We start from the raw sequence: 144,179 nt of genomic DNA, 5'->3' as shown, positions 1-144,179 counted from the left end.
ATATTTGAATATATTCCTTTTTCCACTATTACCCTCTTAGCGCTCCGAATGTCCACTTGCATTTTCTACAGAAAGAGTGTTCAGAACTGCGCAATCAAAAGTATGGTTTAACTCTGTTAGCTTAATGAACATATCAGAAATAAGTTTCACACAATGCTTCTGTGTAGTTTTTATTTGAAGATATTATTTTTCCCAATATAGGCCTCCTAGCGCTCAGAATGTCCAATTGCAGTTTCTACAGAAAGAGTGTTTCAGAAAGGCTCAATCAAAAGTAAGGTTCAACTCTGTTAGTTGAATGCACAGAACACAAAGAAGTTTCATACAATGCTTCTGTGTAGTTTATATTTGAACATATTCATTTTTCCACTATTACCCACTTAGCGCTACGAATGTCCAGTTGCATTTTCTACAGACAGAGTGTTTCAAAACTGCTCAATCAAAATATGGTTTAACTCTGTTAGGTGAATGCTCAGATCAGAAAAAAGTTTCACAGAATGCTTCTGTGTAGTTTATATTTGAATATATTCCTTTTTCCACTACTACTCTCTTAGCGCTCCAAATGTCCAGTTGCATTTTCTACAGAAAGAGTGTTCAGATCTGCTCAATCAAAAGTATGGTTTAACTCTGTTAGCTGAATGCACAGATCAGAAAGAAGTTTCACAGAATGATTCTGTGTAGTTTATATTTGGAGACATTCCTTTTTCCACTATTACCCTCTTAGCGCTCCGAATCTCCACTTGCATTTTCTACAGAAAGAGTGTTTCAGAACGGCTCAGTCAAAACTAAGGTTCAACTCTTTTAGTTGAACAAACAGAACAGAAAGAAGTTTCACAAAATTCTTCTGTGTAGTTTTTATTTGTAGACATTCTTTTTCCCAATATAGGCCTCTTAGCGCTCAGAATGTCCAATTGCAGTTTCTACAGAAAGAGTGTTTCAGAACGGCTCAATCAAAAGTAAGGTTCAACTCTGTTAGTTGAATGCACAGAACAGAAAGAAGTTTCATACAATGCTTCTGTGTAGTTTATATTTGAACATATTCTTTTTTCCACTATTACCCACTTAGCACTACGAATGTCCAGTTGCATTTTCTACAGACAGAGTGTTTCAAAACTGCTCAATCAAAAGTATGGTTTAACTCTGTTAGCTGAATGCTCAGATCAGAAAGAAGTTTCACAGAATGCTTCTGTGTAGTTTATATTTGAATATATTCCTTTTTAAACTACTACTCTCTTAGCGCTCCGAATCTCCACTTGCATTTTCTACAAAAAGAGTGTTTCATAACTGCTCAATCAAAAATATGTTTTATCTCTGTTAACTGAATTTACAGATCAGAAATAAGTTTCACAGAATGCATCTGTGTAGTTTTTATTTGAAGATATTCTTTTTCCCAATGTAGGCCTCTTAGCGCTTAGCATGTCCAATTGCAGTTTCTACAGAAAGAGTGTTTCAGAACGGCTCAATCAAAAGTAAGGTTCAACTCTGTGAGTTGAATGCACAGAACAGAAAGTATTTTCACAGAATGCTACTGTGTAGTTTATATTTGAATATATTCCTTTTTCCACTATTACCCTCTTAGCGCTCCGAATGTCCACTTGCATTTTCTACAGAAAGAGTGTTCAGAACTGGGCAATCAAAAATATGTTTTATCTCTGCTAACTGAATTTACAGATCAGAAATAAGTTTCACAGAATGCATCTGTGTAGTTTTTATTTGAAGATATTCTTTTTCCCAATGTAGGCCTCTTAGCGCTTAGCATGTCCAATTGCAGTTTCTACAGAAAGAGTGTTTCAGAACGGCTCAATCAAAAGTAAGGATCAACTCTGTTAGTTGAATGCACAGAACAGAAAGAATTTTCACAGAATGCTACTGTGTAGTTTATATTTGAATATATTCCTTTTTCCACTATTACCCTCTTAGCGCTCCGAATGTCCACTTGCATTTTCTACAGAAAGAGTGTTCAGAACTGCGCAATCAAAAGTATGGTTTAACTCTGTTAGCTTAATGAACATATCAGAAATAAGTTTCACACAATGCTTCTGTGTAGTTTTTATTTGAAGATATTATTTTTCCCAATAGAGGCCTCTTAGCGCTTAGAATGTCCAATTGCAGTTTCTACAGAAAGAGTGTTTCAGAAAGGCTCAATCAAAGTAAGGTTCAACTCTGTTAGTTGAATGCACAGAACAGAAAGTATTTTCATACAATGCTTCTGTGTAGTTTATATTTGAACATATTCTTTTTTCCACTATTACCCACTTAGCGCTACGAATGTCCAGTGGCATTTTCTACAGACAGAGTGTTTCAAAACTGCTCAATCAAAAGTATGGTTTAACTCTGTTAGCTGAATGCTCAGATCAGAAAGAAGTTTCACAGAATGCTTCTGTGTAGTTTATATTTGAATATATTCCTTTTTCCACTAGTACGCTCTTACCGCTCAACATGTCCAGTTGCATTTTCTACAGAAAGAGTGTTCAGATCTGCTCAATCAAAAGTATGGTTTAACTCTGTTAGCTGAATGCACAGATCAGAAAGAAGTTTCACCGAATGATTCTGTGTAGTTTATATTTGAAGACATTCCTTTTTCCACTATTACCCTCTTAGCGCTCCGAATCTCCACTTGCATTTTCTACAAAAAGAGTGTTTCATAACTGCTCAATCAAAAATATGTTTTATCTCTGCTAACTGAATTTACAGATCAGAAATAAGTTTCACAGAATGCATCTGTGTAGTTTTTATTTGAAGATATTCTTTTTCCCAATGTAGGCCTCTTAGCGCTTAGCATGTCCAATTGCAGTTTCTACAGAAAGAGTGTTTCAGAACGGCTCAATCAAAAGTAAGGTTCAACTCTGTTAGTTGAATGCACAGAACAGAAAGAAGTTTCACCGAATGATTCTGTGTAGTTTATATTTGAAGACATTCCTTTTTCCACTATTACCCTCTTAGCGCTCCGAATGTCCACTTCCATTTTCTACAGAAAGAGTGTTCAGAACTGCGCAATCAAAAGTATGGTTTAACTCTGTTAGCTTAATGAACATATCAGAAATAAGTTTCACACAATGCTTCTGTGTAGTTTTTATTTGAAGATATTATTTTTCCCAATAGAGGCCTCTTAGCGCTCAGAATGTCCAATTGCAGTTTCTACAGAAAGAGTGTTTCAGAAAGGCTCAATCAAAAGTAAGGTTCAACTCTGTTAGTTGAATGCACAGAACAGAAAGAAGTTTCATACAATGCTTCTGTGTAGTTTATCTTTGAACATATTCTTTTTTCCACTATTACCCACTTAGCGCTACGAATGTCCAGTTGCATTTTCTACAGACAGAGTGTTTCAAATCTGCTCAATCAAAAGTATGGTTTAAATCTGTTAGCTGAATGCTCAGATCAGAAAGAAGTTTCACAGAATGCTTCTGTGTATTTTATATTTGAATATATTCCTTTTTCCACTACTACTCTCTTAGCGCTCCAAATGTCCAGTTGCATTTTCTACAGGAAGAGTGTTCAGATCTGCTCAATCAAAAGTATGGTTTAACTCTGTTAGCTGAATGCACAGATCAGAAAGAAGTTTCACCGAATGATTCTGTGTAGTTTATATTTGGAGACATTCCTTTTTCCACTATTACCCTCTTAGCGCTCCGAATCTCCCCTTGCATTTTCTACAAAAAGAGTGTTTCATAACTACTCAATCAAAAATATGTTTTATCTCTGTTAACTGAATTTACAGATCAGAAATAAGTTTCACAGAATGCATCTGTGTAGTTTTTATTTGAAGATATTCTTTTTCCCAATGTAGGCCTCTTAGCGCTTAGCATGTCCAATTGCAGTTTCTACAGAAAGAGTGTTTCAGAACGGCTCAATCAAAAGTAAGGTTCAACTCTGTTAGTTGAATGCACAGAACAGAAAGAATTTTCACAGAATGCTACTGTGTAGTTTATATTTGAATATATTCTTTTTCCACTATTACCCTCTTAGCGCTCCGAATGTCCACTTGCATGTTCTACAGAAAGAGTGTTCAGAACTGCGCAATCAAAAGTATCTTTTAACTCTGTTAGCTTAATGTACATATCAGAAATAAGTTTCACACAATGCTTCTGTGTAGTTTTTATTTGAAGATATTATTTTTCCCAATAGAGGCCTCTTAACGCTCAGAATGTCCAATTGCAGTTTCTACAGAAAGAGTGTTTCAGAAAGGCTCAATCAAAAGTAAGGTTCAACTCTGTTAGTTGAATGCACAGAACAGAAAGAAGTTTCATACAATGCTTCTGTGTAGCTTATATTTGAACATCTTCTTTTTTCCATATTACCCACTTAGCGCTAAGAATGTCCAGTTGCATTTTCTACAGACAGAGTGTTTCAAAACTGCTCAATCAAAATTATGGTTTACCTCTGTTAGCTGAATGCTCAGATCAGAAAGATGTTTCACAGAATGCTTCTGTGTAGTTTATATTTGAATATATTCCTTTTTCCACTACTACTCTCTTAGCGCTCCAAATGTGCAGTTGCATTTTCTACAGAAAGAGTGTTCAGATCTGCTCAATCAAAAGTATGGTTTAACTCTGTTAGCTGAATGCACATATCAGAAAGAAGTTTCACAGAATGAATCTGTGTAGTTTATATTTGGAGACATTCCTTTTTCCACTATTACCCCCTTAGCGCTCCGAATCTCCACTTGCATTTTCTACAGAAAGAGTGTTTCAGAACGGCTCAATCAAAACTAAGGTTCAAATGTTTTAGTTGAACAAACAGAACAGAAAGAAGTTTCACACAATTCTTCTGTGTAGTTTTTATTTGTAGACATTCTTTTTCCCAATATAGGCCTCTTAGCACTCAGAATGTCCAATTGCAGTTACTACAGAAAGAGTGTTTCAGAACGGCTCAATCAAAAGTAAGGTTCAACTCTGTTAGTTGAATGCACAGAACAGAAAGAAGTTTCATACAATGCTTCTGTGTAGTTTCCATTTGAACATATTCTTTTTTCCACTATTACCCACTTAGCGCTACGAATGTCCAGTTGCATTTTCTACAGACAGAGTGTTTCAAAACTGCTCAATCAAAAGTATGGTTTAACTCTGTTAGCTGAATGCACAGATCAGAATGAAGTTTCATACAATGCTTCTGTGTAGTTTCTATTTGAACATATTCTTTTTTCCACTATTACCCACTTAGCGCTACGAATGTCCAGTTGCATTTTCTACAGAAAGAGTGTTCAGATCTGCTCAATCAAAACTATGGTTTAACTCTGTTAGCTGAATGCACAGATCAGAAAGAAGTTTCACCGAATGATTCTGTGTAGTTTATATTTGAAGACATTCCTTTTTCCACTATTACCCTCTTAGCGCTCCGAATCTCCACTTGCATTTTCTACAAAAAGAGTGTTTCATAACTGCTCAATCAAAAATATGTTTTACCTCTGTTAACTGAATTTACAGATCAGAAATAAGTTTCACAGAATGCATCTGTGTAGTTTTTATTTGAAGATATTCTTTTTCCCAATGTAGGCCTCTTAGCGCTTAGCATGTCCAATTGCAGTTTATACAGAAAGAGTGTTTCAGAACGGCTCAATTAAAAGTAAGGTTCAACTCTGTTAGTTGAATGCACAGAACAGAAAGAATTTTCACAGAATGCTACTGTGTAGTTTATATTTGAATATATTACTTTTTCCACTATTACCCTCTTAGCGCTCCGAATGTCCACTTGCATTATCTACAGAAAGAGTGTTCAGAACTGCGCAATCAAAAGTATGGTTTAACTCTGTTAGCTTAATGAACATATCAGAAATAAGTTTCACACAATGCTTCTGTGTAGTTTTTATTTGAAGATATTATTTTTCCCAATATAGGCCTCTTAGTGCTCAGAATGTCCAACTGCAGTTTCTACAGAAAGAGTGTTTCAGAAAGGCTCAATCAAAAGTAAGGTTCAACTCTGTTAGTTGAATGCACAGAACAGAAAGAAGTTTCATACAATGCTTCTGTGTAGTTTATATTTGAACATATTCTTTTTTCCACTATTACCCACTTAGCGCTACGAATGTCCAGTTGAATTTTCTACAGACAGAGTGTTTCAAAACTGCTCAATCAAAAGTATGGTTTAACTCTGTTAGCTGAATGCTCAGATCAGAAAGAAGTTTCACAGAATGCTTCTGTGTAGTTTATATTTGAATATATTCCTTTTTCCACTACTACGCTCTTAGCGCTCCAAATGTCCAGTTGCATTTTCTACAGAAAGAGTGTTCAGATCTGCTCAATCAAAAGTATGGTTTAACTCTGTTAGCTGAATGCACAGATCAGAAAGAAGTTTCACCGAATGATTCTGTGTAGTTTATATTTGAAGACATTCCTTTTTCCACTATTACCCTCTTAGCGCTCCGAATCTCCACTTGCATTTTCTACAGAAAGATTGTTTCAGAAAGGCTCAATCAAAACTAAGGTTCAACTCTTTTAGTTGAACAAACAGAACAGAAAGAAGTTTCACACAATTCTTCTGTGTAGTTTTTATTTGTAGACATTCTTTTTCCCAATATAGGCCTCTTAGCGCTCAGAATGTCCAATTGCAGTTTCTACAGAAAGAGTGTTTCAGAACGGCTCAATCAAAAGTAAGGTTCAACTCTGTTAGTTGAATGCACAGAACAGAAAGAAGTTTCATACAATGCTTCTGTGTAGTTTATATTTGAACATATTCTTTTTTCCACTATTACCCACATAGCGCTACGAATGTCCAGTTGCATTTTCTACAGACAGAGTGTTTGAAAACTGCTCAATCAAAAGTATGGTTTAACTCTGTTAGCTGAATGCTCAGATCAGAAAGAAGTTTCACAGAATGCTTCTGTGTAGTTTATATTTGAATATATTGCTTTTTCCACTACTACGCTCTTAGCGCTCCAAATGTCCAGTTGCATTTTCTACAGAAAGAGTGTTCAGATCTGCTCAATCAAAAGTATGGTTTAACTCTGTTAGCTGAATGCACAGATCAGAAAGAAGTTTCACCGAATGATTCTGTGTAGTTTATATTTGAAGACATTCCTTTTTCCACTATTACCCTCTTAGCGCTCCGAATCTCCACTTGCATTTTCTACAAAAAGAGTGTTTCATAACTGCTCAATCAAAAATATGTTTTACCTCTGTTAACTGAATTTACAGATCAGAAATAAGTTTCACAGAATGCATCTGTGTAGTTTTTATTTGAAGATATTCTTTTTCCCAATGTAGGCCTCTTAGCGCTTAGCATGTCCAATTGCAGTTTCTACAGAAAGAGTGTTTCAGAACGGCTCAATCAAAAGTAAGGTTCAAATCTGTTAGTTGAATGCACAGAACAGAAAGAATTTTCACAGAATGCTACTGTGTAGTTTATATTTGAATATATTCCTTTTTCCACTATTACCCTCTTAGCGCTCCGAATGTCCACTTGCATTTTCTACAGAAAGAGTGTTCAGAACTGCGCAATCAAAAGTATGGTTTAACTCTGTTAGCTTAATGAACATATCAGAAATAAGTTTCACACAATGCTTCTGTGTAGTTTTTATTTGAAGATATTATTTTTCCCAATATAGGCCTCCTAGCGCTCAGAATGTCCAATTGCAGTTTCTACAGAAAGAGTGTTTCAGAAAGGCTCAATCAAAAGTAAGGTTCAACTCTGTTAGTTGAATGCACAGAACACAAAGAAGTTTCATACAATGCTTCTGTGTAGTTTATATTTGAACATATTCACTTTTCCACTATTACCCACTTAGCGCTACGAATGTCCAGTTGCATTTTCTACAGACAGAGTGTTTCAAAACTGCTCAATCAAAATATGGTTTAACTCTGTTAGGTGAATGCTCAGATCAGAAAAAAGTTTCACAGAATGCTTCTGTGTAGTTTATATTTGAATATATTCCTTTTTCCACTACTACTCTCCTAGCGCTCCAAATGTCCAGTTGCATTTTCTACAGAAAGAGTGTTCAGATCTGCTCAATCAAAAGTATGGTTTAACTCTGTTAGCTGAATGCACAGATCAGAAAGAAGTTTCACAGAATGATTCTGTGTAGTTTATATTTGGAGACATTCCTTTTTCCACTATTACCCTCTTAGCGCTCCGAATCTCCACTTGCATTTTCTACAGAAAGAGTGTTTCAGAACGGCTCAATCAAAACTAAGGTTCAACTCTTTTAGTTGAACAAACAGAACAGAAAGAAGTTTCACAAAATTCTTCTGTGTAGTTTTTATTTGTAGACATTCTTTTTCCCAATATAGGCCTCTTAGCGCTCAGAATGTCAAATTGCAGTTTCTACAGAAAGAGTGTTTCAGAACGGCTCAATCAAAAGTAAGGTTCAACTCTGTTAGTTGAATGCACAGAACAGAAAGAAGTTTCATACAATGCTTCTGTGTAGTTTATATTTGAACATATTCTTTTTTCCACTATTACCCACTTAGCACTACGAATGTCCAGTTGCATTTTCTACAGACAGAGTGTTTCAAAACTGCTCAATCAAAAGTATGGTTTAACTCTGTTAGCTGAATGCTCAGATCAGAAAGAAGTTTCACAGAATGCTTCTGTGTAGTTTATATTTGAATATATTCCTTTTTAAACTACTACTCTCTTAGCGCTCCGAATCTCCACTTGCATTTTCTACAAAAAGAGTGTTTCATAACTGCTCAATCAAAAATATGTTTTATCTCTGTTAACTGAATTTACAGATCAGAAATAAGTTTCACAGAATGCATCTGTGTAGTTTTTATTTGAAGATATTCTTTTTCCCAATGTAGGCCTCTTAGCGCTTAGCATGTCCAATTGCAGTTTCTACAGAAAGAGTGTTTCAGAACGGCTCAATCAAAAGTAAGGTTCAACTCTGTGAGTTGAATGCACAGAACAGAAAGTATTTTCACAGAATGCTACTGTGTAGTTTATATTTGAATATATTCCTTTTTCCACTATTACCCTCTTAGCGCTCCGAATGTCCACTTGCATTTTCTACAGAAAGAGTGTTCAGAACTGGGCAATCAAAAATATGTTTTATCTCTGCTAACTGAATTTACAGATCAGAAATAAGTTTCACAGAATGCATCTGTGTAGTTTTTATTTGAAGATATTCTTTTTCCCAATGTAGGCCTCTTAGCGCTTAGCATGTCCAATTGCAGTTTCTACAGAAAGAGTGTTTCAGAACGGCTCAATCAAAAGTAAGGATCAACTCTGTTAGTTGAATGCACAGAACAGAAAGAATTTTCACGGAATGCTACTGTGTAGTTTATATTTGAATATATTCCTTTTTCCACTATTACCCTCTTAGCGCTCCGAATGTCCACTTGCATTTTCTACAGAAAGAGTGTTCAGAACTGCGCAATCAAAAGTATGGTTTAACTCTGTTAGCTTAATGAACATATCAGAAATAAGTTTCACACAATGCTTCTGTGTAGTTTTTATTTGAAGATATTATTTTTCCCAATAGAGGCCTCTTAGCGCTCAGAATGTCCAATTGCAGTTTCTACAGAAAGAGTGTTTCAGAAAGGCTCAATCAAAGTAAGGTTCAACTCTGTTAGTTGAATGCACAGAACAGAAAGTATTTTCATACAATGCTTCTGTGTATTTTATATTTGAACATATTCTTTTTTCCACTATTACCCACTTAGCGCTACGAATGTCCAGTGGCATTTTCTACAGACAGAGTGTTTCAAAACTGCTCAATCAAAAGTATGGTTTAACTCTGTTAGCTGAATGCTCAGATCAGAAAGAAGTTTCACAGAATGCTTCTGTGTAGTTTATATTTGAATATATTCCTTTTTCCACTAGTACGCTCTTACCGCTCAAAATGTCCAGTTGCATTTTCTACAGAAAGAGTGTTCAGATCTGCTCAATCAAAAGTATGGTTTAACTCTGTTAGCTGAATGCACAGATCAGAAAGAAGTTTCACCGAATGATTCTGTGTAGTTTATATTTGAAGACATTCCTTTTTCCACTATTACCCTCTTAGCGCTCCGAATCTCCACTTGCATTTTCTACAAAAAGAGTGTTTCATAACTGCTCAATCAAAAATATGTTTTATCTCTGCTAACTGAATTTACAGATCAGAAATAAGTTTCACAGAATGCATCTGTGTAGTTTTTATTTGAAGATATTCTTTTTCCCAATGTAGGCCTCTTAGCGCTTAGCATGTCCAATTGCAGTTTCTACAGAAAGAGTGTTTCAGAACGGCTCAATCAAAAGTAAGGTTCAACTCTGTTAGTTGAATGCACAGAACAGAAAGAAGTTTCACCGAATGATTCTGTGTAGTTTATATTTGAAGACATTCCTTTTTCCACTATTACCCTCTTAGCGCTCCGAATGTCCACTTCCATTTTCTACAGAAAGAGTGTTCAGAACTGCGCAATCAAAAGTATCGTTTAACTCTGTTAGCTTAATGAACATATCAGAAATAAGTTTCACACAATGCTTCTGTGTAGTTTTTATTTGAAGATATTATTTTTCCCAATAGAGGACTCTTAGCGCTCAGAATGTCCAATTGCAGTTTCTACAGAAAGAGTGTTTCAGAAAGGCTCAATCAAAAGTAAGGTTCAACTCTGTTAGTTGAATGCACAGAACAGAAAGAAGTTTCATACAATGCTTCTGTGTAGTTTATCTTTGAACATATTCTTTTTTCCACTATTACCCACTTAGCGCTACGAATGTCCAGTTGCATTTTCTACAGACAGAGTGTTTCAAATCTGCTCAATCAAAAGTATGGTTTAAATCTGTTAGCTGAATGCTCAGATCAGAAAGAAGTTTCACAGAATGCTTCTGTGTATTTTATATTTGAATATATTCCTTTTTCCACTACTACTCTCTTAGCGCTCCAAATGTCCAGTTGCATTTTCTACAGAAAGAGTGTTCAGATCTGCTCAATCAAAAGTATGGTTTAACTCTGTTAGCTGAATGCACAGATCAGAAAGAAGTTTCACCGAATGATTCTGTGTAGTTTATATTTGGAGACATTCCTTTTTCCACTATTACCCTCTTAGCGCTCCGAATCTCCCCTTGCATTTTCTACAAAAAGAGTGTTTCATAACTGCTCAATCAAAAATATGTTTTATCTCTGTTAACTGAATTTACAGATAAGAAATAAGTTTCACAGAATGCATCTGTGTAGTTTTTATTTGAAGATATTCTTTTTCCCAATGTAGGCCTCTTAGCGCTTAGCATGTCCAATTGCAGTTTCTACAGAAAGAGTGTTTCAGAACGGCTCAATCAAAAGTAAGGTTCAACTCTGTTAGTTGAATGCACAGAACAGAAAGAATTTTCACAGAATGCTACTGTGTAGTTTATATTTGAATATATTCTTTTTCCACTATTACCCTCTTAGCGCTCCGAATGTCCACTTGCATGTTCTACAGAAAGAGTGTTCAGAACTGCGCAATCAAAAGTATCTTTTAACTCTGTTAGCTTAATGTACATATCAGAAATAAGTTTCACACAATGCTTCTGTGTAGTTTTTATTTGAAGATATTATTTTTCCCAATAGAGGCCTCTTAGCGCTCAGAATGTCCAATTGCAGTTTCTACAGAAAGAGTGTTTCAGAAAGGCTCAATCAAAAGTAAGGTTCAACTCTGTTAGTTGAATGCACAGAACAGAAAGTAGTTTCATACAATGCTTCTGTGTAGCTTATATTTGAACATCTTCTTATTTCCATATTACCCACTTAGCGCTAAGAATGTCCAGTTGCATTTTCTACAGACAGAGTGTTTCAAAACTGCTCAATCAAAATTATGGTTTACCTCTGTTAGCTGAATGCTCAGATCAGAAAGATGTTTCACAGAATGCTTCTGTGTAGTTTATATTTGAATATATTCCTTTTTCCACTACTACTCTCTTAGCGCTCCAAATGTGCAGTTGCATTTTCTACAGAAAGAGTGTTCAGATCTGCTCAATCAAAAGTATGGTTTAACTCTGTTAGCTGAATGCACATATCAGAAAGAAGTTTCACAGAATGAATCTGTGTAGTTTATATTTGGAGACATTCCTTTTTCCACTATTACCCTCTTAGCGCTCCGAATCTCCACTTGCATTTTCTACAGAAAGAGTGTTTCAGAACGGCTCAATCAAAACTAAGGTTCAAATGTTTTAGTTGAACAAACAGAACAGAAAGAAGTTTCACACAATTCTTCTGTGTAGTTTTTATTTGTAGACATTCTTTTTCCCAATATAGGCCTCTTAGCACTCAGAATGTCCAATTGCAGTTACTACAGAAAGAGTGTTTCAGAACGGCTCAATCAAAAGTAAGGTTCAACTCTGTTAGTTGAATGCACAGAACAGAAAGAAGTTTCATACAATGCTTCTGTGTAGTTTCCATTTGAACATATTCTTTTTTCCACTATTACCCACTTAGCGCTACGAATGTCCAGTTGCATTTTCTACAGACAGAGTGTTTCAAAACTGCTCAATCAAAAGTATGGTTTAACTCTGTTAGCTGAATGCACAGATCAGAATGAAGTTTCACAGAATGCTTCTGTGTAGTTTCTATTTGAACATATTCTTTTTTCCACTATTACCCACTTAGCGCTAGGAATGTCCAGTTGCATTTTCTACAGAAAGAGTGTTCAGATCTGCTCAATCAAAAGTATGGTTTAACTCTGTTAGCTGAATGCACAGATCAGAAAGAAGTTTCACCGAATGATTCTGTGTAGTTTATATTTGAAGACATTCCTTTTTCCACTATTACCCTCTTAGCGCTCCGAATCTCCACTTGCATTTTCTACAAAAAGAGTGTTTCATAACTGCTCAATCAAAAATATGTTTTATCTCTGTTAACTGAATTTACAGATCAGAAATAAGTTTCACAGAATGCATCTGTGTAGTTTTTATTTGAAGATATTCTTTTTCCCAATGTAGGCCTCTTAGCGCTTAGCATGTCCAATTGCAGTTTCTACAGAAAGAGTGTTTCAGAACGGCTCAATCAAAAGTAAGGTTCAACTCTGTTAGTTGAATGCACAGAACAGAAAGAATTTTCACAGAATGCTACTGTGTAGTTAATATTTGAATATATTCCTTTTTCCACTATTACCCTCTTAGCGCTCGGAATGTCCACTTGCATTTTCTACAGAAAGACTGTTCAGAACTGCGCAATCAAAAATATGGTTTAACTCTGTTAGCTTAATGAACATATCAGAAATAAGTTTCACACAATGCTTCTGTGTAGTTTTTATTTGAAGATATTATTTTTCCCAATAGAGGCCTCTTAGCGCTCAGAATGTCCAATTGCAGTTTCTACAGAAAGAGTGTTTCAGAAAGGCTCAATCAAAAGTAAGGTTCAACTCTGTTAGTTGAATGCACAGAATAGAAAGAAGTTTCATACAATGCTTCTGTGTAGTTTATATTTGAACATATTCTTTTTTCAACTATTACCCACTTAGCGCTACGAATGTCCATTTGCATTTTCTACAGACAGAGTGTTTCAAAACTGCTCAATCAAAAGTATGTTTAACTCTGTTAGCTGAATGCTCAGATCAGAAAGAAGTTTCACAGAATGCTTCTGTGTAGTTTATATTTGAATATATTCCTTTTTCCACTACTACTCTCTTAGCGCTCCAAATGTCCAGTTGCATTTTCTACAGAAAGAGTGTTCAGATCTGCTCAATCAAAAGTATGGTTTAACTCTGTTAGCTGAATGCACAGATCAGAAAGAAGTTTCACAGAATGATTCTGTGTAGTTTATATTTGGAGACATTCCTTTTTCCACTATTACCCTCTTAGCGCTCCGAATCTCCACTTGCATTTTCTACAGAAAGAGTGTTTCAGAACGGCTCAATCAAAACTAAGGTTCAACTCTTTTAGTTGAACAAACAGAACAGAAAGAAGTTTCACAAAATTCTTCTGTGTAGTTTTTATTTGTAGACATTCTTTTTCCCAATATAGGCCTCCTAGCGCTCAGAATGTCCAATTGCAGTTTCTACAGAAAGAGTGTTTCAGAACGGCTCAATCAAAAGTAAGGTTCAACTCTGTTAGTTGAATGCACAGAACAGAAAGAAGTTTCATACAATGCTTCTGTGTAGTTTATATTTGATCATATTCTTTTGTCCACTATTACCCACTTAGCGCTACGAATGTCCAGTTGCATTTTCTACAGACAGAGTGTTTCAAAACTGCTCAATCAAAAGTATGGTTTAACTCTGTTAGCTGAATGCTCAGATCAGAAAGAAGTTTCACAGAATGCTTCTGTATAGTTTATATTTGAATATATTCCTTTTTCCACTACAACGCTGCTATCGCTCCAAATGTCCAGTTGCATTTTCTACAGAAAGAGTGTTCAGATCTGCTCAATCAAAAGTATGGTTTAACTCTGTTAGCTGAATGCACAGATCAGAAAGAAGTTTCACCGAATGATTCTGTGTAGTTTATATTTGAAGACATTCCTTTTTCCACTATTACCCTCTTAGCGCTCCGAATCTCCACTTGCATTTTCTACAAAAAGAGTGTTTCATAACTGATCAATCAAAAATATGTTTTATCTCTGTTAACTGAATTTACAGATCAGAAATAAGTTTCACAGAATGCATCTGTGTAGTTTTTATTTGAAGATATTCTTTTTCCCAATGTAGGCCTCTTAGCGCTTAGCATGTCCAATTGCAGTTTCTACAGAAAAAGTGTTTCAGAACGGCTCAATCAAAAGTAAGGTTCAACTCTGTTAGTTGAATGCACAGAACAGAAAGAATTTTCACAGAATGCTACTGTGTAGTTTATATTTGAATATATTCCTTTTTCCACTATTACCCTATTAGCGCTCCGAATGTCCAATTGCATTTTCTACAGAAAGAGTGTTCAGTACTGCGCAATCAAAAGTATGGTTTAACTCTGTTAGCTGAATGCACAGATCAGAAAGAAGTTTCACAGAATGATTCTGTGTAGTTTATATTTGGAGACATTCCTTTTTCCACTATTACCCTCTTAGCGCTCCGATCTCCACTTGCATTTTCTACAGAAAGAGTGTTTCAGAACGGGTCAAACAAAACTAAGGTTCAACTCTTTTAGTTGAACAAACAGAACAGGAAGAAGTTTCACACAATTCTTCTGTGTAGTTTTTATTTGTAGACATTCTTTTTCCCAATATAGGCCTTTAGCGCTCAGAATGTCCAATTGCAGTTTCTACAGAAAGAGTGTTTCAGAACGGCTCAATCAAAAGTAAGGTTCAACTCTGTTAGTTGAATGCACAGAACAGAAAGAAGTTTCATACAATGCTTCTGTGTAGTTTATATTTGAACATATTCTTTTTTCCACTATTACCCACATAGCGCTACGAATGTCCAGTTGCATTTTCTACAGACAGAGTGTTTCAAAACTGCTTAATCAAAAGTATGGTTTAACTCTGTTAGCTGAATGCTCAGATCAGAAAGATGTCTCACAGAATGCTTCTGTGTAGTTTATATTTGAATATATTCCTTTTTCCACTACTACGCTCTTAGCGCTCCAAATGTCCAGTTGCATTTTCTACAGAAAGAGTGTTCAGATCTGCTCAATCAAAAGTATGGTTTAACTCTGTTAGCTGAATGCACAGATCAGAAAGAAGTTTCACCGAATGATTCTGTGTAGTTTATATTTGAAGACATTCCTTTTTCCACTATTACCCCCTTAGCGCTCCGAATCTCCACTTGCATTTTCTACAAAAAGAGTGTTTCATAACTGCTCAATCAAAAATATGTTTTATCTCTGTTAACTGAATTTACAGATCAGAAATAAGTTTCACAGAATGCATCTGTGTAGTTCTTATTTGAAGCTATACTTTTTCCCAATGTAGGCCTCTTAGCGCTTAGCATGTCCAATTGCAGTTTCTACAGAAAGAGTGTTTCAGAACGGCTCAATCAAATGTAAGGGTCAACTCTGTTAGTTGAATGCACAGAACAGAAAGAATTTTCACAGAATGCTACTGTGTAGTTTATATTTGAATATATTCCTTTTTCCACTATTACCCTCTTAGCGCTCCGAATGTCCACTTGCATTTTCTACAGAAAGAGTGTTCAGAACTGCGCAATCAAAAGTATGGTTTAACTCTGTTAGCTTAATGAACATATCAGGAATAAGTTTCACACAATGCTTCTGTGTAGTTTTTATTTGAAGATATTATTTTTCCCAATATAGGCCTCTTAGCGCTCAGAATGTCCAATTGCAGTTTCTACAGAAAGAGTGTTTCAGAAAGGCTCAATCAAAAGTAAGGTTCAACTCTGTTAGTTGAATGCACAGAACAGAAAGTAGTTTCATACAATGCTTCTGTGTAGTTTATATTTGAACATATTTTTTTTCCACTATTACCCACATAGCGCTACGAATGTCCAGTTGTATTTTCTACAGACAGAGTGTTTCAAAACTGCTCAATCAAAAGTATGGTTTAACTCTGTTAGCTGAATGCTCAGATCAGAAAGAAGTTTCACAGAATGCTTCTGTGTATTTTATATTTGAATATATTCCTTTTTCCACTACTACGCTCTTAGCGCTCCAAATGACCAGTTGCATTTTCTACAGAAAGAGTGTTCAGATCTGCTGAATCAAAAGTATGGTTTAACTCTGTTAGCTGAATGCACAGATCAGAAAGAAGTTTCACCGAACGATTCTGTGTAGTTTATATTTGAAGACATTCCTTTTTCCACTATTACCCCGTTAGCGCTCCGAATCTCCACTTGCATTTTCTACAAAAAGAGTGTTTCATAACTGCTCAATCAAAAATATGTTTTATCTCTGTTAACTGAATTTACAGATCAGAAATAAGTTTCACAGAATGCATCTGTGTAGTTTTTATTTGAAGATATACTTTTTCCCAATGTAGGCCTCTTAGCGCTTAGCATGTCCAATTGCAGTTTCTACAGAAAGAGTGTTTCAGAACGGCTCAATCAAAAGTAAGGTTCAACTCTGTTAGTTGAATGCACAGAACAGAAAGAATTTTCACAGAATGCTACTGTGTAGTTTATATTTGAATATATTCCTTTTTCCACTATTACCCTCTTAGCGCTCCGAATGTCCACTTGCATTTTCTACAGAAAGAGTGTTCAGAACTGCGCAATCAAAAGTATGGTTTAACTCTGTTAGCTTAATGAACATATCAGGAATAAGTTTCACACAATGCTTCTGTGTAGTTTTTATTTGAAGATATTATTTTTCCCAATATAGGCCTCTTAGCGCTCAGAATGTCCAATTGCAGTTTCTACAGAAAGAGTGTTTCAGAAAGGCTCAATCAAAAGTAAGGTTCAACTCTGTTAGTTGAATGCACAGAACAGAAAGTAGTTTCATACAATGCTTCTGTGTAGTTTATATTTGAACATATTTTTTTTCCACTATTACCCACATAGCGCTACGAATGTCCAGTTGCATTTTCTACAGACAGAGTGTTTCAAAACTGCTCAATCAAAAGTATGGTTTAACTCTGTTAGCTGAATGCTCAGATCAGAAAGAAGTTTCACAGAATGCTTCTGTGTAGTTTATATTTGAATATATTCCTTTTTCCACTACTACGCTCTTAGCGCTCCAAATGACCAGTTGCATTTTCTACAGAAAGAGTGTTCAGATCTGCTCAATCAAAAGTATGGTTTAACACTGTTAGCTGAATGCACAGATCAGAAAGAAGTTTCACCGAATGATTCTGTGTAGTTTATATTTGAAGACATTCGTTTTCCACTATTACCCTCTTAGCGCTCCGAATCTCCACTTGCATTTTCTACAAAAAGAGTGTTTCATAACTGCTCCATCAAAAATATGATTTATCTCTGTTATCTGAATTTACAGATCAGAAATAAGTTTCACAGAATGCATCTGTGTAGTTTTTATTTGAAGATATTCTTTTTCCCAATGTAGGCCTCTTAGCGCTTAGCATGTCCAATTGCAGTTTCTACAGAAGGAGTGTTTCAGAACGGCTCAATCAAAAGTAAGGTTCAACTCTGTTAGTTGAATGCACAGAACAGAAAGAATTTTCACAGAATGCTACTGTGTAGTTTATATTTGAATATAGTCCTTTTTCCACTATTACCTTCTTAGCGCTCCGAATGTCCACTTGCATTTTCTACAGAAAGAGTGTTCAGAACTGCGCAATCAAAAGTATGGTTTAATTCTGTTAGCTTAATGAACATATCAGAAATAAGTTTCACACAATGCTTCTGTGTAGTTTTTATTTGAAGATATTATTTTTCCCAATAGAGGCCTCTTAGCGCTCAGAATGTCCAATTGCAGTTTCTACAGAAAGAGTGTTTCAGAAAGGCTCAATCAAAAGTAAGGTTCAACTCTGTTAGTTGAATGCACAGAACAGAAAGAAGTTTCATACAATGCTTCTGTGTAGTTTATATTTGAACATATTCTTTTTTCCACTATTACCCACTTAGCGCTACGAATGTCCAGTTGCATTTTCTACAGACAGAGTGTTTCAAAACTGCTCAATCAAAAGTATGGTTTAACTCTGTTAGCTAAATGCTCAGATCAGAAAGAAGTTTCACAGAATGCTTCTGTGTAGTTTATATTTGAATATATTCCTTTTTCCACTACTACTCTCTTAGCGCTCCAAATGTCCAGTTGCATTTTCTACAGAAAGAGTGTTCAGATCTGCTCAATCAAAAGTATGGTTTAACTCTGTTAGCTGAATGCACAGATCAGAAAGAAGTTTCACCGAACGATTCTGTGTAGTTTATATTTGAAGACATTCCTTTTTCCACTATTACCCCGTTAGCGCTCCGAATCTCCACTTGCATTTTCTACAAAAAGAGTGTTTCATAACTGCTCAATCAAAAATATGTTTTATCTCTGTTAACTGAATTTACAGATCAGAAATAAGTTTCACAGAATGCATCTGTGTAGTTTTTATTTGAAGATATACTTTTTCCCAATGTAGGCCTCTTAGCGCTTAGCATGTCCAATTGCAGTTTCTACAGAAAGAGTGTTTCAGAACGGCTCAATCAAAAGTAAGGTTCAACTCTGTTAGTTGAATGCACAGAACAGAAAGAATTTTCACAGAATGCTACTGTGTAGTTTATATTTGAATATATTCCTTTTTCCACTATTACCCTCTTAGCGCTCCGAATGTCCACTTGCATTTTCTACAGAAAGAGTGTTCAGAACTGCGCAATCAAAAGTATGGTTTAACTCTGTTAGCTTAATGAACATATCAGGAATAAGTTTCACACAATGCTTCTGTGTAGTTTTTATTTGAAGATATTATTTTTCCCAATATAGGCCTCTTAGCGCTCAGAATGTCCAATTGCAGTTTCTACAGAAAGAGTGTTTCAGAAAGGCTCAATCAAAAGTAAGGTTCAACTCTGTTAGTTGAATGCACAGAACAGAAAGAATTTTCACAGAATGCTACTGTGTAGTTTATATTTGAATATATTCCTTTTTCCACTATTACCGTCTTAGCGCTCCGAATGTCCACTTGCATTTTCTACAGAAAGCGTGTTCAGAACTGCGCAATCAAAAGTATGGTTTAACTCTGTTAGCTTAATGAACATATCAGGAATAAGTTTCACACAATGCTTCTGTGTAGTTTTTATTTGAAGATATTTTTTTTCCCAATAGAGGCCTCTTAGCGCTCAGAATGTCCAATTGCAGTTTCTACAGAAAGAGTGTTTCAGAAAGGCTCAATCAAAAGTAAGGTTCAACTCTGTTAGTTGAATGCACAGAATATAAAGTAGTTTCATACAATGCTTCTGTGTAGTTTATATTTGAACATATTTTTTTTCCACTATTACCCACATAGCGCTACGAATGTCCAGTTGCATTTTCTACAGACAGAGTGTTTCAAAACTGCTCAATCAAAAGTATGGTTTAACTCTGTTAGCTGAATGCTCAGATCAGAAAGAAGTTTCACAGAATGCTTCTGTGTAGTTTATATTTGAATATATTCCTTTTTCCACTACTACGCTCTTAGCGCTCCAAATGACCAGTTGCATTTTCTACAGAAAGAGTGTTCAGATCTGCTCAATCAAAAGTATGGTTTAACACTGTTAGCTGAATGCACAGATCAGAAAGAAGTTTCACCGAATGATTCTGTGTAGTTTATATTTGAAGACATTCGTTTTCCACTATTACCCTCTTAGCGCTCCGAATCTCCACTTGCATTTTCTACAAAAAGAGTGTTTCATAACTGCTCCATCAAAAATATGATTTATCTCTGTTATCTGAATTTACAGATCAGAAATAAGTTTCACAGAATGCATCTGTGTAGTTTTTATTTGAAGATATTCTTTTTCCCAATGTAGGCCTCTTAGCGCTTAGCATGTCCAATTGCAGTTTCTACAGAAGGAGTGTTTCAGAACGGCTCAATCAAAAGTAAGGTTCAACTCTGTTAGTTGAATGCACAGAACAGAAAGAATTTTCACAGAATGCTACTGTGTAGTTTATATTTGAATATAGTCCTTTTTCCACTATTACCTTCTTAGCGCTCCGAATGTCCACTTGCATTTTCTACAGAAAGAGTGTTCAGAACTGCGCAATCAAAAGTATGGTTTAATTCTGTTAGCTTAATGAACATATCAGAAATAAGTTTCACACAATGCTTCTGTGTAGTTTTTATTTGAAGATATTATTTTTCCCAATAGAGGCCTCTTAGCGCTCAGAATGTCCAATTGCAGTTTCTACAGAAAGAGTGTTTCAGAAAGGCTCAATCAAAAGTAAGGTTCAACTCTGTTAGTTGAATGCACAGAACAGAAAGAAGTTTCATACAATGCTTCTGTGTAGTTTATATTTGAACATATTCTTTTTTCCACTATTACCCACTTAGCGCTACGAATGTCCAGTTGCATTTTCTACAGACAGAGTGTTTCAAAACTGCTCAATCAAAAGTATGGTTTAACTCTGTTAGCTAAATGCTCAGATCAGAAAGAAGTTTCACAGAATGCTTCTGTGTAGTTTATATTTGAATATATTCCTTTTTCCACTACTACTCTCTTAGCGCTCCAAATGTCCAGTTGCATTTTCTACAGAAAGAGTGTTCAGATCTGCTCAATCAAAAGTATGGTTTAACTCTGTTAGCTGAATGCACAGATCAGAAAGAAGTTTCACCGAACGATTCTGTGTAGTTTATATTTGAAGACATTCCTTTTTCCACTATTACCCCGTTAGCGCTCCGAATCTCCACTTGCATTTTCTACAAAAAGAGTGTTTCATAACTGCTCAATCAAAAATATGTTTTATCTCTGTTAACTGAATTTACAGATCAGAAATAAGTTTCACAGAATGCATCTGTGTAGTTTTTATTTGAAGATATACTTTTTCCCAATGTAGGCCTCTTAGCGCTTAGCATGTCCAATTGCAGTTTCTACAGAAAGAGTGTTTCAGAACGGCTCAATCAAAAGTAAGGTTCAACTCTGTTAGTTGAATGCACAGAACAGAAAGAATTTTCACAGAATGCTACTGTGTAGTTTATATTTGAATATATTCCTTTTTCCACTATTACCCTCTTAGCGCTCCGAATGTCCACTTGCATTTTCTACAGAAAGAGTGTTCAGAACTGCGCAATCAAAAGTATGGTTTAACTCTGTTAGCTTAATGAACATATCAGGAATAAGTTTCACACAATGCTTCTGTGTAGTTTTTATTTGAAGATATTATTTTTCCCAATATAGGCCTCTTAGCGCTCAGAATGTCCAATTGCAGTTTCTACAGAAAGAGTGTTTCAGAAAGGCTCAATCAAAAGTAAGGTTCAACTCTGTTAGTTGAATGCACAGAACAGAAAGTAGTTTCATACAATGCTTCTGTGTAGTTTATATTTGAACATATTTTTTTTCCACTATTACCCACATAGCGCTACGAATGTCCAGTTGCATTTTCTACAGACAGAGTGTTTCAAAACTGCTCAATCAAAAGTATGGTTTAACTCTGTTAGCTGAATGCTCAGATCAGAAAGAAGTTTCACAGAATGCTTCTGTGTAGTTTATATTTGAATATATTCCTTTTTCCACTACTACGCTCTTAGCGCTCCAAATGACCAGTTGCATTTTCTACAGAAAGAGTGTTCAGATCTGCTCAATCAAAAGTATGGTTTAACACTGTTAGCTGAATGCACAGATCAGAAAGAAGTTTCACCGAATGATTCTGTGTAGTTTATATTTGAAGACATTCGTTTTCCACTATTACCCTCTTAGCGCTCCGAATCTCCACTTGCATTTTCTACAAAAAGAGTGTTTCATAACTGCTCCATCAAAAATATGATTTATCTCTGTTATCTGAATTTACAGATCAGAAATAAGTTTCACAGAATGCATCTGTGTAGTTTTTATTTGAAGATATTCTTTTTCCCAATGTAGGCCTCTTAGCGCTTAGCATGTCCAATTGCAGTTTCTACAGAAAGAGAGTTTCAGAACGGCTCAATCAAAAGTAAGGTTCAACTCTGTTAGTTGAATGCACAGAACAGAAAGAATTTTCACAGAATGCTACTGTGTAGTTTATATTTGAATATAGTCCTTTTTCCACTATTACCTTCTTAGCGCTCCGAATGTCCACTTGCATTTTCTACAGAAAGAGTGTTCAGAACTGCGCAATCAAAAGTATGGTTTAACTCTGTTAGCTTAATGAACATATCAGAAATAAGTTTCACACAATGCTTCTGTGTAGTTTTTATTTGAAGATATTATTTTTCCCAATAGAGGCCTCTTAGCGCTCAGAATGTCCAATTGCAGTTTCTACAGAAAGAGTGTTTCAGAAAGGCTCAATCAAAAGTAAGGTTCAACTCTGTTAGTTGAATGCACAGAACAGAAAGAAGTTTCATACAATGCTTCTGTGTAGTTTATATTTGAACATATTCTTTTTTCCACTATTACCCACTTAGCGCTACGAATGTCCAGTTGCATTTTCTACAGACAGAGTGTTTCAAAACTGCTCAATCAAAAGTATGGTTTAACTCTGTTAGCTAAATGCTCAGATCAGAAAGAAGTTTCACAGAATGCTTCTGTGTAGTTTATATTTGAATATATTCCTTTTTCCACTACTACTCTCTTAGCGCTCAAAATGTCCAGTTGCATTTTCTACAGAAAGAGTGTTCAGATCTGCTCAATCAAAAGTATGGTTTAACTCTGTTAGCTGAATGCACAGATCAGAAAGAAGTTTCACAGAATGATTCTGTGTAGTTTATATTTGGAGACATTCCTTTTTCCACTATTACCCTCTTAGCGCTCCGAATCTCCACTTGCATTTTCTACAGAAAGAGTGTTTCAGAACGGCTCAATCAAAACTAAGGTTCAACTCTTTTAGTTGAACAAACAGAACAGAAAGAAGTTTCACACAATTCTTCTGTGTAGTTTTTATTTGTAGACATTCTTTTTCCCAATATAGGCCTCCTAGCGCTCAGAATGTCCAATTGCAGTTTCTACAGAAAGAGTGTTTCAGAACGGCTCAATCAAAAGTAAGGTTCAACTCTGTTAGTTGAATGCACAGAACAGAAAGAAGTTTCATACAATGCTTCTGTGTAGTTTATATTTGAACATATTCTTTTGTCCACTATTACCCACTTAGCGCTACGAATGTCCAGTTGCATTTTCTACAGACAGAGTGTTTCAAAACTGCTCAATCAAAAGTATGGTTTAACTCTGTTAGCTGAATGCTCAGATCAGAAAGAAGTTTCACAGAATGCTTCTGTGTAGTTTATATTTGAATATATTCCTTTTTCCACTACTACGCTGCTATCGCTCCAAATGTCCAGTTGCATTTTCTACAGAAAGAGTGTTCAGATCTGCTCAATCAAAAGTATGGTTTAACTCTGTTAGCTGAATGCACAGATCAGAAAGAAGTTTCACCGAATGATTCTGTGTAGTTTATATTTGAAGACATTCCTTTTTCCACTATTACCCTCTTAGCGCTCCGAATCTCCACTTGCATTTTCTACAAAAAGAGTGTTTCATAACTGCTCAATCAAAAATATGTTTTATCTCTGTTAACTGAATTTACAGATCAGAAATAAGTTTCACAGAATGCATCTGTGTAGTTTTTATTTGAAGATATTCTTTTTCCCAATGTAGGCCTCTTAGCGCTTAGCATGTCCAATTGCAGTTTCTACAGAAAAAGTGTTTCAGAACGGCTCAATCAAAAGTAAGGTTCAACTCTGTTAGTTGAATGCACAGAACAGAAAGAATTTTCACAGAATGCTACTGTGTAGTTTATATTTGAATATATTCCTTTTTCCACTACTACTCTCTTAGCGCTCAAAATGTCCACTTGCATTTTCTACAGAAAGAGTGTTCAGTACTGCGCAATCAAAAGTATGGTTTAACTCTGTTAGCTGAATGCACAGATCAGAAAGAAGTTTCACAGAATGATTCTGTGTAGTTTATATTTGGAGACATTCCTTTTTCCACTATTACCCTCTTAGCGCTCCGATCTCCACTTGCATTTTCTACAGAAAGAGTGTTTCAGAACGGGTCAATCAAAACTAACGTTCAACTCTTTTAGTTGAACAAACAGAACAGGAAGAAGTTTCACACAATTCTTCTGTGTAGTTTTTATTTGTAGACATTCTTTTTCCCAATATAGGCCTTTAGCGCTCAGAATGTCCAATTGCAGTTTCTACAGAAAGAGTGTTTCAGAACGGCTCAATCAAAAGTAAGGTTCAACTCTGTTAGTTGAATGCACAGAACAGAAAGAAGTTTCATACAATGCTTCTGTGTAGTTTATATTTGAACATATTCTTTTGTCCACTATTACCCACTTAGCGCTACGAATGTCCAGTTGCATTTTCTACAGACAGAGTGTTTCAAAACTGCTTAATCAAAAGTATGGTTTAACTCTGTTAGCTGAATGCTCAGATCAGAAAGATGTCTCACAGAATGCTTCTGTGTAGTTTATATATGAATATATTCCTTTTTCCACTACTACGCTCTTAGCGCTCCAAATGTCCAGTTGCATTTTCTACAGAAAGAGTGTTCAGATCTGCTCAATCAAAAGTATGGTTTAACTCTGTTAGCTGAATGCACAGATCAGAAAGAAGTTTCACCAAATGATTCTGTGTAGTTTATATTTGAAGACATTCCTTTTTCCACTATTACCCCCTTAGCGCTCCGAATCTCCACTTGCATTTTCTACAAAAAGAGTGTTTCATAACTGCTCAATCAAAAATATGTTTTATCTCTGTTAACTGAATTTACAGATCAGAAATAAGTTTCACAGAATGCATCTGTGTAGTTCTTATTTGAAGATATACTTTTTCCCAATGTAGGCCTCTTAGCGCTTAGCATGTCCAATTGCAGTTTCTACAGAAAGAGTGTTTCAGAACGGCTCAATCAAAAGTAAGGTTCAACTCTGTTAGTTGAATGCACAGAACAGAAAGAATTTTCACAGAATGCTACTGTGTAGTTTATATTTGAATATATTCCTTTTTCCACTATTACCGTCTTAGCGCTCCGAATGTCCACTTGCATTTTCTACAGAAAGAGTGTTCAGAACTGCGCAATCAAAAGTATGGTTTAACTCTGTTAGCTTAATGAACATATCAGGAATAAGTTTCACACAATGCTTCTGTGTAGTTTTTATTTGAAGATATTTTTTTTCCCAATAGAGGCCTCTTAGCGCTCAGAATGTCCAATTGCAGTTTCTACAGAAAGAGTGTTTCAGAAAGGCTCAATCAAAAGTAAGGTTCAACTCTGTTAGTTGAATGCACAGAATAGAAAGTAGTTTCATACAATGCTTCTGTGTAGTTTATATTTGAACATATTTTTTTTCCACTATTACCCACATAGCGCTACGAATGTCCAGTTGCATTTTCTACAGACAGAGTGTTTCAAAACTGCTCAATCAAAAGTATCGTTTAACTCTGTTAGCTGAATGCTCAGATCAGAAAGAAGTTTCACAGAATGCTTCTGTGTAGTTTATATTTGAATATATTCCTTTTTCCACTACTACGCTCTTAGCGCTCCAAATGACCAGTTGCATTTTCTACAGAAAGAGTGTTCAGATCTGCTCAATCAAAAGTATGGTTTAACACTGTTAGCTGAATGCACAGATCAGAAAGAAGTTTCACCGAATGATTCTGTGTAGTTTATATTTGAAGACATTCGTTTTCCACTATTACCCTCTTAGCGCTCCGAATCTCCACTTGCATTTTCTACAAAAAGAGTGTTTCATAACTGCTCCATCAAAAATATGATTTATCTCTGTTATCTGAATTTACAGATCAGAAATAAGTTTCACAGAATGCATCTGTGTAGTTTTTATTTGAAGATATTCTTTTTCCCAATGTAGGCCTCTTAGCGCTTAGCATGTCCAATTGCAGTTTCTACAGAAAGAGTGTTTCTGAACGGCTCAATCAAAAGTAAGGTTCAACTCTGTTAGTTGAATGCACAGAACAGAAAGAATTTTCACAGAATGCTACTGTGTAGTTTATATTTGAATATAGTCCTTTTTCCACTATTACCTTCTTAGCGCTCCGAATGTCCACTTGCATTTTCTACAGAAAGAGTGTTCAGAACTGCGCAATCAAAAGTATGGTTTAACTCTGTTAGCTTAATGAACATATCAGAAATAAGTTTCACACAATGCTTCTGTGTAGTTTTTATTTGAAGATATTATTTTTCCCAATAGAGGCCTCTTAGCGCTCAGAATGTCCAATTGCAGTTTCTACAGAAAGAGTGTTTCAGAAAGGCTCAATCAAAAGTAAGGTTCAACTCTGTTAGTTGAATGCACAGAACAGAAAGAAGTTTCATACAATGCTTCTGTGTAGTTTATATTTGAACATATTCTTTTTTCCACTATTACCCACTTAGCGCTACGAATGTCCAGTTGCATTTTCTACAGACAGAGTGTTTCAAAACTGCTCAATCAAAAGTATGGTTTAACTCTGTTAGCTAAATGCTCAGATCAGAAAGAAGTTTCACAGAATGCTTCTGTGTAGTTTATATTTGAATATATTCCTTTTTCCACTACTACTCTCTTAGCGCTCAAAATGTCCAGTTGCATTTTCTACAGAAAGAGTGTTCAGATCTGCTCAATCAAAAGTATGGTTTAACTCTGTTAGCTGAATGCACAGATCAGAAAGAAGTTTCACCGAACGATTCTGTGTAGTTTATATTTGAAGACATTCCTTTTTCCACTATTACCCCGTTAGCGCTCCGAATCTCCACTTGCATTTTCTACAAAAAGAGTGTTTCATAACTGCTCAATCAAAAATATGTTTTACCTCTGTTAACTGAATTTACAGATCAGAAATAAGTTTCACAGAATGCATCTGTGTAGTTTTTATTTGAAGATATACTTTTTCCCAATGTAGGCCTCTTAGCGCTTAGCATGTCCAATTGCAGTTTCTACAGAAAGAGTGTTTCAGAACGGCTCAATCAAAAGTAAGGTTCAACTCTGTTAGTTGAATGCACAGAACAGAAAGAATTTTCACAGAATGCTACTGTGTAGTTTATATTTGAATATATTCCTTTTTCCACTATTACCCTCTTAGCGCTCCGAATGTCCACTTGCATTTTCTACAGAAAGAGTGTTCAGAACTGCGCAATCAAAAGTATGGTTTAACTCTGTTAGCTTAATGAACATATCAGGAATAAGTTTCACACAATGCTTCTGTGTAGTTTTTATTTGAAGATATTATTTTTCCCAATATAGGCCTCTTAGCGCTCAGAATGTCCAATTGCAGTTTCTACAGAAAGAGTGTTTCAGAAAGGCTCAATCAAAAGTAAGGTTCAACTCTGTTAGTTGAATGCACAGAACAGAAAGTAGTTTCATACAATGCTTCTGTGTAGTTTATATTTGAACATATTTTTTTTCCACTATTACCCACATAGCGCTACGAATGTCCAGTTGCATTTTCTACAGACAGAGTGTTTCAAAACTGCTCAATCAAAAGTATGGTTTAACTCTGTTAGCTGAATGCTCAGATCAGAAAGAAGTTTCACAGAATGCTTCTGTGTAGTTTATATTTGAATATATTCCTTTTTCCACTACTACGCTCTTAGCGCTCCAAATGACCAGTTGCATTTTCTACAGAAAGAGTGTTCAGATCTGCTCAATCAAAAGTATGGTTTAACACTGTTAGCTGAATGCACAGATCAGAAAGAAGTTTCACCGAATGATTCTGTGTAGTTTATATTTGAAGACATTCGTTTTCCACTATTACCCTCTTAGCGCTCCGAATCTCCACTTGCATTTTCTACAAAAAGAGTGTTTCATAACTGCTCCATCAAAAATATGATTTATCTCTGTTATCTGAATTTACAGATCAGAAATAAGTTTCACAGAATGCATCTGTGTAGTTTTTATTTGAAGATATTCTTTTTCCCAATGTAGGCCTCTTAGCGCTTAGCATGTCCAATTGCAGTTTCTACAGAAAGAGTGTTTCAGAACGGCTCAATCAAAAGTAAGGTTCAACTCTGTTAGTTGAATGCACAGAACAGAAAGAATTTTCACAGAATGCTACTGTGTAGTTTATATTTGAATATAGTCCTTTTTCAACTATTACCTTCTTAGCACTCCGAATGTCCACTTGCATTTTCTACAGAAAGAGTGTTCAGAACTGCGCAATCAAAAGTATGGTTTAACTCTGTTAGCTTAATGAACATATCAGAAATAAGTTTCACACAATGCTTCTGTGTAGTTTTTATTTGAAGATATTATTTTTCCCAATAGAGGCCTCTTAGCGCTCAGAATGTCCAATTGCAGTTTCTACAGAAAGAGTGTTTCAGAAAGGCTCAATCAAAAGTAAGGTTCAACTCTGTTAGTTGAATGCACAGAACAGAAAGAAGTTTCATACAATGCTTCTGTGTAGTTTATATTTGAACATATTTTTTTTCCACTACTACCCACTTAGCGCTACGAATGTCCATTTGCATTTTCTACAGACAGAGTGTTTCAAAACTGCTCAATCAAAAGTATGGTTTAACTCTGTTAGCTAAATGCTCAGATCAGAAAGAAGTTTCACAGAATGCTTCTGTGTAGTTTATATTTGAATATATTCCTTTTTCCACTACTACTCTCTTAGCGCTCCAAATGTCCAGTTGCATTTTCTACAGAAAGAGTGTTCAGATCTGCTCAATCAAAAGTATGGTTTAACTCTGTTAGCTGAATGCACAGATCAGAAAGAAGTTTCACAGAATGATTCTGTGTAGTTTATATTTGGAGACATTCCTTTTTCCACTATTACCCTCTTAGCGCTCCGAATCTCCACTTGCATTTTCTACAGAAAGAGTGTTTCAGAACGGCTCAATCAAAACTAAGGTTCAACTCTTTTAGTTGAACAAACAGAACAGAAAGAAGTTTCACAAAATTCTTCTGTGTAGTTTTTATTTGTAGACATTCTTTTTCCCAATATAGGCCTCCTAGCGCTCAGAATGTCCAATTGCAGTTTCTACAGAAAGAGTGTTTCAGAACGGCTCAATCAAAAGTAAGGTTCAACTCTGTTAGTTGAATGCACAGAACAGAAAGAAGTTTCATACAATGCTTCTGTGTAGTTTATATTTGAACATATTCTTTTTTCCACTATTACCCACTTAGCGCTATGAATGTCCAGTTGCATTTTCTACAGACAGAGTGTTTCAAAACTGCTCAATCAAAAGTATGGTTTAACTCTGTTAGCTGAATGCTCAGATCAGAAAGAAGTTTCACAGAATGCTTCTGTGTAGTTTATATTTGAATATATTCCTTTTTCCACTACTACGCTCTTAGCGCTCCAAATGTCCAGTTGCATTTTCTACAGAAAGAGTGTTCAGATCTGCTCAATCAAAAGTATGGTTTAACTCTGTTAGCTGAATGCACAGATCAGAAAGAAGTTTCACCGAATGATTCTGTGTAGTTTATATTTGAAGACATTCGTTTTCCACTATTACCCTCTTAGCGCTCCGAATCTCCACTTGCATTTTCTACAAAAAGAGTGTTTCATAACTGCTCAATCAAAAATATGATTTATCTCTGTTATCTGAATTTACAGATCAGAAATAAGTTTCACAGAATGCATCTGTGTAGTTTTTATTTGAAGATATTCTTTTTCCCAATGTAGGCCTCTTAGCGCTTAGCATGTCCAATTGCAGTTTCTACAGAAAGAGTGTTTCAGAACGGCTCAATCAAAAGTAAGGTTCAACTCTGTTAGTTGAATGCACAGAACAGAAAGAATTTTCACAGAATGCTACTGTGTAGTTTATATTTGAATATAGTCCTTTTTCCACTATTACCTTCTTAGCGCTCCGAATGTCCACTTGCATTTTCTACAGAAAGAGTGTTCAGAACTGCGCAATCAAAAGTATGGTTTAACTCTGTTAGCTTAATGAACATATCAGAAATAAGTTTCACACAATGCTTCTGTGTAGTTTTTATTTGAAGATATTATTTTTCCCAATAGAGGCCTCTTAGCGCTCAGAATGTCCAATTGCAGTTTCTACAGAAAGAGTGTTTCAGAAAGGCTCAATCAAAAGTAAGGTTCAACTCTGTTAGTTGAATGCACAGAACAGAAAGAAGTTTCATACAATGCTTCTGTGTAGTTTATATTTGAACATATTCTTTTTTCCACTATTACCCACTTAGCGCTACGAATGTCCAGTTGCATTTTCTACAGACAGAGTGTTTCAAAACTGCTCAATCAAAAGTATGGTTTAACTCTGTTAGCTAAATGCTCAGATCAGAAAGAAGTTTCACAGAATGCTTCTGTGTAGTTTATATTTGAATATATTCCTTTTTCCACTACTACTCTCTTAGCGCTCCAAATGTCCAGTTGCATTTTCTACAGAAAGAGTGTTCAGATCTGCTCAATCAAAAGTATGGTTTAACTCTGTTAGCTGAATGCACAGATCAGAAGAAGTTTCACAGAATGATTCTGTGTAGTTTATATTTGGAGACATTCCTTTTTCCACTATTACCCTCTTAGCGCTCCGAATCTCCACTTGCATTTTCTACAGAAAGAGTGTTTCAGAACGGCTCAATCAAAACTAAGGTTCAACTCTTTTAGTTGAACAAACAGAACAGAAAGAAGTTTCACAAAATTCTTCTGTGTAGTTTTTATTTGTAGACATTCTTTTTCCCAATATAGGCCTCCTAGCGCTCAGAATGTTCAATTGCAGTTTCTACAGAAAGAGTGTTTCAGAACGGCTCAATCAAAAGTAAGGTTCAACTCTGTTAGTTGAATGCACAGAACAGAAAGAAGTTTCATACAATGCTTCTGTGTAGTTTATATTTGAACATATTCTTTTTTCCACTATTACCCACTTAGCGCTATGAATGTCCAGTTGCATTTTCTACAGACAGAGTGTTTCAAAACTGCTCAATCAAAAGTATGGTTTAACTCTGTTAGCTGAATGCTCAGATCAGAAAGAAGTTTCACAGAATGCTTCTGTGTAGTTTATATTTGAATATATTCCTTTTTCCACTACTACGCTCTTAGCGCTCCAAATGTCCAGTTGCATTTTCTACAGAAAGAGTGTTCAGATCTGCTCAATCAAAAGTATGGTTTAACTCTGTTAGCTGAATCCACAGATCAGAAAGAAGTTTCACACAATGCTTCTGTGTAGTTTTTATTTGAAGATATTATTTTTTCCAATAGAGGCCTCTTAGCGCTCAGAATGTCCAATTGCAGTTTCTACAGAAAGAGTGTTTCAGAAAGGCTCAATCAAAAGTAAGGTTCAACTCTGTTAGTTGAATGCACAGAACAGAAAGAAGTTTCATACAATGCTTCTGTGTAGTTTATATTTGAACATATTCTTTTTTCCACTATTACCCACTTAGCGCTACGAATTTCCAGTTGCATTTTCTACAGAAAGAGTGTTTCAAAACTGCTCAATCAAAAGTATGGTTTAACTCTGTTAGCTGAATGCTCAGATCAGAAAGAAGTTTCACAGAATGCTTCTGTGTAGTTTATATTTGAATATATTCCTTTTTCCACTACTACGCTCTTAGCGCTCCAAATGTCCAGTTGCATTTTCTACAGAAAAAGTGTTCAGATCTGCTCAATCAAAAGTATGGTTTAACTCTGTTAGCTGAATGCACAGATCAGAAAGAAGTTTCACCGAATGATTCTGTGTAGTTTATATTTGAAGACATTCCTTTTTCCACTATTACCCCCTTAGCGCTCCGAATCTCCACTTGCATTTTCTACAAAAAGAGTGTTTCATAACTGCTCAATCAAAAATATGTTTTATCTCTGTTAACTGAATTTACAGATCAGAAATATGTTTCACAGAATGCATCTGTGTAGTTTTTATTTGAAGATATACTTTTTCCCAATGTAGGCCTCTTAGCGCTTAGCATGTCCAATTGCAGTTTCTACAGAAAGAGTGTTTCAGAACGGCTCAATCAAAAGTAAGGTTCAACTCTGTTAGTTGAATGCACAGAACAGAAAGAATTTTCACAGAATGCTACTGTGTAGTTTATATTTGAATATAGTCCTTTTTCCACTATTACCTTCTTAGCGCTCCGAATGTCCACTTGCATTTTCTACAGAAAGAGTGTTCAGAACTGCGCAATCAAAAGTATGGTTTAACTCTGTTAGCTTAATGAACATATCAGAAATAAGTTTCACACAATGCTTCTGTGTAGTTTTTATTTGAAGATATTATTTTTCCCAATAGAGGCCTCTTAGCGCTCAGAATGTCCAATTGCAGTTTCTACAGAAAGAGTGTTTCAGAAAGGCTCAATCAAAAGTAAGTTTCAACTCTGTTAGTTGAATGCACAGAACAGAAAGAAGTTTCATACAATGCTTCTGTGTAGTTTATATTTGAACATATTCTTTTTTCCACTATTACCCACTTAGCGCTACGAATGTCCAGTTGCATTTTCTACAGACAGAGTGTTTCAAACCTGCTCAATCAAAAGTATGGTTTAACTCTGTTAGCTAAATGCTCAGATCAGAAAGAAGTTTCACACAATGCTTCTGTGTAGTTTATATTTGAATATATTCCTTTTTCCACTACTACTCTCTTAGCGCTCAAAATGTCCAGTTGCATTTTCTACAGAAAGAGTGTTCAGATCTGCTCAATCAAAAGTATGGTTTAACTCTGTTAGCTGAATGCACAGATCAGAAAGAAGTTTCACAGAATGATTCTGTGTAGTTTATATTTGGAGACATTCCTTTTTCCACTATTACCCTCTTAGCGCTCCGAATCTCCACTTGCATTTTCTACAGAAAGAGTGTTTCAGAACGGCTCAATCAAATCTAAGTTTCAAATCTTTTAGTTGAACAAACAGAACAGAAAGAAGTTTCACACAATTCTTCTGTGTAGTTTTTATTTGTAGACATTCTTTTTCCCAATATAGGCCTCCTAGCGCTCAGAATGTCCAATTGCAGTTTCTACAGAAAGAGTGTTTCAGAACGGCTCAATCAAAAGTAAGGTTCAACTCTGTTAGTTGAATGCACAGAACAGAAAGAAGTTTCATACAATGCTTCTGTGTAGTTTATATTTGAACATATTCTTTTTTCCACTATTACCCACTTAGCGCTATGAATGTCCAGTTGCATTTTCTACAGACAGAGTGTTTCAAAACTGCTCAATCAAAAGTATGGTTTAACTCTGTTAGCTGAATGCTCAGATCAGAAAGAAGTTTCACAGAATGCTTCTGTGTAGTTTATATTTGAATATATTCCTTTTTCCACTACTACGCTCTTAGCGCTCCAAATGTCCTGTTGCATTTTCTACAGAAAGAGTGTTCAGATCTGCTCAATCAAAAGTATGGTTTAACTCTGTTAGCTGAATGCACAGATCAGAAAGAAGTTTCACACAATGCTTCTGTGTAGTTTTTATTTGAAGATATTATTTTTTCCAATAGAGGCCTCTTAGCGCTCAGAATGTCCAATTGCAGTTTTTACAGAAAGAGTGTTTCAGAAAGGCTCAATCAAAAGTAAGGTTCAACTCTGTTAGTTGAATGCACAGAACAGAAAGAAGTTTCATACAATGCTTCTGTGTAGTTTATATTTGAACATATTCTTTTTTCCACTATTACCCACTTAGCGCTACGAATTTCCAGTTGCATTTTCTACAGAAAGAGTGTTTCAAAACTGCTCAATCAAAAGTATGGTTTAACTCTGTTAGCTGAATTCTCAGATCAGAAAGAAGTTTCACAGAATGCTTCTGTGTAGTTTATATTTGAATATATTCCTTTTTCCACTACTACGCTCTTAGCGCTCCAAATGTCCAGTTGCATTTTCTACAGAAAGAGTGTTCAGATCTGCTCAATCAAAAGTATGGTTTTACTCTGTTAGCTGAATGCACAGATCAGAAAGAAGTTTCACCGAATGATTCTGTGTAGTTTATATTTGAAGACATTCCTTTTTCCACTATTACCCCCTTAGCGCTCCGAATCTCCACTTGCATTTTCTACAAAAAGAGTGTTTCATAACTGCTCAATCAAAAATATGTTTTATCTCTGTTAACTGAATTTACAGATCAGAAATATGTTTCACAGAATGCATCTGTGTAGTTTTTATTTGAAGATATACTTTTTCCCAATGTAGGCCTCTTAGCGCTTAGCATGTCCAATTGCAGTTTCTACAGAAAGAGTGTTTCAGAACGGCTCAATCAAAAGTAAGGTTCAACTCTGTTAGTTGAATGCACAGAACAGAAAGAATTTTCACAGAATGCTACTGTGTAGTTTATATTTGAATATATTCCTTTTTCCACTATTACCCTCTTAGCGCTCCGAATGTCCACTTGCATTTTCTACAGAAAGAGTGTTCAGAACTGCGCAATCAAAAGTATGGTTTAACTCTGTTAGCTTAATGAACATATCAGGAATAAGTTTCACACAATGCTTCTGTGTAGTTTTTATTTGAAGATATTATTTTTCCCAATAGAGGCCTCTTAGCGCTCAGAATGTCCAATTTCAGTTTCTACAGAAAGAGTGTTTCAGAAAGGCTCAATCAAATGTAAGGTTCAACTCTGTTAGTTGAATGCACAGAACAGAAAGAAGTTTCATACAATGCTTCTGTGTAGTTTATATTTGAACATATTTTTTTTCCACTATTACCCACTTAGCGCTACGAATGTCCAGTTGCATTTTCTACAGACAGAGTGTTTCAAAACTGCTCAATCAAAAGTATGGTTTAACTCTGTTAGCTGAATGCTCAGATCAGAAAGAAGTTTCACAGAATGCTTCTGTGTAGTTTATATTTGAATATATTCCTTTTTCCACTACTACTCTCTTAGCGCTCCAATTGTCCAGTTGCATTTTCTACAGAAAGAGTGTTCAGATCTGCTCAATCAAAAGTATGGTTTAACACTTTTAGCTGAATGCACAGATCAGAAAGAAGTTTCACCGAATGATTCTGTGTAGTTTATAGTTGAAGACATTCCTTTTCCACTATTACCCTCTTAGCGCTCCGAATCTCCACTTGGATTTTCTACAAAAAGAGTGTTTCATAACTGCTCCATCAAAAATATGTTTTATCTCTGTTAACTGAATTTACAGATCAGAAATAAGTTTCACAGAATGCATCTGTGTAGTTTTTATTTGAAGATATTCTTTTTCCCAATGTAGGCCTCTTAGCGCTTAGCATGTCCAATTGCAGTTTCTACAGAAAGTGTGTTTCAGAACGGCTCAATCAAAAGGAAGGTTCAACTCTGTTGGTTGAATGCACAGAACAGAAAGAATTTTCACAGAATGCTACTGTGTAGTTTATATTTGAATATATTCCTTTTTCCACTATTATCTTCTTAGCGCTCCGAATGTCCACTTGCATTTTCTACAGAAAGAGTGTTCAGAACTGCGCAATCAAAAGTATGGTTTAACTCTGTTAGCTTAATGAACATATCAGAAATAAGTTTCACACAATGCTTCTGTGTAGTTTTTATTTGAAGATGTTATTTTTCCCAATGGAGGCCTCTTAGCGCTCAGAATGTCCAATTGCAGTTTCTACAGAAAGAGTGTTTCAGAAAGGCTCAATCAAAAGTAAGGTTCAACTCTGTTAGTTGAATGCACAGAACAGAAAGAAGTTTCATACAATGCTTCTGTGTAGTTTATATTTGAACATATTCTTTTTTCCACTATTACCCACTTAGCGCTACGAATGTCCAGTTGCATTTTCTACAGACAGAGTGTTTCAAAACTGCTCAATCAAAAGTATGGTTTAACTCTGTTAGCTGAATGCTCAGATCAGAAAGAAGTTTCACAGAATGCTTCTGTGTAGTTTATATTTGAATATATTCCTTTTTCCACTACTACTCTCTTAGCGCTCCAAATGTCCAGTTGCATTTTCTACAGAAAGAGTGTTCAGATCTGCTCAATCAAAAGTATGGTTTAACTCTGTTAGCTGAATGCACAGATCAGAAAGAAGTTTCACAGAATGATTCTGTGTAGTTTATATTTGGAGACATTCCTTTTTCCACTATTACCCTCTTAGCGCTCCGAATCTCCACTTGCATTTTCTACAGAAAGAGTGTTTCAGAACGGCTCAATCAAAACTAAGGTTCATCTCTTTTAGTTGAACAAACAGAACAGCAAGAAGTTTCACAAAATTCTACTGTGTAGTTTTTATTTGTAGACATTCTTTTTCCCAATATAGGCCTCTTAGCGCTCAGAATGTCCAATTGCAGTTTCTACGGAAAGAGTGTTTCAGAAAGGCTCAATCAAAAGTAAGGTTCAACTCTGGTAGTTGAATGCACAGAGCAGAAAGAAGTTTCATACAATGCTTCTGTGTAGTTTATATTTGAACATATTCTTTTGTCCACTATTACCCACTTAGCGCTACGAATGTCCAGTTGCATTTTCTACAGACAGAGTGTTTCAAAACTGCTCAATCAAAAGTATGGTTTAACTCTGTTAGCTGAATGCTCAGATCAGAAAGAAGTTTCACAGAATGCTTCTGTGTAGTTTATATTTGAATATATTCCTTTTTCCACTACTACGCTCTTAGCGCTCCAAATGTCCAGTTGCATTTTCTACAGAAAGAGTGTTCAGATCTGCTCAATCAAAAGTATAGTTTAACTCTGTTAGCTGAATGCACAGATCAGAAAGAAGTTTCACCGAATGATTCTGTGTAGTTTATATTTGTAGACATTCCTTTTTCCACTATTACCCTCTTAGCGCTCCGAATCTCCACCTGCATTTTCTACAAAAAGAGTGTTTCATAACTGCTCAATCAAAAATGTGTTTTATCTCTGTTAACTGAATTTACAGATCAGAAATAAGTATCACAGAATGCATCTGTGTAGTTTTTATTTGAAGATATTCTTTTTCCCAATGTAGGCCTCTTAGCGCTTAGCATGTCCAATTGCAGTTTCTACAGAAAGAGTGTTTCAGAACGGCTCAATCAAAAGTAAGGTTCAACTCTGTTAGTTGAATGCACAGAACAGAAAGAATTTTCACAGAATGCTACTGTGTAGTTTATATTTGAATATATTCCTTTTTCCACTATTACCCTCTTAGCGCTCCGAATGTCCACTTGCATTTTCTACAGAAAGAGTGTTCAGAACTGCGCAATCAAAAGTATGGTTTAACTCTGTTAGCTTAATGAACATATCAGAAATAAGTTTCACACAATGCTTCTGTGTAGTTTTTATTTGAAGATATTATTTTTCCCAATAGAGGCCTCTTAGCGCTCAGAATGTCCAATTGCAGTTTCTACAGAAAGAGTGTTTCAGAACGGCTCAATCAAAAGTAAGGTTCAACTCTGTTAGTTGAATGCACAGAACAGAAAGAATTTTCACAGAATGCTACTGTGTAGTTTATATTTGAATATATTCCTTTTTCCACTATTACCCTCTTAGCGCTCCGAATGTCCACTTGCATTTTCTACAGAAAGAGTGTTCAGAACTGCGCAATCAAAAGTATGGTTTAACTCTGTTAGCTTAATGAACATATCAGGAATAAGTTTCACACAATGCTTCTGTGTAGTTTTTATTTGAAGATATTATTTTTCCCAATAGAGGCCTCTTAGCGCTCAGAATGTCCAATTTCAGTTTCTACAGAAAGAGTGTTTCAGAAAGGCTCAATCAAATGTAAGGTTCAACTCTGTTAGTTGAATGCACAGAACAGAAAGAAGTTTCATACAATGCTTCTGTGTAGTTTATATTTGAACATATTTTTTTTCCACTATTACCCACTTAGCGCTACGAATGTCCAGTTGCATTTTCTACAGACAGAGTGTTTCAAAACTGCTCAATCAAAAGTATGGTTTAACTCTGTTAGCTGAATGCTCAGATCAGAAAGAAGTTTCACAGAATGCTTCTGTGTAGTTTATATTTGAATATATTCCTTTTTCCACTACTACTCTCTTAGCGCTCCAATTGTCCAGTTGCATTTTCTACAGAAAGAGTGTTCAGATCTGCTCAATCAAAAGTATGGTTTAACACTTTTAGCTGAATGCACAGATCAGAAAGAAGTTTCACCGAATGATTCTGTGTAGTTTATAGTTGAAGACATTCCTTTTCCACTATTACCCTCTTAGCGCTCCGAATCTCCACTTGGATTTTCTACAAAAAGAGTGTTTCATAACTGCTCCATCAAAAATATGTTTTATCTCTGTTAACTGAATTTACAGATCAGAAATAAGTTTCACAGAATGCATCTGTGTAGTTTTTATTTGAAGATATTCTTTTTCCCAATGTAGGCCTCTTAGCGCTTAGCATGTCCAATTGCAGTTTCTACAGAAAGTGTGTTTCAGAACGGCTCAATCAAAAGGAAGGTTCAACTCTGTTGGTTGAATGCACAGAACAGAAAGAATTTTCACAGAATGCTACTGTGTAGTTTATATTTGAATATATTCCTTTTTCCACTATTATCTTCTTAGCGCTCCGAATGTCCACTTGCATTTTCTACAGAAAGAGTGTTCAGAACTGCGCAATCAAAAGTATGGTTTAACTCTGTTAGCTTAATGAACATATCAGAAATAAGTTTCACACAATGCTTCTGTGTAGTTTTTATTTGAAGATGTTATTTTTCCCAATGGAGGCCTCTTAGCGCTCAGAATGTCCAATTGCAGTTTCTACAGAAAGAGTGTTTCAGAAAGGCTCAATCAAAAGTAAGGTTCAACTCTGTTAGTTGAATGCACAGAACAGAAAGAAGTTTCATACAATGCTTCTGTGTAGTTTATATTTGAACATATTCTTTTTTCCACTATTACCCACTTAGCGCTACGAATGTCCAGTTGCATTTTCTACAGACAGAGTGTTTCAAAACTGCTCAATCAAAAGTATGGTTTAACTCTGTTAGCTGAATGCTCAGATCAGAAAGAAGTTTCACAGAATGCTTCTGTGTAGTTTATATTTGAATATATTCCTTTTTCCACTACTACTCTCTTAGCGCTCCAAATGTCCAGTTGCATTTTCTACAGAAAGAGTGTTCAGATCTGCTCAATCAAAAGTATGGTTTAACTCTGTTAGCTGAATGCACAGATCAGAAAGAAGTTTCACAGAATGATTCTGTGTAGTTTATATTTGGAGACATTCCTTTTTCCACTATTACCCTCTTAGCGCTCCGAATCTCCACTTGCATTTCCTACAGAAAGAGTGTTTCAGAACGGCTCAATGAAAACTAAGGTTCAACTCTTTTAGTTGAACAAACACAACACAAAGATGTTTCAAACAATTCTTCTGTGTAGTTTTTATTTGTAGACATTCTTTTTCCCAATATAGGCCTCTTAGCGCTCAGAATGTCCAATTGCAGTTTCTACATAAAGAGTTTTTCAGAACGGCTCAATCAAAACTAAGGTTCAACTCTGTTAGTTGAGTGCAGAGAACAGAAAGAAGTTTCATACAATGCTTCTGTGTAGTTTATATTTGAACATATTCTTTTTTCCACTATTACCCACTTAGCGCTACGAATGTCCAGTTGCATTTTCTACAGACAGAGTGTTTCAAAACTGCTCAATCAAAAGTATGGTTTAACTCTGTTAGCTGAATGCTCAGATCAGAAAGAAGTTTCACAGAATGCTTCTGTGTAGTTTATATTTGAATATATTCCTTTTTCCACTACTTCGCTCTTAGCGCTCCAAATGTCCAGTTGCATTTTCTACAGAAAGAGTGTTCAGATCTGCTCAATCAAATGTATGGTTTAACTCTGTTAGCTGAATGCACAGATCAGAAAGAAGTTTCACCGAATGATTCTGTGTAGTTTATATTTGAAGACATTCCATTTTCCACTATTACCCTCTTAGCGCTCCGAATCTCCACTTGCATTTTCTACAAAAAGAGTGTTTCATAACTGCTCAATCAAAAATATGTTTTATCTCTGTTAACTGAATTTACAGATCAGAAATAAGTTTCACAGAATGCATCTGTGTAGTTTTAATTTGAAGATATTCTTTTTCCCAATGTAGGCCTCTTAGCGCTTAGCATGTCCAATTGCAGTTTCTACAGAAAGAGTGTCTCAGAACGGCTCAATCAAAAGTAAGGTTCAACTCTGTTAGTTGAATGCACAGAACAGAAAGAATTTTCACAGAATGCTACTGTGTAGTTTATATGTGAATATATTCCTTTTTCCACTATTACCCTCTTAGCGCTCCGAATGTCCACTTGCATTCTCTACAGAAAGTGTGTTCAGAACTGCGCAATCAAAAGTATGGTTTAACTCTGTTAACTTAATGAACATATCAGAAATAAGTTTCACACAATGCTTCTGTGTAGTTTTTATTTTAAGATATTATTTTTCCCAATAGAGGCCTCTTAGCGCTCAGAATGTCCAATTGCTGTTTCTACAGAAAGAGTGTTTCAGAAAGGCTCAATCAAAAGTAAGGTTCAACTCTGTTAGTTGAATGCACAGAACAGAAAGTAGTTTCATACAATGCTTCTGTGTAGTTTATATTTGAACAAATACTTTTTTCAACTATTACCCACTTAGCGCTACGAATGTCCAGTTGCATTTTCTACAGACAGAGTGTTTCAAAACTGCTCAATCAAAAGTATGGTTTAACTCTGTTAGCTGAATGCTCAGATCAGAAAGAAGTTTCACATAATGCTTCTGTGTAGTTTATATTTGAATATATTCCTTTTTCCACTACTACTCTCTTAGCGCTCCAAATGTCCAGTTGCATTTTCTACAGAAAGAGTGTTCAGATCTGCTCAATCAAAAGTATGGTTTAACTCTGTTAGCTGAATGCACAGATCAGAAAGAAGTTTCACAGAATGATTCTGTGTAGTTTATATATGGAGACATTCCTTTTTCCACTATTACCCTCTTAGCGCTCTGAATCTCCACTTGCATTTTCTACAGAAAGAGTGTTTCAGAACGGCTCAATCAAAACTAAGGTTCAACTCTTTTAGTTGAACAAACAGAACAGAAAGAAGTTTCACAGAATTCTTCTGTGTAGTTTTTATTTGTAGACATTCTTTTTCCCAATATAGGCCTCTTAGCGCTCAGAATGTCCAATTGCAGTTTCTACAGAAAGAGTGTTTCAGAACGGCTCAATCAAAAGTAAGGTTCAACTCTGTTAGTTGAATGCACAGAACAGAAAGAAGTTTCATACAATGCTTCTGTGTTGTTTATATTTGAACATATTCCTTTTTCCACTACTACTCTCTTAGCGCTCCAAATGTCCAGTTGCATTTTCTACAGAAAGGGTGTTCAGATCTGCTCAATCAAAAGTATGGTTTAACACTGTTAGCTGAATGCACAGATCAGAAAGAAGTTTCACCGAATGATTCTGTGTAGTTTATATTTGAAGACATTCGTTTTCCACTATTACCCTCTTAGCGCTCCGAATCTCCACTTGCATTTTCTACAAAAAGAGTGTTTCATAACTGCTCCATCAAAAATATGATTTATCTCTGTTATCTGAATTTACAGATCAGAAATAAGTTTCACAGAATGCATCTGTGTAGTTTTTATTTGAAGATATTCTTTTTCCCAATGTAGGCCTCTTAGCGCTTAGCATGTCCAATTGCAGTTTCTACAGAAAGAGTGTTTCAGAACGGCTCAATCAAAAGTAAGGTTCAACTCTGTTAGTTGAATGCACAGAACAGAAAGAATTTTCACAGAATGCTACTGTGTAGTTTATATTTGAATATAGTCCTTTTTCCACTATTACCTTCTTAGCGCTCCGAATGTCCACTTGCATTTTCTACAGAAAGAGTGTTCAGAACTGCGCAATCAAAAGTATGGTTTAACTCTGTTAGCTTAATGAACATATCAGAAATAAGTTTCACACAATGCTTCTGTGTAGTTTTTATTTGAAGATATTATTTTTCCCAATAGAGGCCTCTTAGCGCTCAGAATGTCCAATTGCAGTTTCTACAGAAAGAGTGTTTCAGAAAGGCTCATTCAAAAGTAAGGTTCAACTCTGTTAGTTGAATGCACAGAACAGAAAGAAGTTTCATACAATGCTTCTGTGTAGTTTATATTTGAACATATTCTTTTTTCCACTATTACCCACTTAGCGCTACGAATGTCCAGTTGCATTTTCTACAGACAGAGTGTTTCAAAACTGCTCAATCAAAAGTATGGTTTAACTCTGTTAGCTAAATGCTCAGATCAGAAAGAAGTTTCACAGAATGCTTCTGTGTAGTTTATATTTGAATATATTCCTTTTTCCACTACTACTCTCTTAGCGCTCAAAATGTCCAGTTGCATTTTCTACAGAAAGAGTGTTCAGATCTGCTCAATCAAAAGTATGGTTTAACTCTGTTAGCTGAATGCACAGATAAGAAAGAAGTTTCACAGAATGATTCTGTGTAGTTTATATTTGGAGACATTCCTTTTTCCACTATTACCCTCTTAGCGCTCCGAATCTCCACTTGCATTTTCTACAGAAAGAGTGTTTCAGAACGGCTCAATCAAAACTAAGGTTCAAATCTTTTAGTTGAACAAACAGAACAGAAAGAAGTTTCACACAATTCTTCTGTGTAGTTTTTATTTGTAGACATTCTTTTTCCCAATATAGGCCTCCTAGCGCTCAGAATGTCCAATTGCAGTTTCTACAGAAAGAGTGTTTCAGAACGGCTCAATCAAAAGTAAGGTTCAACTCTGTTAGTTGAATGCACAGAACAGAAAGAAGTTTCATACAATGCTTCTGTGTAGTTTATATTTGAACATATTCTTTTTTCCACTATTACCCACTTAGCGCTATGAATGTCCAGTTGCATTTTCTACAGACAGAGTGTTTCAAAACTGCTCAATCAAAAGTATGGTTTAACTCTGTTAGCTGAATGCTCAGATCAGAAAGAAGTTTCACAGAATGCTTCTGTGTAGTTTATATTTGAATATATTCCTTTTTCCACTACTACGCTCTTAGCGCTCCAAATGTCCTGTTGCATTTTCTACAGAAAGAGTGTTCAGATCTGCTCAATCAAAAGTATGGTTTAACTCTGTTAGCTGAATGCACAGATCAGAAAGAAGTTTCACACAATGCTTCTGTGTAGTTTTTATTTGAAGATATTATTTTTTCCAATAGAGGCCTCTTAGCGCTCAGAATGTCCAATTGCAGTTTCTACAGAAAGAGTGTTTCAGAAAGGCTCAATCAAAAGTAAGGTTCAACTCTGTTAGTTGAATGCACAGAACAGAAAGAAGTTTCATACAATGCTTCTGTGTAGTTTATATTTGAACATATTCTTTTTTCCACTATTACCCACTTAGCGCTACGAATTTCCAGTTGCATTTTCTACAGAAAGAGTGTTTCAAAACTGCTCAATCAAAAGTATGGTTTAACTCTGTTAGCTGAATTCTCAGATCAGAAAGAAGTTTCACAGAATGCTTCTGTGTAGTTTATATTTGAATATATTCCTTTTTCCACTACTACGCTCTTAGCGCTCCAAATGTCCCGTTGCATTTTCTACAGAAAGAGTGTTCAGATCTGCTCAATCAAAAGTATGGTTTAACTCTGTTAGCTGAATGCACAGATCAGAAAGAAGTTTCACCGAATGATTCTGTGTAGTTTATATTTGAAGACATTCCTTTTTCCACTATTACCCCCTTAGCGCTCCGAATCTCCACTTGCATTTTCTACAAAAAGAGTGTTTCATAACTGCTCAATCAAAAATATGTTTTATCTCTGTTAACTGAATTTACAGATCAGAAATATGTTTCACAGAATGCATCTGTGTAGTTTTTATTTGAAGATATACTTTTTCCCAATGTAGGCCTCTTAGCGCTTAGCATGTCCAATTGCAGTTTCTACAGAAAGAGTGTTTCAGAACGGCTCAATCAAAAGTAAGGTTCAACTCTGTTAGTTGAATGCACAGAACAGAAAGAATTTTCACAGAATGCTACTGTGTAGTTTATATTTGAATATATTCCTTTTTCCACTATTACCCTCTTAGCGCTCCGAATGTCCACTTGCATTTTCTACAGAAAGAGTGTTCAGAACTGCGCAATCAAAAGTATGGTTTAACTCTGTTAGCTTAATGAACATATCAGGAATAAGTTTCACACAATGCTTCTGTGTAGTTTTTATTTGAAGATATTATTTTTCCCAATAGAGGCCTCTTAGCGCTCAGAATGTCCAATTTCAGTTTATACAGAAAGAGTGTTTCAGAAAGGCTCAATCAAATGTAAGGTTCAACTCTGTTAGTTGAATGCACAGAACAGAAAGATGTTTCATACAATGCTTCTGTGTAGTTTATATTTGAACATATTTTTTTTCCACTATTACCCACTTAGCGCTACGAATGTCCAGATGCATTTTCTACAGACAGAGTGTTTCAAAACTGCTCAATCAAAAGTATGGTTTAACTCTGTTAGCTGAATGCTCAGATCAGAAAGAAGTTTCACAGAATGCTTCTGTGTAGTTTATATTTGAATATATTCCTTTTTCCACTACTACTCTCTTAGCGCTCCAATTGTCCAGTTGCATTTTCTACAGAAAGAGTGTTCAGATCTGCTCAATCAAAAGTATGGTTTAACTCTGTTAGCTGAATGCACAGATCAGAAAGAAGTTTCACCGAATGATTCTGTGTAGTTTATAGTTGAAGACATTCCTTTTCCACTATTACCCTCTTAGCGCTCCGAATCTCCACTTGGATTTTCTACAAAAAGAGTGTTTCATAACTGCTCCATCAAAAATATGTTTTATCTCTGTTAACTGAATTTACAGATCAGAAATAAGTTTCACAGAATGCATCTGTGTAGTTTTTATTTGAAGATATTCTTTTTCCCAATGTAGGCCTCTTAGCGCTTAGCATGTCCAATTGCAGTTTCTACAGAAAGAGTGTTTCAGAACGGCTCAATCAAAAGGAAGGTTCAACTCTGTTAGTTGAATGCACAGAACAGAAAGAATTTTCACAGAATGCTACTGTGTAGTTTATATTTGAATATATTCCTTTTTCCACTATTATCTTCTTAGCGCTCCGAATGTCCACTTGCATTTTCTACAGAAAGAGTGTTCAGAACTGCGCAATGAAAAGTATGGTTTAACTCTGTTAGCTTAATGAACATATCAGAAATAAGTTTCACACAATGCTTCTGTGTAGTTTTTATTTGAAGATGTTATTTTTCCCAATGGAGGCCTCTTAGCGCTCAGAATGTCCAATTGCAGTTTCTACAGAAAGAGTGTTTCAGAAAGGCTCAATCAAAAGTAAGGTTCAACTCTGTTAGTTGAATGCACAGAACAGAAAGAAGTTTCATACAATGCTTCTGTGTAGTTTATATTTGAACATATTCTTTTTTCCACTATTACCCACTTAGCGCTACGAATGTCCAGTTGCATTTTCTACAGACAGAGTGTTTCAAAACTGCTCAATCAAAAGTATGGTTTAACTCTGTTAGCTGAATGCTCAGATCAGAAAGAAGTTTCACAGAATGCTTCTGTGTAGTTTATATTTGAATATATTCCTTTTTCCACTACTACTCTCTTAGCGCTCCAAATGTCCAGTTGCATTTTCTACAGAAAGAGTGTTCAGATCTGCTCAATCAAAAGTATGGTTTAACTCTGTTAGCTGAATGCACAGATCAGAAAGAAGTTTCACAGAATGATTCTGTGTAGTTTATATTTGGAGACATTCCTTTTTCCACTATTACCCTCTTAGTGCTCCGAATCTCCACTTGCATTTTCTACAGAAAGAGTGTTTCAGAACGGCTCAATCAAAACTAAGGTTCAACTCTTTTAGTTGAACAAACAGAACAGAAAGAAGTTTCACAAAATTCTTCTGTGTAGTTTTTATTTTTAGACATTCTTTTTCCCAATATAGGCCTCTTAGCGCTCAGAATGTCCAATTGCAGTTTCTACGGAAAGAGTGTTTCAGAAAGGCTCAATCAAAAGTAAGGTTCAACTCTGGTAGTTGAATGCACAGAACAGAAATAAGTTTCATACAATGCTTCTGTGTAGTTTATATTTGAACATATTCTTTTGTCCACTATTACCCACTTAGCGCTACGAATGTCCAGTTGCATTTTCTACAGACAGAGTGTTTCAAAACTGCTCAATCAAAAGTATGGTTTAACTCTGTTAGCTGAATGCTCAGATCAGAAAGAAGTTTCACAGAATGCTTCTGTGTAGTTTATATTTGAATATATTCCTTTTTTCACTACTACGCTCTTAGCGCTCCAAATGTCCAGTTGCATTTTCTACAGAAAGAGTGTTCAGATCTGCTCAATCAAATGTATAGTTTAACTCTGTTAGCTGAATGCACAGATCAGAAAGAAGTTTCACCGAATGATTCTGTGTAGTTTATATTTGAAGACATTCCTTTTTCCACTATTACCCTCTTAGCGCTCCGAATCTCCACCTGCATTTTCTACAAAAAGAGTGTTTCATAACTGCTCAATCAAAAATGTGTTTTATCTCTGTTAACTGAATTTACAGATCAGAAATAAGTATCACAGAATGCATCTGTGTAGTTTTTATTTGAAGATATTCTTTTTCCCAATGTAGGCCTCTTAGCGCTTAGCATGTCCAATTGCAGTTTCTACAGAAAGAGTGTTTCAGAACGGCTCAATCAAAAGTAAGGTTCAACTCTGTTAGTTGAATGCACAGAACAGAAAGAATTTTCACAGAATGCTACTGTGTAGTTTATATTTGAATATATTCCTTTTTCCACTATTACCCTCTTAGCGCTCCGAATGTCCACTTGCATTTTCTACAGAAAGAGTGTTCAGAACTGCGCAATCAAAAGTATGGTTTAACTCTGTTAGCTTAATGAACATATCAGAAATAAGTTTCACACAATGCTTCTGTGTAGTTTTTATTTGAAGTTATTATTTTTCCCAATAGAGGCCTCTTAGCGCTCAGAATGTCCAATTGCAGTTTCTACAGAAAGAGTGTTTCAGAAAGGCTCAATCAAAAGTAAGGTTCAACTCTGTTAGTTGAATGCACAGAACAGAAAGAAGTTTCATACAATGCTTCTGTGTAGTTTATATTTGAACATATTCTTTTTTCCACTATTACCCACTTAGCGCTACGAATGTCCAGTTGCATTTTCTACAGACAGAGAGTTTCAAAACTGCTCAATCAAAAGTATGGTTTAACTCTGTTAGCTGAATGCTCAGATCAGAAAGAAGTTTCACAGAATGCTTCTGTGTAGTTTATATTTGAATATATTCCTTTTTCCACTACTACTCTCTTAGCGCTCCAAATGTCCAGTTGCATTTTCTACAGAAAGAGTGTTCAGATCTGCTCAATCAAAAGTATGGTTTAACTCTGTTAGCTGAATGCACAGATCAGAAAGAAGTTTCACAGAATGATTCTGTGTAGTTTATATTTGGAGACATTCCTTTTTCCACTATTACCCTCTTAGCGCTCCGAATCTCCACTTGCATTTCCTACAGAAAGAGTGTTTCAGAACGGCTCAATGAAAACTAAGGTTCAACTCTTTTAGTTGAACAAACAGAACACAAAGATGTTTCACACAATTCTTCTGTGTAGTTTTTATTTGTAGACATTCTTTTTCCCAATATAGGCCTCTTAGCGCTCAGAATGTCCAATTGCAGTTTCTACATAAAGAGTTTTTCAGAACGGCTCAATCAAAAGTAAGGTTCAACTCTGTTAGTTGAGTGCAGAGAACAGAAAGAAGTTTCATACAATGCTTCTGTGTAGTTTATATTTGAACATATTCTTTTTTCCACTATTACCCACTTAGCGCTACGAATGTCCAGTTGCATTTTCTACAGACAGAGTGTTTCAAAACTGCTCAATCAAAAGTATGGTTTAACTCTGTTAGCTGAATGCTCAGATCAGAAAGAAGTTTCACAGAATGCTTCTGTGTAGTTTATATTTGAATATATTCCTTTATCCACAACTTCGCTCTTAGCGCTCCAAATGTCCAGTTGCATTTTCTACAGAAACAGTGTTCAGATCTGCTCAATCAAATGTATGGTTTAACTCTGTTAGCTGAATGCACAGATCAGAAAGAAGTTTCACCGAATGATTCTGTGTAGTTTATATTTGAAGACATTCCATTTTCCACTATTACCCTCTTAGCGCTCCGAATCTCCACTTGCATTTTCTACAAAAAGAGTGTTTCATAACTGCTCAATCAAAAATATGTTTTAACTCTGTTAACTGAATTTACAGATCAGAAATAAGTTTCACAGAATGCATCTGTGTAGTTTTAATTTGAAGATATTCTTTTTCCCAATGTAGGCCTCTTAGCGCTTAGCATGTCCAATTGCAGTTTCTACAGAAAGAGTGTCTCAGAACGGCTCAATCAAAAGTAAGGTTCAACTCTGTTAGTTGAATGCACAGAACAGAAAGAATTTTCACAGAATGCTACTGTGTAGTTTATATGTGAATATATTCCTTTTTCCACTATTACCCTCTTAGCGCTCCGAATGTCCACTTGCATTCTCTACAGAATGTGTGTTCAGAACTGCGCAATCAAAAGTATGGTTTAACTCTGTTAACTTAATGAACATATCAGAAATAAGTTTCACACAATGCTTCTGTGTAGTTTTTATTTGAAGATATTATTTTTCCCAATAGAGGCCTCTTAGCGCTCAGAATGTCCAATTGCTGTTTCTACAGAAAGAGTGTTTCAGAAAGGCTCAATCAAAAGTAAGGTTCAACTCTGTTAGTTGAATGCACAGAACAGAAAGTAGTTTCATACAATGCTTCTGTGTAGTTTATATTTGAACAAATACTTTTTTCAACTATTACCCACTTAGCGCTACGAATGTCCAGTTGCATTTTCTACAGACAGAGTGTTTCAAAACTGCTCAATCAAAAGTATGGTTTAACTCTGTTAGCTGAATGCTCAGATCAGAAAGAAGTTTCACAGAATGCTTCTGTGTAGTTTATATTTGAATATATTCCTTTTTCCACTACTACTCTCTTAGCGCTCCAAATGTCCAGTTGCATTTTCTACAGAAAGAGTGTTCAGATCTGCTCAATCAAAAGTATGGTTTAACTCTGTTAGCTGAATGCACAGATCAGAAAGAAGTTTCACAGAATGATTCTGTGTAGTTTATATTTGGAGACATTCCTTTTTCCACTATTACCCTCTTAGCGCTCCGAATCTCCACTTGCATTTCCTACAGAAAGAGTGTTTCAGAACGGCTCAATGAAAACTAAGGTTCAACTCTTTTAGTTGAACAAACAGAACACAAAGATGTTTCACACAATTCTTCTGTGTAGTTTTTATTTGTAGACATTATTTTTCCCAATATAGGCCTCTTAGCGCTCAGAATGTCCAATTGCAGTTTCTACATAAAGAGTTTTTCAGAACGGCTCAATCAAAAGTAAGGTTCAACTCTGTTAGTTGAGTGTAGAGAACAGAAAGAAGTTTCATACAATGCTTCTGTGTAGTTTATATTTGAACATATTCTTTTTTCCACTATTACCCACTTAGCGCTACGAATGTCCAGTTGCATTTTCTACAGACAGAGTGTTTCAAAACTGCTCAATCAAAAGTATGGTTTAACTCTGTTAGCTGAATGCTCAGATCAGAAAGAAGTTTCACAGAATGCTTCTGTGTAGTTTATATTTGAATATATTCCTTTTTCCACAACTTCGCTCTTAGCGCTCCAAATGTCCAGTTGCATTTTCTACAGAAAGAGTGTTCAGATCTGCTCAATCAAATGTATGGTTTAACTCTGTTAGCTGAATGCACAGATCAGAAAGAAGTTTCACCGAATGATTCTGTGTAGTTTATATTTGAAGACATTCCATTTTCCACTATTACCCTCTTAGCGCTCCGAATCTCCACTTGCATTTTCTACAAAAAGAGTGTTTCATAACTGCTCAATCAAAAATATGTTTTAACTCTGTTAACTGAATTTACAGATCAGAAATAAGTTTCACAGAATGCATCTGTGTAGTTTTAATTTGAAGATATTCTTTTCCCAATGTAGGCCTCTTAGCGCTTAGCATGTCCAATTGCAGTTTCTACAGAAAGAGTGTCTCAGAACGGCTCAATCAAAAGTAAGGTTCAACTCTGTTAGTTGAATGCACAGAACAGAAAGAATTTTCACAGAATGCTACTGTGTAGTTTATATGTGAATATATTCCTTTTTCCACTATTACCCTCTTAGCGCTCCGAATGTCCACTTGCATTCTCTACAGAAAGTGTGTTCAGAACTGCCCAATCAAAAGTATGGTTTAACTCTGTTAACTTAATGAACATATCAGAAATAAGTTTCACACAATGCTTCTGTGTAGTTTTTATTTGAAGATATTATTTTTCCCAATAGAGGCCTCTTAGCGCTCAGAATGTCCAATTGCTGTTTCTACAGAAAGAGTGTTTCAGAAAGGCTCAATCAAAAGTAAGGTTCAACTCTGTTAGTTGAATGCACAGAACAGAAAGTAGTTTCATACAATGCTTCTGTGTAGTTTATATTTGAACAAATACTTTTTTCAACTATTACCCACTTAGCGCTACTAATGTCCAGTTGCATTTTCTACAGACAGAGTGTTTCAAAACTGCTCAATCAAAAGTATGGTTTAACTCTGTTAGCTGAATGCTCAGATCAGAAAGAAGTTTCACAGAATGCTTCTGTGTAGTTTATATTTGAATATATTCCTTTTTCCACTACTACTCTCTTAGCGCTCCAAATGTCCAGTTGCATTTTCTACAGAAAGAGTGTTCAGATCTGCTCAATCAAAAGTATGGTTTAACTCTGTTAGCTGAATGCACAGATCAGAAAGAAGTTTCACAGAATGATTCTGTGTAGTTTATATATGGAGACATTCCTTTTTCCACTATTACCCTCTTAGCGCTCTGAATCTCCACTTGCATTTTCTACAGAAAGAGTGTTTCAGAACGGTTCAATCAAAACTAAGGTTCAACTCTTTTAGTTGAACAAACAGAACAGAAAGAAGTTTCACAGAATTCTTCTGTGTAGTTTTTATTTGTAGACATTCTTTTTCCCAATATAGGCCTCTTAGCGCTCAGAATGTCCAATTGCAGTTTCTACAGAAAGAGTGTTTCAGAACGGCTCAATCAAAAGTAAGGTTCAACTCTGTTAGTTGAATGCACAGAACAGAAAGAAGTTTCATACAATGCTTCTGTGTTGTTTATATTTGAACATATTCCTTTTTCCACTACTACGCTCTTAGCGCTCCAAATGTCCAGTTGCATTTTCTACAGAAAGAGTGTTCAGATCTGCTCAATCAAAAGTATAGTTTAACTCTGTTAGCTGAATGCACAGATCAGAAAGAAGTTTCACCGAATGATTCTGTGTAGTGTGTATTTGAAGACATTCCTTTTTCCACTATTACCCTCTTAGCGCTCCGAATCTCCACCTGCATTTTCTACATAAAGAGTGTTTCATAACTGCTCAATCAAAAATATGTTTTATCTCTGTTAACTGAATTTACAGATCAGAAATATGTTTCACAGAATGCATCTGTGTAGTTTTTATTTGAAGATATACTTTTTCCCAATGTAGGCCTCTTAGCGCTTAGCATGTCCAATTGCAGTTTCTACAGAAAGAGTGTTTCAGAACGGCTCAATCAAACGTAAGGTTCAACTCTGTTAGTTGAATGCACAGAACAGAAAGAATTTTCACAGAATGCTACTGTGTGGTTTATATTTGAATATATTCCTTTTTCCACTATTACCCTCTTAGCGCTCCGAATGTCCACTTGCATTTTCTACAGAAAGAGTGTTCAGAACTGCGCAATCAAAAGTATGGTTTAACTCTGTTAGCTTAATGAACATATCAGGAATAAGTTTCACACAATGCTTCTGTGTAGTTTTTATTTGAAGATATTATTTTTCCCAATAGAGGCCTCTTAGCGCTCAGAATGTCCAATTGCAGTTTCTACAGAAAGAGTGTTTCAGAAAGGCTCAATCAAAAGTAAGGTTCAACTCTGTTAGTTGAATGCACAGAACAGAAAGAAGTTTCATACAATGCTTCTGTGTAGTTTATATTTGAACATATTTTTTTTCCACTATTTCCCACTTAGCGCTACGAATGTCCAGTTGCATTTTCTACAGACAGAGTGTTTCAAAACTGCTCAATCAAAAGTATGGTTTAACTCTGTTAGCTGAATGCTCAGATCAGAAAGAAGTTTCACAGAATGCTTCTGTGTAGTTTATATTTGAATATATTCCTTTTTCCACTACTACTCTCTTAGCGCTCCAATTGTCCAGTTGCATTTTCTACAGAAAGAGTGTTCAGATCTGCTCAATCAAAAGTATGGTTTAACACTGTTAGCTGAATGCACAGATCAGAAATAAGTTTCACCGAATGATTCTGTGTAGTTTATAGTTGAAGACATTCCTTTTCCACTATTACCCTCTTAGCGCTCCGAATCTCCACTTGCATTTTCTACAAAAAGAGTGTTTCATAACTGCTCCACAAAAATATGTTTTATCTCTGTTAACTGAATTTACAGATCAGAAATAAGTTTCACAGAATGCATCTGTGTAGTTTTTATTTGAAGATATTCCTTTTCCCAATGTAGGCCTCTTAGCGCTTAGCATGTCCAATTGCAGTTTCTACAGAAAGAGTGTTTCAGAACGGCTCAATCAAAAGTAAGGTTCAACTCTGTTAGTTGAATGCACAGAACAGAAAGTATTTTCACAGAATGCTACTGTGTAGTTTATATTTGAATATATTCCTTTTTCCACTATTACCTTCTTAGCGCTCCGAATGTCCACTTGCATTTTCTACAGAAAGAGTGTTCAGAACTGCGCAATCAAAAGTATGGTTTAACTCTGTTAGCTTAATGAACATATCAGAAATACGTTTCACACAATGCTTCTGTGTAGTTTTTATTTGAAGATGTTATTTTTCCCAATAGAGGCCTCTTAGCGCTCAGAATGTCCAATTGCAGTTTCTACAGAAAGAGTGTTTCAGAAAGGCTCAATCAAAAGTAAGGTTCGACTCTGTTAGTTGAATGCACAGAACAGAAAGAAGTTTCATACAATGCTTCTGTGTAGTTTGTATTTGAACATATTCTTTTTTCCACTATTACCCACTTAGCGCTACGAATTTCCAGTTGCATTTTCTACAGAAAGAGTGTTTCAAAACTGCTCAATCAAAAGTATGGTTTAACTCTGTTAGCTGAATGCTCAGATCAGAAAGAAGTTTCACAGAATGCTTCTGTGTAGTTTATATTTGAATATATTCCTTTTTCCACTACTACGCTCTTAGCGCTCCAAATGTCCGGTTGCATTTTCTACAGAAAGAGTGTTCAGATCTGCTCAATCAAAAGTATGGTTTAACTCTGTTAGCTGAATGCACAGATCAGAAAGAAGTTTCACCGAATGATTCTGTGTAGTTTATATTTGAAGACATTCCTTTTTCCACTATTACCCCCTTAGCGCTCCGAATCTCCACTTGCATTTTCTACAAAAAGAGTGTTTCATAACTGCTCAATCAAAAATATGTTTTATCTCTGTTAACTGAATTTACAGATCAGAAATATGTTTCACAGAATGCATCTGTGTAGTTTTTATTTGAAGATATACTTTTTCCCAATGTAGGCCTCTTAGCGCTTAGCATGTCCAATTGCAGTTTCTACAGAAAGAGTGTTTCAGAACGGCTCAATCAAAAGTAAGGTTCAACTCTGTTAGTTGAATGCACAGAACAGAAAGAATTTTCACAGAATGCTACTGTGTAGTTTATATTTGAATATATTCCTTTTTCCACTATTACCCTCTTAGCGCTCCGAATGTCCACTTGCATTTTCTACAGAAAGAGTGTTCAGAACTGCGCAATCAAAAGTATGGTTTAACTCTGTTAGCTTAATGAACATATCAGGAATAAGTTTCACACAATGCTTCTGTGTAGTTTTTATTTGAAGATATTATTTTTCCCAATAGAGGCCTCTTAGCGCTCAGAATGTCCAATTGCAGTTTCTACAGAAAGAGTGTTTCAGAAAGGCTCAATCAAAAGTAAGGTTCAACTCTGTTAGTTGAATGCACAGAACAGAAAGAAGTTTCATACAATGCTTCTGTGTAGTTTATATTTGAACATATTTTTTTTCCACTATTACCCACTTAGCGCTACGAATGTCCAGTTGCATTTTCTACAGACAGAGTGTTTCAAAACTGCTCAATCAAAAGTATGGTTTAACTCTGTTAGCTGAATGCTCAGATCAGAAAGAAGTTTCACAGAATGCTTCTGTGTAGTTTATATTTGAATATATTCCTTTTTCCACTACTACTCTCTTAGCGCTCCAATTGTCCAGTTGCATTTTCTACAGAAAGAGTGTTCAGATCTGCTCAATCAAAAGTATGGTTTAACACTGTTAGCTGAATGCACAGATCAGAAAGAAGTTTCACCGAATGATTCTGTGTAGTTTATAGTTGAAGACATTCCTTTTCCACTATTACCCTCTTAGCGCTCCGAATCTCCACTTGCATTTTCTACAAAAAGAGTGTTTCATAACTGCTCCATCAAAAATATGTTTTATCTCTGTTAACTGAATTTACAGATCAGAAATAAGTTTCACAGAATGCATCTGTGTAGTTTTTATTTGAAGATATTCTTTTTCCCAATGTAGGCCTCTTAGCGCTTAGCATGTCCAATTGCAGTTTCTACAGAAAGAGTGTTTCAGAACGGCTCAATCAAAAGTAAGGTTCAACTCTGTTAGTTGAATGCACAGAACAGAAAGAATTTTCACAGAATGCTACTGTGTAGTTTATATTTGAATATATTCCTTTTTCCACTATTACCTTCTTAGCGCTCCGAATGTCCACTTGCATTTTCTACAGAAAGAGTGTTCAGAACTGCGCAATCAAAAGTATGGTTTAACTCTGTTAGCTTAATGAACATATCAGAAATAAGTTTCACACAATGCTTCTGTGTAGTTTTTATTTGAAGATGTTATTTTTCCCAATAGAGGCCTCTTAGCGCTCAGAATGTCCAATTGCAGTTTCTACAGAAAGAGTGTTTCAGAAAGGCTCAATCAAAAGGAAGGTTCAACTCTGTTAGTTGAATGCACAGAACAGAAAGAAGTTTCATACAATGCTTCTGTGTAGTTTATATTTGAACATATTCTTTTTTCCACTATTACCCACTTAGCGCTACGAATGTCCAGTTGCATTTTCTACAGACAGAGTGTTTCAAAACTGCTCAATCAAAAGTATGGTTTAACTCTGTTAGCTGAATGCTCAGATCAGAAAGAAGTTTCACAGAATGCTTCTGTGTAGTTTATATTTGAATATATTCCTTTTTCCACTACTACTCTCTTAGCACTCCAAATGTCCAGTTGCATTTTCTACAGAAAGAGTGTTCAGATCTGCTCAATCAAAAGTATGGTTTAACTCTGTTAGCTGAATGCACAGATCAGAAATAAGTTTCACAGAATGATTCTGTGTAGTTTATATTTGGAGACATTCCTTTTTCCACTATTACCCTCTTAGCGCTCCGAATCTCCACTTGCATTTTCTACAGAAAGAGTGTTTCAGAACGGCTCAATCAAAACTAAGGTTCAACTCTTTTAGTTGAACAAACGGAACAGAAAGATGTTTCACACAATTCTTCTGTGTAGTTTTTATTTGTAGACATTCTTTTTCCCAATATAGGCCTCCTAGCGCTCAGAATGTCCAATTGCAGTTTCTACAGAAAGAGTGTTTCAGAACGGCTCAATCAAAAGTAAGGTTCAACTCTGTTAGTTGAGTGCAGAGAACAGAAAGAAGTTTCATACAATGCTTCTGTGTAGTTTATATATGAACATATTCTTTTTTCCACTATTACCCACTTAGCGCTACGAATGTCCAGTTGCATTTTCTACAGACAGAGTGTTTCAAAACTGCTCAATCAAAAGTATGGTTTAACTCTGTTAGCTGAATGCTCAGATCAGAAAGAAGTTTCACAGAATGCTTCTGTGTAGTTTATATTTGAATATATTCCTTTTTCCACTACTACGCTCTTAGCGCTCCAAATGTCCAGTTGCATTTTCTACAGAAAGAGTGTTCAGATCTGCTCAATCAAAAGTATGGTTTAACTCTGTTAGCTGAATGCACAGATCAGAAAGAAGTTTCACCGAATGATTCTGTGTAGTTTATATTTGAAGACATTCCTTTTTCCACTATTATCCCCTTAGCGCTCCGAATCTCCACTTGCATTTTCTACAAAAAGAGTGTTTCATAACTGCTCAATCAAAAATATGTTTTATCTCTGTTAACTGAATTTACAGATCAGAAATAAGTTTCACAGAATGCATCTGTGTAGTTTTAATTTGAAGATATTCTTTTTCCCAATGTAGGCCTCTTAGCGCTTAGCATGTCCAATTGCAGTTTCTACAGAAAGAGTGTTTCAGAACGGCTCAATCAAAAGTAAGGTTCAACTCTGTTAGTTGAATGCACAGAACAGAAAGAATTTTCACAGAATGCTACTGTGTAGTTTATATTTGAATATATTCCTTTTTCCACTATTACCCTCTTAGCGCTCCGAATGTCCACTTGCATTTTCTACAGAAAGAGTGTTCAGAACTGCGCAATCAAAAGTATGGTTTAACTCTGTTAGCTTAATGAACATATCAGGAATAAGTTTCAAACAATGCTTCTGTGTAGTTTTTATTTGAAGATGTTATTTTTCCCAATAGAGACCTCTTAGCGCTCAGAATGTCCAATTGCAGTTTCTACAGAAAGAGTGTTTCAGAAAGGCTCAATCAAAAGTAAGGTTCAACTCTGTTAGTTGAATGCACAGAACAGAAAGATGTTTCATACAATGCTTCTGTGTAGTTTATATTTGAACATATTCTTTTTTCCACTCTTACCCACTTAGCGCTACGAATGTCCAGTTGCATTTTCTACAGACAGAGTGTTTCAAAACTGCTCAATCAAAAGTATGGTTTAACTCTGTTAGCTGAATGCTCAGATCAGAAAGAAGTTTCACAGAATGCTTCTGTGTAGTTTATATTTGAATATATTCCTTTTTCCACTACTACTCTCTTAGCGCTCCAAATGTCCAGTTGCATTTTCTACAGAAAGAGTGTTCAGATCTGCTCAATCAAAAGTATGGTTTAACTCTGTTAGCTGAATGCACAGATCAGAAAGAAGTTTCACAGAATGATTCTGTGTAGTTTATATTTGGAGACATTCCTTTTTCCACTATTACCCTCTTAGCGCTCCGAATCTCCACTTGCATTTTCTACAGAAAGAGTGTTTCAGAACGGCTCAATCAAAACTAAGGTTCAACTCTTTTAGTTGAACAAACGGAACAGAAAGATGTTTCACACAATTCTTCTGTGTAGTTTTTATTTGTAGACATTCTTTTTCCGAATATAGGCCTCCTAGCGCTCAGAATGTCCAATTGCAGTTTCTACAGAAAGAGTGTTTCAGAACGGCTCAATCAAAAGTAAGGTTCAACTCTGTTAGTTGAATGCACAGAACAGAAAGAAGTTTCATACAATGCTTCTGTGTAGTTTATATTTGAACATATTCTTTTTTCCACTATTACCCACTTAGCGCTACGAATGTCCAGTTGCATTTTCTACAGACAGAGTGTTTCAAAACTGCTCAATCAAATTATGGTTTAAATCTGTTAGCTGAATGCTCAGATCAGAAAGAAATTTCACAGAATGCTTCTGTGTAGTTTATACTTGAATATATTCCTTTTTCCACTACTACGCTCTTAGCGCTCCAAATGTCCAGTTGCATTTTCTACAGAAAGAGTGTTCAGATCTGCTCAATCAAAAGTATGGTTTAACTCTGTTAGCTGAATGCACAGATCAGAAAGAAGTTTCACCGAATGATTCTGTGTGGTTTATATTTGAAGACATTCCTTCTACCACTATTACCCTCTTAGCGCTCCGAATCTCCACTTGCATTTTCTACAAAAAGAGTGTTTCATAACTGCTCAATCAAAAATATGTTTTATCTCTGTTAACTGAATTTACAGATCAGAAATAAGTTTCACAGAATGCATCTGTGTAGTTTTAATTTGAAGATATTCTTTTTCCCAATGTAGGCCTCTTAGCGCTTAGCATGTCCAATTGCAGTTTCTACAGAAAGAGTGTTTCAGAACGGCTCAATCAAAAGGAAGGTTCAACTCTGTTAGTTGAATGCACAGAACAGAAAGAAGTTTCATACAATGCTTCTGTGTAGTTTATATTTGAACATATTCTTTTTTCCACTATTACCCACTAAGCACTACGAATGTCCAGTTGCATTTTCTACAGACAGAGTGTTTCAAAACTTCTCAATCAAAAGTATGGTTTAACTCTGTTAGCTGAATGCTCAGATCAGAAAGAAGTTTCACAGAATGCTTCTGTGTAGTTTATATTTGGAGACATTCCTTTTTCCACTATTACCCTCTTAGCGCTCCGAATCTCCACTTGCATTTTCTACAGAAAGAGTGTTTCAGAACGGCTCAATCAAAACTAAGGTTCAACTCTTTTAGTTGAACAAACAGAACCGAAAGAAGTTTCACAAATTGTTCTGTGTAGTTTTTATTTGTAGACATTCTTTTTCCCAATATAGGCCTCTTAGCTCTCAGAATGTCCAATTGCAGTTTCTACGGAAAGAGTGTTTCAGAAATTCTCAATCAAAAGTAAGGTTCAACTCTGTTAGTTGAATGCACAGAACAGAAAGAAGTTTCATACAATGCTTCTGTGTAGTTTATATTTGAACATATTATTTTGTCCACTATTACCCACTTAGCGTTACGAATGTCCAGTTGCATTTTCTACAGACAGAGTGTTTCAAAACTGCTCAATCAAATGTATGGTTTAACTCTGTTAGCTGAATGCTCAGATCAGAAAGAAGTTTCACAGAATGCTTCTGTGTAGTTTATATTTGAATATATTCCTTTTTCCACTACTACGCTCTTAGCGCTCCAAATGTCCAGTTGCATTTTCTACAGAAAGAGTGTTCAGATCTGCTCAATCAAAAGTATAGTTTAACTCTGTTAGCTGAATGCACAGATCAGAAAGAAGTTTCACCGAATGATTCTGTGTAGTTTATATTTGAAGACATTCCTTTTTCCACTATTACCCTCTTAGCGCTCCGAATCTCCACCTGCATTTTCTACAAAAAGAGTGTTTCATAACTGCTCAATCAAAAATGTGTTTTATCTCTGTTAACTGAATTTACAGATCAGAAATAAGTTTCACAGAATGCATCTGTGTAGTTTTTATTTGAAGATATTCTTTTTCCCAATGTAGGCCTCTTAGCTCTTAGCATGTCCAATTGCAGTTTCTACAGAAAGAGTGTTTCAGAACGGCTCAATCAAAAGTAAGGTTCAACTCTGTTAGTTGAATGCACAGAACAGAAAGAATTTTCACAGAATGCTACTGTGTAGTTTATATTTGAATATATTCCTTTTTCCACTATTACCCTCTTAGCGCTCCGAATGTCCACTTGCATTTTCTACAGAAAGAGTGTTCAGAACTGCGCAATCAAAAGTATGGTTTAACTCTGTTAGCTTAATGAACATATCAGAAATAAGTTTCACACAATGCTTCTGTGTAGTTTTTATTTGAAGATATTATTTTTCCCAATAGAGGCCTCTTAGCGCTCAGAATGTCCAATTGCAGTTTCTACAGAAAGAGTGTTTCAGAAAGGCTCAATCAAAAGTAAGGTTCAACTCTGTTAGTTGAATGCACAGAACAGAAAGAAGTTTCATACAATGCTTCTGTGTAGTTTATATTTGAACATATTCTTTTTTCCACTATTACCCACTTAGCGCTACGAATGTCCAGTTGCATTTTCTACAGACAGAGAGTTTCAAAACTGCTCAATCAAAAGTATGGTTTAATTCTGTTAGCTGAATGCTCAGATCAGAAAGAAGTTTCACAGAATGCTTCTGTGTAGTTTATATTTGAATATATTCCTTTTTCCACTACTACTCTCTTAGCGCTCCAAATGTCCAGTTGCATTTTCTACAGAAAGAGTGTTCAGATCCGCTCAATCAAAAGTATGGTTTAACTCTGTTAGCTGAATGCACAGATCAGAAAGAAGTTTCACAGAATGATTCTGTGTAGTTTATATTTGGAGACATTCCTTTTTCCACTATTACCCTCTTAGCGCTCCGAATCTGCACTTGCATTTCCTACAGAAAGAGTGTTTCAGAACGGCTCAATCAAAACTAAGGTTCAACTCTTTTAGTTGAACAAACAGAACACAAAGATGTTTCACACAATTCTTCTGTGTAGTTTTTATTTGTAGACATTCTTTTTCCCAATATAGGCCTCTTAGCGCTCAGAATGTCCAATTGCAGTTTCTACATAAAGAGTGTTTCAGAACGGCTCAATCAAAAGTAAGGTTCAACTCTGTTAGTTGAGTGCACAGAACAGAAAGAAGTTTCATACAATGCTTCTGTGTAGTTTATATTTGAACATATTCTTTTTTCCACTATTACCCACTTAGCGCTACGAATGTCCAGTTGCATTTTCTACAGACAGAGTGTTTCAAAACTGCTCAATCAAAAGTATGGTTTAACTCTGTTAGCTGAATGCTCAGATCAGAAAGAAGTTTCACAGAATGCTTCTGTGTAGTTTATATTTGAATATATTCCTTTTTCCACTACTACTCTCTTAGCGCTCCAAATGTCCAGTTGCATTTTCTACAGAAAGAGTGTTCAGATCTGCTCAATCAAAAGTATGGTTTAACTCTGTTAGCTGAATGCACAGAACAGAAAGAAGTTTCACAGAATGATTCTGTGTAGTTTATATTTGGAGACATTCCTTTTTCCACTATTACCCTCTTAGCGCTCCGAATCTCCACTTGCATTTTCTACAGAAAGAGTGTTTCAGAACGGCTCAATCAAAACTAAGGTTCAACTCTTTTAGTTGAACAAACAGAACCGAAAGAAGTTTCACACAATTGTTCTGTGTAGTTTTTATTTGTAGACATTCTTTTTCCCAATATAGGCCTCTTAGCTCTCAGAATGTCCAATTGCAGTTTCTACGGAAAGAGTGTTTCAGAAATTCTCAATCAAAAGTAAGGTTCAACTCTGTTAGTTGAATGCACAGAACAGAAAGAAGTTTCATACAATGCTTCTGTGTAGTTTATATTTGAACATATTATTTTGTCCACTATTACCCACTTAGCGTTACGAATGTCCAGTTGCATTTTCTACAGACAGTGTTTCAAAACTGCTCAATCAAAAGTATGGTTTAACTCTGTTAGCTGAATGCTCAGATCAGAAAGAAGATTCACAGAATGCTTCTGTGTAGTTTATATTTGAATATATTCCTTTTTCCACTACTACGCTCTTAGCGCTCCAAATGTCCAGTTGCATTTTCTACAGAAAGAGTGTTCAGATCTGCTCAATCAAAAGTATGGTTTAACTCTGTTAGCTGAATGCACAGATCAGAAAGAAGTTTCACCGAATGATTCTGTGTAGTTTATATTTGAAGACATTCCTTTTTCCACTATTACCCTCTTAGCGTTCCGAATCTCCAACTGCATTTTCTACAAAAAGAGTGTTTCATAACTGCTCAATCAAAAATGTGTTTTATCTCTGTTAACTGAATTTACAGATCAGAAATAAGTTTCACAGAATGCATCTGTGTAGTTTTTATTTGAAGATATTCTTTTTCCCAATGTAGGCCTCTTAGCGCTTAGCATGTCCAATTGCAGTTTCTACAGAAAGAGTGTTTCAGAACGGCTCAATCAAAAGTAAGGTTCAACTCTGTTAGTTGAATGCACAGAACAGAAAGAATTTTCACAGAAAGCTACTGTGTACTTTATATTTGAATATATTCCTTTTTCCCCTATTACTCTCTTAGCGCTCCGAATGTCCACTTGCATTTTCTACAGAAAGAGTGTTCAGAACTGCGCAATCAAAAGTATGGTTTAACTCTGTTAGCTTAATGAACATATCAGAAATAAGTTTCACACAATGCTTCTGTGTAGTTTTTATTTGAAGATATTATTTTTCCCAATAGAGGCCTCTTAGCGCTCAGAATGTCCAATTGCAGTTTCTACAGAAAGAGTGTTTCAGAAAGGCTCAATCAAAAGTAAGGTTTAACTCTGTTAGTTGAATGCACAGAACAGAAAGAAGTTTCATACAATGCTTCTGTGTAGTTTATATTTGAACATATTCTTTTTTCCACTATTACCCACTTAGCGCTACGAATGTCCAGTTGCATTTTCTACAGACAGAGAGTTTCAAAACTGCTCAATCAAAAGTATGGTTTAACTCTGTTAGCTGAATGCTCAGATCAGAAAGAAGTTTCACAGAATGCTTCTGTGTAGTTTATATTTGAATATATTCCTTTTTCCACTACTACTCTCTTAGCGCTCCAAATGTCCAGTTGCATTTTCTACAGAAAGAGTGTTCAGATCTGCTCAATCAAAAGTATGGTTTAACTCTGTTAGCTGAATGCACAGATCAGAAAGAAGTTTCACAGAATGATTCTGTGTAGTTTATATTTGGAGACATTCCTTTTTCCACTATTACCCTCTTAGCGCTCCGAATCTGCACTTGCATTTCCTACAGAAAGAGTGTTTCAGAACGGCTCAATCAAAACTAAGGTTCAACTCTTTTAGTTGAACAAACAGAACACAAAGATGTTTCACACAATTCTTCTGTGTAGTTTTTATTTGTAGACATTTTTTTCCCAATATAGGCCTCTTAGCGCTCAGAATGTCCAATTGCAGTTTCTACATAAAGAGTGTTTCAGAACGGCTCAATCAAAAGTAAGGTTCAACTCTGTTAGTTGAGTGCACAGAACAGAAAGAAGTTTCATACAATGCTTCTGTGTAGTTTATATTTGAACATATTATTTTTCCACTATTACCCACTTAGCGCTACGAATGTCCAGTTGCATTTTCTACAGACAGAGTGTTTCAAAACTGCTCAATCAAAAGTATGGTTTAACTCTGTTAGCTGAATGCTCAGATCAGAAAGAAGTTTCACAGAATGCTTCTGTGTAGTTTATATTTGAATATATTCCTTTTTCCACTACTACGCTCTTAGCGCTCCAAATGTCCAGTTGCATTTTCTACAGAAAGAGTGTTCAGATCTGCTCAATCAAAAGTATGGTTTAACTCTGTTAGCTGAATGCACAGATCAGAAAGAAGTTTCACCGAATGATTCTGTGTAGTTTATATTTGAAGACATTCCATTTTCCACTATTAGCCTCTTAGCGCTCCGAATCTCCACTTGCATTTTCTACAAAAAGAGTGTTTCATAACTGCTCAATCAAAAATATGTTTTATCTCTGTTAACTGAATTTACAGAGCAGAAATAAGTTTCACAGAATGCATCTGTGTAGTTTTTATTTGAAGATATACTTTTTCCCAATGTAGGCCTCTTAGCGCTTAGCATGTCCAATTGCAGTTTCTACAGAAAGAGTGTTTCAGAACGGCTCAATCAAAAGTAAGGTTCAACTCTGTTAGTTGAATGCACAGAACAGAAAGAATTTTCACAGAATGCTACTGTGTAGTTTATATTTGAATATATTCCTTTTTCCACTATTACCCTCTTAGCGCTCCGAATGTCCACTTGCATTTTCTACAGAAAGAGTGTTCAGAACTGCGCAATCAAAAGTATGGTTTAACTCTGTTAGCTTAATGAACATATCAGGAATAAGTTTCACACAATGCTTCTGTGTAGTTTTTATTTGAAGATGTTATTTTTCCCAATAGAGGCCTCTTAGCGCTCAGAATGTCCAATTGCAGTTTCTACAGAAAGAGTGTTTCAGAAAGGCTCAATCAAAAGTAAGGTTCAACTCTGTTAGTTGAATGCACAGAACAGAAAGATGTTTCATACAATGCTTCTGTGTAGTTTATATTTGAACATATTCTTTTTTCCACTCTTACCCACTTAGCGCTACGAATGTCCAGTTGCATTTTCTACAGACAGAGTGTTTCAAAACTGCTCAATCAAAAGTATGGTTTAACTCTGTTAGCTGAATGCTCAGATCAGAAAGAAGTTTCACAGAATGCTTCTGTGTAGTTTATATTTGAATATATTCCTTTTTCCACTACTACTCTCTTAGCGCTCCAAATGTCCAGTTGCATTTTCTACAGAAAGAGTGTTCAGATCTGCTCAATCAAAAGTATGGTTTAACTCTGTTAGCTGAATGCACAGATCAGAAAGAAGTTTCACAGAATGATTCTGTGTAGTTTATATTTGGAGACATTCCTTTTTCCACTATTACCCTCTTAGCGCTCCGAATCTCCACTTGCATTTTCTACAGAAAGAGTGTTTCAGAACGGCTCAATCAAAACTAAGGTTCAACTCTTTTAGTTGAACAAACGGAACAGAAAGATGTTTCACACAATTCTTCTGTGTAGTTTTTATTTGTAGACATTCTTTTTCCCAATATAGGCCTCCTAGCGCTCAGAATGTCCAATTGCAGTTTCTACAGAAAGAGTGTTTCAGAACGGCTCAATCAAAAGTAAGGTTCAATTCTGTTAGTTGAATGCACAGAACAGAAAGAAGTTTCATACAATGCTTCTGTGTAGTTTATATTTGAACATATTCTTTTTTCCACTATTACCCACTTAGCGCTACGAATGTCCAGTTGCATTTTCTACAGACAGAGTGTTTCAAAACTGCTCAATCAAAAGTATGGTTTAAATCTGTTAGCTGAATGCTCAGATCAGAAAGAAGTTTCACAGAATGCTTCTGTGTAGTTTATATTTGAATATATTCCTTTTTCCACTACTACGCTCTTAGCGCTCCAAATGTCCAGTTGCATTTTCTACAGAAAGAGTGTTCAGATCTGCTCAATCAAAAGTATGGTTTAACTCTGTTAGCTGAATGCACAGATCAGAAAGAAGTTTCACCGAATGATTCTGTGTAGTTTATATTTGAAGACATTCCTTTTTCCACTATTATCCTCTTAGCGCTCCGAATCTCCACTTGCATTTTCTACAAAAAGAGTGTTTCATAACTGCTCAATCAAAAATATGTTTTATCTCTGTTAACTGAATTTACAGATCAGAAATAAGTTTCACAGAATGCATCTGTGTAGTTTTAATTTGAAGATATTCTTTTTCCCAATGTAGGCCTCTTAGCGCTTAGCATGTCCAATTGCAGTTTCTAAAGAAAGAGTGTTTCAGAACGGCTCAATCAAAAGGAAGGTTCAACTCTGTTAGTTGAATGCACAGAACAGAAAGAATTTTCACAGAATGCTACTGTGTAGTTTATATTTGAATATATTCCTTTTTCCACTATTACCCTCTTAGCGCTCCGAATGTCCACTTGCATTTTCTACAGAAAGAGTGTTCAGAACTGCGCAATCAAAAGTATGGTTTAAATCTGTTAGCTTAATGAACATATCAAAAAGAAGTTTCACACAATGCTTCTGTGTAGTTTTTATTTGAAGATATTATTTTTCCCAATAGAGGCCTCTTAGCGCTCAGAATGTCCAATTGCAGTTTCTACAGAAAGAGTGTTTCAGAAAGGCTCAATCAAAAGTAAGGTTCAACTCTGTTAGTTGAATGCACAGAAGAGAAAGAAGTTTCATACAATGCTTCTGTGTAGTTTATATTTGAACATATTCTTTTTTCCACTATTACCCACTTAGCGCTACGAATGTCCAGTTGCATTTTCTACAGACAGAGTGTTTCAAAACTGCTCAATCAAAAGTATGGTTTAACTCTGTTAGCTGAATGCTCAGATCAGAAAGAAGTTTCACAGAATGCTTCTGTGTAGTTTATATTTGAATATATTCCTTTTTCCACTACTACTCTCTTAGCGCTCCAAATGTCCAGTTGCATTTTCTACAGAAAGAGTGTTCAGATCTGCTCAATCAAAAGTATGGTTTAACTCTGTTAGCTGAATGCACAGATCAGAAAGAAGTTTCACAGAATGATTCTGTGTAGTTTATATTTGGAGACATTCCTTTTTCCACTATTACCCTCTTAGCGCTCCGAATCTCCACTTGCATTTTCTACAGAAAGAGTGTTTCAGAACGGCTCAATCAAAACTAAGGTTCAACTCTTTTAGTTGAACAAACAGAACCGAAAGAAGTTTCACACAATTGTTCTGTGTAGTTTTTATTTGTAGACATTCTTTTTCCCAATATAGGCCTCTTAGCTCTCAGAATGTACAATTGCAGTTTCTACGGAAAGAGTGTTTCAGAAATTCTCAATCAAAAGTAAGGTTCAACTCTGTTAGTTGAATGCACAGAACAGAAAGAAGTTTCATACAATGCTTCTGTGTAGTTTATATTTGAACATATTATTTTGTCCACTATTACCCACTTAGCGCTACGAATGTCCAGTTGCATTTTCTACAGACAGAGTGTTTCAAAACTGCTCAATCAAAAGTATGGTTTAACTCTGTTAGCTGAATGCTCAGATCAGAAAGAAGTTTCACAGAATGCTTCTGTGTAGTTTATATTTGAATATATTCCTTTTTCCACTACTACGCTCTTAGCGCTCCAAATGTCCAGTTGCATTTTCTACAGAAAGAGTGTTCAGATCTGCTCAATCAAAAGTATAGTTTAACTCTGTTAGCTGAATGCACAGATCAGAAAGAAGTTTCACCGAATGATTCTGTGTAGTTTATATTTGAAGACATTCCTTTTTCCACTATTACCCTCTTAGCGCTCCGAATCTCCACCTGCATTTTCTACAAAAAGAGTGTTTCATAACTGCTCAATCAAAAATGTGTTTTATCTCTGTTAACTGAATTTACAGATCAGAAATAAGTTTCACAGAATGCATCTGTGTAGTTTTTATTTGAAGATATTCTTTTTCCCAATGTAGGCCTCTTAGCGCTTAGCATGTCCAATTGCAGTTTCTACAGAAAGAGTGTTTCAGAACGGCTCAATCAAAAGTAAGGTTCAACTCTGTTAGTTGAATGCACAGAACAGAAAGAATTTTCACAGAAAGCTACGGTGTAGTTTATATTTGAATATATTCCTTTTTCCCCTATTACCCTCTTAGCGCTCCGAATGTCCACTTGCATTTTCTACAGAAAGAGTGTTCAGAACTGCGCAATCAAAAGTATGGTTTAACTCTGTTAGCTTAATGAACATATCAGAAATAAGTTTCACACAATGCTTCTGTGTAGTTTTTATTTGAAGATATTATTTTTCCCAATAGAGGCCTCTTAGCGCTCAGAATGTCCAATTGCAGTTTCTACAGAAAGAGTGTTTCAGAAAGGCTCAATCAAAAGTAAGGTTCAACTCTGTTAGTTGAATGCACAGAACAGAAAGAAGTTTCATACAATGCTTCTGTGTAGTTTATATTTGAACATATTCTTTTTTCCACTATTACCCACTTAGCGCTACGAATGTCCAGTTGCATTTTCTACAGACAGAGAGTTTCAAAACTGCTCAATCAAAAGTATGGTTTAACTCTGTTAGCTGAATGCTCAGATCAGAAAGAAGTTTCACAGAATGCTTCTGTGTAGTTTATATTTGAATATATTCCTTTTTCCACTACTACTCTCTTAGCGCTCCAAATGTCCAGTTGCATTTTCTACAGAAAGAGTGTTCAGATCTGCTCAATCAAAAGTATGGTTTAACTCTGTTAGCTGAATGCACAGATCAGAAAGAAGTTTCACAGAATGATTCTGTGTAGTTTATATTTGGAGACATTCCTTTTTCCACTATTACCCTCTTAGCGCTCCGAATCTGCACTTGCATTTCCTACAGAAAGAGTGTTTCAGAACGGCTCAATCAAAACTAAGGTTCAACTCTTTTAGTTGAACAAACAGAACACAAAGATGTTTCACACAATTCTTCTGTGTAGTTTTTATTTGTAGACATTCTTTTTCCCAATATAGGCCTCTTAGCGCTCAGAATGTCCAATTGCAGTTTCTACATAAAGAGTGTTTCAGAACGGCTCAATCAAAAGTAAGGTTCAACTCTGTTAGTTGAGTGCACAGAACAGAAAGAAGTTTCATACAATGCTTCTGTGTAGTTTATATTTGAACATATTCTTTTTTCCACTATTACCCACTTAGCGCTACGAATGTCCAGTTGCATTTTCTACAGACAGAGTGTTTCAAAACTGCTCAATCAAAAGTATGGTTTAACTCTGTTAGCTGAATGCTCAGATCAGAAAGAAGTTTCACAGAATGCTTCTGTGTAGTTTATATTTGAATATATTCCTTTTTCCACTACTACGCTCTTAGCGCTCCAAATGTCCAGTTGCATTTTCTACAGAAAGAGTGTTCAGATCTGCTCAATCAAAAGTATGGTTTAACTCTGTTAGCTGAATGCACAGATCAGAAAGAAGTTTCACCGAATGATTCTGTGTAGTTTATATTTGAAGACATTCCATTTTCCACTATTAGCCTCTTAGCGCTCCGAATCTCCACTTGCATTTTCTACAAAAAGAGTGTTTCATAACTGCTCAATCAAAAATATGTTTTATCTCTGTTAACTGAATTTACAGAGCAGAAATAAGTTTCACAGAATGCATCTGTGTAGTTTTTATTTGAAGATATACTTTTTCCCAATGTAGGCCTCTTAGCGCTTAGCATGTCCAATTGCAGTTTCTACAGAAAGAGTGTTTCAGAACGGTTCAATCAAAAGTAAGGTTCAATTCTGTTAGTTGAATGCACAGAACAGAAAGAATTTTCACAGAATGCTACTGTGTAGTTTATATTTGAATATATTCCTTTTTCCACTATTACCCTCTTAGCGCTCCGAATGTCTACTTGCATTTTCTACAGAAAGAGTGTTCAGAACTGCGCAATCAAAAGTATGGTTTAACTCTGTTAGCTTAATGAACATATCAGGAATAAGTTTCATACAATGCTTCTGTGTAGTTTTTATTTGAAGATGTTATTTTTCCCAATAGAGGCCTCTTAGCGCTCAGAATGTCCAATTGCAGTTTCTACAGAAAGAGTGTTTCAGAAAGGCTCAATCAAAAGTAAGGTTCAACTCTGTTAGTTGAATGCACAGAACAGAAAGATGTTTCATACAATGCTTCTGTGTAGTTTATATTTGAACATATTCTTTTTTCCACTCTTACCCACTTAGCGCTACGAATGTCCAGTTGCATTTTCTACAGACAGAGTGTTTCAAAACTGCTCAATCAAAAGTATGGTTTAACTCTGTTAGCTGAATGCTCAGATCAGAAAGAAGTTTCACAGAATGCTTCTGTGTAGTTTATATTTGAATATATTCCTTTTTCCACTACTACTCTCTTAGCGCTCCAAATGTCCAGTTGCATTTTCTACAGAAAGAGTGTTCAGATCTGCTCAATCAAAAGTATGGTTTAACTCTGTTAGCTGAATGCACAGATCAGAAAGAAGTTTCACAGAATGATTCTGTGTAGTTTATATTTGGAGACATTCCTTTTTCCACTATTACCCTCTTAGCGCTCCGAATCTCCACTTGCATTTTCTACAGAAAGAGTGTTTCAGAACGGCTCAATCAAAACTAAGGTTCAACTCTTTTAGTTGAACAAACGGAACAGAAAGATGTTTCACACAATTCTTCTGTGTAGTTTTTATTTGTAGACATTCTTTTTCCCAATATAGGCCTCCTAGCGCTCAGAATGTCCAATTGCAGTTTCTACAGAAAGAGTGTTTCAGAACGGCTCAATCAAAAGTAAGGTTCAATTCTGTTAGTTGAATGCACAGAACAGAAAGAAGTTTCATACAATGCTTCTGTGTAGTTTATATTTGAACATATTCTTTTTTCCACTATTACCCACTTAGCGCTACGAATGTCCAGTTGCATTTTCTACAGACAGAGTGTTTCAAAACTGCTCAATCAAAAGTATGGTTTAAATCTGTTAGCTGAATGCTCAGATCAGAAAGAAGTTTCACAGAATGCTTCTGTGTAGTTTATATTTGAATATATTCCTTTTTCCACTACTACGCTCTTAGCGCTCCAAATGTCCAGTTGCATTTTCTACAGAAAGAGTGTTCAGATCTGCTCAATCAAAAGTATGGTTTAACTCTGTTAGCTGAATGCACAGATCAGAAAGAAGTTTCACCGAATGATTCTGTGTAGTTTATATTTGAAGACATTCCTTTTTCCACTATTATCCTCTTAGCGCTCCGAATCTCCACTTGCATTTTCTACAAAAAGAGTGTTTCATAACTGCTCAATCAAAAATATGTTTTATCTCTGTTAACTGAATTTACAGATCAGAAATAAGTTTCACAGAATGCATCTGTGTAGTTTTAATTTGAAGATATTCTTTTTCCCAATGTAGGCCTCTTAGCGCTTAGCATGTCCAATTGCAGTTTCTACAGAAAGAGTGTTTCAGAATGGCTCAATCAAAAGGAAGGTTCAACTCTGTTAGTTGAATGCACAGAACAGAAAGAATTTTCACAGAATGCTACTGTGTAGTTTATATTTGAATATATTCCTTTTTCCACTATTACCCTCTTAGCGCTCCGAATGTCCACTTGCATTTTCTACAGAAAGAGTGTTCAGAACTGCGCAATCAAAAGTATGGTTTAAATCTGTTAGCTTAATGAACATATCAAAAATAAGTTTCACACAATGCTTCTGTGTAGTTTTTATTTGAAGATATTATTTTTCCCAATAGAGGCCTCTTAGCGCTCAGAATGTCCAATTGCAGTTTCTACAGAAAGAGTGTTTCAGAAAGGCTCAATCAAAAGTAAGGTTCAACTCTGTTAGTTGAATGCACAGAACAGAAAGAAGTTTCATACAATGCTTCTGTGCAGTTTATATTTGAACATATTCTTTTTTCCACTATTACCCACTTAGCGCTACGAATGTCCAGTTGCATTTTCTACAGACAGAGTGTTTCAAAACTGCTCAATCAAAAGTATGGTTTAACTCTGTTAGCTGAATGCTCAGATCAGAAAGAAGTTTCACAGAATGCTTCTGTGTAGTTTATATTTGAATATATTCCTTTTTCCACTACTACTCTCTTAGCGCTCCAAATGTCCAGTTGCATTTTCTACAGAAAGAGTGTTCAGATCTGCTCAATCAAAAGTATGGTTTAACTCTGTTAGCTGAATGCACAGATCAGAAAGAAGTTTCACAGAATGATTCTGTGTAGTTTATATTTGGAGACATTCCTTTTTCCACTATTACCCTCTTAGCGCTCCGAATCTCCACTTGCATTTTCTACAGAAAGAGTGTTTCAGAACGGCTCAATCAAAACTAAGGTTCAACTCTTTTAGTTGAACAAACAGAACCGAAAGAAGTTTCACACAATTGTTCTGTGTAGTTTTTATTTGTAGACATTCTTTTTCCCAATATAGGCCTCTTAGCGCTCAGAATGTCCAATTGCAGTTTCTACGGAAAGAGTGTTTCAGAAAGGCTCAATCAAAAGTAAGGTTCAACTCTGTTAGTTGAATGCACAGAACAGAAAGAAGTTTCATACAATGCTTCTGTGTAGTTTATATTTGAACATATTCTTTTGTCCACTATTACCCACTTAGCGCTACGAATGTCCAGTTGCATTTTCTACAGACAGAGTGTTTCAAAACTGCTCAATCAAAAGTATGGTTTAACTCTGTTAGCTGAATGCTCAGATCAGAAAGAAGTTTCACAGAATGCTTCTGTGTAGTTTATATTTGAATATATTCCTTTTTCCACTACTACGCTCTTAGCGCTCCAAATGTCCAGTTGCATTTTCTACAGAAAGAGTGTTCAGATCTGCTCAATCAAAAGTATGGTTTAACTCTGTTAGCTGAATGCACAGATCAGAAAGAAGTTTCACCGAATGATTCTGTGTAGTTTATATTTGAAGACATTCCATTTTCCACTATTAGCCTCTTAGCGCTCCGAATCTCCACTTGCATTTTCTACAAAAAGAGTGTTTCATAACTGCTCAATCAAAAATATGTTTTATCTCTGTTAACTGAATTTACAGAGCAGAAATAAGTTTCACAGAATGCATCTGTGTAGTTTTTATTTGAAGATATACTTTTTCCCAATGTAGGCCTCTTAGCGCTTAGCATGTCCAATTGCAGTTTCTACAGAAAGAGTGTTTCAGAACGGCTCAATCAAAAGTAAGGTTCAACTCTGTTAGTTGAATGCACAGAACAGAAAGTATTTTCACAGAATGCTACTGTGTAGTTTATATTTGAATATATTCCTTTTTCCACTATTACCCTCTTAGCGCTCCGAATGTCCACTTGCATTTTCTACAGAAAGAGTGTTCAGAACTGCGCAATCAAAAGTATGGTTTAACTCTGTTAGCTTAATGAACATATCAGGAATAAGTTTCACACAATGCTTCTGTGTAGTTTTTATTTGAAGATGTTATTTCTCCCAATAGAGGCCTCTTAGCGCTCAGAATGTCCAATTGCAGTTTCTACAGAAAGAGTGTTTCAGAAAGGCTCAATCAAAAGTAAGGTTCAACTCTGTTAGTTGAATGCACAGAACAGAAAGATGTTTCATACAATGCTTCTGTGTAGTTTATATTTGAACATATTCTTTTTTCCACTCTTACCCACTTAGCGCTACGAATGTCCAGTTGCATTTTCTACAGACAGAGTGTTTCAAAACTGCTCAATCAAAAGTATGGTTTAACTCTGTTAGCTGAATGCTCAGATCAGAAAGAAGTTTCACAGAATGCTTCTGTGTAGTTTATATTTGAATATATTCCTTTTTCCACTACTACTCTCTTAGCGCTCCAAATGTCCAGTTGCATTTTCTACAGAAAGAGTGTTCAGATCTGCTCAATCAAAAGTATGGTTTAACTCTGTTAGCTGAATGCACAGATCAGAAAGAAGTTTCACAGAATGATTCTGTGTAGTTTATATTTGGAGACATTCCTTTTTCCACTATTACCCTCTTAGCGCTCCGAATCTCCACTTGCATTTTCTACAGAAAGAGTGTTTCAGAACGGCTCAATCAAAACTAAGGTTCAACTCTTTTAGTTGAACAAACGGAACAGAAAGATGTTTCACACAATTCTTCTGTGTAGTTTTTATTTGTAGACATTCTTTTTCCCAATATAGGCCTCCTAGCGCTCAGAATGTCCAATTGCAGTTTCTACAGAAAGAGTGTTTCAGAACGGCTCAATCAAAAGTAAGGTTCAATTCTGTTAGTTGAATGCACAGAACAGAAAGAAGTTTCATACAATGCTTCTGTGTAGTTTATATTTGAACATATTCTTTTTTCCACTATTACCCACTTAGCGCTACGAATGTCCAGTTGCATTTTCTACAGACAGAGTGTTTCAAAACTGCTCAATCAAAAGTATGGTTTAAATCTGTTAGCTGAATGCTCAGATCAGAAAGAAGTTTCACAGAATGCTTCTGTGTAGTTTATATTTGAATATATTCCTTTTTCCACTACTACGCTCTTAGCGCTCCAAATGTCCAGTTGCATTTTCTACAGAAAGAGTGTTCAGATCTGCTCAATCAAAAGAATGGTTTAACTCTGTTAGCTGAATGCACAGATCAGAAAGAAGTTTCACCGAATGATTCTGTGTAGTTTATATTTGAAGACATTCCTTTTTCCACTATTATCCTCTTAGCGCTCCGAATCTCCACTTGCATTTTCTACAAAAAGAGTGTTTCATAACTGCTCAATCAAAAATATGTTTTATCTCTGTTAACTGAATTTACAGATCAGAAATAAGTTTCACAGAATGCATCTGTGTAGTTTTAATTTGAAGATATTCTTTTTCCCAATGTAGGCCTCTTAGCGCTTAGCATGTCCAATTGCAGTTTCTAAAGAAAGAGTGTTTCAGAACGGCTCAATCAAAAGGAAGGTTCAACTCTGTTAGTTGAATGCACAGAACAGAAAGAATTTTCACAGAATGCTACTGTGTAGTTTATATTTGAATATATTCCTTTTTCCACTATTACCCTCTTAGCGCTCCGAATGTCCACTTGCATTTTCTACAGAAAGAGTGTTCAGAACTGCGCAATCAAAAGTATGGTTTAAATCTGTTAGCTTAATGAACATATCAAAAATAAGTTTCACACAATGCTTCTGTGTAGTTTTTATTTGAAGATATTATTTTTCCCAATAGAGGCCTCTTAGCGCTCAGAATGTCCAATTGCAGTTTCTACAGAAAGAGTGTTTCAGAAAGGCTCAATCAAAAGTAAGGTTCAACTCTGTTAGTTGAATGCACAGAACAGAAAGAAGTTTCATACAATGCTTCTGTGTAGTTTATATTTGAACATATTCTTTTTTCCACTATTACCCAATTAGCGCTACGAATGTCCAGTTGCATTTTCTACAGACAGAGTGTTTCAAAACTGCTCAATCAAAAGTATGGTTTAACTCTGTTAGCTGAATGCTCAGATCAGAAAGAAGTTTCACAGAATGCTTCTGTGTAGTTTATATTTGAATATATTCCTTTTTCCACTACTACTCTCTTAGCGCTCCAAATGTCCAGTTGCATTTTCTACAGAAAGAGTGTTCAGATCTGCTCAATCAAAAGTATGGTTTAACTCTGTTAGCTGAATGCACAGATCAGAAAGAAGTTTCACAGAATGATTCTGTGTAGTTTATATTTGGAGACATTCCTTTTTCCACTATTACCCTCTTAGCGCTCCGAATCTCCACTTGCATTTTCTACAGAAAGAGTGTTTCAGAACGGCTCAATCAAAACTAAGGTTCAACTCTTTTAGTTGAACAAACAGAACCGAAAGAAGTTTCACACAATTGTTCTGTGTAGTTTTTATTTGTAGACATTCTTTTTCCCAATATAGGCCTCTTAGCGCTCAGAATGTCCAATTGCAGTTTCTACGGAAAGAGTGTTTCAGAAAGGCTCAATCAAAAGTAAGGTTCAACTCTGTTAGTTGAATGCACAGAACAGAAAGAAGTTTCATACAATGCTTCTGTGTAGTTTATATTTGAACATATTCTTTTGTCCACTATTACCCACTTAGCGCTACGAATGTCCAGTTGCATTTTCTACAGACAGAGTGTTTCAAAACTGCTCAATCAAAAGTATGGTTTAACTCTGTTAGCTGAATGCTCAGATCAGAAAGAAGTTTCACAGAATGCTTCTGTGTAGTTTATATTTGAATATATTCCTTTTTCCACTACTACGCTCTTAGCGCTCCAAATGTCCAGTTGCATTTTCTACAGAAAGAGTGTTCAGATCGGCTCAATCAAAAGTATAGTTTAACTCTGTTAGCTGAATGCACAGATCAGAAAGAAGTTTCACCGAATGATTCTGTGTAGTTTATATTTGAAGACATTCCTTTTTCCACTATTACCCTCTTAGCGCTCCGAATCTCCACCTGCATTTTCTACAAAAAGAGTGTTTCATAACTGCTCAATCAAAAATGTGTTTTATCTCTGTTAACTGAATTTACAGATCAGAAATAAGTTTCACAGAATGCATCTGTGTAGTTTTTATTTGAAGATATTCTTTTTCCCAATGTAGGCCTCTTAGCGCTTAGCATGTCCAATTGCAGTTTCTACAGAAAGAGTGTTTCAGAACGGCTCAATCAAAAGTAAGGTTCAACTCTGTTAGTTGAATGCACAGAACAGAAAGAATTTTCACAGAATGCTACTGTGTAGTTTATATTTGAATATATTCCTTTTTCCACTATTACCCTCTTAGCGCTCCGAATGTCCACTTGCATTTTCTACAGAAAGAGTGTTCAGAACGGCGCAATCAAAAGTATGGTTTAACTCTGTTAGCTTAATGAACATATCAGAAATAAGTTTCACACAATGCTTCTGTGTAGTTTTTATTTGAAGATATTATTTTTCCCAATAGAGGCCTCTTAGCGCTCAGAATGTCCAATTGCAGTTTCTACAGAAAGAGTGTTTCAGAAAGGCTCAATCAAAAGTAAGGTTCAACTCTGTTAGTTGAATGCACAGAACAGAAAGAAGTTTCATACGATGCTTCTGTGTAGTTTATATTTGAACATATTCTTTTTTCCACTATTACCCACTTAGCGCTACGAATGTCCAGTTGCATTTTCTACAGACAGAGAGTTTCAAAACTGCTCAATCAAAAGTATGGTTTAACTCTGTTAGCTGAATGCTCAGATCAGAAAGAAGTTTCACAGAATGCTTCTGTGTAGTTTATATTTGAATATATTCCTTTTTCCACTACTACTCTCTTAGCGCTCCAAATGTCCAGTTGCATTTTCTACAGAAAGAGTGTTCAGATCTGCTCAATCAAAAGTATGGTTTAACTCTGTTAGCTGAATGCACAAATCAGAAAGAAGTTTCACAGAATGATTCTGTGTAGTTTATATTTGGAGACATTCCTTTTTCCACTATTACCCTCTTAGCGCTCCGAATCTGCACTTGCATTTCCTACAGAAAGAGTGTTTCAGAACGGCTCAATCAAAACTAAGGTTCAACTTTTTTAGTTGAACAAACAGAACACAAAGATGTTTCACACAATTCTTCTGTGTAGTTTTTATTTGTAGACATTCTTTTTCCCAATATAGGCCTCTTAGCGCTCAGAATGTCCAATTGCAGTTTCTAAATAAAGAGTGTTTCAGAACGGCTCAATCAAAAGTAAGGTTCAACTCTGTTAGTTGAGTGCACAGAACAGAAAGAAGTTTCATACAATGCTTCTGTGTAGTTTATATTTGAACATATTCTTTTTTCCACTATTACCCACTTAGCGCTACGAATGTCCAGTTGCATTTTCTACAGACAGAGTGTTTCAAAACTGCTCAATCAAAAGTATGGTTTAACTCTGTTAGCTGAATGCTCACATCAGAAAGAAGTTTCACAGAATGCTTCTGTGTAGTTTATATTTGAATATATTCCTTTTTCCACTACTTCGCTCTTAGCGCTCCAAATGTCCAGTTGCATTTTCTACAGAAAGAGTGTTCAGATCTGCTCAATCAAAAGTATGGTTTAACTCTGTTAGCTGAATGCACAGATCAGAAAGAAGTTTCACCGAATGATTCTGTGTAGTTTATATTTGAAGACATTCCATTTTCCACTATTACCCTCTTAGCGCTCCGAATCTCCACTTGCATTTTCTACAAAAAGAGTGTTTCATAACTGCTCAATCAAAAATATGTTTTATCTCTGTTAACTGAATTTACAGAGCAGAAATAAGTTTCACAGAATGCATCTGTGTAGTTTTAATTTGAAGATATTCTTTTTCCCAATGTAGGCCTCTTAGCGCTTAGCATGTCCAATTGCAGTTTCTACAGAAAGAGTGTCTCAGAACGGCTCAATCAAAAGTAAGGTTCAACTCTTTTAGTTGAATGCACAGAACAGAAAGAATTTTCACAGAATGCTACTGTGTAGTTTATATGTGAATATATTCCTTTTTCCACTATTACCCTCTTAGCGCTCCGAATGTCCACTTGCATTTTCTACAGAAAGAGTTTTCAGAACTGCGCAATCAAAAGTATGGTTTAACTCTGTTAGCTTAATGAACATATCAGAAATAAGTTTCACATAATGGTTCTGTGTAGTTTTTATTTGAAGATATTATTTTTCCCAATAGAGGCCTCTTAGCGCTCAGAATGTCCAATTGCAGTTTCTACAGAAAGAGTGTTTCAGAAAGGCTCAATCAAAAGTAAGGTTCAACTCTCTTAGTTGAATGCACAGAACAGAAAGTAGTTTCATACAATGCTTCTGTGTAGTTTATATTTGAACAAATTCTTTTTTCCACTATTACCCACTTAGCGCTACGAATGTCCAGTTGCATTTTCTACAGACAGAGTGTTTCAAAACTGCTCAATCAAAAGTATGGTTTAACTCTGTTAGCTGAATGCTCAGATCAGAAAGAAGTTTCACAGAATGCTTCTGTGTAGTTTATATTTGAATATATTCCTTTTTCCACTACTACTCTCTTAGCGCTCCAAATGTCCAGTTGCATTTTCTACAGAAAGAGTGTTCAGATCTGCTCAATCAAAAGTATGGTTTAACTCTGTTAGCTGAATGCACAGATCAGAAAGAAGTTTCACAGAATGATTCTGTGTAGTTTATATTTGGAGACATTCCTTTTTCCACTATTACCCTCTTAGCGCTCCGAATCTGCACTTGCATTTCCTACAGAAAGAGTGTTTCAGAACGGCTCAATCAAAACTAAGGTTCAAATTTTTTAGTTGAACAAACAGAACACAAAGATGTTTCACACAATTCTTCTGTGTAGTTTTTATTTGTAGACATTCTTTTTCCCAATATAGGCCTCTTAGCGCTCAGAATGTCCAATTGCAGTTTCTAAATAAAGAGTGTTTCAGAACGGCTCAATCAAAAGTAAGGTTCAACTCTGTTAGTTGAGTGCACAGAACAGAAAGAAGTTTCATACAATGCTTCTGTGTAGTTTATATTTGAACATATTCTTTTTTCCACTATTACCCACTTAGCGCTACGAATGTCCAGTTGCATTTTCTACAGACAGAGTGTTTCAAAACTGCTCAATCAAAAGTATGGTTTAACTCTGTTAGCTGAATGCTCAGATCAGAAAGAAGTTTCACAGAATGCTTCTGTGTAGTTTATATTTGAATATATTCCTTTTTCCACTACTACGCTCTTAGCGCTCCAAATGTCCAGTTGCATTTTCTACAGAAAGAGTGTTCAGATCTGCTCAATCAAAAGTATGGTTTAACTCTGTTAGCTGAATGCACAGATCAGAAAGAAGTTTCACCGAATGATTCTGTGTAGTTTATATTTGAAGACATTCCATTTTCCACTATTACCCTCTTAGCGCTCCGAATCTCCACTTGCATTTTCTACAAAAAGAGTGTTTCATAACTGCTCAATCAAAAATATGTTTTATCTCTGTTAACTGAATTTACAGATCAGAAATAAGTTTCACAGAATGCATCTGTGTAGTTTTAATTTGAAGATATTCTTTTTCCCAATGTAGGCCTCTTTGCGCTTAGCATGTCCAATTGCAGTTTCTACAGAAAGAGTGTCTCAGAACGGCTCAATCAAAAGTAAGGTTCAACTCTTTTAGTTGAATGCACAGAACAGAAAGAATTTTCACAGAATGCTACTGTGTAGTTTATATGTGAATATATTCCTTTTTCCACTATTACCCTCTTAGCGCTCCGAATGTCCACTTGCATTTTCTACAGAAAGAGTTTTCAGAACTGCGCAATCAAAAGTATGGTTTAACTCTGTTAGCTTAATGAACATATCAGAAATAAGTTTCACACAATGGTTCTGTGTAGTTTTTATTTGAAGATATTATTTTTCCCAATAGAGGCCTCTTAGCGCTCAGAATGTCCAATTGCAGTTTCTACAGAAAGAGTGTTTCAGAAAGGCTCAATCAAAAGTAAGGTTCAACTCTCTTAGTTGAATGCACAGAACAGAAAGTAGTTTCATACAATGCTTCTGTGTAGTTTATATTTGAACAAATTCTTTTTTCCACTATTACCCACTTAGCGCTACGAATGTCCAGTTGCATTTTCTACAGACAGAGTGTTTCAAAACTGCTCAATCAAAAGTATGGTTTAACTCTGTTAGCTGAATGCTCAGATCAGAAAGAAGTTTCACAGAATTCTTCTGTGTAGTTTATATTTGAATATATTCCTTTTTCCACTACTACTCTCTTAGCGCTCCAAGTGTCCAGTTGCATTTTCTACAGAAAGAGTGTTCAGATCTGCTCAATCAAAAGTATGGTTTAACTCTGTTAGCTGAATGCACAGATCAGAAAGAAGTTTCACAGAATGATTCTGTGTAGTTTTTATATGGAGACATTCCTTTTTCCACTATTACCCTCTTAGCGCTCCGAATCTCCACTTGCATTTTCTACAGAAAGAGTGTTTCAGAACGGCTCAATCAAAACTAAGGTTCAACTCTTTTAGTTGAACAAACAGAACAGAAAGAAGTTTCACACAATTCTTCTGTGTAGTTTTTATTTGTAGACATTCTTTTTCCCAATATAGGCCTCTTAGCGCTCAGAATGTCCAATTGCAGTTTCTACAGAAAGAGTGTTTCAGAACGGCTCAATCAAAAGTAAGGTTCAACTCTGTTAGTTTAATGCACAGAACAGAAAGAAGTTTCATACAATGATTCTGTGTAGTTTATATTTGAACATATTCCTTTTTCCACTACTACGCTCTTAGCGCTCCAAATGTCCAGTTGCATTTTCTACAGAAAGAGTGTTCAGATCTGCTCAATCAAAAGTATAGTTTAACTCTGTTAGCTGAATGCACAGATCAGAAAGAAGTTTCACCGAATGATTCTGTGTAGTTTATATTTGAAGACATTCCTTTTTCCACTATTACCCTCTTAGCGCTCCGAATCTCCACCTGCATTTTCTACAAAAAGAGTGTTTCATAACTGCTCAATCAAAAATATGTTTTATCTCTGTTATCTGAATTTACAGATCAGAAATAAGTTTCACAGAATGCATCTGTGTAGTTTTAATTTGAAGATATTGTTTTTCCCAATGTAGGCCTCTTAGCGCTTAGCATGTCCAATTGCAGTTTGTACAGAAAGAGTGTTTCAGAACGGCTCAATCAAAAGTAAGGTTCAACTCTGTTAGTTGAATGCACAGAACAGAAAGAATTTTCACAGAATGCTACTGTGTATTTTATATTTGAATATATTCCTTTTTCCACTATTACCATCTTAGCGCTCCGAATGTCCACTTGCATTTTCTACAGAAAGAGTGTTCAGAACTGCGCAATCAAAAGTATGGTTTAACTCTGTTAGCTTAATGAACATATCAGAAATAAGTTTCACACAATGCTTCTGTGTAGTTTTTATTTGAAGATATTATTTTTCCCAATAGAGGCCTCTTAGCGCTCAGAATGTCCAATTGCAGTTTCTACAGAAAGAGTGTTTCAGAAAGGCTCAATCAAAAGTAAGGTTCAACTCTGTTAGTTGAATGCACAGAACAGAAAGAAGTTTCATACAATGCTTCTGTGTAGTTTATATTTGAACATATTCTTTTTTCCACTATTACCCACTTAGCGCTACGAATGTCCAGTTGCATTTTCTACAGACAGAGAGTTTCAAAACTGCTCAATCAAAAGTATGGTTTAACTCTGTTAGCTGAATGCTCAGATCAGAAAGAAGTTTCACAGAATGCTTCTGTGTAGTTTATATTTGAATATATTCCTTTTTCCACTACTACTCTCTTAGCGCTCCAAATGTCCAGTTGCATTTTCTACAGAAAGAGTGTTCAGATCTGCTCAATCAAAAGTATGGTTTAACTCTGTTAGCTGAATGCACAGATCAGAAAGAAGTTTCACAGAATGATTCTGTGTAGTTTATATTTGGAGACATTCCTTTTTCCACTATTACCCTCTTAGCGCTCCGAATCTGCACTTGCATTTCCTACAGAAAGAGTGTTTCAGAACGGCTCAATCAAAACTAAGGTTCAACTTTTTTAGTTGAACAAACAGAACACAAAGATGTTTCACACAATTCTTCTGTGTAGTTTTTATTTGTAGACATTCTTTTTCCCAATATAGGCCTCTTAGCGCTCAGAATGTCCAATTGCAGTTTCTAAATAAAGAGTGTTTCAGAACGGCTCAATCAAAAGTAAGGTTCAACTCTGTTAGTTGAGTGCACAGAACAGAAAGAAGTTTCATACAATGCTTCTGTGTAGTTTATATTTGAACATATTCTTTTTTCCACTATTACCCACTTAGCGCTACGAATGTCCAGTTGCATTTTCTACAGACAGAGTCTTTCAAAACTGCTCAATCAAAAGTATGGTTTAACTCTGTTAGCTGAATGCTCAGATCAGAAAGAAGTTTCACAGAATGCTTCTGTGTAGTTTATATTTGAATATATTCCTTTTTCCACTACTACGCTCTTAGCGCTCCAAATGTCCAGTTGCATTTTCTACAGAAAGAGTGTTCAGATCTGCTCAATCAAAAGTATGGTTTAACTCTGTTAGCTGAATGCACAGATCAGAAAGAAGTTTCACCGAATGATTCTGTGTAGTTTATATTTGAAGACATTCCATTTTCCACTATTACCCTCTTAGCGCTCCGAATCTCCACTTGCATTTTCTACAAAAAGAGTGTTTCATAACTGCTCAATCAAAAATATGTTTTATCTCTGTTAACTGAATTTACAGATCAGAAATAAGTTTCACAGAATGCATCTGTGTAGTTTTAATTTGAAGATATTCTTTTTCCCAATGTAGGCCTCTTTGCGCTTAGCATGTCCAATTGCAGTTTCTACAGAAAGAGTGTCTCAGAACGGCTCAATCAAAAGTAAGGTTCAACTCTTTTAGTTGAATGCACAGAACAGAAAGAATTTTCACAGAATGCTACTGTGTAGTTTATATGTGAATATATTCCTTTTTCCACTATTACCCTCTTAGCGCTCCGAATGTCCACTTGCATTTTCTACAGAAAGAGTTTTCAGAACTGCGCAATCAAAAGTATGGTTTAACTCTGTTAGCTTAATGAACATATCAGAAATAAGTTTCACACAATGGTTCTGTGTAGTTTTTATTTGAAGATATTATTTTTCCCAATAGAGGCCTCTTAGCGCTCAGAATGTCCAATTGCAGTTTCTACAGAAAGAGTGTTTCAGAAAGGCTCAATCAAAAGTAAGGTTCAACACTCTTAGTTGAATGCACAGAACAGAAAGTAGTTTCATACAATGCTTCTGTGTAGTTTATATTTGAACAAATTCTTTTTTCCACTATTACCCACTTAGCGCTACGAATGTCCAGTTGCATTTTCTACAGACAGAGTGTTTCAAAACTGCTCAATCAAAAGTATGGTTTAACTCTGTTAGCTGAATGCTCAGATCAGAAAGAAGTTTCACAGAATTCTTCTGTGTAGTTTATATTTGAATATATTCCTTTTTCCACTACTACTCTCTTAGCGCTCCAAATGTCCAGTTGCATTTTCTACAGAAAGAGTGTTCAGATCTGCTCAATCAAAAGTATGGTTTAACTCTGTTAGCTGAATGCACAGATCAGAAAGAAGTTTCACAGAATGATTCTGTGTAGTTTTTATATGGAGACATTCCTTTTTCCACTATTACCCTCTTAGCGCTCCGAATCTCCACTTGCATTTTCTACAGAAAGAGTGTTTCAGAACGGCTCAATCAAAACTAAGGTTCAACTCTTTTAGTTGAACAAACAGAACAGAAAGAAGTTTCACACAATTCTTCTGTGTAGTTTTTATTTGTAGACATTCTTTTTCCCAATATAGGCCTCTTAGCGCTCAGAATGTCCAATTGCAGTTTCCACAGAAAGAGTGTTTCAGAACGGCTCAATCAAAAGTAAGGTTCAACTCTGTTAGTTTAATGCACAGAACAGAAAGAAGTTTCATACAATGATTCTGTGTAGTTTATATTTGAACATATTCCTTTTTCCACTACTACGCTCTTAGCGCTCCAAATGTCCAGTTGCATTTTCTACAGAAAGAGTGTTCAGATCTGCTCAATCAAAAGTATAGTTTAACTCTGTTAGCTGAATGCACAGATCAGAAAGAAGTTTCACCGAATGATTCTGTGTAGTTTATATTTGAAGACATTCCTTTTTCCACTATTACCCTCTTAGCGCTCCGAATCTCCACCTGCATTTTCTACAAAAAGAGTGTTTCATAACTGCTCAATCAAAAATATGTTTTATCTCTGTTATCTGAATTTACAGATCAGAAATAAGTTTCACAGAATGCATCTGTGTAGTTTTAATTTGAAGATATTCTTTTTCCCAATGTAGGCCTCTTAGCGCTTAGCATGTCCAATTGCAGTTTGTACAGAAAGAGTGTTTCAGAACGGCTCAATCAAAAGTAAGGTTCAACTCTGTTAGTTGAATGCACAGAACAGAAAGAATTTTCACAGAATGCTACTGTGTATTTTATATTTGAATATATTCCTTTTTCCACTATTACCATCTTAGCGCTCCGAATGTCCACTTGCATTTTCTACAGAAAGAGTGTTCAGAACTGCGCAATCAAAAGTATGGTTTAACTCTGTTAGCTTAATGAACATATCAGAAATAAGTTTCACACAATGCTTCTGTGTAGTTTTTATTTGAAGATATTATTTTTCCCAATAGAGGCCTCTTAGCGCTCAGAATGTCCAATTGCAGTTTCTACAGAAAGAGTGTTTCAGAAAGGCTCAATCAAAATAAGGTTCAACTCTGTTAGTTGAATGCACAGAACAGAAAGAAGTTTCATACAATGCTTCTGTGTAGTTTATATTTGAACATATTCTTTTTTCCACTATTACCCACTTAGCGCTACGAATGTCCAGTTGCATTTTCTACAGACAGAGAGTTTCAAAACTGCTCAATCAAAAGTATGGTTTAACTCTGTTAGCTGAATGCTCAGATCAGAAAGAAGTTTCACAGAATGCTTCTGTGTAGTTTATATTTGAATATATTCCTTTTTCCACTACTACTCTCTTAGCGCTCCAAATGTCCAGTTGCATTTTCTACAGAAAGAGTGTTCAGATCTGCTCAATCAAAAGTATGGTTTAACTCTGTTAGCTGAATGCACAGATCAGAAAGAAGTTTCACAGAATGATTCTGTGTAGTTTATATTTGGAGACATTCCTTTTTCCACTATTACCCTCTTAGCGCTCCGAATCTGCACTTGCATTTCCTACAGAAAGAGTGTTTCAGAACGGCTCAATCAAAACTAAGGTTCAACTTTTTTAGTTGAACAAACAGAACACAAAGATGTTTCACACAATTCTTCTGTGTAGTTTTTATTTGTAGACATTCTTTTTCCCAATATAGGCCTCTTAGCGCTCAGAATGTCCAATTGCAGTTTCTAAATAAAGAGTGTTTCAGAACGGCTCAATCAAAAGTAAGGTTCAACTCTGTTAGTTGAGTGCACAGAACAGAAAGAAGTTTCATACAATGCTTCTGTGTAGTTTATATTTGAACATATTCTTTTTTCCACTATTACCCACTTAGCGCTACGAATGTCCAGTTGCATTTTCTACAGACAGAGTGTTTCAAAACTGCTCAATCAAAAGTATGGTTTAACTCTGTTAGCTGAATGCTCAGATCAGAAAGAAGTTTCACAGAATGCTTCTGTGTAGTTTATATTTGAATATATTCCTTTTTCCACTACTACGCTCTTAGCGCTCCAAATGTCCAGTTGCATTTTCTACAGAAAGAGTGTTCAGATCTGCTCAATCAAAAGTATGGTTTAACTCTGTTAGCTGAATGCACAGATCAGAAAGAAGTTTCACCGAATGATTCTGTGTAGTTTATATTTGAAGACATTCCATTTTCCACTATTACCCTCTTAGCGCTCCGAATCTCCACTTGCATTTTCTACAAAAAGAGTGTTTCATAACTGCTCAATCAAAAATATGTTTTATCTCTGTTAACTGAATTTACAGATCAGAAATAAGTTTCACAGAATGCATCTGTGTAGTTTTAATTTGAAGATATTCTTTTTCCCAATGTAGGCCTCTTTGCGCTTAGCATGTCCAATTGCAGTTTCTACAGAAAGAGTGTCTCAGAACGGCTCAATCAAAAGTAAGGTTCAACTCTTTTAGTTGAATGCACAGAACAGAAAGAATTTTCACAGAATGCTACTGTGTAGTTTATATGTGAATATATTCCTTTTTCCACTATTACCCTCTTAGCGCTCCGAATGTCCACTTGCATTTTCTACAGAAAGAGTTTTCAGAACTGCGCAATCAAAAGTATGGTTTAACTCTGTTAGCTTAATGAACATATCAGAAATAAGTTTCACACAATGGTTCTGTGTAGTTTTTATTTGAAGATATTATTTTTCCCAATAGAGGCCTCTTAGCGCTCAGAATGTCCAATTGCAGTTTCTACAGAAAGAGTGTTTCAGAAAGGCTCAATCAAAAGTAAGGTTCAACACTCTTAGTTGAATGCACAGAACAGAAAGTAGTTTCATACAATGCTTCTGTGTAGTTTATATTTGAACAAATTCTTTTTTCCACTATTACCCACTTAGCGCTACGAATGTCCAGTTGCATTTTCTACAGACAGAGTGTTTCAAAACTGCTCAATCAAAAGTATGGTTTAACTCTGTTAGCTGAATGCTCAGATCAGAAAGAAGTTTCACAGAATTCTTCTGTGTAGTTTATATTTGAATATATTCCTTTTTCCACTACTACTCTCTTAGCGCTCCAAATGTCCAGTTGCATTTTCTACAGAAAGAGTGTTCAGATCTGCTCAATCAAAAGTATGGTTTAACTCTGTTAGCTGAATGCACAGATCAGAAAGAAGTTTCACAGAATGATTCTGTGTAGTTTTTATATGGAGACATTCCTTTTTCCACTATTACCCTCTTAGCGCTCCGAATCTCCACTTGCATTTTCTACAGAAAGAGTGTTTCAGAACGGCTCAATCAAAACTAAGGTTCAACTCTTTTAGTTGAACAAACAGAACAGAAAGAAGTTTCACACAATTCTTCTGTGTAGTTTTTATTTGTAGACATTCTTTTTCCCAATATAGGCCTCTTAGCGCTCAGAATGTCCAATTGCAGTTTCCACAGAAAGAGTGTTTCAGAACGGCTCAATCAAAAGTAAGGTTCAACTCTGTTAGTTTAATGCACAGAACAGAAAGAAGTTTCATACAATGATTCTGTGTAGTTTATATTTGAACATATTCCTTTTTCCACTACTACGCTCTTAGCGCTCCAAATGTCCAGTTGCATTTTCTACAGAAAGAGTGTTCAGATCTGCTCAATCAAAAGTATAGTTTAACTCTGTTAGCTGAATGCACAGATCAGAAAGAAGTTTCACCGAATGATTCTGTGTAGTTTATATTTGAAGACATTCCTTTTTCCACTATTACCCTCTTAGCGCTCCGAATCTCCACCTGCATTTTCTACAAAAAGAGTGTTTCATAACTGCTCAATCAAAAATATGTTTTATCTCTGTTATCTGAATTTACAGATCAGAAATAAGTTTCACAGAATGCATCTGTGTAGTTTTAATTTGAAGATATTCTTTTTCCCAATGTAGGCCTCTTAGCGCTTAGCATGTCCAATTGCAGTTTGTACAGAAAGAGTGTTTCAGAACGGCTCAATCAAAAGTAAGGTTCAACTCTGTTAGTTGAATGCACAGAACAGAAAGAATTTTCACAGAATGCTACTGTGTATTTTATATTTGAATATATTCCTTTTTCCACTATTACCATCTTAGCGCTCCGAATGTCCACTTGCATTTTCTACAGAAAGAGTGTTCAGAACTGCGCAATCAAAAGTATGGTTTAACTCTGTTAGCTTAATGAACATATCAGAAATAAGTTTCACACAATGCTTCTGTGTAGTTTTTATTTGAAGATATTATTTTTCCCAATAGAGGCCTCTTAGCGCTCAGAATGTCCAATTGCAGTTTCTACAGAAAGAGTGTTTCAGAAAGGCTCAATCAAAATAAGGTTCAACTCTGTTAGTTGAATGCACAGAACAGAAAGAAGTTTCATACAATGCTTCTGTGTAGTTTATATTTGAACATATTCTTTTTTCCACTATTACCCACTTAGCGCTACGAATGTCCAGTTGCATTTTCTACAGACAGAGAGTTTCAAAACTGCTCAATCAAAAGTATGGTTTAACTCTGTTAGCTGAATGCTCAGATCAGAAAGAAGTTTCACAGAATGCTTCTGTGTAGTTTATATTTGAATATATTCCTTTTTCCACTACTACTCTCTTAGCGCTCCAAATGTCCAGTTGCATTTTCTACAGAAAGAGTGTTCAGATCTGCTCAATCAAAAGTATGGTTTAACTCTGTTAGCTGAATGCACAGATCAGAAAGAAGTTTCACAGAATGATTCTGTGTAGTTTATATTTGGAGACATTCCTTTTTCCACTATTACCCTCTTAGCGCTCCGAATCTGCACTTGCATTTCCTACAGAAAGAGTGTTTCAGAACGGCTCAATCAAAACTAAGGTTCAACTTTTTTAGTTGAACAAACAGAACACAAAGATGTTTCACACAATTCTTCTGTGTAGTTTTTATTTGTAGACATTCTTTTTCCCAATATAGGCCTCTTAGCGCTCAGAATGTCCAATTGCAGTTTCTAAATAAAGAGTGTTTCAGAACGGCTCAATCAAAAGTAAGGTTCAACTCTGTTAGTTGAGTGCACAGAACAGAAAGAAGTTTCATACAATGCTTCTGTGTAGTTTATATTTGAACATATTCTTTTTTCCACTATTACCCACTTAGCGCTACGAATGTCCAGTTGCATTTTCTACAGACAGAGTGTTTCAAAACTGCTCAATCAAAAGTATGGTTTAACTCTGTTAGCTGAATGCTCAGATCAGAAAGAAGTTTCACAGAATGCTTCTGTGTAGTTTATATTTGAATATATTCCTTTTTCCACTACTACGCTCTTAGCGCTCCAAATGTCCAGTTGCATTTTCTACAGAAAGAGTGTTCAGATCTGCTCAATCAAAAGTATGGTTTAACTCTGTTAGCTGAATGCACAGATCAGAAAGAAGTTTCACCGAATGATTCTGTGTAGTTTATATTTGAAGACATTCCATTTTCCACTATTACCCTCTTAGCGCTCCGAATCTCCACTTGCATTTTCTACAAAAAGAGTGTTTCATAACTGCTCAATCAAAAATATGTTTTATCTCTGTTAACTGAATTTACAGATCAGAAATAGGTTTCACAGAATGCATCTGTGTAGTTTTAATTTGAAGATATTCTTTTTCCCAATGTAGGCCTCTTTGCGCTTAGCATGTCCAATTGCAGTTTCTACAGAAAGAGTGTCTCAGAACGGCTCAATCAAAAGTAAGGTTCAACTCTTTTAGTTGAATGCACAGAACAGAAAGAATTTTCACAGAATGCTACTGTGTAGTTTATATGTGAATATATTCCTTTTTCCACTATTACCCTCTTAGCGCTCCGAATGTCCACTTGCATTTTCTACAGAAAGAGTTTTCAGAACTGCGCAATCAAAAGTATGGTTTAACTCTGTTAGCTTAATGAACATATCAGAAATAAGTTTCACACAATGGTTCTGTGTAGTTTTTATTTGAAGATATTATTTTTCCCAATAGAGGCCTCTTAGCGCTCAGAATGTCCAATTGCAGTTTCTACAGAAAGAGTGTTTCAGAAAGGCTCAATCAAAAGTAAGGTTCAACTCTCTTAGTTGAATGCACAGAACAGAAAGTAGTTTCATACAATGCTTCTGTGTAGTTTATATTTGAACAAATTCTTTTTTCCACTATTACCCACTTAGCGCTACGAATGTCCAGTTGCATTTTCTTCAGACAGAGTGTTTCAAAACTGCTCAATCAAAAGTATGGTTTAACTCTGTTAGCTGAATGCTCAGATCAGAAAGAAGTTTCACAGAATTCTTCTGTGTAGTTTATATTTGAATATATTCCTTTTTCCACTACTACTCTCTTAGCGCTCCAAATGTCCAGTTGCATTTTCTACAGAAAGAGTGTTCAGATCTGCTCAATCAAAAGTATGGTTTAACTCTGTTAGCTGAATGCACAGATCAGAAAGAAGTTTCACAGAATGATTCTGTGTAGTTTTTATATGGAGACATTCCTTTTTCCACTATTACCCTCTTAGCGCTCCGAATCTCCACTTGTATTTTCTACAGAAAGAGTGTTTCAGAACGGCTCAATCAAAACTAAGGTTCAACTCTTTTAGTTGAACAAACAGAACAGAAAGAAGTTTCACACAATTCTTCTGTGTAGTTTTTATATGTAGACATTCTTTTTCCCAATATAGGCCTCTTAGCGCTCAGAATGTCCAATTGCAGTTTCTACAGAAAGAGTGTTTCATAACGGCTCAATCAAAAGTAAGGTTCAACTCTGTTAGTTTAATGCACAGAACAGAAAGAAGTTTCATACAATGCTTCTGTGTAGTTTATATTTGAACATATTCCTTTTTCCACTACTACGCTCTTAGCGCTCCAAATGTCCAGTTGCATTTTCTACAGAAAGAGTGTTCAGATCTGCTCAATCAAAAGTATAGTTTAACTCTGTTAGCTGAATGCACAGATCAGAAAGAAGTTTCACCGAATGATTCTGTGTAGTTTATATTTGAAGACATTCCTTTTTCCACTATTACCCTCTTAGCGCTCCGAATCTCCACCTGCATTTTCTACAAAAAGAGTGTTTCATAACTGCTCAATCAAAAATATGTTTTATCTCTGTTATCTGAATTTACAGATCAGAAATAAGTTTCACAGAATGCATCTGTGTAGTTTTAATTTGAAGATATTCTTTTTCCCAATGTAGGCCTCTTAGCGCTTAGCATGTCCAATTGCAGTTTGTACAGAAAGAGTGTTTCAGAACGGCTCAATCAAAAGTAAGGTTCAACTCTGTTAGTTGAATGCACAGAACAGAAAGAATTTTCACAGAATGCTACTGTGTAGTTTATATTTGAATATATTCCTTTTTCCACTATTACCATCTTAGCGCTCCGAATGTCCACTTGCATTTTCTACAGAAAGAGTGTTCAGAACTGCGCAATCAAAAGTATGGTTTAACTCTGTTAGCTTAATGAACATATCAGAAATAAGTTTCACACAATGCTTCTGTGTAGTTTTTATTTGAAGATATTATTTTTCCCAATAGAGGCCTCTTAGCGCTCAGAATGTCCAATTGCAGTTTCTACAGAAAGAGTGTTTCAGAAAGGCTCAATCAAAAGTAAGCTTCAACTCTGTTAGTTGAATGCACAGTACAGAAAGAAGTTTCATATAATGCTTCTGTGTAGTTTATATTTGAACATATTCTTTTTTCCACTATTACCCACTTAGCGCTACGAATGTCCAGTTGCATTTTCTACAGACAGAGAGTTTCAAAACTGCTCAATCAAAAGTATGGTTTAACTCTGTTAGCTGAATGCACAGATCAGAAAGAAGTTTCACAGAATGCTTCTGTGTAGTTTATATTTGAATATATTCCTTTTTCCACTACTACTCTCTTAGCGCTCCAAATGTCCAGTTGCATTTTCTACAGAAAGAGTGTTCAGATCTGCTCAATCAAAAGTATGGTTTAACTCTGTTAGCTGAATGCACAGATCAGAAAGAAGTTTCACAGAATGATTCTGTGTAGTTTATATTTGGAGACATTCCTTTTTCCACTATTACCCTCTTAGCGCTCCGAATCTCCACTTGCATTTTCTACAGAAAGAGTGTTTCAGAACGGCTCAATCAAAACTAAGGTTCAACTCTTTTAGTTGAACAAACAGAACAGAAAGAAGTTTCACACAATTCTTCTGTGTAGTTTTTATTTGTAGACATTCTTTTTCCCAATATAGGCCTCTTAGCGCTCAGAATGTCCAATTGCAGTTTCTACAGAAAGAGTGTTTCAGAACGGCTCAATCAAAAGTAAGGTTCAACTCTGTTAGCTGAATGCACAGAACAGAAAGAAGTTTCATACAATGCTTCTGTGTAGTTTATATTTGAACATATTCCTTTTTCCACTACTACGCTCTTAGCGCTCCAAATGTCCAGTTGCATTTTCTACAGAAAGAGTGTTCAGATCTGCTCAATCAAAAGTATAGTTTAACTCTGTTAGCTGAATGCACAGATCAGAAAGAAGTTTCACCGAATGATTCTGTGTAGTTTATATTTGAAGACATTCCTTTTTCCACTATTACCCACTTAGCGCTCCGAATCTCCACCTGCATTTTCTACAAAAAGAATGTTTCATAACTGCTCAATCAAAAATATGTTTTATCTCTGTTAACTGAATTTACAGATCAGAAATAAGTTTCACACAATGGTTCTGTGTAGTTTTTATTTGAAGATATTATTTTTCCCAATAGAGGCCTCTTAGCGCTCAGAATGTCCAATTGCAGTTTCTACAGAAAGAGTGTTTCAGAAAGGCTCAATCAAAAGTAAGGTTCAACTCTCTTAGTTGAATGCACAGAACAGAAAGTAGTTTCATACAATGCTTCTGTGTAGTTTATATTTGAACAAATTCTTTTTTCCACTATTACCCACTTAGCGCTACGAATGTCCAGTTGCATTTTCTACAGACAGAGTGTTTCAAAACTGCTCAATCAAAAGTATGGTTTAACTCTGTTAGCTGAATGCTCAGATCAGAAAGAAGTTTCACAGAATGATTCTGTGTAGTTTATATTTGAATATATTCCTTTTTCCACTACTACTCTCTTAGCGCTCCAAATGTCCAGTTGCATTTTCTACAGAAAGAGTGTTCAGATCTGCTCAATCAAAAGTATGGTTTAACTCTGTTAGCTGAATGCACAGATCAGAAAGAAGTTTCACAGAATGATTCTGTGTAGTTTATATATGGAGACATTCCTTTTTCCACTATTACCCTCTTAGCGCTCCGAATCTCCACTTGCATTTTCTACAGAAAGAGTGTTTCAGAACGGCTCAATCAAAACTAAGGTTCAACTCTTTTAGTTGAACAAACAGAACAGAAAGAAGTTTCACACAATTCTTCTGTGTAGTTTTTATTTGTAGACATTCTTTTTCCCAATATAGGCCTCTTAGCGCTCAGAATGTCCAATTGCAGTTTCTACAGAAAGAGTGTTTCAGAACGGCTCAATCAAAAGTAAGGTTCAACTCTGTTAGTTTAATGCACAGAACAGAAAGAAGTTTCATACAATGCTTCTGTGTAGTTTATATTTGAACATATTCCTTTTTCCACTACTACGCTCTTAGCGCTCCAAATGTCCAGTTTCATTTTCTACAGAAAGAGTGTTCAGATCTGCTCAATCAAAAGTATAGTTTAACTCTGTTAGCTGAATGCACAGATCAGAAAGAAGTTTCACCGAATGATTCTGTGTAGTTTATATTTGAAGACATTCCTTTTTCCACTATTACCCTCTTAGCGCTCCAAATCTCCACCTGCATTTTCTACAAAAAGAGTGTTTCATAACTGCTCAATCAAAAATATGTTTTATCTCTGTTAACTGAATTTACAGATCAGAAATAAGTTTCACAGAATGCATCTGTGTAGTTTTAATTTGAAGATATTCTTTTTCCCAATGTAGGCCTCTTAGCGCTTAGCATGTCCAATTGCAGTTTGTACAGAAAGAGTGTTTCAGAACGGCTCAATCAAAAGTAAGGTTCAACTCTGTTAGTTGAATGCACAGAACAGAAAGAATTTTCACAGAATGCTACTGTGTAGTTTATATTTGAATATATTCCTTTTTCCACTATTACCCTCTTAGCGCTCCGAATGTCCACTTGCATTTTCTACAGAAAGAGTGTTCAGAACTGCGCAATCAAAAGTATGGTTTAACTCTGTTAGCTTAATGAACATATCAGAAATAAGTTTCACACAATGCTTCTGTGTAGTTTTTATTTGAAGATATTATTTTTCCCAATAGAGGCCTCTTAGCGCTCAGAATGTCCAATTGCAGTTTCTACAGAAAGACTGTTTCAGAAAGGCTCAATCAAAAGTAAGGTTCAACTCTGTTAGTTGAATGCACAGAACAGAAAGAAGTTTCATACAATGCTTCTGTGTAGTTTATATTTGAACATATTCTTTTTTCCACTATTACCCACTTAGCGCTACGAATGTCCAGTTGCATTTTCTACAGACAGAGAGTTTCAAAACTGCTCAATCAAAAGTATGGTTTAACTCTGTTAGCTGAATGCACAGATCAGAAATAAGTTTCACAGAATGCTTCTGTGTAGTTTATATTTGAATATATTCCTTTTTCCACTACTACTCTCTTAGCGCTCAAAATGTCCAGTTGCATTTTCTACAGAAAGAGTGTTCAGATCTGCTCAATCAAAAGTATGGTTTAACTCTGTTAGCTGAATGCACAGATCAGAAAGAAGTTTCACAGAATGATTCTGTGTAGTTTATATTTGGAGACATTCCTTTTTCCACTATTACCCTCTTAGCGCTCCGAATCTCCACTTGCATTTTCTACAGAAAGAGTGTTTCAGAACGGCTCAATCAAAACTAAGGTTCAACTCTTTTAGTTGAACAAACAGAACAGAAAGAAGTTTCACACAATTCTTCTGTGTAGTTTTTATTTGTAGACATTCTTTTTCCCAATATAGGCCTCTTAGCGCTCAGAATGTCCAATTGCAGTTTCTACAGAAAGAGTGTTTCAGAACGGCTCAATCAAAAGTAAGGTTCAACTCTGTTAGCTGAATGCACAGAACAGAAAGAAGTTTCATACAATGCTTCTGTGTAGTTTATATTTGAACATATTCCTTTTTCCACTACTACGCTCTTAGCGCTCCAAATGTCCAGTTGCATTTTCTACAGAAAGAGTGTTCAGATCTGCTCAATCAAAAGTATAGTTTAACTCTGTTAGCTGAATGCACAGATCAGAAAGAAATTTCACCGAATGATTCTGTGTAGTTTATATTTGAAGACATTCCTTTTTCCACTATTACCCACTTAGCGCTCCGAATCTCCACCTGCATTTTCTACAAAAAGAATGTTTCATAACTGCTCAATCAAAAATATGTTTTATCTCTGTTAACTGAATTTACAGATCAGAAATAAGTTTCACACAATGGTTCTGTGTAGTTTTTATTTGAAGATATTATTTTTCCCAATAGAGGCCTCTTAGCGCTCAGAATGTCCAATTGCAGTATCTACAGAAAGAGTGTTTCAGAAAGGCTCAATCAAAAGTAAGGTTCAACTCTCTTAGTTGAATGCACAGAACAGAAAGTAGTTTCATACAATGCTTCTGTGTAGTTTATATTTGAACAAATTCTTTTTTCCACTATTACCCACTTAGCGCTACGAATGTCCAGTTGCATTTTCTACAGACAGAGTGTTTCAAAACTGCTCAATCAAAAGTATGGTTTAACTCTGTTAGCTGAATGCTCAGATCAGAAAGAAGTTTCACAGAATGCTTCTGTGTAGTTTATATTTGAATATATTCCTTTTTCCACTACTACTCTCTTAGCGCTCCAAATGTCCAGTTGCATTTTCTACAGAAAGAGTGTTCAGATCTGCTCAATCAAAAGTATGGTTTAACACTGTTAGCTGAATGCACAGATCAGAAAGAAGTTTCACAGAATGATTCTGTGTAGTTTATATATGGAGACATTCCTTTTTCCACTATTACCCTCTTAGCGCTCCGAATCTCCACTTGCATTTTCTACAGAAAGAGTGTTTCAGAACGGCTCAATCAAAACTAAGGTTCAACTCTTTTAGTTGAACAAACAGAACAGAAAGAAGTTTCACACAATTCTTCTGTGTAGTTTTTATTTGTAGACATTCTTTTTCCCAATATAGGCCTCTTAGCGCTCAGAATGTCCAATTGCAGTTTCTACAGAAAGAGTGTTTCAGAACGGCTCAATCAAAAGTAAGGTTCAACTCTGTTAGTTTAATGCACAGAACAGAAAGAAGTTTCATACAATGCTTCTGTGTAGTTTATATTTGAACATATTCCTTTTTCCACTACTACGCTCTTAGCGCTCCAAATGTCCAGTTGCATTTTCTACAGAAAGAGTGTTCAGATCTGCTCAATCAAAAGTATAGTTTAACTCTGTTAGCTGAATGCACAGATCAGAAAGAAGTTTCACCGAATGATTCTGTGTAGTTTATATTTGAAGACATTCCTTTTTCCACTATTACCCTCTTAGCGCTCCGAATCTCCACCTGCATTTTCTACAAATAGAGTGTTTCATAACTGCTCAATCAAAAATATGTTTTATCTCTGTTAACTGAATTTACAGATCAGAAATAAGTTTCACAGAATGCATCTGTGTAGTTTTAATTTGAAGATATTCTTTTTCCCAATGTAGGCCTCTTAGCGCTTAGCATGTCCAATTGCAGTTTGTACAGAAAGAGTGTTTCAGAACGGCTCAATCAAAAGTAAGGTTCAACTCTGTTAGTTGAATGCACAGAACAGAAAGAATTTTCACAGAATGCTACTGTGTAGTTTATATTTGAATATATTCCTTTTTCCACTATTACCCTCTTAGCGCTCCGAATGTCCACTTGCATTTTCTACAGAAAGAGTGTTCAGAACTGCGCAATCAAAAGTATGGTTTAACTCTGTTAGCTTAATGAACATATCAGAAATAAGTTTCACACAATGCTTCTGTGTAGTTTTTATTTGAAGATATTATTTTTCCCAATAGAGGGCTCTTAGCGCTCAGAATGTCCAATTGCAGTTTCTACAGAAAGACTGTTTCAGAAAGGCTCAATCAAAAGTAAGGTTCAACTCTGTTAGTTGAATGCACAGAACAGAAAGAAGTTTCATACAATGCTTCTGTGTAGTTTATATTTGAACATATTCTTTTTTCCACTATTACCCACTTAGCGCTACGAATGTCCAGTTGCATTTTCTACAGACAGAGAGTTTCAAAACTGCTCAATCAAAAGTATGGTTTAACTCTGTTAGCTGAATGCACAGATCAGAAAGAAGTTTCACAGAATGCTTCTGTGTAGTTTATATTTGAATATATTCCTTTTTCCACTACTACTCTCTTAGCGCTCAAAATGTCCAGTTGCATTTTCTACAGAAAGAGTGTTCAGATCTGCTCAATCAAAAGTATGGTTTAACTCTGTTAGCTGAATGCACAGATCAGAAAGAAGTTTCACAGTATGATTCTGTGTAGTTTATATTTGGAGACATTCCTTTTTCCACTATTACCCTCTTAGCGCTCCGAATCTCCACTTGCATTTTCTACAGAAAGAGTGTTTCAGAACGGCTCAATCAAAACTAAGGTTCAACTCTTTTAGTTGAACAAACAGAACACAAAGTTGTTTTACACAATTCTTCTGTGTAGTTTTTATTTGTAGATATTCTTTTTCCCAATATAGGCCTCTTAGCGCTCAGAATGACCAATTGCAGTTTCTACATAAAGAGTGTTTCAGAACGGCTCAATCAAAAGTAAGGTTCAACTCTGTTAGTTGAGTGCACAGAACAGAAAGAAGTTTCATACAATGCTTCTGTGTAGTTTGTATTTGAACATATTCTTTTTTCCACTATTACCCACTTAGCGCTACGAATGTCCAGTTGCATTTTCTACAGACAGAGTGTTTCAAAACTGCTCAATCAAAAGTATGGTGTAACTCTGTTAGCTGAATGCTCAGATCAGAAAGAAGTTTCACAGAATGCTTCTGTGTAGTTTATATTTGAACATATTCCTTTTTCCACTACTACTCTCTTAGCGCTCCAAATGTCCAGTTGCATTTTCTACAGAAAGAGTGTTCAGATCTGCTCAATCAAAAGTATGGTTTAACTCTGTTAGCTGAATGCACAGATCAGAAAGAAGTTTCACAGAATGATTCTGTGTAGTTTATAATTGGAGACATTCCTTTTTCCACTATTACCCTCTTAGCGCTCCGAATCTCCACTTGCATTTTCTACAAAAAGAGTGTTTCATAACTGCTCAGTCAAAAATATGTTTTATCTCTGTTAACTGAATTTACAGATCAGAAATAAGTTTCACAGAATGCATCTGTGTAGTTTTAATTTGAAGATATTCTTTTTCCCAATGTAGGCCTCTTAGCGCTTAGCATGTCCAATTGCAGTTTCTACAGAAAGAGTGTTTCAGAACGGCTCAATCAAAAGTAAGGTTCAACTCTGTTAGTTGAATGCACAGAACAGAAAGAATTTTCACAGAATGCTACTGTGTAGTTTATATTTGAATATATTCCTTTTTCCACTATTACCCTCTTAGCGCTCCGAATGTCCACTTGCATTTTCTACAGAAAGAGTGTTCAGAACTGCGCAATCAAAAGTATGGTTTAACTCTGTTAGCTTAATGAACATATCAGAAATAAGTTTCACACAATGCTTCTGTGTAGTTTTTATTTGAAGATATTATTTTTCCCAATAGAGGCCTCTTAGCGCTCAGAATGTCCAATTGCAGTTTCTACAGAAAGAGTGTTTCAGAAAGGCTCAATCAAAAGTAAGGTTCAACTCTGTTAGTTGAATGCACAGAACAGAAAGAAGTTTCATACAATGCTTCTGTGTAGTTTATATTTGAACATATTCTTTTTTCCACTATTACCCACTTAGCGCTACGAATGTCCAGTTGCATTTTCTACAGACAGAGAGTTTCAAAACTGCACAATCAAAAGTATGGTTTAACTCTGTTAGCTGAATGCTCAGATCAGAAAGAAGTTTCACAGAATGCTTCTGTGTAGTTTATATTTGAATATATTTCTTTTTCAACTACTACTCTCTTAGCGCTCCAAATGTCCAGTTGCATTTTCTACAGAAAGAGTGTTCAGATCTGCTCAATCAAAAGTATGGTTTAACTCTGTTAGCTGAATGCACAGATCAGAAAGAAGTTTCACAGAATGATTCTGTGTAGTTTATATTTGGAGACATTCCTTTTTCCACTATTACCCTCTTAGCGCTCCGAATCTCCACTTGCATTTTCTACAGAAAGAGTGTTTCAGAACGGCTCAATCAAAACTAAGGTTCAACTCTTTTAGTTGAACAAACAGAACACAAAGTTGTTTCACACAATTCTTCTGTGTAGTTTTTATTTGTAGACATTCTTTTTCCCAATATAGGCCTCTTAGCGCTCAGAATGACCAATTGCAGTTTCTACATAAAGAGTGTTTCAGAACGGCTCAATCAAAAGTAAGGTTCAACTCTGTTAGTTGAGTGCACAGAACAGAAAGAAGTTTCATACAATGCTTCTGTGTAGTTTGTATTTGAACATATTCTTTTTTCCACTATTACCCACTTAGCGCTACGAATGTCCAGTTGCATTTTCTACAGACAGAGTGTTTCAAAACTGCTCAATCAAAAGTATGGTTTAACTCTGTTTGCTGAATGCTCAGATGAGAAAGAAGTTTCACAGAATGCTTCTGTGTAGTTTGTATTTGAATATATTCCTTTTTCCACTACTACTCTCTTAGCGCTCCAAAGGTCCAGTTGCATTTTCTACAGAAAGAGGGTTCAGATCTGCTCAATAAAAAGTATGGTTTAACTCTGTTAGCTGAATGCACAGATCAGAAAGAAGTTTCACCGAATGATTCTGTGTAGTTTATATTTGAAGACATTCCTTTTTCCACTATTACCCTCTTAGCGCTCCGAATCTCCACTTGCATTTTCTACAAAAAGAGTGTTTCATAACTGCTCAATCAAAAATATGTTTTATCTCTGTTAACTGAATTTACAGATCAGAAATAAGTTTCACAGAATGCATCTGTGTAGTTTTAATTTGAAGATATTCTTTTTCCCAATGTAGGCCTCTTAGCGCTTAGCATGTCCAATTGCAGTTTCTACAGAAAGAGTGTCTCAGAACGGCTCAATCAAAAGTAAGGTTCAACTCTGTTAGTTGAATGCACAGAACAGAAAGAATTTTCACAGAATGCTACTGTGTAGTTTATATGTGAATATATTCCTTTTTCCACTATTACCCTCTTAGCGCTCCGAATGTCCACTTGCATTTTCTACAGAAAGAGTTTTCAGAACTGCGCAATCAAAAGTATGGTTTAACTCTGTTAGCTTAATGAACATATCAGAAAAAAGTTTCACACAATGCTTCTGTGTAGTTTTTATTTGAAGATATTATTTTTCCCAATAGAGGCCTCTTAGCGCTCAGAATGTCCAATTGCAGTTTCTACAGAAAGAGTGTTTCAGAAAGGCTCAATCAAAAGTAAGGTTCAACTCTGTTAGTTGAATGCACAGAACAGAAAGTAGTTTCATACAATGCTTCTGTGTAGTTTATATTTGAACATATTCCTTTTTCCACTATTACCCACTTAGCGCTACGAATGTCCAGTTGCATTTTCTACAGACAGAGTGTTTCAAAACTGCTCAATCAAAAGTATGGTTTAACTCTGTTAGCTGAATGCTCAGATCAGAAAGAAGTTTCACAGAATGCTTCTGTGTAGTTTATATTTGAATATATTCCTTTTTCCACTACTACTCTCTTAGCGCTCCAAATGTCCAGTTGCATTTTCTACAGAAAGAGTGTTCAGATCTGCTCAATCAAAAGTATGGTTTAACTCTGTTAGCTGAATGCACAGATCAGAAAGAAGTTTCACAGAATGATTCTGTGTAGTTTATATATGGAGACATTCCTTTTTCCACTATTACCCTCTTAGCGCTCCGAATCTCCACTTGCATTTTCTACAGAAAGAGTGTATCAGAACGGCTCAATCAAAATTAAGGTTCAAACCTTTTAGTTGAACAAACAGAACAGAAAGAAGTTTCACACAATTCTTCTGTGTAGTTTTTATTTGTAGACATTCTTTTTCCCAATATAGGCCTCTTAGCGCTCAGAATGTCCAATTGCAGTTTCTACAGAAAGAGTGTTTCAGAACGGCTCAATCAAAAGTAAGGTTCAACTCTGTTAGTTGAATGCACAGAACAGAAAGAAGTTTCATACAATGCTTCTGTGTAGTTTATATTTGAACATATTCTTTTTTCCACTATTACCCACTTAGCGCTACGAATGTCCAGTTGCATTTTCTACAGACAGAGTGTTTCAAAACTGCTCAATCAAAAGTATGGTTTAAGTCTGTTAGCTGAATGCTCAGATCAGAAAGAAGTTTCACAGAATGCTTCTGTGTAGTTTATATTTGAATATATTCCTTTTTCCACTACTACGCTCTTAGCGCTCCGAATGTCCAGTTGCATTTTCTACAGAAAGAGTGTTCAGATCTGCTCAATCAAAAGTATGGTTTAACTCTGTTAGCTGAATGCACAGATCAGAAAGAAGTTTCACCGAATGATTCTGTGTAGTTTATATTTGAAGACATTCCTTTTTCCACTATTACCCTCTTAGCGCTCCGAATCTCCACTTGCATTTTCTACAAAAAGAGTGTTTCATAACTGCTCAATCAAAAATATGTTTTACCTCTGTTAACTGAATTTACAGATCAGAAATAAGTTTCACAGAATGCATCTGTGTAGTTTTTATTTGAAGATATTCTTTGTCCCAATGTAGGAATCTTAGCGCTTAGCATGTCCAATTGCAGTTTCTACAGAAAGAGTGTTTCAGAACGGCTCAATCAAAAGTAAGGTTCAACTCTGTTAGTTGAATGCACAGAACAGAAAGAATTTTCACAGAATGCTACTGTGTAGTTTATATTTGAATACATTCCTTTTTCCACTATTACCCTCTTAGCGCTCCGAATGTCCACTTGCATTTTCTACAGAAAGAATGTTCAGAACTGCGCAATCAAAAGTATGGTTTAACTCTGTTAGCTTAATGAACATATCAGAAATAAGTTTCACACAATGCTTCTGTGTAGTTTTTATTTGAAGATATTACTTTTCCCAATAGAGGCCTCTTAGCGCTCAGAATGTCCAATTGCAATTTCTACAGAAAGAGTGTTTCAGAAAGGCTCAATCAAAAGTAAGGTTCAACTCTGTTAGTTGAATGCACAGAACAGAAAGAAGTTTCATACAATGCTTCTGTGTAGTTTATATTTGAACATATTCTTTTTTCCACTATTACCCACTTAGCGCTACGATTGTCCAGTTGCATTTTCTACAGACAGAGTGTTTCAAAACTGCTCAATCAAAAGTATGTTTTAACTCTGTTAGCTGAATGCTCAGATCAGAAAGAAATTTCACAGAATGCTTCTGTGTAGTTTATATTTGAATATATTCCTTTTTCCACTACTACTCTCTTAGCGCTCCAAATGTCCAGTTGCATTTTCTACAGAAAGAGTGTTCAGATCTGCTCAATCAAAAGTATGGTTTAACTCTGTTAGCTGAATGCACAGATCAGAAAGAAGTTTCACAGAATGATTCTGTGTAGTTTATATATGGAGACATTCCTTTTTCCACTATTACCCTCTTAGCGCTCCGAATCTCCACTTGCATTTTCTACAGAAAGTGTGTTTCAGAACGGCTCAATCAAAACTAAGGTTCAACCCTTTTAGTTGAACAAACAGAACAGAAAGAAGTTTCACACAATTCTTCTGTGTAGTTTTTATTTGTAGACATTCTTTTTCCCAATATAGGCCTCTTAGCGCTCAGAATGTCCAATTGCAGTTTCTACAGAAAGAGTGTTTCAGAACGGCTCAATCAAAAGTAAGGTTCAACTCTGTTAGTTGAATGCACAGAACAGAAAGAAGTTTCATACAATGCTTCTGTGTAGTTTATATTTGAACATATTCTTTTTTCCACTATTACCCACTTAGCCCTACGAATGTCCAGTTGCATTTTCTACAGACAGAGTGTTTCAAAACTGCTCAATCAAAAGTATGGTGTAACTCTGTTAGCTGAATGCTCAGATCAGAAAGAAGTTTCACAGAATGCTTCTGTGTAGTTTATATTTGAATATATTCCTTTTTCCACTACTACGCTCTTAGCGCTCCAAATGTCCAGTTGCATTTTCTACAGAAAGAGTGTTCAGATCTGCTCAATCAAAAGTATGGTTTAACTCTGTTAGCTGAATGCACAGATCAGAAAGAAGTTTCACCGAATGATTCTGTGTAGTTTATATTTGAAGACATTCCTTTTTCCACTATTACCATCTTAGCGCTCCGAATCTCCACTTGCATTTTCTACAAAAAGAGTGTTTCATAACTGCTCAATCAAAAATGTGTTTTATCTCTGTTAACTGAATTTACAGATCAGAAATAAGTTTCACAGAATGCATCTGTGTAGTTTTTATTTGAAGATATTCTTTATCCCAATGTAGGCCTCTTAGCGCTTAGCATGTCCAATTGCAGTTTCTACAGAAAGAGTGTTTCAGAACGGCTCAATCAAAAGTAAGGTTCAACTCTGTTAGTTGAATGCACAGAACAGAAAGAATTTTCACAGAATGCTACTGTGTAGTTTATATTTGAATATATTCCTTTTTCCACTATTACCCTCTTAGCGCTCCGAATGTCCACTTGCATTTTCTACAGAAAGAGTGTTCAGAACTGCGCAATCAAAAGTATGGTTTAACTCTGTTAGCTTAATGAACATATCACAAATAAGTTTCACACAATGCTTCTGTGTAGTTTTTATTTGAAGATATTTTTTTTCCCAATAGAGGCCTCTTAGCGCTCAGAATGTCCAATTGCAGTTTCTACAGAAAGAGTGTTTCAGAACGGCTCAATCAAAAGTAAGGTTCAACTCTGTTAGTTGAATGCACAGAACAGAAAGAAGTTTCATACAATGCTTCTGTGTAGTTTATATTTGAACATATTCTTTTTTCCACTATTACCCACTTAGCGCTACGAATGTCCAGTTGCATTTTCTACAGACAGAGTGTTTCAAAACTGCTCAATCAAAAGTATGGTTTAAGTCTGTTAGCTGAATGCTCAGATCAGAAAGAAGTTTCACAGAATGCTTCTGTGTAGTTTATATTTGAATATATTCCTTTTTCCACTACTACGCTCTTAGCGCTCCGAATGTCCAGTTGCATTTTCTACAGAAAGAGTGTTCAGATCTGCTCAATCAAAAGTATGGTTTAACTCTGTTAGCTGAATGCACAGATCAGAAAGAAGTTTCACCGAATGATTCTGCGTAGTTTATATTTGAAGACATTCCTTTTTCCACTATTACCCTCTTAGCGCTCCGAATCTCCACTTGCATTTTCTACAAAAAGAGTGTTTCATAACTGCTCAATCAAAAATATGTTTTACCTCTGTTAACTGAATTTACAGATCAGAAATAAGTTTCACAGAATGCATCTGTGTAGTTTTTATTTGAAGATATTCTTTGTCCCAATGTAGGCCTCTTAGCGCTTAGCATGTCCAATTGCAGTTTCTACAGAAAGAGTGTTTCAGAACGGCTCAATCAAAAGTAAGGTTCAACTCTGTTAGTTGAATGCACAGAACAGAAAGAATTTTCACAGAATGCTACTGTGTAGTTTATATTTGAATACATTCCTTTTTCCACTATTACCCTCTTAGCGCTCCGAATGTCCACTTGCATTTTCTACAGAAAGAGTGTTCAGAACTGCGCAATCAAAAGTATGGTTTAACTCTGTTAGCTTAATGAACATATCAGAAATAAGTTTCACACAATGCTTCTGTGTAGTTTTTATTTGAAGATATTACTTTTCCCAATAGAGGCCTCTTAGCGCTCAGAATGTCCAATTGCAATTTCTACAGAAAGAGTGTTTCAGAAAGGCTCAATCAAAAGTAAGGTTCAACTCTCTTAGTTGAATGCACAGAACAGAAAGAAGTTTCATACAATGCTTCTGTGTAGTTTATATTTGAACATATTCTTTTTTCCACTATTACCCACTTAGCGCTACGATTGTCCAGTTGCATTTTCTACAGACAGAGTGTTTCAAAACTGCTCAATCAAAAGTATGTTTTAACTCTGTTAGCTGAATGCTCAGATCAGAAAGAAATTTCACAGAATGCTTCTGTGTAGTTTATATTTGAATATATTCCTTTTTCCACTACTACTCTCTTAGCGATCCAAATGTCCAGTTGCATTTTCTACAGAAAGAGTGTTCAGATCTGCTCAATCAAAAGTATGGTTTAACTCTGTTAGCTGAATGCACAGAGCAGAAAGAAGTTTCACAGAATGATTCTGTGTAGTTTATATTTGGAGACATTAATTTTTCCACTATTACCCTCTTAGCGCTCCGAATCTCCACTTGCATTTTCTACAGAAAGAGTGTTTCAGAACGACTCAATCAAAACTAAGGTTCAACTCTTTTAGTTGAACAAACAGAACAGAAAGATGTTTCACACAATTCTTCTTTGTAGTTTTTATTTGTAGACATTCTTTTTCCCAATATATGCCTCTTAGCGCTCAGAATGTCCAATTGCAGTTTCTACAGAAAGAGTGTTTCAGAACGGCTCAATCAAAAGTAAGGTTCAACTCTGTTAGTTGAATGCACAGAACAGAAAGAATTTTCACAGAATGCTACTGTGTAGTTTATATTTGAATATATTCCTTTTTTCACTATTACCTTCTTAGCGCTCCGAATGTCCACTTGCATTTTCAACAGAAAGAGTGTTCAGAATTGCGCAATCAAAAGTATGGTTTAACTCTGTTAGCTTAATGAACATATCAGAAATAAGTTTCACACAATGCTTCTGTGTAGTTTTTATTTGAAGATATTATTTTTCCCAATATAGGCCTCTTAGCGCTCAGAATGTCCAATTGCAGTTTCTACAGAAAGAGTGTTTCAGAAAGGCTCAATCAAAAGTAAGGTTCAACTCTGTTAGTTGAATGCACAGAACAGAAAGAATTTTCATACAATGCTTCTGTGTATTTTATATTTGAACATATTCTTTTGTCCACTATTACCCACTTAGCGCTACGAATGTCCAGTTGCATTTTCTACAGACAGAGTGTTTCAAAACTGCTCAATCAAAAGTATGGTTTAACTCTATTAGCTGAATGCTCAGATCAGAAAGAAGTCTCACAGAATGCTTCTGTGTGGTTTATATTTGAATATATTCCTTTTTCCACTACTACGCTCTTAGCGCTCCAAATGTCCAGTTGCATTTTCTAAAGAAAGAGTGTTCAGATCTGCTCAATCAAAAGTATGGTTTAACTCTGTTAGCGGAATGCACAGATCAGAAAGAATTTTCACCGAATGATTCTGTGTAGTTTATATTTGAAGACATTCCTTTTTCCACTATTACCCCCTTAGCGCTCCGAATCTCCACTTGCATTTTCTACAAAAAGAGTGTTTCATAACTGCTCAATCAAAAATATGTTTTATCTCTGTTAACTGAATTTACAGATCAGAAATAAGTTTCACAGAATGCATCTGTGTAGTTTTTATTTGAAGATATACTTTTTCCCAATGTAGGCCTCTTAGCGCTTAGCATGTCCAATTGCAGTTTCTACAGAAAGAGTGTTTCAGAACGGCTCAATCAAAAGTAAGGTTCAACTCTGTTAGTTGAATGCACAGAACAGAAAGAATTTTCACAGAATGCTACTGTGTAGTTTATATTTGAATATATTCCTTTTTCCACTATTACCCTCTTAGCGCTCAGAATGTCCACTTGCATTTTCTACAGAAAGAGTGTTCAGAACTGCGCAATCAAAAGTATGGTTTAACTCTGTTAGCTTAATGAACATATCGGGAATAAGTTTCACACAATGCTTCTGTGTAGTTTTTATTTGAAGATATTATTTTTCCCAATAGAGGCCTCTTAGCGCTCAGAATGTCCAATTGCAGTTTCTACAGAAAGAGTGTTTCAGAAAGGCTCAATCAAAAGTAAGGTTCAACTCTGTTAGTTGAATGCACAGAACAGAAAGTAGTTTCATACAATGCTTCTGTGTAGTTTATATTTGAACATATTTTTTTTCCACTATTACCCACTTAGCGCTACGAATGTCCAGTTGCATTTTCTACAGACAGAGTGTTTCAAAACTGCTCAATCAAAAGTATGGTTTAACTCTGTTAGCTGAATGCTCAGATCAGAAAGAAGTTTCACAGAATGCTTCTGTGTAGTTTATATTTGAATATATTCCTTTTTCCACTACTACGCTCTTAGCGCTCCAAATGTCCAGTTGCATTTTCTACAGAAAGTGTGTCCATATCTGCTCAATCAAAAGTATGCTTTAACTCTGTTAGCTGAATGCACAGATCAGAAAGAAGTTTCACAGAATGATTCTGTGTAGTTTATATTTGGAGACATTCCTTTATCCACTATTACCCTCTTAGCGCTCCGAATCTCCACTTGCATTTTCTACAGAAAGAGTGTTTCAGAACGGCTCAATCAAAACTAAGGTTCAACTCTTTTAGTTGAACAAACAGAACAGAAAGAAGTTTCACACAATTCTTCTGTGTAGTTTTTATTTGTAGACATACTTTTTCCCAATATAGGCCTCTTAGCGCTCCGAATGTCCAATTGCAGTTTCTACAGAAAGAGTGTTTCAGAACGGCTCAATCAAAAGTAAGGTTCAACTCTGTTAGTTGAATGCACAGAACAGAAAGAAGTTTCATACAATGCTTCTGTGTAGTTTCTATTTGAACATATTCTTTTGTCCACTATTACCCACTTAGCGCTACGAATGTCCAGTTGCATTTTCTACAGACAGAGTGTTTCAAAACTGCTCAATCAAAAGTATGGTTTAACTCTGTTAGCTGAATGCTCAGATCAGAAAGAAGTTTCACAGAATGCTTCTGTGTAGTTTATATTTGAATATATTCCTTTTTCCACTACTACGCTCTTAGCGCTCCAAATGTCCAGTTGCATTTTCTACAGAAAGAGTGTTCAGATCTGCTCAATCAAAAGTATGGTTTAACTCTGTTAGCTGAATGCACAGATCAGAAAGAAGTTTCACCGAATGATTCTGTGTAGTTTATATTTGAAGACATTCCTTTTTCCACTATTACCCCCTTAGCGCTCCGAATCTCCACTTGCATTTTCTACAAAAAGAGTGTTTCATAACTGCTCAATAAAAATATGTTTTATCTCTGTTAACTGAATTTACAGATCAGAAATAAGTTTCACAGAATGCATCTGTGTAGTTTTTATTTGAAGATATTCTTTTTCCCAATGTAGGCCTCTTAGCGCTTAGCATATCCAATTGCAGTTTCTACAGAAAGAGTGTTTCAGAACGGCTCAATCAAAATAAGGTTCAACTCTGTTAGTTGAATGCACAGAACAGAAAGAATTTTCACAGAATGCTACTGTGTAGTTTATATTTGAATATAGTCCTTTTTCCACTATTACCTTCTTAGCGCTCCGAATGTCCACTTGCATTTTCTACAGAAAGAGTGTTCAGAACTGCGCAATCAAAAGTATGGTTTAACTCTGTTAGCTTAATGAACATATCACAAATAAGTTTCACACAATGCTTCTGTGTAGTTTTTATTTGAAGATATTATTTTTCCCAAGAGAGGCCTCTTAGCGCTCAGAATGTCCAATTGCAGTTTCTACAGAAAGAGTGTTTCAGAAAGGCTCAATCAAAAGTAAGGTTCAACTCTGTTAGTTGAATGCACAGAACAGAAAGAAGTTTCATACAATGCTTCTGTGTAGTTTATATTTGAACATATTATTTTTTCCACTATTACCCAATTAGCGCTACGAATGTCCAGTTGCATTTTCTACAGACAGAGTGTTTCAAAACTGCTCAATCAAAAGTATGGTGTAACTCTGTTAGCTGAATGCTCAGATCAGAAAGAAGTTTCACAGAATGCTTCTGTGTAGTTTATATTTGAATATATTCCTTTTTCCACTACTACTCTCTTAGCGCTCCAAATGTCCAGTTGCATTTTCTACAGAAAGAGTGTTCAGATCTGCTCAATCAAAAGTATGGTTTAACTCTGTTAGCTGAATGCACAGATCAGAAAGAAGTTTCACAGAATGATTCTGTGTAGTTTATATTTGGAGACATTCCTTTTTCCACTATTACCCTCTTAGCGCTCCGAATCTCCACTTGCATTTTCTACAAAAAGAGTGTTTCATAACTGCTCAGTCAAAAATATGTTTTATCTCTGTTAACTGAATTTACAGATCAGAAATAAGTTTCACAGAATGCATCTGTGTAGTTTTAATTTGAAGATATTCTTTTTCCCAATGTAGGCCTCTTAGCGCTTAGCATGTCCAATTGCAGTTTCTACAGAAAGAGTGTTTCAGAACGGCTCAATCAAAAGTAAGGTTCAACTCTGTTAGTTGAATGCACAGAACAGAAAGAATTTTCACAGAATGCTACTGTGTAGTTTATATTTGAATATATTCCTTTTTCCACTATTACCCTCTTAGCGCTCCGAATGTCCACTTGCATTTTCTACAGAAAGAGTGTTCAGAACTGCGCAATCAAAAGTATGGTTTAACTCTGTTAGCTTAATGAACATATCAGAAATAAGTTTCACACAATGCTTCTGTGTAGGTTTTATTTGAAGATATTATTTTTCCCAATAGAGGCCTCTTAGCGCTCAGAATGCCCAATTGCAGTTTCTACAGAAAGAGTGTTTCAGAAAGGCTCAATCAAAAGTAAGGTTCAACTCTGTTAGTTGAATGCACAGAACAGAAAGTAGTTTCATTCAATGTTTCTGTGTAGTTTATATTTGAACATATTCTTTTTTCCACTATTACCCACTTAGCGCTACGAATGTCCAGTTGCATTTTCTACAGACAGAGTGTTTCAAAACTGCTCAATCAAAAGTATGGTTTAACTCTGTTAGCTGAATGCTCAGATCAGAAAGAAGTTTCACAGAATGCTTCTGTGTAGTTTATATTTGCATATATTCCTTTTTCCACTACTACTCTCTTAGTGCTCCAAATGTCCAGTTGCATTTTCTACAGAAAGAGTGTTCAGATCTGCTCAATCAAAAGTATGGTTTAACTCTGTTAGCTGAATGCACAGATCAGAAAGAAGTTTCACAGAATGATTCTGTGTAGTTTATATATGGAGACATTCCTTTTTCCACTATTACCCTCTTAGCGCTCCGAATCTCCACTTGCATTTTCTACAGAAAGAGTGTTTCAGAACGGCTCAATCAAAACTAAGGTTCAACTCTTTTAGTTGAACAAACAGAACAGAAAGAAGTTTCACACAATTCTTCTGTGTAGTTTTTATTTGTAGACATTCTTTTTCCCAATATTGGCCTCTTAGCGCTCAGAATGTCCAATTGCAGTTTCTACAGAAAGAGTGTTTCAGAACGGCTCAATCAAAAGTAAGGTTCAACTCTGTTAGTTGAATGCACAGAACAGAAAGAAGTTTCATACAATGCTTCTGTGTAGTTTATATTTGAACATATTCTTTTTTCCACTATTACCCACTTAGCGCTACGAATGTCCAGTTGCATTTTCTACAGACAGAGTGTTTCAAAACTGCTCAATCAAAAGTATGGTTTAACTCTGTTAGCTGAATGCTCAGATCAGAAAGAAGTTTCACAGAATGCTTCTGTGTAGTTTATATTTGAATATATTCCTTTTTCCACTACTACGCTCTTAGCGCTCCAAATGTCCAGTTGCATTTTCTACAGAAAGAGTGTTCAGATCTGCTCAATCAAAAGTATGGTTTAACTCTGTTAGCTGAATGCACAGATCAGAAAGAAGTTTCACCGAATGATTCTGTGTAGTTTATATTTGAAGACATTCCTTTTTCCACTATTACCATCTTAGCGCTCCGAATCTCCACTTGCATTTTCTACAAAAAGAGTGTTTCATAACTGCTCAATCAAAAATGTGTTTTATCTCTGCTAACTGAATTTACAGATCAGAAATAAGTTTCACAGAATGCATCTGTGTAGTTTTTATTTGAAGATATTCTTTATCCCAATGTAGGCCTCTTAGCGCTTAGCATGTCCAATTGCAGTTTCTACAGAAAGAGTGTTTCAGAACGGCTCAATCAAAAGTAAGGTTCAACTCTGTTAGTTGAATGCACAGAACAGAAAGAATTTTCACAGAATGCTACTGTGTAGTTTATATTTGAATATATTCCTTTTTCCACTATTACCCTCTTAGCGCTCCGAATGTCCACTTGCATTTTCTACAGAAAGAGTGTTCAGAACTGCGCAATCAAAAGTATGGTTTAACTCTGTTAGCTTAATGAACATATCACAAATAAGTTTCACACAATGCTTCTGTGTAGTTTTTATTTGAAGATATTTTTTTTCCCAATAGAGGCCTCTTAGCGCTCAGAATGTCCAATTGCAGTTTCTACAGAAAGAGTGTTTCAGAACGGCTCAATCAAAAGTAAGGTTCAACTCTGTTAGTTGAATGCACAGAACAGAAAGAAGTTTCATACAATGCTTCTGTGTAGTTTATATTTGAACATATTCTTTTTTCCACTATTACCCACTTAGCGCTACGAATGTCCAGTTGCATTTTCTACAGACAGAGTGTTTCAAAACTGCTCAATCAAAAGTATGGTTTAAGTCTGTTAGCTGAATGCTCAGATCAGAAAGAAGTTTCACAGAATGCTTCTGTGTAGTTTATATTTGAATATATTCCTTTTTCCACTACTACGCTCTTAGCGCTCCGAATGTCCAGTTGCATTTTCTACAGAAAGAGTGTTCAGATCTGCTCAATCAAAAGTATGGTTTAACTCTGTTAGCTGAATGCACAGATCAGAAAGAAGTTTCACCGAATGATTCTGTGTAGTTTATATTTGAAGACATTCCTTTTTCCACTATTACCCTCTTAGCGCTCCGAATCTCCACTTGCATTTTCTACAAAAAGAGTGTTTCATAACTGCTCAATCAAAAATATGTTTTACCTCTGTTAACTGAATTTACAGATCAGAAATAAGTTTCACAGAATGCATCTGTGTAGTTTTTATTTGAAGATATTCTTTGTCCCAATGTAGGCCTCTTAGCGCTTAGCATGTCCAATTGCAGTTTCTACAGAAAGAGTGTTTCAGAACGGCTCAATCAAAAGTAAGGTTCAACTCTGTTAGTTGAATGCACAGAACAGAAAGAATTTTCACAGAATGCTACTGTGTAGTTTATATTTGAATACATTCCTTTTTCCACTATTACCCTCTTAGCGCTCCGAATGTCCACTTGCATTTTCTACAGAAAGAGTGTTCAGAACTGCGCAATCAAAAGTATGGTTTAACTCTGTTAGCTTAATGAACATATCAGAAATAAGTTTCACACAATGCTTCTGTGTAGTTTTTATTTGAAGATATTACTTTTCCCAATAGAGGCCTCTTAGCGCTCAGAATGTCCAATTGCAATTTCCACAGAAAGAGTGTTTCAGAAAGGCTCAATCAAAAGTAAGGTTCAACTCTGTTAGTTGAATGCACAGAACAGAAAGAAGTTTCATACAATGCTTCTGTGTAGTTTATATTTGAACATATTCTTTTTTCCACTATTACCCACTTAGCGCTACGATTGTCCAGTTGCATTTTCTACAGACAGAGTGTTTCAAAACTGCTCAATCAAAAGTATGTTTTAACTCTGTTAGCTGAATGCTCAGATCAGAAAGAAATTTCACAGAATGCTTCTGTGTAGTTTATATTTGAATATATTCCTTTTTCCACTACTACTCTCTTAGCGCTCCAAATGTCCAGTTGCATTTTCTACAGAAAGAGTGTTCAGATCTGCTCAATCAAAAGTATGGTTTAACTCTGTTAGCTGAATGCACAGATCAGAAAGAAGTTTCACAGAATGATTCTGTGTAGTTTATATATGGAGACATTCCTTTTTCCACTATTACCCTCTTAGCGCTCCGAATCTCCACTTGCATTTTCTACAGAAAAAGTGTTTCAGAACGGCTCAATCAAAACTAAGGTTCAACCCTTTTAGTTGAACAAACAGAACAGAAAGAAGTTTCACACAATTCTTCTGTGTAGTTTTTATTTGTAGACATTCTTTTTCCCAATATAGGCCTCTTAGCGCTCAGAATGTCCAATTGCAGTTTCTACAGAAAGAGTGTTTCAGAACGGCTCAATCAAAAGTAAGGTTCAACTCTGTTAGTTGAATGCACAGAACAGAAAGAAGTTTCATACAATGCTTCTGTGTAGTTTATATTTGAACATATTCTTTTTTCCACTATTACCCACTTAGCGCTACGAATGTCCAGTTGCATTTTCTACAGACAGAGTGTTTCAAAACTGCTCAATCAAAAGTATGGTGTAACTCTGTTAGCTGAATGCTCAGATCAGAAAGAAGTTTCACAGAATGCTTCTGTGTAGTTTATATTTGAATATATTCCTTTTTCCACTACTACGCTCTTAGCGCTCCAAATGTCCAGTTGCATTTTCTACAGAAAGAGTGTTCAGATCTGCTCAATCAAAAGTATGGTTTAACTCTGTTAGCTGAATGCACAGATCAGAAAGAAGTTTCACCGAATGATTCTGCGTAGTTTATATTTGAAGACATTCCTTTTTCCACTATTACCATCTTAGCGCTCCGAATCTCCACTTGCATTTTCTACAAAAAGAGTGTTTCATAACTGCTCAATCAAAAATGTGTTTTATCTCTGTTAACTGAATTTACAGATCAGAAATAAGTTTCACAGAATGCATCTGTGTAGTTTTTATTTGAAGATATTCTTTATCCCAATGTAGGCCTCTTAGCGCTTAGCATGTAAAATTGCAGTTTCTACAGAAAGAGTGTTTCAGAACGGCTCAATCAAAAGTAAGGTTCAACTCTGTTAGTTGAATGCACAGAACAGAAAGAATTTTCACAGAATGCTACTGTGTAGTTTATATTTGAATATATTCCTTTTTCCACTATTACCCTCTTAGCGCTCCGAATGTCCACTTGCATTTTCTACAGAAAGAGTGTTCAGAACTGCGCAATCAAAAGTATGGTTTAACTCTGTTAGCTTAATGAACATATCACAAATAAGTTTCACACAATGCTTCTGTGTAGTTTTTATTTGAAGATATTTTTTTTCCCAATAGAGGCCTCTTAGCGCTCAGAATGTCCAATTGCAGTTTCTACAGAAAGAGTGTTTCAGAACGGCGCAATCAAAAGTAAGGTTCAACTCTGTTAGTTGAATGCACAGAACAGAAAGAAGTTTCATACAATGCTTCTGTGTAGTTTATATTTGAACATATTCTTTTTTCCACTATTACCCACTTAGCGCTACGAATGTCCAGTTGCATTTTCTACAGACAGAGTGTTTCAAAACTGCTCAATCAAAAGTATGGTTTAAGTCTGTTAGCTGAATGCTCAGATCAGAAAGAAGTTTCACAGAATGCTTCTGTGTAGTTTATATTTGAATATATTCCTTTTTCCACTACTACGCTCTTAGCGCTCCGAATGTCCAGTTGCATTTTCTACAGAAAGAGTGTTCAGATCTGCTCAATCAAAAGTATGGTTTAACTCTGTTACCTGAAGGCACAGATCAGAAAGAAGTTTCACCGAATGATTCTGTGTAGTTTATATTTGAAGACATTCCTTTTTCCACTATTACCCTCTTAGCGCTCCGAATCTCCACTTGCATTTTCTACAAAAAGAGTGTTTCATAACTGCTCAATCAAAAATATGTTTTACCTCTGTTAACTGAATTTACAGATCAGAAATAAGTTTCACAGAATGCATCTGTGTAGTTTTTATTTGAAGATATTCTTTGTCCCAATGTAGGCCTCTTAGCGCTTAGCATGTCCAATTGCAGTTTCTACAGAAAGAGTGTTTCAGAACGGCTCAATCAAAAGTAAGGTTCAACTCTGTTAGTTGAATGCACAGAACAGAAAGAATTTTCACAGAATGCTACTGTGTAGTTTATATTTGAATACATTCCTTTTTCCACTATTACCCTCTTAGCGCTCCGAATGTCCACTTGCATTTTCTACAGAAAGAGTGTTCAGAACTGCGCAATCAAAAGTATGGTTTAACTCTGTTAGCTTAATGAACATATCAGAAATAAGTTTCACACAATGCTTCTGTGTAGTTTTTATTTGAAGATATTACTTTTCCCAATAGAGGCCTCTTAGCGCTCAGAATGTCCAATTGCAATTTCTACAGAAAGAGTGTTTCAGAAAGGCTCAATCAAAAGTAAGGTTCAACTCTGTTAGTTGAATGCACAGAACAGAAAGAAGTTTCATACAATGCTTCTGTGTAGTTTATATTTGAACATATTCTTTTTTCCACTATTACCCACTTAGCGCTACGATTGTCCAGTTGCATTTTCTACAGACAGAGTGTTTCAAAACTGCTCAATCAAAAGTATGTTTTAACTCTGTTAGCTGAATGCTCAGATCAGAAAGAAATTTCACAGAATGCTTCTGTGTAGTTTATATTTGAATATATTCCTTTTTCCACTACTACTCTCTTAGCGCTCCAAATGTACAGTTGCATTTTCTACAGAAAGAGTGTTCAGATCTGCTCAATCAAAAGTATGGTTTAACTCTGTTAGCTGAATGCACAGATCAGAAAGAAGTTTCACAGAATGATTCTGTGTAGTTTATATATGGAGACATTCCTTTTTCCACTATTACCCTCTTAGCGCTCCGAATCTCCACTTGCATTTTCTACAGAAAGAGTGTTTCAGAACGGCTCAATCAAAACTAAGGTTCAACCCTTTTAGTTGAACAAACAGAACAGAAAGAAGTTTCACACAATTCTTCTGTGTAGTTTTTATTTGTAGACATTCTTTTTCCCAATATAGGCCTCTTAGCGCTCAGAATGTCCAATTGCAGTTTCTACAGAAAGAGTGTTTCAGAACGGCTCAATCAAAAGTAAGGTTCAACTCTGTTAGTTGAATGCACAGAACAGAAAGAAGTTTCATACAATGCTTCTGTGTAGTTTATATTTGAACATATTCTTTTTTCCACTATTACCCACTTAGCGCTACGAATGTCCAGTTGCATTTTCTACAGACAGAGTGTTTCAAAACTGCTCAATCAAAAGTATGGTGTAACTCTGTTAGCTGAATGCTCAGATCAGAAAGAAGTTTCACAGAATGCTTCTGTGTAGTTTATATTTGAATATATTCCTTTTTCCACTACTACGCTCTTAGCGCTCCAAATGTCCAGTTGCATTTTCTACAGAAAGAGTGTTCAGATCTGCTCAATCAAAAGTATGGTTTAACTCTGTTAGCTGAATGCACAGATCAGAAAGAAGTTTCACCGAATGATTCTGTGTAGTTTATATTTGAAGACATTCCTTTTTCCACTATTACCATCTTAGCGCTCCGAATCTCCACTTGCATTTTCTACAAAAAGAGTGTTTCATAACTGCTCAATCAAAAATGTGTTTTATCTCTGTTAACTGAATTTACAGATCAGAAATAAGTTTCACAGAATGCATCTGTGTAGTTTTTATTTGAAGATATTCTTTATCCCAATGTAGGCCTCTTAGCGCTTAGCATGTCCAATTGCAGTTTCTACAGAAAGAGTGTTTCAGAACGGCTCAATCAAAAGTAAGGTTCAACTCTGTTAGTTGAATGCACAGAACAGAAAGAATTTTCACAGAATGCTACTGTGTAGTTTATATTTGAATATATTCCTTTTTCCACTATTACCCTCTTAGCGCTCCGAATGTCCACTTGCATTTTCTACAGAAAGAGTGTTCAGAACTGCGCAATCAAAAGTATGGTTTAACTCTGTTAGCTTAATGAACATATCACAAATAAGTTTCACACAATGCTTCTGTGTAGTTTTTATTTGAAGATATTTTTTTTCCCAATAGAGGCCTCTTAGCGCTCAGAATGTCCAATTGCAGTTTCTACAGAAAGAGTGTTTCAGAACGGCTCAATCAAAAGTAAGGTTCAACTCTGTTAGTTGAATGCACAGAACAGAAAGAAGTTTAATACAATGCTTCTGTGTAGTTTATATTTGAACATATTCTTTTTTCCACTATTACCCACTTAGCGCTACGAATGTCCAGTTGCATTTTCTACAGACAGAGTGTTTCAAAACTGCTCAATCAAAAGTATGGTTTAAGTCTGTTAGCTGAATGCTCAGATCAGAAAGAAGTTTCACAGAATGCTTCTGTGTAGTTTATATTTGAATATATTCCTTTTTCCACTACTACGCTCTTAGCGCTCCGAATGTCCAGTTGCATTTTCTACAGAAAGAGTGTTCAGATCTGCTCAATCAAAAGTATGGTTTAACTCTGTTAGCTGAATGCACAGATCAGAAAGAAGTTTCACCGAATGATTCTGTGTAGTTTATATTTGAAGACATTCCTTTTTCCACTATTACCCTCTTAGCGCTCCGAATCTCCACTTGCATTTTCTACAAAAAGAGTGTTTCATAACTGCTCAATCAAAAATATGTTTTACCTCTGTTAACTGAATTTACAGATCAGAAATAAGTTTCACAGAATGCATCTGTGTAGTTTTTATTTGAAGATATTCTTTGTCCCAATGTAGGCCTCTTAGCGCTTAGCATGTCCAATTGCAGTTTCTACAGAAAGAGTGTTTCAGAACGGCTCAATCAAAAGTAAGGTTCAACTCTGTTAGTTGAATGCACAGAACAGAAAGAATTTTCACAGAATGCTACTGTGTAGTTTATATTTGAATACATTCCTTTTTCCACTATTACCCTCTTAGCGCTCCGAATGTCCACTTGCATTTTCTACAGAAAGAGTGTTCAGAACTGCGCAATCAAAAGTATGGTTTAACTCTGTTAGCTTAATGAACATATCAGAAATAAGTTTCACACAATGCTTCTGTGTAGTTTTTATTTGAAGATATTACTTTTCCCAATAGAGGCCTCTTAGCGCTCAGAATGTCCAATTGCAATTTCTACAGAAAGAGTGTTTCAGAAAGGCTCAATCAAAAGTAAGGTTCAACTCTCTTAGTTGAATGCACAGAACAGAAAGAAGTTTCATACAATGCTTCTGTGTAGTTTATATTTGAACATATTCTTTTTTCCACTATTACCCACTTAGCGCTACGATTGTCCAGTTGCATTTTCTACAGACAGAGTGTTTCAAAACTGCTCAATCAAAAGTATGTTTTAACTCTGTTAGCTGAATGCTCAGATCAGAAAGAAATTTCACAGAATGCTTCTGTGTAGTTTATATTTGAATATATTCCTTTTTCCACTACTACTCTCTTAGCGATCCAAATGTCCAGTTGCATTTTCTACAGAAAGAGTGTTCAGATCTGCTCAATCAAAAGTATGGTTTAACTCTGTTAGCTGAATGCACAGATCAGAAAGAAGTTTCACAGAATGATTCTGTGTAGTTTATATATGGAGACATTCCTTTTTCCACTATTACCCTCTTAGCGCTCCGAATCTCCACTTGCATTTTCTACAGAAAGAGTGTTTCAGAACGGCTCAATCAAAACTAAGGTTCAACCCTTTTAGTTGAACAAACAGAACAGAAAGAAGTTTCACACAATTCTTCTGTGTAGTTTTTATTTGTAGACATTCTTTTTCCCAATATAGGCCTCTTAGCGCTCAGAATGTCCAATTGCAGTTTCTACAGAAAGAGTGTTTCAGAACGGCTCAATCAAAAGTAAGGTTCAACTCTGTTAGTTGAATGCACAGAACAGAAAGAAGTTTCATACAATGCTTCTGTGTAGTTTATATTTGAACATATTCTTTTTTCCACTATTACCCACTTAGCGCTACGAATGTCCAGTTGCATTTTCTACAGACAGAGTGTTTCAAAACTGCTCAATCAAAAGTATGGTGTAACTCTGTTAGCTGAATGCTCAGATCAGAAAGAAGTTTCACAGAATGCTTCTGTGTAGTTTATATTTGAATATATTCCTTTTTCCACTACTACGCTCTTAGCGCTCCAAATGTCCAGTTGCATTTTCTACAGAAAGAGTGTTCAGATCTGCTCAATCAAAAGTATGGTTTAACTCTGTTAGCTGAATGCACAGATCAGAAAGAAGTTTCACCGAATGATTCTGTGTAGTTTATATTTGAAGACATTCCTTTTTCCACTATTACCATCTTAGCGCTCCGAATCTCCACTTGCATTTTCTACAAAAAGAGTGTTTCATAACTGCTCAATCAAAAATGTGTTTTATCTCTGTTAACTGAATTTACAGATCAGAAATAAGTTTCACAGAATGCATCTGTGTAGTTTTTATTTGAAGATATTCTTTATCCCAATGTAGGCCTCTTAGCGCTTAGCATGTCCAATTGCAGTTTCTACAGAAAGAGTGTTTCAGAACGGCTCAATCAAAAGTAAGGTTCAACTCTGTTAGTTGAATGCACAGAACAGAAAGAATTTTCACAGAATGCTACTGTGTAGTTTATATTTGAATATATTCCTTTTTCCACTATTACCCTCTTAGCGCTCCGAATGTCCACTTGCATTTTCTACAGAAAGAGTGTTCAGAACTGCGCAATCAAAAGTATGGTTTAACTCTGTTAGCTTAATGAACATATCACAAATAAGTTTCACACAATGCATCTGTGTAGTTTTTATTTGAAGATTTTTTTTTTCCCAATAGAGGCCTCTTAGCGCTCAGAATGTCCAATTGCAGTTTCTACAGAAAGAGTGTTTCAGAACGGCTCAATCAAAAGTAAGGTTCAACTCTGTTAGTTGAATGCACAGAACAGAAAGAAGTTTAATAGAATGCTTCTGTGTAGTTTATATTTGAACATATTCTTTTTTCCACTATTACCCACTTAGCGCTACGAATGTCCAGTTGCATTTTCTACAGACAGAGTGTTTCAAAACTGCTCAATCAAAAGTATGGTTTAAGTCTGTTAGCTGAATGCTCAGATCAGAAAGAAGTTTCACAGAATGCTTCTGTGTAGTTTATATTTGAATATATTCCTTTTTCCACTACTACGCTCTTAGCGCTCCGAATGTCCAGTTGCATTTTCTACAGAAAGAGTGTTCAGATCTGCTCAATCAAAAGTATGGTTTAACTCTGTTAGCTGAATGCACAGATCAGAAAGAAGTTTCACCGAATGATTCTGTGTAGTTTATATTTGAAGACATTCCTTTTTCCACTATTACCCTCTTAGCGCTCCGAATCTCCACTTGCATTTTCTACAAAAAGAGTGTTTCATAACTGCTCAATCAAAAATATGTTTTATCTCTGTTAACTGAATTTACAGATCAGAAATAAGTTTCACAGAATGCATCTGTGTAGTTTTTATTTGAAGATATACTTTTTCCCAATGTAGGCCTCTTAGCGCTTAGCATGTCCAATTGCAGTTTCTACAGAAAGAGTGTTTCAGAACGGCTCAATCAAAAGTAAGGTTCAACTCTGTTAGTTGAATGCACAGAACAGAAAGAATTTTCACAGAATGCTACTGTGTAGTTTATATTTGAATATATTCCTTTTTCCACTATTACCCTCTTAGCGCTCAGAATGTCCACTTGCATTTTCTACAGAAAGAGTGTTCAGAACTGCGCAATCAAAAGTATGGTTTAACTCTGTTAGCTTAATGAACATATCGGGAATAAGTTTCACACAATGCTTCTGTGTAGTTTTTATTTGAAGATATTATTTTTCCCAATAGAGGCCTCTTCGCGCTCAGAATGTCCAATTGCAGTTTCTACAGAAAGAGTGTTTCAGAAAGGCTCAATCAAAAGTAAGGTTCAACTCTGTTAGTTGAATGCACAGAACAGAAAGTAGTTTCATACAATGCTTCTGTGTAGTTTATATTTGAACATATTTTTTTTCCACTATTACCCACTTAGCGCTACGAATGTCCAGTTGCATTTTCTACAGACAGAGTGTTTCAAAACTGCTCAATCAAAAGTATGGTTTAACTCTGTTAGCTGAATGCTCAGATCAGAAAGAAGTTTCACAGAATGCTTCTGTGTAGTTTATATTTGAATATATTCCTTTTTCCACTACTACGCTCTTAGCGCTCCAAATGTCCAGTTGCATTTTCTACAGAAAGAGTGTCCATATCTGCTCAATCAAAAGTATGGTTTAACTCTGTTAGCTGAATGCACAGATCAGAAAGAAGTTTCACAGAATGATTCTGTGTAGTTTATATTTGGAGACATTCCTTTATCCACTATTACCCTCTTAGCGCTCCGAATCTCCACTTGCATTTTCTACAGAAAGAGTGTTTCAGAACGGCTCAATCAAAACTAAGGTTCAACTCTTTTAGTTGAACAAACAGAACAGAAAGAAGTTTCACACACTTCTTCTGTGTAGTTTTTATTTGTAGACATACTTTTTCCCAATATAGGCCTCTTAGCGCTCAGAATGTCCAATTGCAGTTTCTACAGAAAGAGTGTTTCAGAACGGCTCAATCAAAAGTAAGGTTCAACTCTGTTAGTTGAATGCACAGAACAGAAAGAAGTTTCATACAATGCTTCTGTGTAGTTTCTATTTGAACATATTCTTTTGTCCACTATTACCCACTTAGCGCTACGAATGTCCAGTTGCATTTTCTACAGACAGAGTGTTTCAAAACTGCTCAATCAAAAGTATGGTTTAACTCTGTTAGCTGAATGCTCAGATCAGAAAGAAGTTTCACAGAATGCTTCTGTGTAGTTTATATTTGAATATATTCCTTTTTCCACTACTACGCTCTTAGCGCTCCAAATGTCCAGTTGCATTTTCTACAGAAAGAGTGTTCAGATCTGCTCAATCAAAAGTATGGTTTAACTCTGTTAGCTGAATGCACAGATCAGAAAGAAGTTTCACCGAATGATTCTGTGTAGTTTATATTTGAAGACATTCCTTTTTCCACTATTACCTCCTTAGCGCTCCGAATCTCCACTTGCATTTTCTACAAAAAGAGTGTTTCATAACTGCTCAATAAAAATATGTTTTATCTCTGTTAACTGAATTTACAGATCAGAAATAAGTTTCACAGAATGCATCTGTGAAGTTTTTATTTGAAGGTATTCTTTTTCCCAATGTAGGCCTCTTAGCGCTTAGCATGTCCAATTGCAGTTTCTACAGAAAGAGTGTTTCAGAACGGCTCAATCAAAAGTAAGGTTCAACTCTGTTAGTTGAATGCACAGAACAGAAAGAATTTTCACAGAATGCTACTGTGTAGTTTATATTTGAATATAGTCCTTTTTCCACTATTACCTTCTTAGCGCTCCGAATGTCCACTTGCATTTTCTACAGAAAGAGTGTTCAGAACTGCGCAATCAAAAGTATGGTTTAACTCTGTTAGCTTAATGAACATATCACAAATAAGTTTCACACAATGCTTCTGTGTAGTTTTTATTTGAAGATATTATTTTTCCCAAGAGAGGCCTCTTAGCGCTCAGAATGTCCAATTGCAGTTTCTACAGAAAGAGTGTTTCAGAAAGGCTCAATCAAAAGTAAGGTTCAACTCTGTTAGTTGAATGCACAGAACAGAAAGAAGTTTCATACAATGCTTCTGTGTAGTTTATATTTGAACATATTATTTTTTCCACTATTACCCAATTAGCGCTACGAATGTCCAGTTGCATTTTCTACAGACAGAGTGTTTCAAAACTGCTCAATCAAAAGTATGGTTTAACTCTGTTAGCTAAATGCTCAGATCAGAAAGAAGTTTCACAGAATGCTTCTGTGTAGTTTATATTTGTATATATTCCTTTTTCCACTACTACTCTCTTAGCGCTCCAAATGTCCAGTTGCATTTTCTACAGAAAGAGTGTTCAGATCTGCTCAATCAAAAGTATGGTTTAACTCTGTTAGCTGAATGCACAGATCAGAAAGAAGTTTCACAGAATGATTCTGTGTAGTTTATATTTGGAGACATTCCTTTATCCACTATTACCCTCTTAGCGCTCCGAATCTCCACTTGCATTTTCTACAAAAAGAGTGTTTCATAACTGCTCAATCAAAAATGTGTTTTATCTCTGTTAACTAAATTTACAGATCAGAAATATGTTTCACAGAATGCATCTGTGTAGTTTTTATTTGAAGATATTCTTTATCCCAATGTAGGCCTCTTAGCACTTAGCATGTCCAATTGCAGTTTCTACAGAAAGAGTGTTTCAGAACGGCTCAATCAAAAGTAAGGTTCAACTCTGTTAGTTGAATGCACAGAACAGAAAGAATTTTCACAGAATGCTACTGTGTAGTTTATATTTGAATATATTCCTTTTTCCACTATTACCCTCTTAGCGCTCCGAATGTCCACTTGCATTTTCTACAGAAAGAGTGTTCAGAACTGCGCAATCAAAAGTATGGTTTAACTCTGTTAGCTTAATGAACATATCACAAATAAGTTTCACACAATGCTTCTGTGTAGTTTTTATTTGAAGATATTATTTTTCCCAATAGAGGCCTCTTAGCGCTCAGAATGTCCAATTGCAGTTTCTACAGAAAGAGTGTTTCAGAAAGGCTCAATCAAAAGTAAGGTTCAACTCTGTTAGTTGAATGCACAGAACAGAAAGTAGTTTCATACAATGCTTCTGTGTAGTTTATATTTGAACATATTTTTTTTCCACTATTACCCACTTAGCGCTACGAATGTCCAGTTGCATTTTCTACAGACAGAGTGTTTCAAAACTGCTCAATCAAAAGTATGTTTTAACTCTGTTAGCTGAATGCTCAGATCAGAAAGAAGTTTCACAGAATGCTTCTGTGTAGTTTATATTTGAATATATTCCTTTTTCCACTACTACGCTCTTAGCGCTCCAAATGTCCAGTTGCATTTTCTACAGAAAGAGTGTCCAGATCTGCTCAATCAAAAGTATGGTTTAACTCTGTTAGCTAAATGCTCAGATCAGAAAGAAGTTTCACAGAATGCTTCTGTGTAGTTTATATTTGAATATATTCCTTTTTCCACTACTACTCTCTTAGCGCTCCAAATGTCCAGTTGCATTTTCTACAGAAAGAGTGTTCAGATCTGCTCAATCAAAAGTATGGTTTAACTCTGTTAGCTGAATGCACAGATCAGAAAGAAGTTTCACAGAATGATTCTGTGTAGTTTATATTTGGAGACATTCCTTTATCCACTATTACCATCTTAGCGCTCCGAATCTCCACTTGCATTTTCTACAAAAAGAGTGTTTCATAACTGCTCAATCAAAAATGTGTTTTATCTCTGTTAACTGAATTTACAGATCAGAAATAAGTTTCACAGAATGCATCTGTGTAGTTTTTATTTGAAGATATTCTTTATCCCAATGTAGGCCTCTTAGCACTTAGCATGTCCAATTGCAGTTTCTACAGAAAGAGTGTTTCAGAACGGCTCAATCAAAAGTAAGGTTCAACTCTGTTAGTTGAATGCACAGAACAGAAAGTATTTTCACAGAATGCTACTGTGTAGTTTATATTTGAATATATTCCTTTTTCCACTATTACCCTCTTAGCGCTCCGAATGTCCACTTGCATTTTCTACAGAAATAGTGTTCAGAACTGCGCAATCAAAAGTATGGTTTAACTCTGTTAGCTTAATGAACATATCACAAATAAGTTTCACACAATGCTTCTGTGTAGTTTTTATTTGAAGATATTATTTTTCCCAATATAGGCCTCTTAGCGCTCAGAATGTCCAATTGCAGTTTCTACAGAAAGAGTGTTTCAGAAAGGCTCAATCAAAAGTAAGGTTCAACTCTGTTAGTTGAATGCACAGAACAGAAAGTAGTTTCATACAATGCTTCTGTGTAGTTTATATTTGAACATATTTTTTTTCCACTATTACCCACTTAGCGCTACGAATGTCCAGTTGCATTTTCTACAGACAGAGTGTTTCAAAACTGCTCAATCAAAAGTATGGTTTAACTCTGTTAGCTGAATGCACAGATCAGAAAGAAGTTTCACAGAATGATTCTGTGTGGTTTATATTTGGAGACATTCCTTTATCCACTATTACCCTCTTAGCGCTCCGAATCTCCACTTGCATTTTCTACAGAAAGAGTGTTTCAGAACGGCTCAATCAAAACTAAGGTTCAACTCTTTTAGTTGAACAAACAGAACAGAAAGAAGTTTCACACAATTCTTCTGTGTAGTTTTTATTTGTAGACATACTTTTTCCCAATATAGGCCTCTTAGCGCTCAGAATGTCCAATTGCAGTTTCTACAGAAAGAGTGTTTCAGAACGGCTCAATCAAAAGTAAGGTTCAACTCTGTTAGTTGAATGCACAGAACAGAAAGAAGTTTCATACAATGCTTCTGTGTAGTTTCTATTTGAACATATTCTTTTGTCCACTATTACCCACTTAGCGCTACGAATGTCCAGTTGCATTTTCTACAGACAGAGTGTTTCAAAACTGCTCAATCAAAAGTATGGTTTAACTCTGTTAGCTGAATGCTCAGATCAGAAAGAAGTTTCACAGAATGCTTCTGTGTAGTTTATATTTGAATATATTCCTTTTTCCACTACTACGCTCTTAGCGCTCCAAATGTCCAGTTGCATTTTCTACAGAAAGAGTGTTCAGATCTGCTCAATCAAAAGTATGGTTTAACTCTGTTAGCTGAATGCACAGATCAGAAAGAAGTTTCACCGAATGATTCTGTGTAGTTTATATTTGAAGACATTCCTTTTTCCACTATTACCCCCTTAGCGCTCCGAATCTCCACTTGCATTTTCTACAAAAAGAGTGTTTCATAACTGCTCAATCAAAAATATGTTTTATCTCTGTTAACTGAATTTACAGATCAGAAATAAGTTTCACAGAATGCATCTGTGTAGTTTTTATTTGAAGATATTCTTTTTCCCAATGTAGGCCTCTTAGCGCTTAGCATGTCCAATTGCAGTTTCTACAGAAAGAGTGTTTCAGAACGGCTCAATCAAAAGTAAGGTTCAACTCTGTTAGTTGAATGCACAGAACAGAAAGAATTTTCACAGAATGCTACTGTGTAGTTTATATTTGAATATAGTCCTTTTTCCACTATTACCTTCTTTGCGCTCCGAATGTCCACTTGCATTTTCTACAGAAAGAGTGTTCAGAACTGCGCAATCAAAAGTATGGTTTAACTCTGTTAGCTTAATGAACATATCAGAAATAAGTTTCACACAATGCTTCTGTGTAGTTTTTATTTGAAGATATTATTTTTCCCAAGAGAGGCCTCTTAGCGTTCAGAATGTCCAATTGCAGTTTCTACAGAAAGAGTGTTTCAGAAAGGCTCAATCAAAAGTAAGGTTCAACTCTGTTAGTTGAATGCACAGAACAGAAAGAAGTTTCATACAATGCTTCTGTGTAGTTTATATTTGAACATATTATTTTTTCCACTATTACCCAATTAGCGCTACGAATGTCCAGTTGCATTTTCTACAGACAGAGAGTTTCAAAACTGCTCAATCAAAAGTATGGTTTAACTCTGTTAGCTAAATGCTCAGATCAGAAAGAAGTTTCACAGAATGCTTCTGTGTAGTTTATATTTGAATATATTCCTTTTTCCACTACTACTCTCTTAGCGCTCCAAATGTCCAGTTGCATTTTCTACAGAAAGAGTGTTCAGATCTGCTCAATCAAAAGTATGGTTTAACTCTGTTAGCTGAATGCACAGATCAGAAAGAAGTTTCACAGAATGATTCTGTGTAGTTTATATTTGGAGACATTCCTTTATCCACTATTACCCTCTTAGCGCTCCGAATCTCCACTTGCATTTTCTACAGAAAGAGTGTTTCAGAACGGCTCAATCAAAACTAAGGTTCAACTCTTTTAGTTGAACAAACAGAACAGAAAGAAGTTTCACACAATTCTTCTGTGTAGTTTTTATTTGTAGACATACTTTCTCCCAATATAGGCCTCTTAACGCTCAGAATGTCCAATTGCAGTTTCTACAGAAAGAGTGTTTCAGAACGGCTCAATCAAAAGTAAGTTTCAACTCTGTTAGTTGAATGCACAGAACAGAAAGTAGTTTCATACAATGCTTCTGTGTAGTTTCTATTTGAACATATTCTTTTGTCCACTATTACCCACTTAGCGCTACGAATGTCCAGTTGCATTTTCTACAGACAGAGTGTTTCAAAACTGCTCAATCAAAAGTATGGTTTAACTCTGTTAGCTGAATGCTCAGATCAGAAAGAAGTTTCACAGAATGCTTCTGTGTAGTTTATATTTGAATATATTCCTTTTTCCACTACTACGCTCTTAGCGCTCCAAATGTCCAGTTGCATTTTCTACAGAAAGAGTGTTCAGATCTGCTCAATCAAAAGTATGGTTTAACTCTGTTAGCTGAATGCACAGATCAGAAAGAAGTTTCACCGAATGATTCTGTGTAGTTTATATTTGAAGACATTCCTTTTTCCACTATTACCCCCTTAGCGCTCCGAATCTCCACTTGCATTTTCTACAAAAAGAGTGTTTCATAACTGCTCAATCAAAAATATGTTTTATCTCTGTTAACTGAATTTACAGATCAGAAATAAGTTTCACAGAATGCATCTGTGTAGTTTTTATTTGAAGATATTCTTTTTCCCAATGTAGGCCTCTTAGCGCTTAGCATGTCCAATTGCAGTTTCTACAGAAAGAGTGTTTCAGAACGGCTCAATCAAAAGTAAGGTTCAACTCTGTTAGTTGAATGCACAGAACAGAAAGTATTTTCACAGAATGCTACTGTGTAGTTTATATTGGAATATATTCCTTTTTCCACTATTACCCTCTTAGCGCTCCAAATGTCCACTTGCATTTTCTACAGAAAGAGTGTTCAGAACTGCGCAATCAAAAGTATGGTTTAACTCTGTTAGCTTAATGAACATATCAGAAATAAGTTTCACACAATGCTTCTGTGTAGTTTTTATTTGAAGATATTATTTTTCCCAATAGAGGCCTCTTAGCGCTCAGAATGTCCAATTGCAGTTTCTACAGAAAGAGTGTTTCAGAAAGGCTCAATCAAAAGTAAGGTTCAACTCTGTTAGTTGAATGCACAGAACAGAAAGAAGTTTCATACAATGCTTCTGTGTAGTTTATATTTGAACATATTCTTTTTTCCACTATTACCCACTTAGCGCTACGAATGTCCAGTTGCATTTTCTACAGACAGAGAGTTTCAAAACTGCTCAATCAAAAGTATGGTTTAACTCTGTTAGCTGAATGCTCAGATCAGAAAGAAGTTTCACAGAATGCTTCTGTGTAGTTTATATATGAATATATTGCTTTTTCCACTACTACTATCTTAGCGCTCCAAATGTCCAGTTGCATTTTCTACAGAAAGAGTGTTCAGATCTGCTCAATCAAAAGTATGGTTTAACTCTGTTAGCTGAATGCACAGATCAGAAAGAAGTTTCACAGAATGATTCTGTGTAGTTTATATTTGGAGACATTCCTTTTTCCACTATTACCCTCTTAGCGCTCCGAATCTCCACTTGCATTTTCTACAGAAAGAGTGTTTCAGAACGGCTCAATCCAAACTAAGGTTCAACTCTTTTAGTTGAACAAACAGAACAGGAAGAAGTTTCACACAATTCTTCTGTGTAGTTTTTATTTGTAGACATTCTTTTTCCCAATATAGGCCTTTAGCGCTCAGAATGTCCAATTGCAGTTTCTACAGAAAGAGTGTTTCAGAACGGCTCAATCAAAAGTAAGGTTCAACTCTGTTAGTTGAATGCACAGAACAGAAAGAAGTTTCATACAATGCTTCTGTGTAGTTTCTATTTGAACATATTCTTTTGTCCACTATTACCCACTTAGCGCTACGAATGTCCAGTTGCATTTTCTACAGACAGAGTGTTTCAAAACTGCTCAATCAAAAGTATGGTTTAACTTTGTTAGCTGAATGCTCAGATCAGAAAGAAGTTTCACAGAATGCTTCTGTGTAGTTTATATTTGAAGACATTCCTTTTTCCACTATTACCCTCTTAGCGCTCCGAATCTCCACTTGCATTTTCTACAAAAAGAGTGTTTCATAACTGCTCAATCAAAAATATGTTTTATCTCTGTTAACTGAATTTACAGATCAGAAATAAGTTTCACAGAATGCATCTGTGTAGTTTATATTTGAAGATATTCTTTTTCCCAATGTAGGCCTCTTAGCGCTTAGCATGTCCAATTGCAGTTTCTACAGAAAGAGTGTTTCAGAACGGCTCAATCAAAAGTAAGGTTCAACTCTGTTAGTTGAATGCACAGAACAGAAAGAATTTTCACAGAATGCTACTGTGTAGTTTATATTTGAATATATTCCTTTTTCCACTATTACCCTCTTAGCGCTCCGAATGTCCACTTGCATTTTCTACAGAAAGAGTGTTCAGATCTGCTCAATCAAAAGTATGGTTTAACTCTGTTAGCTGAATGCACAGATCAGAAAGAAGTTTCACAGAATGATTCTGTGTAGTTTATATTTGGAGACATTCCTTTTTCCACTATTACCCTCTTAGCGCTCCGAATCTCCACTTGCATTTTCTACAGAAAGAGTGTTTCAGAACGGCTCAATCCAAACTAAGGTTCAACTCTTTTAGTTGAACAAACAGAACAGGAAGAAGTTTCACACAATTCTTCTGTGTAGTTTTTATTTGTAGACATTCTTTTTCCCAATATAGGCCTTTAGCGCTCAGAATGTCCAATTGCAGTTTCTACAGAAAGAGTGTTTCAGAACGGCTCAATCAAAAGTAAGGTTCAACTCTGTTAGTTGAATGCACAGAACAGAAAGAAGTTTCATACAATGCTTCTGTGTAGTTTATATTTGAACATATTCTTTTTTCCACTATTACCCACTTAGCGCTACGAATGTCCAGTTGCATTTTCTACAGACAGAGTGTTTCAAAACTGCTCAATCAAAATTATGGTTTAACTCTGTTAGCTGAATGCTCAGATCAGAAAGAAGTTTCACAGAATGCTTCTGTGTAGTTTATATTTGAATATATTCCTTTTTCCACTACTACGCTCTTAGCGCTCCAAATGTCCAGTTGCATTTTCTACAGAAAGAGTGTTCATATCTGCTCAATCAAAAGTATGGTTTAACTCTGTTAGCTGAATGCACAGATCAGAAAGAAGTTTCACCGAATGATTCTGTGTAGTTTATATTTGAAGACATTCCTTTTTCCACTATTACCCTCTTAGCGCTCCGAATCTCCACTTGCATTTTCTACAAAAAGAGTGTTTCATAACTGCTCAATCAAAAATATGATTTATCTCTGTTAACTGAATTTACAGATCAGAAATAAGTTTCACAGAATGCATCTGTGTAGTTTTTATTTGAAGATATTCTTTTTCCCAATGTAGGCCTCTTAGTGCTTAGCATGTCCAATTGCAGTTTCTACAGAAAGAGTGTTTCAGAACGGCTCAATCAAAAGTAAGGTTCAACTCTGTTAGTTGAATGCACAGAACAGAAAGAATTTTCACAGAATGCTACTGTGTAGTTTATATTTGAATATATTCCTTTTTCCACTATTACCCTCTTAGCGCTCCGAATGTCCACTTGCATTTTCTACAGAAAGAGTGTTCAGAGCTGCGCAATCAAAAGTATAGTTTAACTCTGTTAGCTTAATTAACATATCACAAATAAGTTTCACACAATGCTTCTGTGTAGTTTTTATTTGAAGATATTATTTTTCCCAATAGAGGCCTCTTAGCGCTCAGAATGTCCAATTGCAGTTTCTACAGAAAGAGTGTTTCAGAACGGCTCAATCAAAAGTAAGGTTCAACTCTGTTAGTTGAATGCACAGAACAGAAAGAAATTTCATACAATGCTTCTGTGTAGTTTATATTTGAACATATTCTTTTTTCCACTATTACCCACTTAGCGCTACGAATGTCCAGTTGCATTTTCTACAGACAGAGTGTTTCAAAACTGCTCAATCAAAAGTATGGTTTAACTCTGTTAGCTGAATGCTCAGATCAGAAAGAAGTTTCACAGAATGCTTCTGTGTAGTTTATATTTGAATATATTCCTTTTTCCACTACTACGCTCTTAGCGCTCCGAATGTCCAGTTGCATTTTCTACAGAAAGAGTGTTCAGATCTGCTCAATCAAAAGTATTGTTTAACTCTGTTAGCTGAATGCACAGATCAGAAAGAAGTTTCATCGAATGATTCTGTGTACTTTATATTTGAAGACATTCCTTTTTCCACTATTACCCTCTTAGCGCTCCGAATCTCCACTTGCATTTTCTACAAAAAGAGTGTTTCATAACTGCTCAATCAAAAATATGTTTTATCTCTGTTAACTGAATTTACAGATCAGAAATAAGTTTCACAGAATGCATCTGTGTAGTTTTTATTTGAAGATATTCTTTTTCCCAATGTAGGCCTCTTAGCGCTTATCATGTCCAATTGCAGTTTCTACAGAAAGAGTGTTTCAGAACGGCTCAATCAAAAGTAAGGTTCAACTCTGTTATTTGAATGCACAGAACAGAAAGAATTTTCACAGAATGCTACTGTGTAGTTTATATTTGAATACATTCCTTTTTCCACTATTACCCTCTTAGCGCTCCGGATGTCCACTTGCATTTTCTACAGAAAGAGTGTACAGAACTGCGCAATCAAAAGTATGGTTTAACTCTGTTAGCTTAATGAACATATCAGAAATAAGTTTCACACAATGCTTCTGTGTAGTTTTTATTTGAAGATATTACTTTTCCCAATAGAGGCCTCTTAGCGCTCAGAATGTCCAATTGCAGTTTCTACAGAAAGAGTGTTTCAGAAAGGCTCAATCAAAAGTAAGGTTCAACTCTGTTAGTTGAATGCACAGAACAGAAAGAAGTTTCATACAATGCTTCTGTGTAGTTTATATTTGAACATATTCTTTTTCCACTATTACCCACTTAGCGCTACGAATGTCCAGTTGCATTTTCTACAGACAGAGTGTTTCAAAACTGCTCAATCAAAAGTATGGTTTAACTCTGTTAGCTGAATGCTCAGATCAGAAAGAAATTTCACAGAATGCTTCTGTGTAGTTTATATATGAATATATTCCTTTTTCCACTACTACTCTCTTAGCGCTCCAAATGTCCAGTTGCATTTTCTACAGAAAGAGTGTTCAGATCTGCTCAATCAAAAGTATGGTTTAACTCTGTTAGCTGAATGCACAGAGCAGAAAGAAGTTTCACAGAATGATTCTGTGTAGTTTATATTTGGAGACATTAATTTTTCCACTATTACCCTCTTAGCGCTCCGAATCTCCACTTGCATTTTCTACAGAAAGAGTGTTTCAGAACGACTCAATCAAAACTAAGGTTCAACTCTTTTAGTTGAACAAACAGAACAGAAAGATGTTTCACACAATTCTTCTGTGTAGTTTTTATTTGTAGACATTCTTTTTCCCAATATAGGCCTCTTAGCGCTCAGAATGTCCAATTGCAGTTTCTACAGAAAGAGTGTTTCAGAACGGCTCAATCAAAAGTAAGGTTCAACTCTGTTAGTTGAATGCACAGAACAGAAAGAATTTTCACAGAATGCTACTGTGTAGATTATATTAGAATATATTCCTTTTTTCACTATTACCCTCTTAGCGCTCCGAATGTCCACTTGCATTTTCAACAGAAAGAGAGTTCAGAACTGCGCAATCAAAAGTATGGTTTCACTCTGTTAGCTTAATGAACATATCAGAAATAAGTTTCACACAATGCTTCTGTGTAGTTTTATTTGAAGATATTATTTTTCCCAAGAGAGGCCTCTTAGCGCTCAGAATGTCCAATTGCAGTTTCTACAGAAAGAGTGTTTCAGAAAGGCTCAATCAAAAGTAAGGTTCAACTCTGTTAGTTGAATGCACAGAACAGAAAGAAGTTTCATACAATGCTTCTGTGTAGTTTATATTTGAACATATTATTTTTTCCACTATTACCCAATTAGCGCTACGAATGTCCAGTTGCATTTTCTACAGACAGAGAGTTTCAAAACTGCTCAATCAAAAGTATGGTTTAACTCTGTTAGCTAAATGCTCAGATCAGAAAGAAGTTTCACAGAATGCTTCTGTGTAGTTTATATTTGAATATATTCCTTTTTCCACTACTACTCTCTTAGCGCTCCAAATGTCCAGTTGCATTTTCTACAGAAAGAGTGTTCAGATCTGCTCAATCAAAAGTATGGTTTAACTCTGTTAGCTGAATGCACAGATCAGAAAGAAGTTTCACAGAATGATTCTGTGTAGTTTATATTTGGAGACATTCCTTTATCCACTATTACCCTCTTAGCGATCCGAATCTCCACTTGCATTTTCTACAGAAAGAGTGTTTCAGAACGGCTCAATCAAAACTAAGGTTCAACTCTTTTAGTTGAACAAACAGAACAGAAAGAAGTTTCACACAATTCTTCTGTGTAGTTTTTATTAGTAGACATACTTTCTCCCAATATATGCCTCTTAGCGCTCAGAATGTCCAATTGCAGTTTCTACAGAAAGAGTGTTTCAGAACGGCTCAATCAAAAGTAAGGTTCAACTCTGTTAGTTGAATGCACAGAACAGAAAGAAGTTTCATACAATGCTTCTGTGTAGTTTCTATTTGAACATATTCTTTTGTCCACTATTACCCACTTAGCGCTACGAATGTCCAGTTGCATTTTCTACAGACAGAGTGTTTCAAAACTGCTCAATCAAAAGTATGGTTTAACTCTGTTAGCTGAATGCTCAGATCAGAAAGAAGTTTCACAGAATGCTTCTGTGTAGTTTATATTTGAATATATTCCTTTTTCCACTACTACGCTCTTAGCGCTCCAAATGTCCAGTTGCATTTTCTACAGAAAGAGTGTTCAGATCTGCTCAATCAAAAGTATGGTTTAACTCTGTTAGCTGAATGCACAGATCAGAAAGAAGTTTCACCGAATGATTCTGTGTAGTTTATATTTGAAGACATTCCTTTTTCCACTATTACCCCCTTAGCGCTCCGAATCTCCACTTGCATTTTCTACAAAAAGAGTGTTTCATAACTGCTCAATCAAAAATATGTTTTATCTCTGTTAACTGAATTTACAGATCAGAAATAAGTTTCACAGAATGCATCTGTGTAGTTTTTATTTGAAGATATTCTTTTTCCCAATGTAGGCCTCTTAGCGCTTAGCATGTCCAATTGCAGTTTCTACAGAAAGAGTGTTTCAGAACGGCTCAATCAAAAGTAAGGTTCAACTCTGTTAGTTGAATGCACAGAACAGAAAGTATTTTCACAGAATGCTACTGTGTAGTTTATATTGGAATATATTCCTTTTTCCACTATTACCCTCTTAGCGCTCCGAATGTCCACTTGCATTTTCTACAGAAAGAGTGTTCAGAACTGCGCAATCAAAAGTATGGTTTAACTCTGTTAGCTTAATGAACATATCAGAAATAAGTTTCACACAATGCTTCTGTGTAGTTTTTATTTGAAGATATTATTTTTCCCAATAGAGGCCTCTTAGAGCTCAGAATGTCCAATTGCAGTTTCTACAGAAAGAGTGTTTCAGAAAGGCTCAATCAAAAGTAAGGTTCAACTCTGTTAGTTGAATGCACAGAACAGAAAGAAGTTTCATACAATGCTTCTGTGTAGTTTATATTTGAACATATTCTTTTTTCCACTATTACCCACTTAGCGCTACGAATGTCCAGTTGCATTTTCTACAGACAGAGAGTTTCAAAACTGCTCAATCAAAAGTATGGTTTAACTCTGTTAGCTGAATGCTCAGATCAGAAAGAAGTTTCACAGAATGCTTCTGTGTAGTTTATATATGAATATATTGCTTTTTCCACTACAACTAACTTAGCGCTCCAAATGTCCAGTTGCATTTTCTACAGAAAGAGTGTTCAGATCTGCTCAATCAAAAGTATGGTTTAACTCTGTTAGCTGAATGCACAGATCAGAAAGAAGTTTCACAGAATGATTCTGTGTAGTTTATATTTGGAGACATTCCTTTTTCCACTATTACCCTCTTAGCGCTCCGAATCTCCACTTGCATTTTCTACAGAAAGAGTGTTTCAGAATGGCTTAATCCAAACTAAGGTTCAACTCTTTTAGTTGAACAAACAGAACAGGAAGAAGTTTCACACAATTCTTCTGTGTAGTTTTTATTTGTAGACATTCTTTTTCCCAATATAGGCCTTTAGCGCTCAGAATGTCCAATTGCAGTTTCTACAGAAAGAGTGTTTCAGAACGGCTCAATCAAAAGTAAGGTTCAACTCTGTTAGTTGAATGCACGGAACAGAAAGAAGTTTCATACAATGCTTCTGTGTAGTTTCTATTTGAACATATTCTTTTGTCCACTATAACCCACTTAGCGCTATGAATGTCCAGTTGCATTTTCTACAGACAGAGTGTTTCAAAACTGCTCAATCAAAAGTATGGTTTAACTTTGTTAGCTGAATGCTCAGATCAGAAAGAAGTTTCACAGAATGCTTCTGTGTAGTTTATATTTGAAGACATTCCTTTTTCCACTATTACCCTCTTAGCGCTCCGAATCTCCACTTGCATTTTCTACAAAAAGAGTGTTTCATAACTGCTCAATCAAAAATATGTTTTATCTCTGTTAACTGAATTTACAGATCAGAAATAAGTTTCACAGAATGCATCTGTGTAGTTTTTATTTGAAGATATTCTTTTTCCCAATGTAGGCCTCTTAGCGCTTAGCATGTCCAATTGCAGTTTCTACAGAAAGAGTGTTTCAGAACGGCTCAATCAAAAGTAAGGTTCAACTCTGTTAGTTGAATGCACAGAACAGAAAGAATTTTCACAGAATGCTACTGTGTAGTTTATATTTGAATATATTCCTTTTTCCACTATTACCCTCTTAGCGCTCCGAATGTCCACTTGCATTTTCTACAGAAAGAGTGTTCAGATCTGCTCAATCAAAAGTATGGTTTAACTCTGTTAGCTGAATGCACAGATCAGAAAGAAGTTTCACAGAATGATTCCGTGTAGTTTATATTTGGAGACATTCCTTTTTCCACTATTACCCTCTTAGCGCTCCGAATCTCCACTTGCATTTTCTACAGAAAGAGTGTTTCAGAACGGCTCAATCCAAACTAAGGTTCAACTCTTTAGTTGAACAAACAGAACAGGAAGAAGTTTCACACAATTCTTCTGTGTAGTTTTTATTTGTAGACATTCTTTTTCCCAATAGAGGCCTTTAGCGCTCAGAATGTCCAATTGCAGTTTCTACAGAAAGAGTGTTTCAGAACGGCTCAATCAAAAGTAAGGTTCAACTCTGTTAGTTGAATGCACAGAACAGAAAGAAGTTTCATACAATGCTTCTGTGTAGTTTATATTTGAACATATTCTTTTTTCCACTATTACCAACTTAGCGCTACGAATGTCCAGTTGCATTTTCTACAGACAGAGTGTTTCAAAACTGCTCAATCAAAATTATGGTTTAACTCTGTTAGCTGAATGCTCAGATCAGAAAGAAGTTTCACAGAATGCTTCTGTGTAGTTTATATTGGAATATATTCCTTTTTCCACTACTACGCTCTTAGCGCTCCAAATGTCCAGTTGCATTTTCTACAGAAAGAGTGTTCAGATCTGCTCAATCAAAAGTATGGTTTAACTCTGTTAGCTGAATGCACAGATCAGAAAGATGTTTCACCGAATGATTCTGTGTAGTTTATATTTGAAGACATTCCTTTTTCCACTATTACCCTCTTAGCGCTCCGAATCTCCACTTGCATTTTCTACAAAAAGAGTGTTTCATAACTGCTCAATCAAAAATATGATTTATCTCTGTTAACTGAATTTACAGATCAGAAATAAGTTTCACAGAATGCATCTGTGTAGTTTTTATTTGAAGATATTCTTTTTCCCAATGTAGGCCTCTTAGTGCTTAGCATGTCCAATTGCAGTTTCTACAGAAAGAGTGTTTCAGAACGGCTCAATCAAAAGTAAGGTTCAACTCTGTTAGTTGAATGCACAGAACAGAAAGAATTTTCACAGAATGCTACTGTGTAGTTTATATTTGAATATTATCCTTTTTCCACTATTACCCTCTTAGCGCTCCGAATGTCCACTTGCATTTTCTACAGAAAGAGTGTTCAGAGCTGCGCAATCAAAAGTATAGTTTAACTCTGTTAGCTTAATTAACATATCACAAATAAGTTTCACACAATGCTTCTGTGTAGTTTTTATTTGAAGATATTATTTTTCCCAATAGAGGCCTCTTAGCGCTCAGAATGTCCAATTGCAGTTTCTACAGAAAGAGTGTTTCAGAACGGCTCAATCAAAAGTAAGGTTCAACTCTGTTAGTTGAATGCACAGAACAGAAAGAAATTTCATACAATGCTTCTGTGTAGTTTATATTTGAACATATTCTTTTTTCCACTATTACCCACTTAGCGCTACGAATGTCCAGTTGCATTTTCTACAGACAGAGTGTTTCAAAACTGCTCAATCAAAAGTATGGTTTAACTCTGTTAGCTGAATGCTCAGATCAGAAAGAAGTTTCACAGAATGCTTCTGTGTAGTTTATATTTGAATATATTCCTTTTTCCACTACTACGCTCTTAGCGCTCCGAATGTCCAGTTGCATTTTCTACAGAAAGAGTGTTCAGATCTGCTCAATCAAAAGTATTGTTTAACTCTGTTAGCTGAATGCACAGATCAGAAAGAAGTTTCACCGAATGATTCTGTGTAGTTTATATTTGAAGACATTCCTTTTTCCACTATTACCCTCTTAGCGCTCCGAATCTCCACTTGCATTTTCTACAAAAAGAGTGTTTCATAACTGCTCAATCAAAAATATGTTTTATCTCTGTTAACTGAATTTACAGATCAGAAATAAGTTTCACCGAATGCATCTGTGTAGTTTTTATTTGAAGATATTCTTTTTCCCAATGTAGGCCTCTTAGCGCTTATCATGTCCAATTGCAGTTTCTACAGAAATAGTGTTTCAGAACGGCTCAATCAAAAGTAAGGTTCAACTCTGTTATTTGAATGCACAGAACAGAAAGAATTTTCACAGAATGCTACTGTGTAGTTTATATTTGAATACATTCCTTTTTCCACTATTACCCTCTTAGCGCTCCGAATGTCCACTTGCATTTTCTACAGAAAGAGTGTACAGAACTGCGCAATCAAAAGTATGGTTTAACTCTGTTAGCTTAATGAACATATTAGAAATAAGTTTCACACAATGCTTCTGTGTAGTTTTTATTTGAAGATATTACTTTTCCCAATAGAGGCCTCTTAGCGCTCAGAATGTCCAATTGCAGTTTCTACAGAAAGAGTGTTTCAGAAAGGCTCAATCAAAAGTAAGGTTCAACTCTGTTAGTTGAATGCACAGAACAGAAAGAAGTTTCATACAATGCTTCTGTGTAGTTTATATTTGAACATATTCTTTTTTCCACTATTACCCACTTAGCGCTACGAATGTCCAGTTGCATTTTCTACAGACAGAGTGTTTCAAAACTGCTCAATCAAAAGTATGGTTTAACTCTGTTAGCTGAATGCTCAGATCAGAAAGAAATTTCACAGAATGCTTCTGTGTAGTTTATATTTGAATATATTCCTTTTTCCACTACTACTCTCTTAGCGCTCCAAATGTCCAGTTGCATTTTCTACAGAAAGAGTGTTCAGATCTGCTCAATCAAAAGTATGGTTTAACTCTGTTAGCTGAATGCACAGAGCAGAAAGAAGTTTCACAGAATTATTCTGTGTAGTTTATATTTGGAGACATTAATTTTTCCACTATTACCCTCTTAGCGCTCCGAATCTCCACTTGCATTTTCTACAGAAAGAGTGTTTCAGAACGACTCAATCAAAACTAAGGTTCAACTCTTTTAGTTGAACAAACAGAACAGAAAGATGTTTCACACAATTCTTCTGTGTAGTTTTTATTTGTAGACATTCTTTTTCCCAATATAGGCTTCTTAGCGCTCAGAATGTCCAATTGCAGTTTCTACAGAAAGAGTGTTTCAGAACGGCTCAATCAAAAGTAAGGTTCAACTCTGTTAGTTGAATGCACAGAACAGAAAGAATTTTCACAGAATGCTACTGTGTAGTTTATATTAGAATATATTCCTTTTTTCACTATTACCCTCTTAGCGCTCCGAATGTCCACTTGCATTTTCAACAGAAAGAGAGTTCAGAACTGCGCAATCAAAAGTATGGTTTAACTCTGTTAGCTTAATGAACATATCAGAAATAAGTTTCACACAATGCTTCTGTGTAGTTTATTTGAAGATATTATTTTTCCCAAGAGAGGCCTCTTAGCGCTCAGAATGTCCAATTGCAGTTTCTACAGAAAGAGTGTTTCAGAAAGGCTCAATCAAAAGTAAGGTTCAACTCTGTTAGTTGAATGCACAGAACAGAAAGAAGTTTCATACAATGATTCTGTGTAGTTTATATTTGAACATATTATTTTTTCCACTATTACCCAATTAGCGCTACGAATGTCCAGTTGCATTTTCTACAGACAGAGAGTTTCAAAACTGCTCAATCAAAAGTATGGTTTAACTCTGTTAGCTAAATGCTCAGATCAGAAAGAAGTTTCACAGAATGCTTCTGTGTAGTTTATATTTGAATATATTCCTTTTTCCACTACTACTCTCTTAGCGCTCCAAATGTCCAGTTGCATTTTCTACAGAAAGAGTGTTCAGATCTGCTCAATCAAAAGTATGGTTTAACTCTGTTAGCTGAATGCACAGATCAGAAAGAAGTTTCACAGAATGATTCTGTGTAGTTTATATTTGGAGACATTCCTTTATCCACTATTACCCTCTTAGCGCTCCGAATCTCCACTTGCATTTTCTACAGAAAGAGTGTTTCAGAACGGCTCAATCAAAACTAAGGTTCAACTCTTTTAGTTGAACAAACAGAACAGAAAGAAGTTTCACACAATTCTTCTGTGTAGTTTTTATTTGTAGACATACTTTCTCCCAATATAGGCCTCTTAGCGCTCAGAATGTCCAATTGCAGTTTCTACAGAAAGAGTGTTTCAGAACGGCTCAATCAAAAGTAAGGTTCAACTCTGTTAGTTGAATGCACAGAACAGAAAGAAGTTTCATACAATGCTTCTGTGTAGTTTCTATTTGAACATATTCTTTTGTCCACTATTACCCACTTAGCGCTACGAATGTCCAGTTGCATTTTCTACAGACAGAGTGTTTCAAAACTGCTCAATCAAAAGTATGGTTTAACTCTGTTAGCTGAATGCTCAGATCAGAAAGAAGTTTCACAGAATGCTTCTGTGTAGTTTATATTTGAATATATTCCTTTTTCCACTACTACGCTCTTAGCGCTCCAAATGTCCAGTTGCATTTTCTACAGAAAGAGTGTTCAGATCTGCTCAATCAAAAGTATGGTTTAACTCTGTTAGCTGAATGCACAGATCAGAAAGAAGTTTCACCGAATGATTCTGTGTAGTTTATATTTGAAGACATTCCTTTTTCCACTATTACCCCCTTAGCGCTCCGAATCTCCACTTGCATTTTCTACAAAAAGAGTGTTTCATAACTGCTCAATCAAAAATATGTTTTATCTCTGTTAACTGAATTTACAGATCAGAAATAAGTTTCACAGAATGCATCTGTGTAGTTTTTATTTGAAGATATTCTTTTTCCCAATGTAGGCCTCTTAGCGCTTAGCATGTCCAATTGCAGTTTCTACAGAAAGAGTGTTTCAGAACGGCTCAATCAAAAGTAAGGTTCAACTCTGTTAGTTGAATGCACAGAACAGAAAGTATTTTCACAGAATGCTACTGTGTAGTTTATATTGGAATATATTCCTTTTTCCACTATTACCCTCTTAGCGCTCCGAATGTCCACTTGCATTTTCTACAGAAAGAGTGTTCAGAACTGCGCAATCAAAAGTATGGTTTAACTCTGTTAGCTTAATGAACATATCAGAAATAAGTTTCACACAATGCTTCTGTGTAGTTTTTATTTGAAGATATTATTTTTCCCAATAGAGGCCTCTTAGCGCTCAGAATGTCCAATTGCAGTTTCTACAGAAAGAGTGTTTCAGAAAGGCTCAATCAAAAGTAAGGTTCAACTCTGTTAGTTGAATGCACAGAACAGAAAGAAGTTTCATACAATGCTTCTGTGTAGTTTATATTTGAACATATTCTTTTTTCCACTATTACCCACTTAGCGCTACGAATGTCCAGTTGCATTTTCTACAGACAGAGAGTTTCAAAACTGCTCAATCAAAAGTATGGTTTAACTCTGTTAGCTGAATGCTCAGATCAGAAAGAAGTTTCACAGAATGCTTCTGTGTAGTTTATATATGAATATATTGCTTTTTCCACTACAACTAACTTAGCGCTCCAAATGTCCAGTTGCATTTTCTACAGAAAGAGTGTTCAGATCTGCTCAATCAAAAGTATGGTTTAACTCTGTTAGCTGAATGCACAGATCAGAAAGAAGTTTCACAGAATGATTCTGTGTAGTTTATATTTGGAGACATTCCTTTTTCCACTATTACCCTCTTAGCGCTCCGAATCTCCACTTGCATTTTCTACAGAAAGAGTGTTTCAGAATGGCTTAATCCAAACTAAGGTTCAACTCTTTTAGTTGAACAAACAGAACAGGAAGAAGTTTCACACAATTCTTCTGTGTAGTTTTTATTTGTAGACATTCTTTTTCCCAATATAGGCCTTTAGCGCTCAGAATGTCCAATTGCAGTTTCTACAGAAAGAGTGTTTCAGAACGGCTCAATCAAAAGTAAGGTTCAACTCTGTTAGTTGAAAGCACAGAACAGAAAGAAGTTTCATACAATGCTTCTGTGTAGTTTCTATTTGAACATATTCTTTTGTCCACTATTACCCACTTAGCGCTACGAATGTCCAGTTGCATTTTCTACAGACAGAGTGTTTCAAAACTGCTCAATCAAAAGTATGGTTTAACTTTGTTAGCTGAATGCTCAGATCAGAAAGAAGTTTCACAGAATGCTTCTGTGTAGTTTATATTTGAAGACATTCCTTTTTCCACTATTACCCACTTAGCGCTCCGAATCTCCACTTGCATTTTCTACAAAAAGAGTGTTTCATAACTGCTCAATCAAAAATATGTTTTATCTCTGTTAACTGAATTTACAGATCAGAAGTAAGTTTCACAGAATGCATCTGTGTAGTTTTTATTTGAAGATATTCTTTTTCCCAATGTAGGCCTCTTAGCGCTTAGCATGTCCAATTGCAGTTTCTACAGAAAGAGTGTTTCAGAACGGCTCAATCAAAAGTAAGGTTCAACTCTGTTAGTTGAATGCACAGAACAGAAAGAATTTTCACAGAATGCTACTGTGTAGTTTATATTTGAATATATTCCTTTTTCCACTATTACCCTCTTAGCGCTCCGAATGTCCACTTGCATTTTCTACAGAATGAGTGTTCAGATCTGCTCAATCAAAAGTATGGTTTAACTCTGTTAGCTGAATGCACAGATCAGAAAGAAGTTTCACAGAATGATTCTGTGTAGTTTATATTTGGAGACATTCCTTTTTCCACTATTACCCTCTTAGCGCTCCGAATCTCCACTTGCATTTTCTACAGAAAGAGTGTTTCAGAACGGCTCAATCCAAACTAAGGTTCAACTCTTTTAGTTGAACAAACAGAACAGGAAGAAGTTTCACACAATTCTTCTGTGTAGTTTTTATTTGTAGACATTCTTTTTCCCAATATAGGCCTTTAGCGCTCAGAATGTCCAATTGCAGTTTCTACAGAAAGAGTGTTTCAGAACGGCTCAATCAAAAGTAAGGTTCAACTCTGTTAGTTGAATGCACAGAACAGAAAGAAGTTTCATACAATGCTTCTGTGTAGTTTATATTTGAACATATTCTTTTTTCCACTATTACCCACTTAGCGCTACGAATGTCCAGTTGCATTTTCTACAGACAGAGTGTTTCAAAACTGCTCAATCAAAATTATGGTTTAACTCTGTTAGCTGAATGCTCAGATCAGAAAGAAGTTTCACAGAATGCTTCTGTGTAGTTTATATTTGAATATATTCCTTTTTCCACTACTACTCTCTTAGCGCTCCAAATGTCCAGTTGCATTTTCTACAGAAAGAGTGTTCAGATCTGCTCAATCAAAAGTATGGTTTAACTCTGTTAGCTGAATGCACAGATCAGAAAGAAGTTTCACCGAATGATTCTGTGTAGTTTATATTTGAAGACATTCCTTTTTCCACTATTACCCTCTTCGCGCTCCGAATCTCCACTTGCATTTTCTACAAAAAGAGTGTTTCATAACTGCTCAATCAAAAATATGATTTATCTCTGTTAACTGAATTTACAGATCAGAAATAAGTTTCACAGAATGCATCTGTGTAGTTTTTATTTGAAGATATTCTTTTTCCCAATGTAGGCCTCTTAGTGCTTAGCATGTCCAATTGCAGTTTCTACAGAAAGAGTGTTTCAGAACGGCTCAATCAAAAGTAAGGTTCAACTCTGTTAGTTGAATGCACAGAACAGAAAGAATTTTCACAGAATGCTACTGTGTAGTTTATATTTGAATATATTCCTTTTTCCACTATTACCCTCTTAGCGCTCCGAATGTCCACTTGCATTTTCTACAGAAAGAGTGTTCAGAGCTGCGCAATCAAAAGTATAGTTTAACTCTGTTAGCTTAATTAACATATCACAAATAAGTTTCACACAATGCTTCTGTGTAGTTTTTATTTGAAGATATTATTTTTCCCAATAGAGGCCTCTTAGCGCTCAGAATGTCCAATTGCAGTTTCTACAGAAAGAGTGTTTCAGAACGGCTCAATCAAAAGTAAGGTTCAACTCTGTTAGTTGAATGCACAGAACAGAAAGAAATTTCATACAATGCTTCTGTGTAGTTTATATTTGAACATATTCTTTTTTCCACTATTACCCACTTAGCGCTACGATTGTCCAGTTGCATTTTCTACAGACAGAGTGTTTCAAAACTGCTCAATCAAAAGTATGGTTTAACTCTGTTAGCTGAATGCTCAGATCAGAAAGAAGTTTCACAGAATGCTTCTGTGTAGTTTATATTTGAATATATTCCTTTTTCCACTACTACGCTCTTAGCGCTCCGAATGTCCAGTTGCATTTTCTACAGAAAGAGTGTTCAGATCTGCTCAATCAAAAGTATTGTTTAACTCTGTTAGCTGAATGCACAGATCAGAAAGAAGTTTCACCGAATGATTCTGTGTAGTTTATATTTGAAGACATTCCTTTTTCCACTATTACCCTCTTAGCGCTCCGAATCTCCACTTGCATTTTCTACAAAAAGAGTGTTTCATAACTGCTCAATCAAAAATATGTTTTATCTCTGTTAACTGAATTTACAGATCAGAAATAAGTTTCACCGAATGCATCTGTGTAGTTTTTATTTGAAGATATTCTTTTTCCCAATGTAGGCCTCTTAGCGCTTATCATGTCCAATTGCAGTTTCTACAGAAAGAGTGTTTCAGAACGGCTCAATCAAAAGTAAGGTTCAACTCTGTTATTTGAATGCACAGAACAGAAAGAATTTTCACAGAATGCTACTGTGTAGTTTATATTTGAATACATTCCTTTTTCCACTATTACCCTCTTAGCGCTCCGAATGTCCACTTGCATTTTCTACAGAAAGAGTGTACAGAACTGCGCAATCAAAAGTATGGTTTAACTCTGTTAGCTTAATGAACATATTAGAAATAAGTTTCACACAATGCTTCTGTGTAGTTTTTATTTGAAGATATTACTTTTCCGAAGAGGCCTCTTAGCGCTCAGAATGTCCAATTGCAGTTTCTACAGAAAGAGTGTTTCAGAAAGGCTCAATCAAAAGTAAGGTTCAACTCTGTTAGTTGAATGCACAGAACAGAAAGAAGTTTCATACAATGCTTCTGTGTAGTTTATATTTGAACATATTCTTTTTTCCACTATTACCCACTTAGCGCTACGAATGTCCAGTTGCATTTTCTACAGACAGAGTGTTTCAAAACTGCTCAATCAAAAGTATGGTTTAACTCTGTTAGCTGAATGCTCAGATCAGAAAGAAATTTCACAGAATGCTTCTGTGTAGTTTATATTTGAATATATTCCTTTTTCCACTACTACTCTCTTAGCGCTCCAAATGTCCAGTTGCATTTTCTACAGAAAGAGTGTTCAGATCTGCTCAATCAAAAGTATGGTTTAACTCTGTTAGCTGAATGCACAGAGCAGAAAGAAGTTTCACAGAATGATTCTGTGTAGTTTATATTTGGAGACATTAATTTTTCCACTATTACCCTCTTAGCGCTCCGAATCTCCACTTGCATTTTCTACAGAAAGAGTGTTTCAGAACGACTCAATCAAAACTAAGGTTCAACTCTTTTAGTTGAACAAACAGAACAGAAAGATGTTTCACACAATTCTTCTGTGTAGTTTTTATTTGTAGACATTCTTTTTCCCAATATAGGCCTCTTAGCGCTCAGAATGTCCAATTGCAGTTTCTACAGAAAGAGTGTTTCAGAACGGCTCAATCAAAAGTAAGGTTCAACTCTGTTAGTTGAATGCACAGAACAGAAAGAATTTTCACAGAATGCTACTGTGTAGTTTATATTAGAATATATTCCTTTTTTCACTATTACCCTCTTAGCGCTCCGAATGTCCACTTGCATTTTCAACAGAAAGAGAGTTCAGAACTGCGCAATCAAAAGTATGGTTTAACTCTGTTAGCTTAATGAACATATCAGAAATAAGTTTCACACAATGCTTCTGTGTAGTTTTATTTGAAGATA

Source organism: Symphalangus syndactylus, chromosome 23 (genome assembly GCF_028878055.3).
Source record: "Symphalangus syndactylus isolate Jambi chromosome 23, NHGRI_mSymSyn1-v2.1_pri, whole genome shotgun sequence".
In the NCBI taxonomy this organism is placed as follows: domain Eukaryota; kingdom Metazoa; phylum Chordata; class Mammalia; order Primates; family Hylobatidae; genus Symphalangus; species Symphalangus syndactylus.
This window is presented reverse-complemented; position numbering follows the sequence as displayed.